The sequence below is a fragment of the Sinohyriopsis cumingii genome, chromosome 3 (assembly GCF_028554795.1).
Source record: "Sinohyriopsis cumingii isolate HCF-2022 chromosome 3, ASM2855479v2, whole genome shotgun sequence".
NCBI lineage: Eukaryota > Metazoa > Mollusca > Bivalvia > Unionida > Unionidae > Sinohyriopsis > Sinohyriopsis cumingii.
This window is the reverse complement of record NC_142963.1, coordinates 75,866,975-76,011,153: the sequence shown is the minus strand read 5'-3', so window position 1 is coordinate 76,011,153 and position 144,179 is coordinate 75,866,975. Positions and strand designations below refer to the sequence as shown.

Here is a 144,179-nt window from a genome sequence, read left to right as displayed (position 1 = left end):
CTGCTATGACTATAAAGTAGTTTATGGTGTTTGAACTTGAGTCATTTGACTTTTTGCTTTCAAGATGAAACGATCCCATTCATTCGAGAAGAAAGAAGAAGAAAGTAAGAGGCAGAAACGTGATCTATCGCCTCGTACCAGGGCTGAAATCTTGGCACAAATTCATGCCAGTGATTTTGAAGAGGACATGAGTGAACCAGAATTTGAAACCTCTAAACCAATTTCACCACCCTTTGTCAACCCTGAAAAGTACTATTCCATTCGAGAGACGGAAAAGCGCTCCTCTAGAAAATTTAGAACCACGGCTTACAAATACACGGTGAAGTTTAAAGATTTCAAGGCTGAAGTGCCGTTAGAGAAAGCAGAAGTGTTCATCACCGAGGTGTGGGATTCTTTGCTCACTTCACTCAAGCAGCAATGTCAACCCAAAGAAGACGATCGCTTGAGACTTTCCATACAACACGACGGTTTGAAATCCCCTGTTTGGATCGAGTTTAGCACCCCTGCAGAATTGACTGCTTCCAAAGTCATGGACAAGATTCAACACGTACAACAATCTAATGATCAGTTTGACATCACCGATGGTAAAGCCACACTGGACATGACCCACGTCTCTCCTCCTCAAGGGACAGGACGCAAAAAGATGTTATTGGTGGACGACCTTCGCAACACCAAAACGAGTCTCGTCCGAATTAACAACCCTCATGACCAGATGTGTTTAGCCCGTGCCATCGTGGTGGGACGAACCTATGCCAACAAGAACGACACGGTAGAATGGAAAAGAACCTGGGACACTATTCAACGTTCCGACCGAGCCAAACAACGAAATGAAGCAGAACTCCTGTTACAACAAGCCGGATTGCCCAAAGACACACCCTGTGGCATTCCAGAGATGCAAAAATTGCAAGATGCCCTAGCTCCACGATACACCTTGAAAGTGCACCCTCAAGAAGTGCGCGGACCTCTGTTGTTTCGAGGCCAAGACTTTAAGGACGGAAAATACATTCACCTTTATCATCACGATGACCATTTCGATACCATTACCAGTATCACTGGATTCCTGAGATATGTTTATTATTGTGAGAAATGTGACTATGGTTATAATAATCGAGAGCAACATAAACATTGTGGATGGAAATGCTCAGGATGTTTGGCCTCTCCACCCTGTCTGAGCGAAGAACCAGTGCCTTGTTCCACTTGTCTGCGCACGTTTGTCAGCCCTAAATGTTACCAACAACATTTGAAGACGCAAGGTTCACAGAAGAAATGTGCTTGTCAACTGCTGAGATTGTGCTCTACGTGTGAACAAGTCATACGTACCAATAATACCAAGGCACACGTATGTTCAGGAAAGAAAAAATGTCACATTTGTCACCACATCGTGGACTTGGAACACCAATGTTACGTGCAAAAATACCAACCCCCACCAGAGAAAGAGGACGGTCACAAGAAGAAAGGCAATTTCATCTTTTTCGATTTCGAATGCATGCAAGAGACTGGCATTCACATCCCTAATTTCTGCGTGGCTCATCGAGCGTGCGAGAAGTGCATTCAAGAACCTATCTTCAGTCATTGCCCTCACTGCAGCAAGATTCCTGGAGGGCGTGAAAAAATCTTTCGGGGACCAAATACGTTAGCCGATTTTGCCCAATGGGTCTTAGACCCCGTCGACAAGACGTGGAGCCAAGAGGACATCGAACGTTACGGAGATTGTCATCGTCATGCCACGGTGATGGCTCACAATTTTTCCGGATACGATGGACAGTTTCTTTTGAGGTACTATACGGAACAAGGCACCGAACGTCCTAAAGTGACTTTGAACGGGGCCAAAATCATTTTCATGCAAGTGGGACAAGTACAGTTTAAAGATTCGATGAGCTATTTGGCCATGCCTTTGAGTCGAATGCCTAAAACGTTTGGAATGACAGAAATGGCTAAAGGGTACTTTCCACACTTTTTCAATACGGAAGCCAATCAACATGCCGTTCTACCCCATTTACCTGAGGCTCACTATTACGACCCCGACAACATGCGTACCGAACAACGAGAAGCTTTCTACGCTTGGTACCAGGCTCACGCCTCGGACCCTTTCGACTTTCAGGAAGAAATGCTAAAGTATTGTCGTTCCGACGTGGACATTTTACGGCGTTGCTGTGGAAAATTTCGAGAACTGTTCATGGAACACGGAGGGGTCGATCCTTTGAAAGAAGCTTGCACCATTGCCAAAGCGTGTTCCTTAGTGTATCGACAACGATTCATGCCTGAAAACACCGTGGCTGTCATCAGTCCTCAAACGACCCACTTTGTCAAACGTCAATACTCGGTCAAAGCCCTACGTTGGTTACATTACTTGTGCGACAAGGAAGACAAGTGGATTCAGCATGCCCGCAACGGAGGGGGCGAAAAGACCATCGGAACGTATTCGGTCGATGGCTGGGACTTAGAAAACCCCAAGATCGTGTACGAGTTTAACGGTTGCTTATTTCACGGATGTCCCGTCTGTTACCCTGACCGTGGTACTAAAAATCAGTTTTTGCAACGAACCATGGAAGACTTGTACCAGGACACTTGTCAGCGACGCCTAAAGTTAGAACAGGAAGGATACCAAGTGGTGGAAATGTGGGAACACGAGTACGATCACCGTATGAAAACCGATCCCGAGTTTAAACGTCTCGTGGAAAGTTACAAGCTGATGGACCCGCTGAACCCGAGGGATAGTTTGTACGGAGGAAGGACCAATGCCACCTGTTTGCTGTACCAAGCCGACGAAGAGAAAGGAGAAGAAATCAAATACTTGGACGTGTGTTCGCTGTATCCCTACGTGTGCAAATATTGTCGCTTTCCTGTAGGGCACCCGCAATTGTTGACGGAACACATCGACCTGGTCAACATTCGACAATACGAAGGCTTGATCAAGTGCAAAGTTTTGCCTCCCACGAACCTATACCATCCCGTCTTACCTCACCATTGTCAAGGCAAACTGATGTTTACCTTGTGCCGTACTTGTGCCGAAACGTGCAACCAAGACCAGCCTTGTCAGCACAGCCAGGAAGAACGGGCCTTGACGGGAACCTGGGTCAGCGTGGAATTGTTCAAAGCTCTGGACATGGGATACCAACTGTTAGAAGTGTACGAAATTTGCCACTTTCCCAAGACACAACAGTATCGCAAGGGTGACCCCACGCAGAAAGGCATTTTCGCAGACTACGTGGATGCCTTTTTGAAACTGAAGCAAGAAGCTAGCGGCTATCCTTCCTGGTGTCACACTCCCGAAGACCAAATACAATTTAAAGAGAAATATTACGAACAAGAAGGTATCACTTTAGACCACATCGAGAAAAACGAAGGCAGGCGATCGTTTGCCAAAGTGATGTTAAATTGCTTGTGGGGTAAAATGGCACAACGACCGTGTTTACCCAAGACGGAATATTTGACAGAACCTTCCCGCTACTTCCAGATGATTCACGACAAAACCAAATACATGAAACACGTGGACGTCGTTCGAGAGAATTTGATCTTGGTCAATTACGAAGAAGATCTGGACTTTGTACAAGACGACCCTTTTGGAAATGTCATCATTGCGGCTTACGTGACAGCCCATGCTCGCTTAAAATTGTACGAAGCTTTAGAACTGTTAGAAGAACGCGTCCTGTACTTTGACACGGACAGTTGCATCTACATCCATCACCCGATTCAACATCACCCTAGCATCGAAGGAGACCGTTTAGGAGCCTGGACAGACGAGCATCCTGACGACAAGATTCTAAGTTTTGTCAGTGGCGGTCCCAAAAATTACGGCTACCAATACCGGGACAAACAAGGAGAAGTGCACACGACGTGCAAAGTGAAAGGACTGACTCTGAATTATCGTACCAGTCGAGTGGTCAACTTTGGGGTAATGAAAGAAGCCTTGCAATCGGGAGAGGATGGAAACTTTAAAGTGACCACTCACCAACCGAACAAGATTGTACGTTTACCCACTCATCACATCGTCAGTCGGCCCTTGGAAAAAGTCTATCAAATTGTATACCAGAAGCGAGTTCGACTTCCCAATCATTTCACCTTACCGTATGGACACGTTGGTATAAAACATTGGTTGTAAGAGGATAGCCACCCACCAGAAAGATGACTTCGCCACAGCAAGAATCGAGTGAGAAACCCGATGAGAACTCCAAGTTCAAACCCTACCATTTTCCAGTCTTCTTACCTGACTATTGTGATTGTGCCCGTCGATTGGACACGTTTCAGAAATGGCCTACGGATAGGGAAGGATTACCTTCTTCGCATGTTTTAGCTAGAACAGGATTTGTCTACTTGGGACCTGAGTCAGGATTGGGATACGAGGTACAGTGTTTCGCTTGCGGACTGAAGTTACGAATGGATCTATGTATCTATAAAGATTCAGCTATTCTGGAGCATACTCGATGGTCTCCGAATTGCCCTTACCTTTCTATGGCCTTTCCACCCATCACACTACGGTACAATGTTGACGGTACCTTAGAGACGGTACCTTCCAGAACAGGACATAAAAAACGTAAAAAAGGAAAGATGTACAAGTTGGAGACTGCATTGAGACTAGTATAAAAAAGGGGCTATGGTCAAGATCGATAGTTCATTGTGACTACCAAGACCGAGCGAACAAGATGAATACTTTGAAAAAGACATCGTTCCAGTTTGGGGATTGTAAAAAAGTTGTATCTTCCTCTAGTGTGACTAATACTGGATGGATAAGACCCATGCATTGCGACGGAAAATGTCCGGAAGGAAACTGCGATTGTCCATGTGGTTACCATTGTAATTGCGTAACGGAGTTTGCAGACGAGTGCGATTGTGAGCCTTGCGATGGGACCGATGCTGCACGTTGTGACCTGAGTGATGCCGTAAAGCATCATGGGAACTTTGTTTTCACTGCCCCTGTCATGGAAAGTGATGCTGTGCGTGTCAAACCTGAGGGATGCGAAAGCGATGCCGCTCGTCCTCTTAGACATTTTACCGGGTTTAAAGGGGAATGTTCACCTTCACGTCTACCCCCCTACGGATGTCATCCAGCCCTGAGCAAACTCCTGTTCATGTCACCCAACCCTTATCGAAACGAACCTGTGAAAGACGAATATTCGTTTCCTGTGCGTTTGTCGGAATACTGCGACTTTGAAAATCGTCTTCAATCGTTCAAAGGAAAATGGCCAAAGTATCTGGGAGGACCGACCCCCGAAGAATTAGCCAGAGCCGGATTTTTCTACTTGGGCGAAGGAGATAAAGTCAAGTGCTTCAGTTGCGGTGTGTCACTTCACCACTGGGAACCGCAAGATTCGGCCTACGTTGAACATGCTCGATGGTCACCGAATTGTCATTACTTACCCTTAGTGGGACCGAGACATTGAAGAAACTTTTTACCATAATCATCTGTTCATGGATACTTTACAAGAGAACATTCGTGCTTTGCCTGTGGAGTTGAGAGAACGCATTTATCGAGAACTGGTCAAAATACAAGTGAAACGTAAAGAACAATTGCATCCGATACGTCACCGGTGTTTGAACCACTGGTACCTTCAGGCTATACAAGGACTGATTCAATTGAAAGTGTTCCATTGGACAGACATTGATCAACGACCTCCTGGTTATAAAAAGGAATGGTTTGGTATTGACGATTCTATCTACTACATTGTAAACGTACTGCATCGAATTCCAGAGGAAGAGTTAACGAATTACCAACATCTTTCACGCAATGTCAACTTGGTGAAAGAGGAAACTTCTGAACGAATTGTAATGTGTAGATTAGTGACTCAACGATTTAAATTCGACACTGAAGTGAAACCATGTTTGTGCAAAGAGTACATTTCTTGTGTCAGACCAAAGAGGATTTAGTATGACCTATTCATGGATACTTTACAAGAGAACATTCGTGCTTTGCCTGTGGAGTTGAGAGAAAGGATTTACCGAGAGCTGGTCAAAATACAAGTGAAACGTAAAGAACAATTGCATCCGATACGTCACCAGATCTTTAACCACTGGTACCTGAATGGTATAAGAGAACTGATTCGTCAGAAATTCTTTCAATGGTCAGACATTGTTCAAAACTTTGAGGTCGCTAATGATCGACATGTTCATGATTATGGTTACTTCGAGATTCACCTAGTGCAAGGCATTGAGGAAGACAAGTTAAAGGATTACCAACATATTTTACGTGGAATCTACTTAGAGGAAGAGGAAACACCGAAACGAACTCTGACGTTTCGGTTACAGTATGCAAGATTTAGATTCCCTACTGGAGAACTAAGATCTCTGGCTAGAAAGTACGTGTATTGCATCCGAAAAAAAGAGAATATAAAAAGAGGCTGTCATGCCAAGGTTTATGTCACATGTCATCCAACAGATTCCGTGGAAGGAACTCAATGACCATATTCAAACCGTGGATCATTACCATCAATTATTACAAGAACTGTATCCATTCAATTTTGGACGACAAGTGGTGTGTGTCTTAGTGACTTGTTTTCTGGGATTTCGTTTACCAGCCGATTCTTTGTGGACTCTTTACGATCAGTACTTACCACCTCCATGGCCTTAAATGGTCACGAAAAACTCCTTTTGTTCAAAGCCTTGCGTTTTCATCTGGATACTTCTCGACCTCAACAGGAAAAAAAGATTCGTCAACTTTTAGCGACCCAAGACGTGTATGACGATGTGTGTGTAGCTTGTGACTTACACCCTCATTGGACAGATGTTCGTGATTGGAAAAAGGGGGGTTTTGAGGCTTGGACCCAAGAAGTGGCCCAGTATGCACAAGAGTTGTTCAAGGAAAAAAGTTACTTTTCAACCCGTGTTAGTGACGGTGCCAGAAGAACCCGTCACCGAGAACAACCACTCGCTTCAGGACAGGACTGTCATGGACATGCCTGAAAGGTCATTCCGGGAGGACACTTGTGTGACAATACCTCATGTAGAGACTGTAAGAACATTACACACTGTCCCTAGGACATCTTGGTTACCCAAAACATGTTGTACAGACACTTGTTTATATTTCACTTTGATCGCTTTGCTGTGTTTTATATTCCTGTACATCACTATTTGGGTTGTATGTATTTTTGTCTTTCGTGTTCATATTTGAAACATTCAATAAACGTGTTCTGAAAAAGTATATAAACTCTTGTCTTGTTTGTTTTTCGTGTCACAAGTGACATTTCTCACACCATGGCTACCTCTGCTGTCTCTGCTCCCTCTTCCTCTACTGTCAAAGTCATCGACGAACACTTAGATCGTGCCAGTTGGGAGGCTTTGTATCTTCGCCATCCCTTTAACATGCTCATTGCTGGACCTAGTGGTTCTGGCAAAACCGAATTCGTCAAACGTTTGATCGAACATAAACATCATTTGATCGATCGGCCCCCTCAACGGATCGTGTGGTGTTACAAAGAGTGGCAATCGGCGTACAACCTCTTGCGAGAAAGTCAAGGCGATTCCATCGTGTTTGTGGAAGGCATTCCTAAAGAAGACGATGGCATCGTCTCTGACTCCCGTCTAACCCATTTGGTCATTTTCGACGACATGTTAGGAGAAGACGAAGAAGAAATTAAATTGTGGTTCACGCGCAAAGGGCATCACCGTAATGCCAGTGTCGTTTACATCACCCAAAATTTGTTTCAACAAAGTAAAGCCCATCGCACCATCAGTCTCAATGCGCATTACGTGGTCTTGTTTAAAAGCCCTCGAGATAAATCGCAAGTGCAAGTCTTAGCCAAACAGTTAGGAACGCCTTGGCTGACTCAGGCGTACGACGATGCCACTCAAACGCCACACGCCTATTTACTCGTCGATTTGAAACCTACGACCCCCGAGGATTTGCGATTTCGTACCCACTTGTTTCACCACTGGTGCCAAGACGGAGGGCCTGTCCTGTACACGTCTCCGTCCTCGACTTCATTTCACTCCTCCCATGAAAAAAATCTATAAAAACCTCAGACCCTTTTTCGTCTGTCTCACACAGTGTGAACATGACGTCCCTTCAGTCGCATCTTCCCGTCAAATTGATTCGTGCCTTGTATGGCATCAGCCGAGAAAAAGATCCACAAACACGAGCTCGTGTCTTAGAAGCTAGTCTCAAAGAAGTCTTACGATGGTTCACGGTGACGGCACGTCAATTACTCCAAGGAATCATTCAGATTCCTCATCAAACCCAACGCTTTTTCGATAGAAACAAAGTCGCTTTGGTCCAACTGGCCGATCCCCGCATCGACACTCAAACCAAAAAACAAATCATTTTGAAACCTGGAGGGAGCGGTACTCTAGGAGGGGTCATCATTCGCTCACTCTTAAGATGGGATCCTAATGCCCCCAAAGTTATCCCTAAGACAAAAGTTCAACGAAGCCCCAAGAAGAAAAAGAAAAAGACCAAGTCCCCAAGAAGAACTTCTCCAGTGGCAGGACCCTCCTCTTACCAGACACCACCACCATCACCCCGGAAAAAGAAAAGAAGCCCCCAGAAAAAGAAACAGAGAAAAAGTCCCCAGAAAAAGAAAAGTCCACAGAAGAAGAAGAAAACTAGTCGCAAGAGAGGCACTTCGGCCAGGACGCAACCTTACACTCGCAAGCCACGACCTGCCACAGCGTCTCCGGCAGCCTCACGTTTGTCCACTTCTCCGTTGATGTCACCAGGAACTGAAGAGTACTTGGAGACGTTGATTACACCAAGAACTTCTCCGTTGATGACCCCCAAAAGAACTTCCCCAGTGGCAGGACCTTCCAATTTAGCGGCAGTGGCTGCTGCTCACAAAGTACCTTCTCCCAAAATCAAAGTCCAAGAAAGATCGGGCATGTTACAAAGTTTACTGGATTTGTCCAAACAAGAACTGGCTCGATTTAGTCCGTTACGTACCCCTGCACGACGTGTCATGCCTGTCCTCAAACTGATAAAACGTAAAGACAATCAGTGGCGACGCGTTCCAGTATAAAAAGACCTGTGACCAAGTCGGGGGTATCAGTGAACTTGTAAAAGATGTCACCTCCAAAAAGCCACAAAAGAAAGAGACAAAGGCAGACGCGTCATCCGACAAAGCGCTTAGCCAAGCATCGACGTTACCCTAAAAAAAGACACAGTCGTTCCAAGAAAAAGAGGCGCCAACAAAGGGGAGGATTCCTTGGCGATTTTCGGAAAAACATTGTTACCTTTATGACAAAGCGATAGTCCCAAAAAAAGATAAAAGGGTGTGCGTTAAGTCATCGACGTTAGTGTCTGTTCGGTGAATGTCCCGGAACCCACAAGCAAAAAAAATGTCACCCTCCAGAAAACCCCAAGGAAAAAAAAGGAAAGGACTGCCACCACGTTTAGCCAAACATGGGGACATGTTATCTGTCCTGTCCAAAGCTTCTCCACCCCTACGAAAAAAACTCATTCAAACGGCCTCCAAAGAGGTCATCGATACCGTGTGCGAATGTTGTTTGAACGTTTTGAAAGGCACGATCCCTTTGTCCAAACACCAGAAACAATGCTTAGGCAAACATCGTCACGTTCTTCGGAAAATGGTTCAAAAGAAAATTCCCATTCGTCAAAAAAAGAAGATGTTGGTCCAACGTGGAGGCATTTTACCTCTCTTGTTAGGCCCCATACTAAAAGGAGTCTTGGGAACCATGTTGGGAGGACTGATGGGAGCAAGATAAAAAGGCCTTCGGAAGTCCCAAGATCTCAGAATTCACCCCTGACAACCCCATGGAAGGACGAAAACTAGCTTTAGTGCCTTACAAACGATGGATGGAATACCATCGGTGGCAAGAACAACGCACCCCGCATTTACCTCCCAATCCCAATTTGAGCGAGATGTCCCAGTTACAACACGAATTGCAGTCCTTGATGGATCGTCAAGATTTGTCCGAAACAGAAAAATCGCAAAAGTACGGTCAACTCTTGCAAAGACTGCAACTCTTTCACCAGAAAGCTTTAGACGAAACAGCTTTACCCACTCTAAAAGATTTTAAGACCTTGATGAAAAGTCCAGCACCATCATTACCACCACCACCACCACCACTACTGTCATCCCCAACCGTCACCAGAGATGCTACCCCACAAAGACCTGAGGAAGAAGAGACGCGCGAAGTGTTTCAAACACCGTCAGCAGCTCCCATTTCGAGTAAGATTGCAGGATCCTTGTTGACCCCGTCCCCCACACCCCAACGAGAAGAAATGAAAGCTTGGGTTAAAAAGATGATGTCCACGCCTTCTTCGACAGAAGTGAAAAAGAAAGAAGGGAAACCAGAAGTGAAAAAAGAAAAGAAAACCAAAGCCATTCCATTGCCACCTCCACCACTACCTTCGACTTCTACTCCCGTAGCCCATCGGACACGTAAATCCGTTTCCAAACCACCCTTTCGACCCACCCAAAGTAGCATCACCGAAGAGTGGGTGACTTATTAACACACCAACACAAAATAAAAAATGGAAAAAGTCTTAGCCAGCATTTACTACGATCCCTCGCATCCTGCAGGTTACGCAGGAGTTCAAAAATTGTATCGTGCTGCCAAAACGCGACTGAAAAGTCTCCGTTTACCTCAAGTGCAACGATGGTTACAAGAACAAGCTACCTACACTTTGCACAAACCCATTCGACGCAAGTTTGCCAGAAGTCGCACCCGAGTGGAAGGCATCGATCATCAATGGCAAGCCGATTTAGCCGATGTCTCTCATTTGGCCAGCTACAATCGTGGTTACAAATATTTGTTTTGTGTCATCGACGTCTTTTCCAAATTTGCCTGGGTCGTGCCCTTGACTTCCAAATCCAGCAGCGAGTTAGTGCGAGCCCTGCAACGAGTGTTGAAACAAAGCGGTCGTCGCCCTCTTCGATGGCAAACGGACAAAGGCACCGAATTTCTGAACCAAGCTTTCCAAAAAGAATTAAAGAAACGTGACATTCATTTTTTTACCACCGAGAATCCCGAAACCAAAGCCAGCATCGTGGAACGTTTTCAACGTACTTTGAAAGAACGCATGTGGAAATATTTTACGCATCACCACACTCTGAAGTACATCGACATCTTACCGCACCTGGTGCAAGCGTACAACCAATCTTACCATCGAAGCATCGGACGTGCCCCGCAAGACGTGACTCCCGACAACGAAGTGCTGGTGTTCGAGCGCCTGTTCGGTACGTCCCCGACGAGGGCTGTCCCCAAGAAAAGTGGAGAGTTGACCGTAGGAGATTGGGTGCGCATTGGCAAAACCAAACGCACTTTCGACAAAGGTTACTTACCTAACTGGACGACCGAATTGTTTCGCGTCACTGGACGAGTGCATGGCCGTCATCCTGCCGTCTATAAATTGGAAGACATGAACGGAGAAGTACTCAAAGGAACGTTTTATTTGCCCGAGTTACAACGTGTCACCAAAAAAGAAGACGAAGTGTACGACATCGAAAGCATTCTCGAACGCAGAACCCGTAAAGTGGGCAAACGACGTGTCAAAGAAGTCAAAGTACGTTGGAAAGGATATCCACCCAGTTTCGATTCTTGGATCGACGCTTCGCAAGTCATCGACTATAAAAAGAAGAAGTGACCATCATGCCCTTTCACACATCAGACGCAGCTACGTCGACCACTCCTTCTTCCCCTAGTTCTTCTGTGCAAGATTTACAAAAACAACCCTTGTGGGTGTGGTGTGGAGAACGTGTGCCTAAAACGCAAATCGTCTTTTTCTGCCAAATCTTCGTGGTGTATTGTGTCATCGGGGCAGCCATCGCCAATTTGAGTTTGCAACAAGGAGACAAACAATTGTGGACCATTTTATTGAGCAGTTGCATCGGTTACCTGCTTCCCAATCCCTCCCTGAAATTCTCCTCGAACGGGAACGTTGTGTCCAGTGCCAGTGCCAGTCACCACTCCAACCACAATCAGAACCCCATTTTGGGCGGAGACACACCTCTGACATCCACTAATATTCCCTCGGACAGCCACAGAACTCTGGAATTATGAGTCACCAAAACCAATTTTACTTAACCTTACCCAGTGACAGTTCCATGGAGGTGTTTCCCAACAACACGTTGTGCTGTTACACGGCCAAATTACCTCAAGCCATCCCCTTAGATCACGAAGCCCATTGGGAAGTGGCTTTAGTAGAAATGATTCACCCAACCCAAGTCCACAATATCACTGCCCAGCAAAATTGGTTTAAGGTGGAAGTTTATGACAAACAATTGCAAGATGAGTTGGATAAGATTGGCACATATACCAATAAAACCTATGATGACAAAACTAAAACATGGACCTACAACTTGTCCATTCTCCCAGGCTATTATTTCAGTGGTGATCATTTGGTCAGCGCCATAGCCTCCAGGTTTAATGGCGTGTTCCATAAAGCTTTGGGGAATGTCCAAAAAAGTGTCACCCTGGAATACCACAAAATAGCTCGTCGCTTTCTGATGAAATTTTCTGAGGGGTCCAAAAAATTCATGTCTTTCTTATTTTGTCCTGAATTGTTTGACATATTGGGCGGTGACACGGAGATGAGGAAGATAGGAGAACGAAAAAAAAGCCCCGAATTAGCAGTCATTCATGACAACGACTCTTTTGCGAGGTATTTTCGTTTCCCGGTAGAACTGAACCAGGGACTGAATTTGATCTTCGTGTATTCCGATGTGGTGGAGTACAACGTGGTGGGACACACCTCCGTGCCGTTACTGCGTGTCATTCCTTTCAAAGTGGATTCTGCCACAAACGCTGACGAGGAAGGTGGAAACACTTATCACGTTCACCGCGAATTTGTCCATCCTCACTATTTGCCGGTCAGCAAGTCGTATTTGGACACGGTCAACATTACTATAAAAGGAGATTTGGGACAAAATATTCCATTCACCAAAGGAAAAGTCACGGTGAAACTCCATTTTCGAAAACGGTTCTCTCACGAATCGTAAGCAAGTCATGTATCCAGTGTACCAAGGGGTGGCTCGACAGCGAGGACACGGTTTAGGAGACATGTTAAAATCGGCCTTTCGTTCGGTGGCCCCGGTGTTAAAACCGATGGTGACACGAGGATTGCACGCCTTGAAAGATGCGGCACTGACACAAGGCAAAGAATTTCTCCAAAATGTCATCATCGACAAACAAAACCCTAAAGAAGCCTTCATGAGGGCAGGCAAAAATGTCTTGCTGCAAACGGGCAAAGACATTTTGGGCCGACGAGACACACCTATAAATGCCCTGCACGCTACCGAGTCAAGCATTCAGCAAGGACAAGGCAGAAAGAGACGACGAAGAAGAAAACACCCTTTCACCAGACTTCAAGCTAGAAAGGCCAAGAAAAGAAGAACCGTTCGAGACTTAGACGTTTTCGATTATTGAGACACAAAACAAAATGATGCACCGAGAGTCTTGCGCCTGTTCCAAGACGGAACTGGATCTGTTTGCCATGCCCCCCACCATGATGACCATGCAAGAATCCCAATGGGTGGAATTTCATCCCGTCTCCTCACTGACCGATTCCGCTCCCATCGAGTTTGAAATCAAAGGACAGCCCGAAGATTACATCGATCTGAATAGCAGTTACTTGTACTTGAAAATCCAAGTTCTAGATAAGGATGGTAATGAAGTAAAAGACGATGACGAAATAGGTCCCGTCAACAATTTCATGCATTCCTTGTTCAGTTCAGTGGATTTGTACTTGAATAACAAACTAGTCAGCAGCAGCATGGATACTTACCCTTACCGTGCCTACTTGGAAAATCTCTTGACGTACGGAATAGATGCCAAGGATAGTCATCTCAATGCCTGTGTGCTGTGGGTAGCTGACGAAGCGAACAAGTTAGAAAAAACAGATACATCCAATTCCAGCTTTGAGGCAAGAGCAGACAAAATCATAAACAAGAAAAGTTTAGAACTGATGGATCGTTTGCATTTGGACATGTGGTTGCAAGAGAAATATTTGCTGAACGGGGTCAATGTCCGCTTGAGACTGAATCGCAGCAGTGCCGCTTTCCATTTGATAGCTGCTGATCCTACTAAGCCTCCTAAAAGCATAATCCAGGAGGCCAAACTCTACGTACGACGCGTAGAAGTGTTACCTAAAGTGGCAAACGACATCAGTCAAACGTTGAGCAGAACGACTGCCAAGTATCCCATCCGACGTGTGGAAGTGAAAACGTTCACCATTTCAGCTGGACTGCAATCCATAACCGAAGATCATCTGTTCCAAGGACAGTTACCCAAACGTTTAATCCTTGGTATGGTCTGGAATTCAGCCTTCAACGGAACCTTCAATCAAAATCCTTTCAACTTTCAACACTTCAACGTGAAGAAAGTCGAAGTCAGTCGTGATGGCAAGACCTTGTGTACCCGACCTTTCGAACCTGACTTTGATCCCAAAAACAAGAATTACTTGAGATCGTACTTGTCCCTGTACGAAGCCACCGGTCAGTTAGGAACCAACACCAGTCACGGCATTGAGTATGACGATTATGCAGGAGGCTATGCTTTGTGGGCTTTCGATTTCACTCCAGACCAAGGCAGCGACGAGGGACATTTCCACCCTATAAAATCTGGCCAGATTCGTGTGGAACTTCAGTTTGCAGAACCGCTGAAACAGACAGTGAACGTCATCCTGTATGCAGAATTCGACAATACCATAGAAATCAACAGTTTGAGAGAAGTCATTCTAGATTATTAGAAAGCCATGGAAGACTGTTATCCCTCTTTACCTAGTGGAGAAACTTTGGAGATGGAATGTGAGGAGACCGTGGAAGGAGAAGAATCTCAAGACAAAGACGAAGAAGATATCATGATGAAGTCGAGATGGCCAGAACAAGAAGCCCATTTAGTCTCCTGTTTTGCCAAACACTTGGTCGACAAAATGACGGAATTGATCAAGAAAAATTGTTATGGATGTCAAAACGATCATCCCAGTCAAATTCAACACGATAAATGCCTGATGTTGAGTCAAGAAGAAAAATTGGACGAGTATCTGGACGAAGCTTGGAGTCTCATCTCAAACAAAGACGTGTTGCACCAGTGGTATAAAGACTTGCGTGAACATTCTTGTCCACCATTAACCACTCAAGAGATCCATCGTATCGAAGCTCTCCTGAATCAGAGTGAGGAAACAGAACGAATAACCGTTTATTCGTCAGACATTTTCAAGCAAAAAGTCAGGATCGAATTGACGACTTATTATTACCTGTGAAGAAGAAAAAAACATGGATACCTGGGAACTTCATTACCTTTTGAACCACAGTTCGTATACGGCTTCTTGGAATCCTGTCGTCTGTGCTAAAGATGAACTCCCTCATCGCAAACCTAAAAACCATCAAGCTTACGTGATCAACACGGACGAGAGTCATCTCCCAGGAACCCACTGGGTAGCCGTCTACTTTCCTCAAGAAGGATGTGTGGAATATTTCGATTCGTATGGATTACCCCCTTTGGAAGACGATATCATCGACTTTATGAAAAGAAATGCTCAAACCACCCGATTCAATAATGTGAAATTACAAGGCACAGATTCCTTGGTGTGCGGACAGTACTGTGTGTATTTTCTGCATCATCGCAGCCTGGGCTATTCCTTAGAACATTTAGTGACTCATTTCGATCCTCGTTCTTCTGCTAGAAACGATGTGAAAGTAGATCGATGGTTTTGTGACCATTATGCTTATCTTTTGTCTCAAGCTAGGAAACGTAGTGTCCATCAATGGCCTAATGATTTCCAAAAGTGGAAATCACGATTTCATTCACAAAGTTGTCAGCCTTGCTTAAAGTAGACTGTCAATTGAGAAAAAAGTTGTGTTTTGAAAAAAATTGTTTGATGTTATAGTGTTGGGTTATTGTTAAAAATGTTAGAGTTGTTGTTTAGTGTTAAGTGATTTTTGAATAAAAAATGTTGTGTTTTGAAAAAATGCCTTTGTGGTTTGTTTAGCTATAAGAATGTTGAATTGATGCTCTTTCATTTCTTACTATCCCTCTCATGAACGTTGCGGCTCGAAAACCGTGTGGGGATGTTTTCCTTCACGTCCGCGCTTTCACTTTAAGAACCAGGTTGTTCCCAGTCTAGCCATCCATTGTCGACTCATCCTCCTAAGAAGATGTGCTCCAAACTAGCTAAGCTCAACGAAGCCTACGTGAATCTGCATAGGGTCAGACACAGTCTGATACCGAAACCAGAAGAAATAGAGAATGTGAGAATGTTAAAAATCACTGAAGACCTGATAGAAGAGCTCTTCAGAGAAGAAATGAACAGGGAGAAAGAAGAATGGACAGAAAAGTACAGACTTCAGAGACAGCAGCAACAGCAGCAACAACAGCAACAGCAGCAGCAGCAACCTGAAGCTGACAGGGGCTTTGTCGATTGTCGTATCGACACCAAAGAATTCTTCTTCTCGTTCCGAAGAAGCAGACCTATCGCCAGAAAGTCTATCCTCAGAGGACATCGCATTCTTAGAAACTAAAAGAATGCCATAGCAAAAAAAAAACAGCCCTTTTCAGGGCTACCCAATACTCTAGAAAAGAAATAACGATCAATTTGCCAATGTGAGTAGTGTGAAAATAAACACTAACTCTTTCTTAAAAATTTTGAGGGTATGTGTTGGTGTGTTTGTGTTAGTAAGTGATAAAGTAGGTTGGTGTGGATAGTAGATTAAAATGATGTTTGTTTTTTGGGCTGTTTGAGGTGTATATTTGGGGTTAGATTGGATTGTTTTGAGTATGTGGATAGTCTATTGAAGTGATTTATAAAAAAATTTATAATAGTGATGGGTAGCATAAAAAAGTGAGCGAGTGTTTCTTTTAGGTCCGCGCGTTGTTGTTGTTTTTTAGGTCATGATCTAGGTAAGATAAATTTTATGTTTTTAGGGGGATGTTTTCCTTCACGTCCGCGCTTTCAGTATAAATTGAAACTCGTTGGGCAGTCCAGCTACCCTTGTTGATTGATCAACACAGCCAGAAGAATGACTAGCAGAATAGTGAAACTGTTAGAACTCCAGATGCACCTGGAATATGCCAGGCGGATAGTAAACGAACTATCAGCGGAGGCTATAGTAGAAGAAGCAAGAATAAAGAAGGAAGAAGAGGAGAGAAGACAGAGGGAAGAAGAGGAAAAGAAAAGAGAAGAGAGGATGTCATTTAATATTCCTGAAACAGAGGATTGGGGTGCTGAAGCGAACCATCCTCCCTCTGCGCTCCCCAGAAGAAAGGTGAAAGAAGACTGGGGAAGAAGATGCGTGTGCGGCGCAAGGCCAGGAAGGTGCAACCATTAGATAGGTGCATCTGGAGTTTAAAAAAAAAACAGCCCTTTTCAGGGCTACCCAATACTCTAGAAAAGAAATAACTATTAATTTGCCAATGTGTGTAGGTAGAGTAGTGTGAAAATAAACACTAACTCTTTATTAATAGTAGAAGTGTATGTGTTTGTGTGTTAGTAAGAGCTCAGGAAAGTTTGTGGGAATAGTAGATTATGGGTTTCTTAGCAAATGTGGAGAGTATAGTTAGGGTTATATTATATGAAATGAGAAAGTAGGGGGATGTTTTCCTTCACGTCCGCGCGTTGTTGGGTCATGATCTAGGTAAGATCCATTTTATGTTTTTAGGGGATGTTTTCCTTCACGTTCGCGCTTTTGGTATAAGAACCTACAGTATTAGTTGTTCAAACCATTCTGCAAAGAATAAAAAGAAGATGGCATCAAACCACCTTAACAAAATGGAAAAATTGCAAAACGTGATGGACAATTTAGGAATGTTTGAGCAAATGTTGGTTAACCTAAACGAGGATCACTACTCATATAGTCCCCATAGAGTGAAGATGGAGATAAACAATTTACGAAAAATGAAGGTAATCATTAGTGATCTGTTGAAAGAAATAAAGGAGGAAAAGGAGGATGAAGAGGAAAGGATAAGGATGAGAGAATGGAATGAAAAAATTGAAAAAGAAGAGGAAAATGAGAAGAGGAAGAAAGAAGAGGAGGAAGAGAAGAAAGAAGAGAAGGAGAAAAAAAAGAAGAGAAAGAGTGTTGGAGATAAAATAAGAAGTTGGTGGAGGAAAAGGAGAAATTAGAAGAAGAAGAAGAAAACCCAAAGGCCCTTTTCAGGGCCAGCCATATTTCTCGAAAAGAGATAGTCTTTTGAATTGCCTACCCCTTTTTTTAAAAAAATTTTTAAAAAAAAAAATCCCATGTTAAATTCCCCTTGTCCGTAGAGTGACCCACGATTTATTGCCATGTTAAATTCCCCTTGTCCGTAGAGTGACCCACGATTTTCTCCATGTTAATTCCCCTTGTCCGTAGAGTGACCCACGATTTTTCTCCATGTTAAATTTCCATTGTCCGTAGAGTGACCCAGGGGTCCCTGTAATGCTAATTCCCATTGTCCGTAGGGTGACCCCTTTCACTACTAACCCCTTTGGACCGCTTTTTTGACTGGAAAGATGACGTGTTTAAATGTCTTTAGCTAAAGAGGTATCACGATTCCAGAGTCATGTGACTAAATCAAAATAATTATGAGCATACTTCTGGGTACGTGAAATAAATAAACCGTGTACGTTTTGACATTTCCTTAGCTAAGTGTGCATATAGCAGCTTTCCGCTAATGCCACTCAGTCTTCAATAACTGCAACATTAGGTGGAAAGTTGGATAAAATTTCAATATTAGCGATGCCTTCGAGAACATAAGCCTCCACATCTGTGCGGTGATTCGATTTTGGTCATAGTTCATTTGTTTTCTTAGAAAGTCAATTCATTATATATGTCTTCTTACTGTCAAATATTCAGAAAGCATTACTTCTACGGACAAAGAATCTTGTATGTCTTTGTTAATAATATATGATGACGTCTGCGCATTTATCAAGTTACACTTTGACAGTATTTATTCATGACCAGATTTTAAAAGCAACCAATACAAGTGTAATCCAACTGTTCATTAGCTGAAACTGCTTAATTTATATCTGCGTCTCAACAGACTTCTCTACTTCTCAATGTACGTTTGACGCTATGTGCTGTGTACAGACTGGCTTACAATGTCTTATAAGGCGTTTGTATACTCTTTGTGCAGTCTACTATTAAGTGAAGGTAAGTAATAAAAGGAGATACTTGTATGTAAGAGGTACTAATAATAGAGTGCGACACTCTGGCACAGGGTGGGTGGGCGGCACTTCATGTTAAATAGGGTAAAAATTGTACGGGGAATAAAGAGAAATTAATATTAGGCATCTACGTTTAAAGGTATGCTTTGTATCAGAATGGCACGAGACAACGGTTTGCACTCAGTAGCATACTAACAGAGGGGCAGACGCCCGGGCGCCAGAGGTCATGGTGAACTAAAACCTGTTTTGGCTTCATCGTCACTCCGTGCGCAATTCCCCCCCCCCCCCCAGTTAGCCATTGTGTGCACTCGAAAGGATGCCATGTTATGTCTTACGTTTATCATGTGTGATGAATCCGTTTGTAACAATATAGCATGCTAGATACGTTTGGCGGGAAACGTGAGTGTGTCTGCCCTCGAAGCGAAACGTCGTTGGTGGAGTGAGATAGGGACAATTATGCATAGACCAACAACAAATCACTGTTAGGTCCCCATTTTGAAAGGTATGTTTTTGAACAGTGTGGCTTGTAGCGAAGGCTTGTATATGAAAGTGAAATGCCATATAGTAAACGCCACTCGGGGTCTGCTCTCAGCAGACTCAAATAGCGGTTAGAATTTTGTAGGTCCCCTACTTCTGGTCATAAGAGAAGAGAGGATGGAAACAGAAACTGTCAACACAAAAAAAAAACTTTATTAACGCGGCTGTCAATTGCTAATACATAAAATATGATTCAATTCTGTAAATAAATATATTTAAGCACAATTCAAAATATCAGAATGTAAATATAAAGAAAATTACAAAGGATAATGTGTTAGGTAGATAGAATTTAACTCTTTTATTTGAGAGGCCTATGTTGATGACGCAATATTTATTCCATATCTTCAAATAGAAGGCATTTTCTCTAGAGATTGCACTACGCGTTCATGATCTGCACCATACATAGTATAGAAGGAGCACCACCTAAGCACTGGCGATGACCCTAGCGGAAGATGCAGAGATACACATGCGAAGGTGCACTGAAGGCTAGTCATATCAACGAACCCCCTTACATTGTGGCCGAAGATAGAAGGTGCTAACGATGCACGATGCCACACGACTACTATGCAGTCAAGTTAGATAACGATACAAATGTTCTTACAGTATAAGTTTCACTCGTTGCAAATCTCCGACGGTGAAAGTTCTAAACTAAACGAGTGATGTATGGCTCATGACTATTTGTTGAGAAACAACAAGAGCTCGCCATTTCCCTCTCCAACAGATTCCAGGATCTTGCTGACCTTGATGATGGCACCACAGAACAAAAGCGGGTACATTCACGTCAGGATGTGCGGAGATGCTGCGATTTAGAAGACAGAAGCTCAAGAGCTGGATTCCAGAATATACAATCAAGAAAACTGAAAACGGCCGAGAAATCTATAACAGGCATGTACATGTAAAGACCAGAGCACTTACGCAATGTCATCAAGAGGAATACAATCCAAAGATTAAGGAAGTCCGTAAGACAGCGGAGAAAGATAAGCCTAAACTTGCTGACAAACTTGCCACAAACACAGAGAAGCTGCAAAAATAAGTAACATGAGGTCCCACTACAAACTTCACACAGAAACTCTCAGGAAGGTAAACCAAGACAAGTAAGCATGCGGGCAGAAAGGATGGGAATATCCCGAGCAAGCCAACAGAACAGCTCGACAGGTGGAAGGAAGACTTCAGTAACGTGCTTAATGGCACGCCCGTCGAAAAACCGACCATCATATAAGAAGTAGAGGATCTAGACATCAACAAAGTGTCCATTATCAAGGAAGTGGACATATCCTCAGTCAGGAAAATCAAGAGTGGTAAAGCCTTTTCCCCTGACACAGTTAAAGCAGATATCTTTATTGACCTTCTACATGAAATATGGGACACAGAAGAGGTTCCGCAAGAGTGGAGGAAGGGCCCCATTGTTAAGATTTCCAAGAAAGGAGACCTTAGTGACTACCAGAACTGGACAGGATTTCAGCTCTTATCCCTACCGAGCAAGATTCTCACGAGGTTGATTTTTTTAGAGGACCAGGTCTGTTGTATATTCCAGGCTGAGACATGTACAATCAATATTCCGGGCTGGGAGGTCATGTACAAACCAGATAGCAACAAATTATCTACTATCCAGTAATCAGTAACCTACTATTCACCAATCAATTATCTAATATCAACATCCAGTGATCTACTATCCACCAGCCAGTTATCTGCTACCCCCGTTTGCAGTTACCACCATTCACTAATCTACTGACCCGACACATTAGCATATCCAGTTGTCTACTATGAACCATGTTGTTGTCTACTATCAAACACTGATAGATTTACGATGCACTAACCAAATATCTATCACTACAGTTATCTACTAATCACGAATCAGTTACCTACTCTCCAAAACCTAGTGATCTAATATCCACATTCCAGCTATCTACTATCCACCAACCAGTTATCACATACTAACACCCAGTTATCTACTATCCAGCACTCAGTTTATTTACTATCAAGCTTACATTAATTGCTATCAAATGGTTTCTTACAATCCTCATAACCCCCTTTATAACAAGTACAACGTTTTTATAACACCCCTACCTATTTTGGCAGCCACAACGTTTTAAAGCAAGACTAGATTTCCAATGATAAGTTAGGACAGTATCAATTTACAATTCTGGCCAACAACGACTCTGGGCCAAAGAAAATGAACAACCATAATGTTCACGAAACCGTTTTATTTGGTTCTATCATCATTTCTAAACATGGGAATTACTGTCTGATGTATAATGACGGGTATGCATTAGATGTACTCATTAAATAAATATTGCTAGGAATATTAAGTTTACCAAAAAAATATTCGTTCTCAATGCTACTCGGGTCCGTCTCTTTGCAGCATGTTGGTAATATTATCCTTAGAAAATATAAATTTGTCTGGTTGCGAAATCAAATACAGCATTGCTACATAACTTTGCACGAGTCTGTTTGTAGCATGTTGATTCTATTTTTGGATAGAAATGTAATGGGTTATAGCTTTTTTGGACCGGGAAATATGATGGTGTTTGCCCTTTAAATGATGTTACAATTCTGCTAACCACGCGTTTGGCTTATGAGCCTGCCCTTTAAATGATGTTACAATTCTGCTAACCACGCATTTGGCTTATGAGCTTGCTTGTCGCAACCAGGATTCTTTAATATATGTTGCAATATTTTACTAGAATCACTTTTGGTGTGTTTCAGATATTAAATCTGTCACAATTCTTCTAGGTTACTGTTAGGTCAATTTTCATTCATCACTTTACTAAGTTACAATTTGACATCTTCTCTAGCTATGGTAGATTGACAAATGCATCGAGTCCTGGATAGTAGGTAGGTGGTTATCGGATAGAAGGTAAATGGGTGCTGGTTAGTGGACAACTGGGTAGTGGTATGAACGGATTATAGTTTGTAAGAGGGTTTATAGGGTGACAACGGAGACGATCAAGTCAGTTTTATTGATAAGAGCTTTAAATTGTATTCCATACTAATTCTTATAAGCAGAAGGGGGGACCGACCCCCATAAAAAGTGCGGCCGACCTTTTGTTAGGTGCGTGGCCTCTATTTAATGCTCCGTTTCAGAATCTGAGGCTAAAAGAGGCTAAAAGAATGCTGTTTTAGCCAAGTAGCGTTGACTCATTAAACTATCTAAAGGCCAGTCTGAGGGTTATTTGAGAGACTGACCCCCCAAAATACGCTACCGTTGTTTTTTTTTTTTTTTTTTTTGGGGGGGGGGGTCAACCGTCCTAAGGGCGGCCAGACAAAGGTGAAAATGACGCAAAAATATATTACTAATATACTGATTTGTATGTGGGCCCGGTAGCAGAGATATTTTTTGTTTGATATGTTTTTTATAAAATTCTGGTTAAATCGCTTCGATGTAGCTGAGATAGTTACACAATTTGCGAAAAGCCGTACTGAATACTTATGGATATCAAAATGTTTTCCAGCAGCTGTTATTGATTTAAATTTCTTTATCTCATCAACATCACGGTTTATTGATCTAACTGGTCGTGGTGTTTTTATGTTTGCCTGATTTCCCGCGTTTGCTATTTGCGCTTGGCCTAATAGCCTGTACATTTTCAGGACGGTTATCTTTTCTATCAGAGTTGATATGGTCGATAACAAAACCATCATTTATCACAACACTGACACATTCATAAATAAATATGTCTGAATAATAGTTTTTAAATTTTTTCACTGCCGGAAATTCTGATACCGATCATCATGCATCCCATATTACTAACAATACCGAGAGTTTTTTTTGCGACAATTCCTGATTACACCACCTCGGTTAGCTTCATATTTGTCATAGATAGGATGATATCTAAATTCATCAAGATCAATATTTTTTTCACTTTGCTCAATATATAAATTTCTCTTCTTCTAATATAACATTAATTTTCAGCAGAGGAATGTTTCTCGAGATAAATTTTTGCGTTTTTTATTTTAAGGTCATCAGAATCATTTTGTTTCTCCTAATATCGCTAAAGCGGACGACATTTTCGTCCGCCACAAGAAACACATAACTGCAGTTTTCCCTTGACGCCCACCCCACACGTCATACATTGCTGTGGTCCAGCACTGCCACGGCGAACATCGGTTATGTGATATCCACAGTACTATCCACTACAAATTTTTGTACAAGGTATAACTGATTCGATGATGAGCCATCGACAACTATGTTTGCCTGATGCATATTATATTGTTGGATATAGTCCGATTGGAGGAAAAACTTTTCCCAATAATATTGATGGCTAATTATACTGTTGCAAAGCAAAAGCAAGAACAGTATTTGAATCTAACCGGGATAAAACCAAGTTTTCCAAGGTTGAAAATTGCACAAGAAAAATTACGAAATGAGATAAAATCGTCATTAACCGCGAGTCAAATTGTGAGGTTATTGGCGATCGAAACAAACAATCGCAGAGACATTTTTTATGAACAAGAACGAAAAAGATTATCGGCGATTGAACTAAAACACACCACTAGATTTGGTTTTGACCAACTTGACGATGATAGAAAACAAATACCATTTGATCTACAGCTGCATGATTTTATAAAACAAGCAAAGAACTATTTTATCAATGATGATGCGTCTCATGTTTTTTCAACATTCAAGATAGATGGCCATGGATCATTTATTGATTCCACAATGAATGACTAACGAGCATTTACTGTTATTAGTAATCTTGTTGATGACAGCAAGTCTATATTGAGGATAACGTTAGCAAAGATGGCCCGACTTGGATTATTCGTAATAAACTCGATCCATAATAATATCGTCACGATAAATAAAAATTCTAAACCAGGTATTTTTACCTGAATAAGCAAACTATACTCCAGTAACGCATAACAAGTGTCCACAGTTGTTTATGCGCTTTATCGTTTGAATGGTCCAAACATAGATGCTCTTGGCCCAATGAAAACACGATCGCTCAATTGTGTGACTCAACGTATAGGAGAACATTTTAAAACCTCAAAACGAGGAAACGGACAGAATCACGAATAATAAAAATAAATAAATGAGATAACCCTCTTATTAATGGAGCTAAAATAAAGGAAGTTGACAAATTTGAAGAAAAAAAAGACAAACACTGAAGATTCCGATCTTGGTAAAAACAATAACCAATGAAAGTTTATGGCTCTGGTAATTATCATAGCAAACGTGCTCCAATAACATTAATCGATCATAACTACCATGCGTGGACAGAGTCTTGACAAAATTTCCACAAGAAAGAACAATAAGATTTTACAATGGAGATATTTCTTTAGAAATTCACAACATAAGTAAATGTGACTCTGTATGGGTCTGGTTATTTTACAGTAGCGGCGTCGAAGACGCTTCATAAGTAGCTTCGACGACGAATCATTTGATCAGTTTCTTTTGCCATATGGAGTTCTTCATCGGAAAGAATCGCTCCAAAGTGCTATGATACTGACGGAGGTACAATATGACGGCGACAACCATGATTTACTCGTCAACTGTTTTACTATTTCGTCTATTGCATCTCACATTGCACCACAAAAGAAGGGCGTCAAACTCCAAATGAATTTCTCGATGATGTACCACAATCTTGTGTCGAATTTGGTGATGGCGGTCTTTGGATATGTTTTTCCCCGAGTTCATTATCATATTATCGCCCGCTGTTGCAACGGAATACTCACAAACTTATATTTTTGTGTGTCGCATTTTACAAATTTACCTGTAAGTGCCTGCTTGTTATTTCTCAACGTTTGTGCTCTCAGAAAATTTGCCCCAGTGACTGTCTTGTATCGAACACAATATAAACTCATGATTATAAATAATATTATATTTGTACCATATGAACGTGATTGACTTTTCAGCAACACGTGAGCAAGCACGGTCAAGCATCATCCAGTGTTACCAAATTCCATTCAAGCTATTTTATAATTAGCCCATGTGGGTCAGGTAAAACACAGTTGTTGCTCAACCTGATAATGAGGTGGTTCAAATGAGACAAACGTTATTTAGTGGCGCCATTCGACGATGACCTTAGATACTATAATGTTCTTTAGGAATTTAATGAATCTGCAGCGGCTGAAGACGATGTTATTGAATTTATCACATATATCGATGAAGCGCCGTTCGCCGAGGATCTTAACGGGGATATCAATAATCTAGTGGTTTACGATGATGTCAGCCTTGACAAACAAGCAAATCCAGCCAGAATATTTTCACGGGATAGATATAAAAAACACAGATATTATTTACGTTACTCAGTGGTATACTCAGATTCCCAAGACAATTAGAGATAATACAATTGTTTGTGTATTTTTAACGGGTTTGACACAAACACGCTTCGAAATAATCACCAGATATGGTATCCGGGCGACAGAGACATAAACAAATTTAAAGATTTCTTTGCACATGCTCGGAAAACCCCGCATGGATTCATCACGATAAGTTTACATTATCCAGCAACACGTTATCGAATTGGTCTAGATAAAGTGTTTTATCAAAGAAATGTATTTGTTGTATAATGAACCAGGAAAAGATTAACGTGATTATCTCAACGATCGAACAATTACAGCAAGATAGTCTCGCAGTTCAACTTGATGTTGAAAAAGTCAAAGATGATTTTGAGATGATAGAGCAGGACGTGAAGAGCATAGATATACATTCGCGATTGAGTATAAATTTATCAAATTACTACAGCCTGAAATGGAATTGTCGTTGGCGGATTTACACGAACAACATGATGTAGCTAAATTTGTTCCATTTGAAAGCGCCATTGAGAAAACACGATCAGATTTGTCTCGACACTATGAAACTCAAGAGGCTTTAATTGCATGTGCAAGAGAGCTAAAAAAAATGCTTGTATTGGAATCTCTTAAGATTCCAGAATCCGCCAAGGAGGAATAGCCCAAACAACAACAATTAACGACAAAAAAAGTTAACAACAAAACATATGGGGTTTTGTTATTTTTATTTTCTTATTTTTTCATTATGGTGTGTCACGCACATACAAACTGTCAATTCTTCAACTCGCGTGTCTAATAAATTAAATCTTGATCGGTTAGACGAAAACGTATTCCTGATAGCGATGGATAATGACATAGTAAATAAACAGGATTAGTGGGCACCAACACAATCAAATGACCCGGCGGGACATCCGGAGAAAAGCTGTAAAGAACATGTCCCTGCTAGTCTGTCCGTGTAATGCTTACCCAAACCCATTATAGCTACCGTCGACTACGTCACAGACCAGATTTACAGAATTCTTGGACGTGATATTGACAATGCTTGGCGATACATGACGACCACCACCATCCGGATCGTTATTATGTCGGAGAATTATTGGCAAGGCCCCATCTATTTTCCACATGGTGTAAATCCTTGGAAAATGTTCGGCAATTAAATCATTGATTTTCTATTGTAATTTATCAATGTCAACCAATTGTATTTTAATGTGAGCAGCTGGGCTTCGGAGATCTTAAAAAAATCAAGAATATGAGTTTTATATGTTACTTTTATTTCCTTGTTTCCCCATTTGTTAATCACTGATTCTACAAGAGTTTTTGGTAATAATTCTAATTCATATTTTGCTGCCCATAATCTATGCATATGCATAATGATTATTTATCTTTGCTTATCAAAAAATTGAATATTAACTCTTCAGGGGGAAATGTTTTATATATTCATTATTTTCTCTTATCAGTTGACGTTTAGAAGTTAGAAATAAATCTTCTATATGTGTTATCTCTAAAATATTTGAATTCACGCACAGGTAATTCCACCGGTTTCCTAAAATCATCAAGTCTGGGATCTGGTAGATCCGTCAGGCTACGACCATCGTGCAGGATAAATAATTGATTTAAATATTTATACGTGAAAAATTCCCTTGTGAAACACAAATAATTGTTAACATAATCTTCGATGTCTTTTACCATTATTTACTCCGAAAAAGATCAGATTTTTGAGGTTCTGGTTTTTGTTTTAGCAACAAATGTTGCTACCAACGGCCATCCCAGCACTGTTCTTTTCGACGACTTATAGATGTCAGCAGCGAAATTGGATTCCACAGAATCTACCGCTTATATTTCAATGGCGGCGCTCAGTATTGGCTTGTGCCCATTGGTCGATCTTTGATTCTTTTCTTATCATTGATTTAAATCTACGCTGAAGTTCATCATTGATTTTTTAGATTTGATATGATCCTGCTGGTACGCTGACGACGTTCCATTATGGGTTTGGCCGCCCATTTTTATCAGACTTGGTGTTATGCTAGAATAACTGTATTGTTGGCGTCTAATTCACCAAATGAGTTTTATTTGATGTTTGGCCAAGTTTTATAAAGTCGTAATTGTGCCAGTGCGATTTCGAGCGACCGAACAATAGGCGCTTTTATCTGAGTTGGAAAACCAATATCGAATTCTGTCCGTGCTGATGTCACTGATATCATTGTGGTCGTCGGAGGAGTTGTGTTAGCGAACATCTGTTCCAGTCGTGTAGTTATTTCTGTGGTTATTATTATCTATACGGCAGATTCTGAATGTGGTGTTAGCGACGTTGGCAACGGTATGTTTGCGTTCTTGTGATATCGATAATAAATATCCCTAATTGCAGTAAATTCGTTGTCTGATATTGCGCCGTCGTTCGGCCTCGCTGACAGTATAGATGATATATATTTATACGTGCATATGTCACCGCGTAAGTTATTTCTGTGTGATCTTGTAATTTTTTTTACTGGTACATGTTGATATTTTTTGCGATAATATTGAGTGTACCAGAAAGACCAACAACAACAGAGACACCGATTCCAATCACGGGCGGTATCACGTGCGTCGCTGATAACGTACCGATTAACGTCGTTGTTCCAGCGACCGGCGAGGAAACCGCGTATAGAATATTGTCGATGACGATGATTCGTCTGCGATATATTTCTTTTGTTTTGTCACATGTTCGTCGATAATTTCATCCAGAGATGCCGTCCACGCACAAACTTGATTATACCTAAACGATTAAGTGAGATTCATTATTTAATTCATTATTTAATTCGTTATAGTTTGGTTTACTCACATTGATAATTGTATATCTGCTCATGTTGAGACCGCCATACATTATATCTCCAGTTCTTCTAATACGTAAAGTAATATCTCCCATGATTGTTAGAATTGATTTTTTCGAGTTTTTAATTTTACCTGTTTAGGAAACACCATTAAGTTATCTTCGGTCGCCCCCGGAACTCGCAGAATAATATCTGTCAACGGGATATTGCTCGTCTTTGACCGTCCTTGCTGATCCTGAAAAACAACAACCTCATTTGTGTCAACATCGGCAAGATGCAAAAACCAGCAAGTTCATCTCGTATTGCATATTTGGATAAATCAATATCTCTCTGGGCCTTGCCGCTAGCAGATCTTTCGTAAATATGTACCATTATAAACTATTAACCTGTTTAAAACGACGGGCAGTATACTCATGCACAACTTTATGAGGCGGTGCTGATGACCTTGATACAGCGTAAAGTATAGCAAGTACTTCTGGACCGCTTATAGGTGGATTATTATCTGTATTAGTAATGTTGAATACCAAATTGGAGTGCTTTACACTCTGCTGATATACTGTAAAATTCTGTCGGTGGTGTCAATCCATATGAATCAAAATAATGAACGCTACATGGATCAACTGCGTATGCAACCCAAGGAGTACCAGAGCGGGAACTTCCATCGAGAATAGTTATACTGGTTTCAACATGGTTTGGTTTTACCGGTAATTGATCACGCATGAAAACACCTCTGACGTTTTCTGTGCTTAATCGCCAAACAGCATCAAGTAAATTGGACAGGTGAAGCTTTAACGAAGTCTGAGACATTGACCATACCGCGTTCCTGATAATCTGAAACCCCGTCCTTCTTTTAGGTGTGTATGCCTTACCCTGTTGCTTTTTTCAGTGCCATACCGGCATCAATTTCAACAGCACCAAGTGCAGCTGCTTTTGCAACAGCTGGAGTCGCTACTGCAGTTAGAGATGGTAACACCGCTAGAAACGGAAATATACTGCCTATGTTGTGTTGTGTCCTTATCACATACGCTGGAAGATTAAGTCGAACGCCAGTTTTTAATTTCTTGGCGTCATTGTAGTGTTAGAGCGGACGTTCTGTCATATGTAATTTATTTGGGCTCTGCAACGCCGCTGATTTCATAGTTATTTTTGACCCATAATTCTTCTTCGATGCGGATAGCAGTTTTTTAATCGGACCAGGTGTCAGAGTAACATTGACTTGATGATATGACATTATACCATTATGAATGATCTAATTACAGATCGCTTGATCCAATTACTTGTTTGGAAAACACATGTTCGGAAAACATTTATACGTTAGGAAACCATTTACATGTTCGGAAAACATTTACGTGTTTTCAACGGGCGCAGGAATTACTCTCGTTCGTCTGCCAACACCTTGAAGCAACGTTATTTTGTCTGACAGTATAACCGCGTTTGCTGTGTAACAACCAGGACCAGCAAGTATATCATATATAGTCACTCGCACATGACTATCAAACACAGATTGTGTGAACAAATCCAGATGTTCCAGTGAGAAATAATAGATTGGATACACCGTTGAGAAATCACGTTGATATATCTGCAAACAAGAATCAACATTATGTACACGCCCCATAAATCTCATCAAACTATGATACGCCCGTGCTACGTTGTATTCGATGCTCAGTATTATGTCTTCGGATGGTTCCTGATGTCCATTTATCCTCAGCTAAATTATAGACACAGCTAATCTATCAAACAGCATTGTTTTTTTTCCTTCTTCTTGATTTCTAATCTTGTGTTACCTTGAAACGCAACGAATATATGTCGTGGTGCTGAAATTCCCTGTTGTGACCCTGTCAGCCATGCAAAATGAACTTGTTGTGTTTGTAACTGAGTCTGTTGTCATTGTCTGCCACAACAACGTTGACTTGCCGCCGTTATCCATAAACGATAACAACTGAGCTTCTTATTAAACAAGTATGGAGAGCAAATAATTGGGTATTGATATGTGAATATTATGAGGATGATAGTTTTGTTTTTAAATAGGAGGGATTGACATATTATAGATTGGGCTAGCGATTTTAACTTTAAAAGGGGATCCTAGGGCGGTAAGGGGAGATAAAATAAGATTTTATGAAGCAAACCAAAAAACGGTATTTCATTCATTTTTGATGTCAGATCAACTCCTATTTTCCTGGTCGACAAACTATAACTATTTACATTCCCCTCCCAATTAAAACTAACATCTTACAAACAGACAGTCTCCTCATGTGACCTGTCTGTTCCAGAGTAACTACGCTATTCAAAACCATATCTTTCAAACTGGAGACCTGATGTTAATATCCCATTTGTCTCCGTATCTACAGGAGCCTATTTCAAACAGGACTCTCCTATGATATTTCGTTTAAAGATCAGAGAGACTCACATTTCCACCAGACATGTCTGATATGCTACAATTTTACGAAGAGTCAGACTCACCACATATGAAAAACTTTTGACGTAATATGTTATTTCAGGTTGAGGGCAAACCGTCGCCTCGTACCACACTGTTACAAAGATACTTTCAAAAATGGCGGCCTGGTGTCCATTTCTTGTTTCGTTCTCTAATAGTGTGTCCCTATTTAATACGAAACTTCTCTGCGATATTTAGTTTGGACGGTAGACAAACTAACATATTCCACCAGACATATCTAACATGCTACATTGTGACCAACCGACAGACTTACAACACATGATAAACGTATGACGTAATATTTCTGTTCGAGTGCATTGTTTTTTATATATAACTCCATTTAACATGGAGCCATCATTCACCCTTATGTCCCTCACCTCTGTCTTCGTGGGTTCGAGTCTCGGATTCAGCCAATGTGGGTATGTGAGAAAGCTTGCCAGTAGCTTCTCGTGGGTCGGTGGTTCTTTCTGGGGTTTTCCCGGGTTCTTCCTCCACCATTAATACTGGCCGCCATGTATATCCTATGGTGTGCTGAAAAGTGGCGTTAAACCCTACAACAACAACAACAACAACAGCAACCCTTATGTCCCAGAGTGTTGCACTCTACTACTGTTAATGATTTGTCTTTCATGTCAAAAATTTAATTAGGGGTAAGTAATAATGGGGTTTATCATTGGCTTGGATCTTTCGAAAATTGGATTAACGTTAACATGCTATTGGTATATTATTTATTTCAGTTCATAGTCTTGCATTTTTTATTGAACCCATGCTTTTATTGGGAGAGTTCCAGATGCTTAAAAAGCTAGGGTAGGGGTGGGATATCATATATACTGTTTGCTACGTGCAAACGTGTGTCGTAGCACTAGGAGAATCTAGCTGGACCTGCTTCAGGACAGAGAACCTCAAAAAGTGGTCATGCTAATGTATGTGTAGTGCGAATTTTTTTATTTATTCGTTTTATGACGAAGTACATATTTACTCAACTAGCCAATGCAGTTTCTATAGTACAACTCCATGACCACTTCACAAGAACGCCTGGACCCAATGTCACTAACATTTTCGAACAATTTTTATCTAGGCTTGACAGGTCAAGCCAGACTTCAATTTTCGCCAATCAGATTAATACATTTCATATTTAAGTTATAAGCCTAAAACCCTATCTACTAATGGTGAAATTCAATCGGTTCCGGTCAAAAGCAATCATTTTAAAGTAAGAAACAGTCGAATTTTAAACTCTGAAGTTTCGAATTTTCTTGAATACCCTTGCGCGTTTTGAAACTACCAAACATTGTCTTGCAAGAGAGTATTTGGGTATTATAATGTAGGGCCGCTTAGCACATTGCTACTACTGAACTTGCTTTTCCGAGATATAAGGAGTCATGTCTTAAGATAGTTTCCATTTCTCAACAGGCATTTACTCGCACAGATGTGCCGTTGACGTTCCAGGAAAAGACAGTCTTGCAAATGTAACCGCCATCGAAGACACGGACCAAAGTCTGAGAATAATTACCTTCTCCGATAATACAGCTGTTGCAGTAACTCTAGAAAATGGAGATACGCTTGGCTATTCATATGATAAAGCGGGTTACTATGATATTTATATTGACAGCCACTCCGCAGAAAATATTTCCACTCAAGTCTGGACAGGTTACGTCGGAAATTTAATCATCGTGAGCCAACTAGCGTTTAAAGAAGAACTGGTCAATCAATCGCTGTGTTTTACGGTCGATCTATTGTATATCGCGGACTTTAATTTAAGCATTTTTGCCCTGATGTCAGAGTTTACGTACAGTTTCGTGTTTCAAGATTTTGCTGAGGTACAAGTGCCAATGGCTGTTCTTCCGGACATTCATCAGATGTACGATGTCTACTTCAATCTCAGCAACCCACTCGGCTTTACCGAAGAACTGATGAAAATTGGACCAATAGATACTTTGATCAATTACCCATGCGTATATTCATCTCGGTTATTCGATGCTGCCTTTAAGGATCCGTCAACCCCACTTAAAACCTTCGTCACGAAAACAACCGAAGTAAGCCCAATGTACTTTAATTTACATTAAAATATTACTGTGTCTTGTCGAAGTTTAAGGTGAAGTTGGACATTTGCGTAGAGAAAATATATTGTATTCATATTTGTTCTCGTTTTATGCAAATGGGGATATATAAAGATCAACAGAGATGTAATTAATAAGACTGTAACAAAAATGCGAAACCCCTACAAACAGGTTGATCAATAGGCCGAAAGACGAACAGACTGATAAATAGAGACTAATATATAGATAAGTAAAACAGCAATATGTTGAGATAAGATGTCTACATACATACATATAGACAGATATATGTCAAAGGTTAGATGGATTAAATGTGATGGCGAGTGTTGATATAAACAAAGGTTTATATATATATATATATATATATATATATATATATATATATATATATATATATATATATATATATATATATAGAGAGAGAGAGAGAGAGAGAGAGAGAGAGAGAGAGTGAGAGAGAGAGAGAGAGAATTATAAACATACACTAGACAAAACGGAAAGTGATATCCCTGGATTCTATAGGAGATTACTTGAAAATAGCAGGTATAATTTATATTTAATACAAATAATACTGTCATACAAGTTAGAGAATTTTTAATTCGTACTCTACGGAGATTCGAACCAGTAATTAATTCTCATCTATCTACTCATTCATTCAATAAGTCTCTATAATTAATCCCATATACCTTGATTTCTTTCATAGGAATCCTGCATAACTGTATAAATAGATGAGAATTAATTACTAGGTTGTCATGCGAGTGTGCCCGCTACACACGGTTGCACACCGACTCATTTGTATCACTTTTTGGTGATGTCTGCTTAGTCGTGATGTAATATGGACTGATGTGTGCAGGCAAGGCGATGGGTGCCGTTTGCCTGCGGACCTGGGTTCGAATCACCGCAGAGTACGAATTTAAAAATTCTCTAACATGTATGATAATATTATACATTCTTACTTTACATTTAAACTACAGGTAATATCGAAAGTTATACCCAAAGCTTTGTGTGAAAAGACGCAACCTGATCTGATATGGACGATGGACAAGTTTGGTCCGCCAGGGACGCTGATACATTATCCAGTGAACCTTCAAAATTCAACAGTTGCCACGTTCTTGCAACAGACGATTCATCCGGGTTTATATCGCTTGAGTCTCACTGCTGTTTTCTTTCAAACTGGTGACATCCCTCTCGAAAATGCAACACTAACGTTGACAGATTATCTATACCTTGAATTTTTACTTCCGGATCTTTTGGCCATTATCGAAGGGGGGACACATGTTGAAATTGACCAGACCGTAGCGCACCAATTCGATGCGTCTTCTTCCCATGACCCAGTGACCATTCCTTCAGTTACCATTCTCCCTTTCAAAGCATCATGGGAATGCTACCGAACAGAAGCAGACGACGTTTTGATTGACGCTTACATAAAAAACTTTTCCCATTCCTCCGCCTTTGGTAACATACATAATTGTACTGGTTTAGGTCTGCCACAAAATGACACAATTTTTACAGTGGCGGCATCAGGTTTTGAAGAAGTTAACGTGTGGTATTTGATTGTGTTCACTTTATCCCGAGAAAATAGGAGCTCGTCCGCTATTCAGGCTGTGAAACCGGTTCTTGGAAGCCCGCTGAAGATCAAGTTGAGGTAAGTGATTGATTGAAGAGGCTTTTTTTGGAGGCGGGTGGGGGAACTGAATATTCTCCGCCTCCCGACAGAAGAAAACTTTATCTGGATCTGATTAGTGGTCGAGGAGCCTAAGGCGCTTGCCTTTAATGTTTACTCATATCACCTCTGTCCGCTTGGGTTCGAATCTCGGCTCGACCAACTTGAGCATGTGAGAAAGCTTGCCAGTGGCTTGCCGTGTATTGGTGGTTCTTCCCGGTTCTTCTTCCACCAAATATACTGGCCGCCATGTATTACCTATCATGTGCTGAAAATAGGTGTTCAACCCACAAAACCAAGTCAAACTGATTAGTGTATGGAAACATGTGAATGACCAGGTTTACGCTGAATCTGCTATGTCACTACCTGAACTTCTTGACGGTCATATTGATAAAGTGCAGGTTTTAGACTGCAACTCTATAGGCCAATATAAAATGCATGTGCTGAGAAAAAGATAGGATTGGGCAAATGTAAATTTCAGTATATAAATTAATGCCTGGAACAATGACACATTTCATTATAGTCATTCACATTACATTTCCTTATTCCGTCATGCCCATTCTCTTAGGAAATATTCAAGAATCATAATAAAAATGCTGAATACGAGAAAGCTTTATGGTTTGCTTTTCTGTAAAATAAATCTTTAAAATCCCAATTTTCGGAAATATTTTACTTAATTCTGACGTCGCTTTATAATAAATAATCGCTCATACTTGTCAGATACGAGAATACTATCTTCTGACACCAATTTTAAAAATTTGTGTTTACTAGTGTTTCTCTTACTATACCATGGTTTTGGAAAGAATGCCTGGCGAATTGCCAAGTTCCATCTCTCTGCTACCATCTGTGAGGTAATATTTCCTTATTTCAAATTACAATGGTTCATGGACCAATCTTATTCCGGCAGATGTGTGAATGATTATATCTTCATACTTTGAGTGCTAAATTTGTCTGACCCCGATGAAGCTTCCTACACTGATGGTTAGACACCAAGTTTCCCCAAATTTTACATGTAATAACTGTACTTATCCATATTTCGTGAAGTTTTCTTAATCAAACGAAATCGCTCACGTTGCTTAGCCATATACATTTTAAAAAATAAATTAAAACGAAACAAACAATTAACCTCGTAGAAATTATGTCTGTTATTAACGCCGACACTGCTGGAAAAATATAATGTTAAATAGTGACTTTTACTTTTTTCGATGTCTTAGCTGCGTCTATAACTGCATGGCAAACGTGCAACGAAAGATAGCACATGATGACCTTCACCTGAATGTTCTCCTTTTGGATACTGGGAATATCATCACATCGCAGATAACATACAAATGGGACATACAGAAATGGTCAGAAGCAGCAGAAATGTTTATTGTGCAGCCGAGAACGGATAACTTTACAGGTTCTCTCTCTCTCTCTCTCTCTCTCTCTCTCTCACACACACAAATCGTAAAATCTAACATTAACTTAGCAGATTCAAATCGTTGCTCACACTGAAATAGAGGTCATCCAGTGTCGTCCGCCTGAAAAATTATTCCCATGGCTTCACTCCACGGTTTCGTATTTTGCAGAGGGGTGACTTTCTGAACAAATAGAGAATCCCTACATGTTAAAAATACAATCAAGTACCATTTCAAGTAAAATCCATTAATGGTTATGTTGATGTGAATCAGTTTTGTTTTAGAATTCAATATTTACAATATGCTGCAGATATCTAGCCCAGTATGATTACCACATGGCTTGAATGCGAAACTATGGCCTTTTATGTATGTATGTATGTATGTATGTATGTATGTATGTATGTATGTATGTATGTGCCTTGTAGTACTTTTTTTTCCACCTTATCACAAATATGGTTATGAGCATCAAGATAAAATATGAAACTAGAGATGATACAATTATGTACAATGTATGGTAAAGGACAGATAAAGGTAACACATCAGATATAAACCCCTTTAAAGATGAATAATTTTTTTTTGTATAAACCCTATTCCCATGAAAGGTTAAAGATTTTCCAGGCGGTACGTGCTCGTATACTTCCTTCAAACAGCCCACCCCAAAACACTTGACCAGAGTTCTCTTATTAATTTTAACTGACACGTTCTCAAAAAAGCTATACAATTTACGACTGGGGGAGGTGAAATTGAAATACCTATATACTGTACCATATTGTTCGTCATTACAATATGCTTATTTATTACTTCTCACTGTTTTGCCTACATAATTCCGACTAACTAGTGTCTGGTACTAATCACATAGTTCCGACTAACTAGTACTTGGTACTAATCACATAGTTCAGACTAACTAGTGCCTGGTATTAATTACGTAGATCAGACTAACTAGAGTCTCGCACTAATTGCTCTGCAAAATACAAAACCGTGGAGTGAAGCCATGGGAATAATTTCTTCCGTGACAAAGTACAAACCATTAGAGATAAGCTTGACACCACAATTTCAATTGACTCGTCGTCACCATACAGTTGGGATACAGAATTTGAGCGGCAACCATTAGCAGCATTTGAACCTGTCTCTATGGATTTTGTACGTACAATCCTGATGAAGAGTGCACCAAAGTCATGCGAACTTGATCCAATTCCAACATCACTGCAGCTTGAGTGCTTAGATCCAGTATTGCCTTCACTAACTGATGTTATTAATACCTCTCTCTCATCCGGGGAATTCCCATCATTTTTCAAAACTGCCATTGTAAAGCCTCTGCTGAAGAAACCAACACTAGACCATAACAATTTAAAGAACAAACCGCCCAGTTTCTAATCTCCCATTCATTTCAACAATCTTAGAAAAGGTTGTTCTATCCCAGCTTGTATCTCATCTAAATTCAAACAGTCTTTTTAGCAATGTACAATCTGCATATCGCCCTTACCACAGTACTGAAACTACTCTTCTAAAAGTAGTTAATGACATTCTCTCTGCGTTGGATAGCGGAAAGATTACAGTCCTCACCCTCCTTGATTTGTCTGCAGCATATTACACAATAGACCATGATATATTACTTCACCGTCTCCAGCATGTATTTGGCATTCATGATACAGCCTTACTGTGGTTCACGTCCTACTTGGTCAACAGGACACAAATTGTATCTGCAGATGGAATACACTCCAGCCCAGTTGATCTATGTTGTGTTGTTCCACAGGGGTCTGTTCTTGGACCTGTTCTCTTCATTCTATACACTCAGCCGCTCTCAAGTGGCATAGATCGTCATCCAGTGTCTCACCAACTGTACGCTGATGACACCCAAATATACAAATCTAGCCACCGAACTGAAGTTGATGCTACCATCCAAGGTGTAGAGAGGTGCATTTCTGATGTGAAATCATGGATGACATGTAACAAGCTGCAGATGAATGATGATAAAACTGAGGCCATTCTGATCACAACAAAAAGACTTTCTCATTCACATCCTTTACCTCAAACAATAAATATCAGCAACGTCAAAATTAAATTCACACAATCAGTACGAAACCTAGGTGTTACTCTGGACAGTACTCTCACATTGCATCAACATGTCATGAACATATGCAAGGCTGCATATCTTCAGCTGAGACGCATCAGCTCAATTCGCAAATATCTTTCAGTTGACGCCACTAAAACACTTGTGTGTTCATTAGTACTTTCAAGACTGGACTATTGTAGTTCAATTCTGTCTGGTTCGTCACAATATCTACTCCAGAAACTTCAAAAAGTTCAAAACACAGCTGCTTGGATCATATTTAGAGTACCACGATCAGAGCACACCTCCCCGCTGCTCTGTACCCTAGACTGGCTATCCATTCCATCCAGAATCACACACAAAATTTGTTCTCTGTGCTACGTTTCATTGTCGGACTCTAGTCCAACATACCTATCCGATCTCACCCATGTGTACACACCAGGAAGATACTTACGCTCCTCTTCTGCAAATCGTATACTCATTATTCGCACTATGAAAACAAAGTCATATGGACAGCGTTCTTTTACATACCAAGGCCCAGCAACGTAGAATAAATTGCCCACTGAACTTAGACACAAAGACACAGTGATCACATTCAAGAGGGCTCTCAAAATGCACTTATTTCTTAAGCTAGTACAAGCTTAAAGATCTAATAATGTTTCCTACCAGAAATATTCTCAGGATGTTTTTTATTTTTTAATGTTTTTTCTAATTTCATGGTTTGTTTTTGTAATAATATTATTATATGATTTTTTATCTTATAGGTGTTGTCTAATGTTGTAAAGCGCTTAGAGCTTCTAAAGATTAGGCGCTATACAAAGTCCTCATTATTATTATTATTTAATCGCATAGTTCAGACTAACTAGTGCCTGGTATTAATCTGCAAAGGTCTCGTAAACTACCTTAGGTTGGGGTGGGGTGCTCCCAGTATTATCTTTAATTATTACAGAAGACCCACCCTGGCTAGTTTTTGTTTGAAATTGAAGTAGTGATAGGGATGCAAAGCTCCGAGCCCCCAGTCAGCGATGCCGACAGTTAAATTACTGAATACACAAAAGGTGAAATTCAAATAAACAACAAATTTAATTCCATTCAATAACAGATAGTTCTTCCTCAAATGAGATTCAATATTCAAAACCCTATAACTAGTCTTTCACTCGACCAAGTGACGGCCTATTTCATCATCTGACTTAGTGTGATAGATTTTCCTCCTGTCCTGTGTTTCTACTCATATGTAGTATTTCTTGACTGGTACCCAGGACCCCTTCAGTCCAGCAACCACGTCCTTCACCCTTCCATTTCCTCCATTTTCGTTCTCTCCTTTTCTTGTCCCCCAGAGACTCGGGACCAACTGTACCAGGGTATTTCCCTTCTCTGTCTCCTATAATTCCTCCGGTCCCTAAAAGCTTCCTGTCCCAACATGCAAGGACATTAGTATATTCTTCTAGCTATCTAGTCTCACACTAAACAACAATCTATCATCAGATAAACCATTACCTTCTTTGGTCACGCATTCGCGCACATCGAAATACCCATACTTTCTGGTATGGTATACACGGTATCAACTGCTTATTATGCATATATCAATAGATTTCACCACATCGGTATATATAGATTCTCAGTCTTATTATACAGAACAATATCACATAATCAGACGCATTTCTGTACATTACACTTCTACAAAGTGTACACAGATATCCACATATCCATGCGCTGATATATCCTTACACATTATACTCTTACAAAGTATACACAAATAGTCAAATACCCCTATTAGCTAATATTGCGCACTGAAACCATTATACAAAGTTATAATTCAATTCAACATTTGCAAATCTAGAATATCACATGAATAAATGTACGAAATTACTACGAATTAACCAAATAGCGAATTACAATATTAATTCTTTATATAAACATTGTTCATATCTCAAAATATGCATGTAGATCAAACACTACAAAGGATGATTCTACGTACTAACGATTTTTGTAATGAAAATACATGCTGCACATAATTAAAGTACAATTACCTTGCCGTAATAGATTGCGACAATCGAGCAAATAAGTCACTGACCTGTCCGAAGCTCTTTTGTAATTCCCAGAATAACAATGTTTCCCGCCAATTTCGAATGACGTCGGAGTAGCTTATAACCTCCTTATATAATTCCCGCAAGATGGTTTAGAATCTAATGACGTTTAGTTTCAAGACACCAGATTTAAACTTGCGATTCCAATGGTGGCCACGCCTTGCTCAATTCCGAGTGGATGTCGATTCACCCATGGTCTACATAATTAGCAGACATTGCCCCCTTTCCGGCAGTCTGTCAAGGGTGGATTTACGAACCCCACTTGGTATTCCTTTGAGCCCAACACCGGTAATTCATGCCACTTACCTGTGAATCGTACGCAGCCAAATAAGGCGCCAGTAACAAGTTCCGATGGCCATACAACTGGCTTCCGACCCGCCCTTTTAATGTCGGCTTAAACTATCGTAACATAAGCCGGCCGGCCAGCTGTGTACACATCGCTTTGACACTCATTATTCGCAAGGCTGACACTCGCAACATTTATGAAGCGAATAATTAGCATCAGGGTCTAGCATATACATGTTGCAATCTGGCTATTATTCCTTACTTATAACGTGACATAATCACATAGTTCCGACTAATTAGTGCCTGGTAATGATCACATGGTTCAGACTAACTAGTGGATGTACTAATCACATAGTTCAGATTAACTAGTGCCTAATACTAATCACAGCGGAGACCAGTGGTTCTCACTGTGGGCGGTGGGATTACCGAGGGGGCGACAAGGCTGAATAATGCTATTTACTGGGTAAGGTAGGGGTTCCTGAGGATAACCAAGGGGACACTGATCCGAAGAAAAGTCTAGGAACCACTGATTTAGACTGCCTGGTACTAATCACATATGTTTCCATTTTGTTTCGTTATTACTCAGGTCTAACATTGCAGGGTTTATGTGTTGCTTCTCACCGTAAATTCAGGTCCAACTTTGCAGGGTTTATGTGTTACTTCTCACCATAAATTCAGATCCAACATTGCAGGGTTTGTGTGTTACTTCTCAATGTAAATTCAGGTCTAACATTGCAGGGTTTATGTGTTACTTCTCACCGTAAATTCAGATCCAACATTACAGGGTTTGTGTGTTACTTCTCAATGTAAATATAGGTCCAACATTGCAGGGTTTGTGTGTTACTTCTCAATGTAAATTTAGGTCCAATATTGCAGGGTTTATGTGTTACTTCTCAATATAAATTTAGGTCCAACATTGCAAAGTTTACGTGTTACTTCTCAATGTAAATATAGGTCCAACACTGCAGGGTTTATGTGTTACTTCTCAATGTAACTCCAGGTCCAACACTGCAGGGTTTATGTGTTACTTCTCAATGTAAATTCAGGTCCAACATTGCAGGGTTTATGTGTTACTTCTCAATGTAAATTCAGGTCCAACATTGCAAGGTTTATGTGTTACTTCTCAATGTAAATTCAGGTCCAACATTGCAGGGTTTATGTGTTACTTCTCACCATAAATTCAGATCCAACATTACAGGGTTTATGTGTTACTTCTCAACGTAAATTCAGGTCCAACATTGCAGGGTTTATGTGTTACTTCTCACCGTAAATTCAGATCCAACATTGCAGGGTTTATGTGTTACTTCTCAATGTAAATTCAGGTCCAACATTGCAGGGTTTATGTGTTACTTCTCAATGTAAATTCAGGTCCAACATTGCAGGGTTTATGTGTTACTTCTCAATGTAAATTCAGGTCCAACATTGCAGGGTTTATGTGTTACTTCTCAATGTAAATTCAGGTCCAACATTGCAGGGTTTATGTGTTACTTCTCAATGTAAACTCAGGTCCAACATTGCAGGGTTTATGTGTTACTTCTCAATGTAAATTCAGATCCAACATTGCAGGGTTTATGTGTTACTTCTCACCGTAAATTCAGATCCAAAATTACAGGGTTTATGTGTTACTTCTCAATGTAAATTCAGGTCCAACATTGCAGGGTTCATGTGTTACTTCCCACCGTAAATTCAGACCCAACATTGCAGGGTTTATGTGTTACTTCTCAATGTAAATTCAGGTCCAACATTGCAGGGTTTATGTGTTACTTCTCAATGTAAATTTAGGTCTAACATTGCAGGGTTTATGTGTTACTTCTCAATGTAAATTTAGGTCCAACATTGCATGGTTTATGTGTTATTTCTCAATGTAAATTTAGGTATAACATTGCAGGGTTTATGTGTTACTTCTCAATGTAAATTTAGGTCCAACATTGCAGGGTTTATGTGTTACTTCTCAATGTAAATTTAGGTCCAACATTGCAGGGTTTATGTGTTACTTCTCAATGTAAATTCAGGTCCAACATTGCAGGGTTTATGTGTTACTTCTCAATGTAAATTCAGATCCAACATTACAGGGCTTATGTGTTACTTCTCAACGTAAATTCAGATCCAACATTACAGGGTTTATGTGTTACTTCTCACCGTAAATTCCGATCCAACATTGCAGGGTTTATGTGTTACTTCTCAATGTAAATTCAGGTCCAACATTACAGGGTTTATGTGTTACTTCTCACCGTAAATTCAGATCCAACATTGCAGGGTTTGTGTGTTACTTCTCAATGTAAATTCAGGTCCAACATTACAGGGTTTATGTGTTACTTCTCACCGTAAATTCAGATCCAACATTGCAGGGTTTGTGTGTTACTTCTCAGTGTAAATATAGGTCCAACATTGCAGGGTTTATGTGTTACTTCTCAATGTAAATATAGGTCCAACATTGCAGGGTTTATGTGTTACTTCTCAATGTAAATTTAGGTTCAGTATTGCAGGGTTTATGTGTTATTTCTCAATGTAAATTCAGGTCCAACATTGCAGGGTTTATGTGTTACTTCTCAATGTAAATATAGGTTCAATATTGCAGGGTTTATGTGTTACTTTTCAATGTAAATTCAGGTCCAACATTGCAGGGATTATGTGTTACTTCTCACCGTAAATTCAGATCCAACATTGCAGGGTTTGTGTGTTACTTCTCACCGTAAATTCAGATCCAACATTGCAGGGTTTATGTGTTACTTCTCAATGTAAATTTAGGTCTAACATTGCAGGGTTTATGTGTTACTTCTCAATGTAAATTCAGATCCAACATTACAGGGTTTATGTGTTACTTCTCAATGTAAATTCAGATCCAACATTGCAGGGTTTATGTGTTACTTCTCAATGTAAATTCCGGTCCAACATTGCAGGGTTTATGTTTTACTTCTCAATGTAAATTCCGGTCCAACATTGCAGGGTTTATGTGTTACTTCTCAATGTAAATTCAGATCCAACATTGCAGGGTTTATGTGTTACTTCTCAATGTAAATTCAGATCCAACATTGCAGGGTTTATGTGTTACTTCTCAATGTAAATTCCGGTCCAACATTGCAGGGTTTATATTTTACTTCTCAATGTAAATTCCGGTCCAACATTGCAGGGTTTATGTGTTACTTCTCAATGTAAATTCAGATCCAACATTGCAGGGTTTATGTGTTACTTCTCAATGTAAATTCAGGTCCAACATTGCAGGGTTTATGTGTTACATCTCACCGTAAATTCAGATCCAACTTGCAGGGTTTATGTGTTACTTCTCAATGTAAATTCAGGTCCAACTTGCAGGGTTTGTGTGTTACTTCTCAATGTAAATTCAGATCCAACATTGCAGGGTTTGTGTGTTACTTCTCACCGTAAATTCAGATCCAACATTGCAGGGTTTATGTGTTACTTCTCAATGTAAATTTAGGTCTAACATTGAAGGGTTTATGTGTTACTTCTCAATGTAAATTCAGATCCAACATTACAGGGTTTATGTGTTACTTCTCAATGTAAATTCAGATCCAACATTGCAGGGTTTATGTGTTACTTCTCAATGTAAATTCCGGTCCAACATTGCAGGGTTTATGTTTTACTTCTCAATGTAAATTCCGGTCCAACATTGCAGGGTTTATGTGTTACTTCTCAATGTAAATTCAGATCCAACATTGCAGGGTTTATGTGTTACTTCTCAATGTAAATTCAGATCCAACATTGCAGGGTTTATGTGTTACTTCTCAATGTAAATTCCGGTCCAACATTGCAGGGTTTATATTTTACTTCTCAATGTAAATTCCGGTCCAACATTGCAGGGTTTATGTGTTACTTCTCAATGTAAATTCAGATCCAACATTGCAGGGTTTATGTGTTACTTCTCAATGTAAATTCAGATCCAACATTGCAGGGTTTATGTGTTACTTCTCAATGTAAATTCCGGTCCAACATTGCAGGGTTTATATTTTACTTCTCAATGTAAATTCCGGTCCAACATTGCAGGGTTTATGTGTTACTTCTCAATGTAAATTCAGGTCCAACATTGCAGGGTTTATGTGTTACATCTCACCGTAAATTCAGATCCAACTTGCAGGGTTTATGTGTTACTTCTCAATGTAAATTCAGGTCCAACTTGCAGGGTTTGTGTGTTACTTCTCAATGTAAATTCAGATCCAACATTGCAGGGTTTGTGTGTTACTTCTCACCGTAAATTCAGATCCAACATTGCAGGGTTTGTGTGTTACTTCTCACCGTAAATTCAGATCCAACATTGCAGGGTTTATGTGTTACTTCTCAATGTAAATTTAGGTCTAACATTGAAGGGTTTATGTGTTACTTCTCAATGTAAATTTAGGTCCAATATTGCATGGTTTATGTGTTACTTTTCAATGTAAATATAGGTCCAACATTGCAGGGTTTATGTGTTACTTCTCAATGTAAATATAGGTCCAACATTGAAGGGTTTATGTGTTACTTCTCAATGTAAATTTAGGTCCAATATTGCATGGTTTATGTGTTACTTTTCAATGTAAATATAGGTCCAACATTGCAGGGTTTATGTGTTACTTCTCACCGTAAATTCAGATCCAACATTGCAGGGTTTGTGTGTTACTTCTCACCGTAAATTCAGATCCAACATTGCAGGGTTTATGTGTTACTTCTCAATGTAAATTCAGATCCAACATTGCAGGGTTTATGTGTTACTTCTCAATGTAAATTCAGATCCAACATTGCAGGGTTTGTGTGTTACTTCTCAATGTAAATTCAGATCCAACATTGCAGGGTTTATGTGTTACTTCTCAATGTAAATTCAGATCCAATATTGCAGGGTTTATGTGTTACTTCTCACCGTAAATTCAGATCCAACATTGCAGGGTTTGTGTGTTACTTCTCACCGTAAATTCAGATCCAACATTGCAGGGTTTATGTGTTACTTCTCAATGTAAATTTAGGTCTAACATTGAAGGGTTTATGTGTTACTTCTCAATGTAAATTTAGGTCCAATATTGCATGGTTTATGTGTTACTTTTCAATGTAAATATAGGTCCAACATTGCAGGGTTTATGTGTTACTTCTCAATGTAAATATAGGTCCAACATTGCAGGGTTTATGTGTTACTTCTCAATGTAAATTCAGATCCAACATTGCAGGGTTTATGTGTTACTTCTCAATGTAAATTCAGATCCAACATTGCAGGGTTTGTGTGTTACTTCTCAATGTAAATTCAGATCCAACATTGCAGGGTTTATGTGTTACTTCTCAATGTAAATTCAGATCCAATATTGCAGGGTTTATGTGTTACTTCTCACCGTAAATTCAGATCCAACATTGCAGGGTTTGTGTGTTACTTCTCACCGTAAATTCAGATCCAACATTGCAGGGTTTATGTGTTACTTCTCAATGTAAATTTAGGTCTAACATTGAAGGGTTTATGTGTTACTTCTCAATGTAAATTTAGGTCCAATATTGCATGGTTTATGTGTTACTTTTCAATGTAAATATAGGTCCAACATTGCAGGGTTTATGTGTTACTTCTCAATGTAAATATAGGTCCAACATTGAAGGGTTTATGTGTTACTTCTCAATGTAAATTTAGGTCCAATATTGCATGGTTTATGTGTTACTTTTCAATGTAAATATAGGTCCAACATTGCAGGGTTTATGTGTTACTTCTCACCGTAAATTCAGATCCAACATTGCAGGGTTTGTGTGTTACTTCTCACCGTAAATTCAGATCCAACATTGCAGGGTTTGTGTGTTACTTCTCACCGTAAATTCAGATCCAACATTGCAGGGTTTATGTGTTACTTCTCAATGTAAATTCCGGTCCAACATTGCAGGGTTTATGTTTTACTTCTCAATGTAAATTCCGGTCCAACATTGCAGGGTTTATGTGTTACTTCTCAATGTAAATATAGGTCCAACATTGCTGGGTTTATGTGTTACTTCGCAATGTAAATATAGGTTCAATATTGCAGGGTTTATGTGTTACTTCTCAATGTAAATTCAGGTCCAACATTGCAGGGTTTATGTGTTACTTCTCACCGTAAATTCAGGTCCAACATTGCAGGGTTTGTGTGTTACTTCTCAATGTAAATATAGGTCCAACATTGCAGGGTTTATGTGTTACTTCGCAATGTAAATATAGGTTCAATAATGCAGGGTTTATGTGTTACTTTTCAATGTAAATATAGGTCCAACATTGCAGGGTTTATGTGTTACTTCTCAATGTAAAGATAGGTCCAATATTGCAGGGTTTATGTGTTACTTCTCAATGTAAATTCAGATCCAACATTGCAGGGTTTATGTGTTACTTCTCAATGTAAATTCAGGTCCAACATTGCAGGGTTTGTGTGTTACTTCTCAATGTAAATTTAGGTCTAACATTGCAGATTTTATGCGTTACTTCTCAATGTAAATTCAGGTCCAACATTGCAACGGTTACGTGTTACTTCTCAATGTAAATTCAGGTCTAACATTGCAGGGTTTATGTGTTACTTCTCACCGTTACTCCAGTTCCAACACTGCAGGGTTTATGTGTTACTTCTGAACGTAAAATCTTTGTGGGCAAACATACTTCTGTGTCTGGTAGGAGCCATACGTTATCATTTGTTCATTATTTCTCAGATCTAACATCACAGGGGGTCAATTTCAAGAAGGAAATATTTGAAGAGGGCGCAACATACAAAATAAGTGTCCGCGTGTCCGCAGCTAATCTCCGAGATGCTGTAATCAAAGAGATAGTGACGGTTAACTTGCTACCATATGGGGGAACGTGTGTAACAGACAGAGAAATAGGTAAGTGTATGTGTGGGTGTGGGTGTGGGTTCGGGTGTGAGAGCGAGAGAGATACAGAGACAGAGAGACAGCGCAAAGGAAAGAACGCTTTCAGTATCCTGACTTCGGTCACTGCGGTACCAAATGTACAATATACACACACATATATGCATGCATACGATAGCACACACCTATTCGTACACGATTTTGTCAATCGACTAAATGAAGTCAAACTAATTTCATACGAATTTAGCAATAAAAAAAGAAAGCCCAATTTGAGCGGTATTGTTGTTCTTAGTGCCGTGGGAAACATTAAGTTGTCTGGGCCTATAGTTCCCCAATTTTTTTTTATTTTTACAATGATCAGTTATACCATAAATCTATTTGTTATTGACATATCATAAATTTTGCTATATTTCTCCATAAATATCACGTAAAAACTACAAGCAGACGATTCAAACTATATTTGAAAATGTAACCGGGTCATTTACGTATGCTTTGAAACATTTGTGTTGCATTTAATTTGAATTAGTCAAGTGGTTTTCTCATAGTCGAGCTAAAAAGGTGTGCAGCGACAGTGGTATATTTAAAAAATAAAAATAATGAATCTAAAAAAAATAATTGAAATCGGGTGAAACTATTGAATCAAATAATCTAAATAGTGATAGAATCGTATCTGCTTAATTTCATTTTCTGTGTTCTTGTTTCGTTTTGTTGTTTTCTTGGGGTGGGGTGGAGGGGCTTATCAAGCTAACAACTTTCCCGGGATGTACATACGGACGGATGGTCAGGATCAAATCATGATGAAAAATAATTTTATGCCCCATGTCATAAGCGGCACAAAAAAGTTTTCTGCAGATAGTTAGCGTTGTGTAATGATTACCCTTGCCACTGTAATTCAGTACTATAATTCCAATTTCGACAAGACGATTTGCGATATATTCGAAGCTTTTGTATTAGAAATATAGGTTATCATGTATAATTTAATCTTTGTATTTTATTTCTTTAGGGGTTGCCACCGTAGACTTCTTTCAAATAGCCTGCTCGAACTGGTTAGATGAGGAAAATCGAATTGAGAGGAATAACATATCGGACAAAAATCCAATCCTGTCTTATGCCATCATCCAGAGGACTGAAAACCCTCTCCGAGAAATCCTTCTTTCCATGTCAGGTACATGAATGTTGGTCACAATACCGCAAACAAACAATATTTAACTCGATCATAATGTGATGACACCGGGAAATTTTCACATTTGTTCATCTGGTGGTCATACAATATTGCCTGGTTCAATTTACAAACATGAAAATCAATCGTCTTTATTGCGAAAGAGCCTGATTTTTAAAAAGATACAGAAAATAACTAAACAATATATATGCCTAGCTTTTTAAATTTAATTTAATGGATCAATATATTTAATATTCACAAATATCATCGATTGTAAATTCCTTCGGTGGCAAATATTTTATCATTTAGACCGAAAGTCAAAGTAGTCCAGAGTCAAAAAAGACTTTTTCCATCCTATGTTTCGATATTTAGATTGCGTTAAACATTGCTTACTCGCGGTAAAATCACATTAGATTTAATATTTGCTCATATTTTGACATTGAAATAGGGACGAAAATATGAAAATTTCCTATCGAGATGTAGACATTACAAACTCTATCAGTTGGTCGGACATTACAAATCGCAGTGTACAAACTTTTATACATGCATAATACACGGTTGGCTGTGAACATTCTGGGCACGAAGGAAGAGTTCGTGCCGGAGAGTTCAGAGCCTTTGACGAGTGCTCCATCAAACATTTGATTGAACACAAGGTAAGGGTTTGAGACTGTTTGGCGAGTGCTCGGGCAAACGTTTGTTTGAGCACAAGATAGGGTATGAGACTGAGGACTAGGTGCCTTTGGTGAGTACGTTGTTTATTATTTTCCGGAGCACGAAGAAAGAATCTGGCAACGAGGATTCATAATGTTTGGGAGCCGTCTTCGTTAAATGCTTGCCGGAGCACGAGTGAAGAGCTTGAACCGCAGGGTTCAGAGTTTTTCGCAAGAGTTCCATCCAACGTTTTCCGGGGCATGAAGAAAGAGTTTGGGTCCCCGGGTTCAGAGTCTTTGGTGCTTGCTGTGTCAAACGCTAGCACAGTACAGCATGGGTGTGGTCATTTTTCGTACACGATCAATTACTGAACACTAAATTATGTATCAAAGTCCTAGAAAATGAGGTTTTTAAATATGAAAGACCCCCCAACAACCCCAACAATCAGATTTTAAAGTAAGGCTGACGTCACGAAATTGTAAACGAGAACCCTGTTAAAACAGTTCGATTATGCAAGAATCACGATAAGGGGGGATCCCTTACAGCTAAATGACGAGTACTAGGAAGAGTCTTCTCATCATGACCTACAGCCTAGTATAAATATAATACTGTATTATTGTATTGGATGATATGCATTCCCTAACAATCTTTAACAAATATACCATTCTTTTTTCTGTATTTTTAATTTGGAAATTATTCTGATGAAAGTCACGATGTATTAAATCCTCTTGGAAATTTTCATACTTTTAGTGCAATTTATAATTTTGGGATGACAGCCCCTGTCATTCAACCAATCAGACACTGCTACCTGACTCATTCGAGTAAGTGATTGACAGTTTTTATCCTTTTAGACCTTTTGTTTTTGACAGCGAAGAAAATCCTTCTAGCCTGCTATTTTTGTTTTAAAAGTAATAACTAGTAACACGTTGAAATATATTCCCAACATTATTCAAGATTCATTTTGAGAAATTCTGTGATGACGAAATTAGACATTTGTAAGGCCAAATAATGGATAAGACCTGAGCAAAGCAAATATTCTCTCCTACCGGAACCGGGCGTAAAGCATGTTGTAGCTCCTATGTCGAAATTATCAGTGTTTTATGTACTGTTATGCTATTTTATTTGCAATTGTTTAGCTTCCTGTACTATCTAAACTATATATAACATGTATGTCATTTATGAAAGACAAATCGGATTTATTCACTACACACACACACACACACACACACACACGCGCGCGCGCGCGTGCGCGCGCGTAATTTATTATGATCCAGAACACAGTATATTTAATTATGTATTTTTGCATTTCAATTCATTAGTTTAATATCCTCCAAAGCCTACTAAAAACGGGATAATTAGGCAAATGCATTCAGTCGAAAGTTAAATAAACAAAAGAACTATGTACAATCGAGCTCTTCTGAATCAGCAAATTTTTATTGAGTAATTTCATATTTTCTAGCGTCCATGGAGTCACGTATCACCACCATCGTCGGCGATCCCTATGATAATTATTCTGCTACACTTCTTGTGCGGGTTTACGATCTCTTTGACAATTATATTGAAACTGTAATACCAATACAGGTATGTTCCTTTTCTTTCTTTCTTTCTAAGATATAAAACTATGTATGACTTAAAGATGGATTCCCTCACAAAAGTCAGTTATGATTTTATTCGATGGACGTTTTTTTTTTTTTTTGTCGATCAGAATTACGTTAAACGATTCTTTTACCACCAAAATAGTCCAGTTCAGCTTGTGTATGGTGTTTGTGGGGTGACCGGAGGCTGTTTTGCAGACTTGAAATTGTGTCAGTTACACTCAATGACTGGAAGTTCTCAACAAGAGAGTCGCTGATTTTCATAGATGTTAAACATAAGGGTTGTTTTGGTTTTGGATTGGAGCTAATAGTTTCTGAGGTATAACAAAGAGGCTTTAATGTCCGATTGACCTATGACATGCCACATCGTTCAAAGTGAATGAACTGTAATGATCATGCTGTGAGATGGAGAGATCGCAGGGTGAGCTGGAGGAATAGTAGTGTGAAATGGAGAGTTCCCTGGGTTAGTGGAGAGATTGTAGGGTTAGCTGGAGTAATCGATCAATACGATCATTCCAGCTGATCCGTTTTGAACGATTTTGGCGTACCATAGTTGCCGGTTGTTGACGCATGCGTAACGAACGACATGCTGTAAATGACTATAGTTCGTTTATATATATACATTACTATAGTTCGTTTATATATATAATCTCGTCCGCCGATGGGCTGGAAGACTTCTGCATTCCCATTTTCTTTCTTGACACTGATGTACAATTCCTGGAAAAATGTCATCTATTCTTCTTCTTATAAGAGATACAGATTCATGTCGTCCCTTTGTCGGAAAGTACAATTGTTAATGGTATTGTTATTTTGGAGAAAGAAAGAGAAAGAAAGCAGTTTTAATAAATATTTCCCTAAAATGATGTCGGTCATGTTTTTGATACCCTCCAGTCTGAAAGTTGTGTTGCGGATATTTGATTTTACCATTGAATCGAATAATCAAATTAAAATCGTGGCATAATGGCTACAAGCGTAGAATTCAAAATTAGGAAACGAAAGAAAAGCATTTTGCAATTATGCAACCTTGTCTCAAAGCAAACCACACAAATACAAAAGTCTTCTCGGTAACAGTTCCTCGGAAAAAGTAGACTCACAAGATGGCAGGCATAAATTGTTGGGAAGTTGATAACGTGAGTAGTATCAGATTATATAGACTGTTTCTTAGTTTCAGAAGATTTTGACCACACGGAAAGTTTCATAAGCAGAAATAATTCCATGTTATATAAACCCCATCTGGATGTAATGTCTTATTGTTGGTGGGGGAGGGTGATTCATTGTCACGTTTAAACAAATTCACATTATTGCCTATATCATGCTTAGGAAATTGAATACCAGTTTTTGCGGTTACTAAATTTGGCAGTTTTCAGATGTCAAGCAAGTTCTGTGTCTTTGCATCTATTAAAATTCGCGTGGGCGATTTATTCTCAAACTTTTCAAAGTAAAAACGCACGTGCAGGAATGTTTCTTTAGAGGTTTAACCTCTGCAGGAACTTCATCCGACTTTTGTAACTGTTTGGGAAGGAATGCCAAAATAAGCCATTTTCATCATAATTGTCTGACAAAGATAGTGGAACTAATTAATTATTTAGAGTAAAGTGTGAAATAAATCAGTGACACGTCTTTGCACCTCACGATTCAATTAACACATGGAAATCAATATAACCAGTTTCAGTGTCACAATATGATACCACTTTTTTTTACCATTTTATATTGGTCCAGCCTACTTCAAAACAGGTTTTTTTGTCGATGTAGGGGCATTGCATTAAAAAAGCAACAGGTACATCTTGAAGTTCATCGTTTAAATTAATACACGGTACCTGGTTGTTTGCCTTTACTTGATCCACTTTTGATTTAAATGGATGTGTTCCATTTTCTAAGACAAATATGAATTACAGTTTGCCAATGTGTGAAAGTCATGTAGATTATACCTTTCCCATATTCCTTGTATGATCGTGTGTCCCAGGGCTCTTGGTGCCTCAGCGGTTAGAGTGCCGGACTCGCGACCGAAAGGGTTCGGGTTCAAATCATCCGACCAGCGTTGGTCAGCTATTGCGGTGTGTCTTTGGGCAAGGCACTTTACATCGAATGCCTCGGCACTAAATAGCCTGCTGGGGCGGCTGTGCCGGAAAATACCAAACCAAACCAAAATGTTTTCCAGTGCTGAACAACAATAAGGAATATCTGTATATTTCATATGCACACAAACCTAATTTCTTTTCAACAGTCTTTTCCATACTTCAATCTGAATTCATGGAATGACACCGTATTGGCAGCTACGCTCAGCGAATTTCTTGATCACGTGGACCATGCAATTAATGTGGCCAATATGACAGGTGGTCCGATACTAGCTATAAACATAGGCATTTCAGCTGCGTCACAAATTCCTTCCTTTGACGTAAGTAATCACTGAAACTTCATTACACTCTCTTTCAAGTGTAGGACTTTTTCTATTTATTTATTTTTTTATAATTTTTTTTTTAAATTTTTGATCGGCAGGGTAAGATAAGGAAAAAACAAATAGCTCGGTATCTCTGTAATCCTGGATTCCACTCCGTAATGTTTTGGAAACAGCTTAATCATTCCTTTTTCATGGATCACGCTGATTACATTCACATGCTATTTTTATCCTAACTTTTTTTCCTCCGCTTACAACAAATGACCCGTCTCATAACAAAATTATTGAATCTGCGTACACGTATCGGGTAACCTTGTGCAGAACAAGTCAAACAACAAGAACTGAAACTATCTAAAATCTAACATTAAACCCTATATATTTGACAGAATTTTTGTCGTTTATTTCATCCTACGTTGCAAAACATATGACTAATTCAGAATTGATTTTTTTATAAAATACATACATACATACATACATACACATGCATACATACATACATACATACATACATGCATGCATGCATGCATGCATACATGCATGCATGCATACATGCATGCATACATACATACATATACATGCATGCATGCATATATACCCACACACATGCATACATATATACATACATACATATACATGCATGCATACATGCATACATACATACATATTCATGCATGCATGCATACATACATGCATATACATGCATGCATGCATGCATATTTACACACACACATACATACATACATATATACATACATACATATACATGCATGCATACATACACACACATACATACATACATAGATGCATGCATATACATACATGCATACATGCACACACATACATACATACATACATACATACATACATACATACATACATACATAGAACAGACTGACATAAAGACCACCTGAGAGACTGACAGTCGCAGAATGAGACCAATTGCTAGAAATAAAGCCTGTTTTAAAGGGATACGAGAAAGACGCATTGACAGCAATAGTCATATGAATGACGGACCTACACATCGTCAGAGAAAGAATCAGTCTGACTTAATATCAGATCCCAGCTGTCCTACGTGAAGATCTGACGACGACCGCTTAGGGATAATATTCTGTTGACCTTTGAATTAGCCAATGAAAATGCAGCTTTCAAAATTTTGAAAGTGAGACACATTCATGCTTGTCATCTACAGTGTTATGTCTCCAAACGCGAAGATATAAGACTTCATCTGATTGGTTAATAAAATTTGCGATTATGGCAATAACATAGGCTACAAGAACATGACCTCTAAGCGGTCGCTGTAAGATCTTCATGTTTAACAGCGGGGATCTGATTTTAATCAGATTGAGAGATAATCTAACAAATACAGACCCAAGAAAATTGTATTCAGATGGTAACCCATGTCTTATTTAGCTTCCTTTTGAAGAAGACGGTGGATACATCTCTTTCTACAATGCTTGGAAGGGTCTGATAGACTACCAGAACCCTTCAACCTCGATGTCCTTCAGTGAACTTTTGAACAAGGTCATCAAACCGCCTTCATCATCTGCGAGTAGAATCATCGTGCAGGAGGTACGGTTGTGGATGGTCTAGCATGGGGCTATAAAACATTATCATAATCAATCTCCGACTCAGCATTACATCTGATTGGCTACTGTTCAAACAGTGACCAATCAGATGTCAGAAATTAATATTTAGTGTCTGTGTGTGTAACCTTTGGACTGGGCATCGCTTGCATCAAATGTCAAAAAAAATGTTGCAAAAATATCTAAACTTACAGTACGTACACTACCGAACGTCGCTATTCACAATATATGATGGATACATTTAATTGAACGCGCATTTAAAAACTGGTTTGTTATTTAAAGTTGAAAAGATATAATAGTTAAATACGAGTTTACAATATTCTGTAAATGGAGAAAAAACGTTAGTTGAGTACATACTGAAGTTGAAGTTTATGAAAGCACGGCCATATCTTGGTACCTATGGTCATGTACATATATTAAACCTTAATAGTCTACTTAATTTCAGCGTTAACTTGTTACACCTTTGGCAAGGCTTAAAGTAAAACCAAACCGATATATAGGTACGTCTTCAAGATGAAATTTTATCCTACCAGATTTCAGTCTTGCCGAGAAGGAGCGCCCTTTCTAGTTCAAATACTAGTGTACCAAAACCGTGTAGAGACCGGATGTTGACTTTTTGTACTAATCTAAGCATTATTTCGACTATAAAGTGAACTCTCTGTGTGTGTGTGTGTGTGTGTTTGTTTGTTTACTCTAGCTGCAGTAAAAGAATTCAGGCGAAGACATTCGTACACCTTTGATCCAATGAATGAATGCCTTTCTCCTCACGAAAATCTGTATTTTTTATTATTTTGTTATGTATATTTGCTTTATTTTTTGTACATAATGAGCGAAATTGCACAGAGAACAGTTAATGAAGTGTTTGGACATAATAACTGTTGGGGTGTTCTGCTTAGCATGAACGTCATTTTGTCTAGTGAATTATATTTACAAGTATATTCATAAAAAGACAAATTCACTCAAATACTCGGCATCACTTGGATGACACGCTTAGTCTAGATGTAATGCATTCTTCTTTACTTGACTTCTCGAGAAAAAAAGAAGAAAAAAAAACTCTGACCAAGAATGTAAGCCCTCAGAGATTTCATTTTTTTATAGCTTAAACTTGTTTAATTATATCAGGTATGTGATATATGCACATCACTGTAATATAATAAAACATTTAATGATCGTCTCCATATTTAGTTTGCTGAATCTTTCAAACCTCTGTATGATTCCATTGAAAACTCTACGTGCGCTCACCATTATTCATTTGATTGAAATACTCATATCATGGCATCATGCTGGCATATCCCTAACAAACAATACAGTGCAATAGTATAATCGTGTACAAGTCTAGTCCAACTGTAAACTGCACATACCCAGATCTGATGTTGCATACTGCACCGGTAGATCTAGGTCTATGGAGTTTCGAGTAATGAGTAGAATGAGCAACATAGACCCTGATGATGGTCGATCTTATTTGCAGTTGGACTCGATTTATAAGAGTTAACACCGTAATATTTGTGAGGATTTACTTTTCAAGTTAATTCATTTCAGCTTAGTTATCATCAAAACACGAATCAAATGTAATATAAAAATAATTCGACTTGTTATGAATTAACAGAGTTTCTGCAACCTTATTGGATATAAACGGTCACGTGGTACTGATCTGGATTTTCTTTTGCACATCGGTACATTCTGGGGACTACTTTTTGGTTCCCAGTGTCCATGTAATTTTTGTAAAGATTTACCTATACCAATGCCTTCCATCGTAAATAATAACAACATCATGATTAGCAGTTGAAATATAGTGTATAAAAACAATAAACGTGGCTGTCGAAATATAGTGCGTAAAATATCGTGTTTTCACGTAGCTGTCATGTTCTCGTGAGGGCCACTCCCAAAAATACTATGATGTCTGCACTATCCAACTCTGAGTGTTATTCTTTCATTTTTCTTTCAACAAAATATTTTGATCATCGCAACATCGTCAAGGATCAGTGGTACAAGAGCCTGTCGGTAGCCTTCCTTATCATGATACAAGAACCATTCTGTAACCTAAGGGAATAATATCTATGTGATACGTTTGATTTCAGGCGATGGAAAAAATTGTCAAGCATATCCGGGTCAATTTAAATAGTACAGAATACCAGAACTATAAAAGGAGGGTGAGTCAGGTTGCAGAGAGTTTCAGGGTCGATGTTTTGAATAAAGGAATCAACAAAGAAACAATGGTAACTTTCGTATTCTCGTTATATACATAGCAAATATAAAAACAGAATAAATTAATTCTGTTGTAAATTCCTTGTTTCCAATGGTCATACTTTTCATCCTATGAAAGTGTTAAATTTAATTCTGTACTAGTTACTCTCTCTTGGGGATTCAAACAAGTCCATTCTGTTTGAACATTTTTAAACACACAGAACATTTTAACTATTAGGTGGGAAAGACAATTTTTCTGAATAAATATTTTTAAATCAAGCACACAAAAGAACATATCAAACTATTGCTAACATACTATCGATTTGGATTGACCGTAGTATTTGTCTCCATTGCGACGATGCAAAACACTACCTTCCTGCAGTAGTGACAGTGCGCTCATAAGTTATTGTCAGTTTCTGCAAAGGAATACAAAAAAAATAATTCAACACAATTTAGAGTATTTAGCCCACTCTCTTCAGTCACAGTATTATTGGGAAGATTGTTGCAAGCTTCATTGCTGTCTACTACCAACATTTATTAATCCAACGTGTAGACTCCTCTGTAATTGTTAGCATCAACACACGCTAATTGTTGTGATCAGTCGTGGGCTTCAAACATATCTGACAACAGATGTGCAGGTTGGGTCGCTTCGAGTTGTAGATTTCTGGTTAAAACAAAGCTGCCGCCCTCAGTCCGAATCGATACTATCTACACTTGACATCCATGACGGATTCATATTTGTGTTACATTTTCTGAGAATAATGGTTCTTCAAAGACAAAATTAACTGAGTTGAAGTTCATTTCCACTTGTACACTACACCCACTACAGCCAACACCACTACTACAGCCATAACCTCTAGTACTACTTCTAGACTTTTAGAATCAAAATCAACACATAAAAAATATCAATGTAGGTAGACACTGTCACACATAACGAATGAATGACATTTATCGGTTGTAGTATAATATTATTGCCGAAGATGTTATTCTAAAACAGGCATATCATTTCAGAAGTATAGATGTCCAAGACACATTTTGAATTCTGAAGCTCAGTTTCTATTTTTCTTCCTGTGAACAGATCTGATCATATTTTTATGATGGAGCCCACCCGCACTTAAAACTATAAATACCATTAAATTTTCGTCTGTTACAGACAAACAACATAAATGTTTCGGTAAATATTGGTTTCGGATACGCACAGCCTTTGCATGACAGACTGTGATTCTTGCCAAAGTTGCTTGTTTGCCTTAATAAATTTTACTTGTCATACAAGACGCATTCTAAATTAAGATAAACGGCAATTTAATCTGTATAACGAGGACAAAATCAATAAGCCAGAAAGTAATGCATGGGCTGATACAATCAGCAACGGATGGTTCGCGAACTATTTTCCAATAACGTGTCAAGAAGTTACTTTTATTACATACCCATTTAATTTTGCATGTTTGATCGGGCATTTGATATTATGTTCAATTCATATTTCCGTATCACAAACCCAGATTGAGCTACTTAGGTGTCTTCTTGGACGTCCGCACAACGATAGTTTCAGAGACAGTGGATCAAACTTTGTAAATTCCATTTCGTTTGCAGTTTCATTCATACTGTGAAGATAAAATTATTTCATAAAGGCAAAAGAGGAGATATGTAATAAAATACGTAATCACATTCGTATTTTCTTCCAAGTAGGACAAAGTAATTTGTTCGAAATAGATTAAGAATAAGTCCCTGCCTGACTGTCACTATGTATCGCCTGTCTCATATAAATTGTGTATATTTCCAATTTACACCATTTACTTATGATAATGTCTTTCTATCTATCTATCTATCTATCCAACCATCCATTCATGCATCTATCAAATACATATATTCAAGGCTGCAGTTGTTGATAGTACATCTATGATGATAAATGTTCTAAGAACTCTGGACACTGGGATAGAAAACGGCGAGAGATATTTGAGTACTGTCAAAGGTATGTTACCTACAATTTGTAATTACCCTTCATCAAGAAATCTTTCTCAGTGATATACAGATCATGCTTTTCCTTTATGATACATTATATTACGATCGAAAGATAGCAGATGATAAGGCGGAGAATGAAACTCTTTCTTTCCCTCTTGCAAGTTTTAGTTTTAAAGTTTTGATGGAAGCTGGCCGAGTTTTCTCGAAACATAAACTTCTCAATTGTTATTCAATCACGTAAAGCGGGTATAATATCTTTTGGCGGGTATAATATCTTTTGGCAAGTACTTATGTATTTAAACAAGCGCATCCTGCAGATCTTTCAGAGATACATTTAAGTTTCTCGAACCTTCTATGCATACATCTGCCGTTGACTCAATTTCACACAAAACATGACTCGCATTGCTATTATTGATACAATTTTTTATCAAAGAAAGACAACATAAACTTTCTAAGGTATCTTTTTCAAGCCCTCTTCTTTAGATTGCTACATGTTTCTTCGTCTCTCAAAGAGCCACAGTTGCTCAGTGGTTAGGGTTCCGGATTCAAAACCAGTAGTGTTGCGGGTGAAATCCAGTCTAAACCAGGCCATGTGGGCTATTGTATATCCCTGGGCAAGACATTTTGATCAGATTGTCTCGGCATTAAATAGTTAGTTATATATATGATGTATCATTCAAATCAAAATCAATCAATCATTCAACCATCATTAGTGTTCGACTTTGCAAATATTATATGGAAATTAATGTGATGTAATTTAATCTTACAAATATTCTTAAGAATTCTTCCTCCTCCGATATACCGGCTTTACAAGATGATCTGCCACAAACGCTAAAGTAGGTGAATATTATGTTGAGATAGCTTACGGTTGTTTCAGTTATAAGATGCAACCCTATGACAATGGAACACGTTTTCTTTGGACCAAGATTTAAAGAAAATAAAGACACTTACACTGAATATATTGGAATTACGACCCGTTTATGATAGTTCATTAGATGAAGATAATAACCAGTCTGCATTACGCTTAGTGCAAAGAACGCATATACGAATTTTCAAAAAAATGCTATTCCTGTGTACAGTACGCTAAGACTTACACGAAAGTTTATCATCAAAAAAGTTTGTTCCCTAAAAGTTCCATTTGCATATCTTTAAGGAATAATGTGTATTTCACTTTCGTTTCTCTTACTTTCAGATATGATCTCTTTGGTTGAGAGACTGGTCCCCATGGTTTTACCTGCAGAAATGGAAAACTGGGATTTAGTCACTGACTTGGCAGACGCAAGAGACAAATACGATTCTCTGCTTTCCTTAGCTGACGACAGTACGATATCAAAGGTAGAGAATGCGAAAATTTCACCTAATGAAAGAAGCTATCTCTATCTGAAATCACAACAGAAGCTGAACATGAAGATTGCTGAAAACACTGAACTTGTGAGTACAATCGGATAGTGATGTAATTCAATTTTAACGATGTTTATTGAAGCATATACAAATGGAGAATAAATTGTGCCTGACGGGTTCAAAGATGGAAGAAAATTAGTTTTACGGACATTCAGGAGTCAGTAAACAAAGTACAGATCGTCTGCTGCTTACTCACGTTTGTCATCTAGTAATAGTCTTTCACTTTCATGCAGAATAAATATGTCGCTTTCAAGATTATTTTCATCTGCAGGTTTCAAACTTTTGACAATTCTTATTGGACGACAAACTATAATTAAATTTGTTGACAAATAAAAATGAATTATTATGAAAAACATTCTTTGGGATAGGGAGGTTGGCTTTATATTTTTGTCTTTTCCTGGGAACCATTAAAGAATTAATGTGAATTATGTATTATGTCTGTCTGTCCGTGCCTACGTACATGTGCACTAAATAAACTGTAATCATTGATTGTGATTAGAAGTGGTACATAAATGTGCAAAAGAATCTCTGAAATTTAGACATTCCTAATGGAGGGAGAAGGGGTCCGCTTGGAGGAGAGGGAAGGTGGTGGGTTATAACTAACGGACAGGACGAGGGTTGACTGCAGGTTCTATTTTCATTTTCTCCCGTCAGATCACAAACTTGCGGGTTACGCTACTGGATGCCTTGGATTTAGCTGCATCTACCACAAATGTGTGTCTGAACTGCAACCAAACGTTCGGAAGTAATATTATCGATAGTAAATTGATGACACGCCCGAGTCAGGACTTTAAAGATATCGTTATTGATATTTTAAGCTCAAGAGTCCACGTTTCCTTGCAAGATAACGGACAAAATAACACTATCCCTGTCACTGTTCTGGTAAGTAAGAAAACAGAAAGTGTGCAATAGTTTTCTTGTAAATAAAGGCTTTTAATATATGCATGGAATGCGGAACCCTATAGTAAAAGTCCGAGGAAGAAGTCCGATGGTTTGAAGTCTTTTTAGAGTGATTCACAAACGTTTGGATAAGGAAGACCACGTATGCCCATTTGTTACAACTCTATGTTTCAAACTTAGTAAGAGAAAGAAGCAAAACTAACAAGTTTTGTAAAACTATACCAATAATTGTATTCTCGAAGTTAAAAAAAAAATGAAAATTAAGAGGAATTTACAATTTTGCGAAATAAATGAAATATAATCCTAAAAAATATGATCAAAAATCCTTAAGAATAGAGTGTTTCGAAAGAATTCCAGTCTTGAATATGCTGACGTATGAGTAGTCTTTCATGTGCTGAAAAGCCAACAGTCTTGGTGTATCACGATGTCATTGTCCAAAAGGTCTTTGAATGAATGCACGACAATCCCAATATAGTGTTTAGTCACAACAGTAATATGATCACATGTTAATTCCAATAAAAATTTTAAATAAATGAATCCTTTCAAATTAAATCTAGACACAACATTAAATACTTTTGCAGGCTGAAAATGAAATAAGAATAGAAAAATGAATATGACTATGAATAGTCGTTAACTTCTATCCTTGTATACATCTCTTCGTATATACATCTCCACGACTATTACGACTCTATGTCAAAATTCATTACCATGTGACAATGTATCGCAATACATACCCACGTGGCATACTTCACAATATCAAATTATACCACTGGAAAATTATTTCAGATTGTAAACAGGTTAATTATCAAGTAAACAACCTAGTTATAGCATTATTATTAAAAAATATAATTAACAATCATGGACAAAAATTAGCAATGTAATATGTTGTTTACACATGAGCATTACAACTACAGTCATGGACAAAAATGAAATGCACATCATAGATATACATAACACTGCGATACAGCAAATTTACCGTAACACTATATTCGAAATGCCCGCAAACGGGAGTTTTAAACGCAAAAATGTACTCAAGTAACACGTGCAGTTCTGATGTTTGAAATGGCTGACGTCACAAAATTGCATGCATTTTAAATCAACTAGTTAAAACAGACCTCATTATGCAAGAATTAGACATCTGAAGAGCTTGAAAGCAATACCGTGTACTGAATATGGATGCCTATAAACTTTTTAAATGAAACCCAACTATTCATTTTGTTCTAGAAATTGTGTTTTGATATTTACAAGGAGCCAATATCTACATCCTTTTGGATATAAAGGTATTGGTTACCTGAAACATGTCTTTTTGCACTAATTACATTCAGAAAGGAACCCTTGCCAAAAATGGCAAAAGATCATGTTAAAGAAAGGTCCACAAACGACGTCACGTAAGTGACATTTGCCAGTTAAGGTGAGATCGTGTCGAACTGCTCCCCAGATGGCGCTTTCACTGATATAACATAGCAATTTTTATTTGTTAATCTTTACCCGTCAAAACTCGATGGTAACATTACTTCAGCTTCACAATTAAAGCAAGAGCGAAAGGCTCATAGGTCAAATGGTCTGTATGGGCAGTGACATTATTTAGCAGCGTCGTATTGGCAGCATGATGCAGCGGAAGGGTAAGGCTGGGTGTCATTTCGGGATAAAATCCAAAGATAATTTGCTCTTTCGGGAAAAGTCCGTAACGCACAAACAAACAAACAAACAAAACAAAACAACCAACCAAACAAACAGAAATACGAACTTATTTTGGCTCGCTTGAGGAAACGGTTTATACTTCGGATCTCTGTCTATATTTGGATGCATATAAATTCAGGCATGCTAGGCACTGTGTTTCACGCAATAATTGTTTGCAAAGTTAACGATCTGTCTTCGCCAATTTATAGAATTGGTGTAAACAAAACATAATGTATCTAAATGCTTCTGAAAGGAAGTGTGTGGCAATCGGAACTAGACAGCGCATACACACCACGCGGAGTTACCTTAACTTTAAAATGATTACTTCTTGTCTGGCGTAAGAAAAAGAACAAAAATGCTTCTCGGTGTGCGCAATCATTAAAGGATTGTTTAGAATTATTATATTAATCACAAACACACAATGATCTCCTAACAGTCCTGTTGAAAGTTTGACGTTCCAATCTCTTTAACTATATTTTTGGAACGTTTTTTCCTAACTATATTTTTATGGATGTATATAACAGCTATGAATGTCTATGGCTGTGTGGAGAAACACCTTAAATGATGATCTATCGTAGATTGATTAACTCTGGAAAATGGCAGCCATAATAAATTTGGAGCTTCCTAATTTGGAGCTTCCTATTTTGACTTTAACAGATGCTTTGGTTTCACGTCTACAATGACTACAAACACATAAACTCATTCTATACGAATCAGCATCTTTGATTATTTTTTCAAGATTTAGTTTTTAAGAAACTAAAACATTTTTGTGATTTAAACTATTTCATTAACAACCCCCACCCGCCAAAACAAAATATTTGGTTCATTCACGGGTAGAACTATATCCACATGTACATACCTTTTGTCGGTTTCAGAATGAGTTTAAAAACGCTTCTGTGTGCATATACTATTCTCGTCTAGGTGGCTGGTTTTCAACTTAGACATAGCCTGTTTGTAACGGAAACCGATCGAACATCTGCAGTGCTAACATCTGAACAGATCTACGTCAACATCAAGACTAACAACGCCATAGCTGGATATATATTGGTTGTAGAACAGACTGTCAATGAAGTGATACCGGAACTGGTGCATCCACAGATAAATCCGGAAGACGTTTCACAGCTTTCATATCACAAGGTCCTGTATAGAAGCAAGACCGACATTCTTTGCATTTACACTACTTCTGCATACGACGTAAACATTTCACACGAGGTCTTTATGAGGATTTCTGCACCACCAACGATTTTGGAATACGATGTTAAACGTGAAATTCCGAAGAACAAAACTCACATTTGTCTGCAATCGGAGGAGTTCAAAGGCCATGAAGGAATTGTTCATCTTGGCTTGAGAGGTTTGACCCTAGGTAGGTATACTCGTGCAGGTTCATGCAATGAACCTTTTGACCATGGGAGATCCTCTGTGTAGTTGAACTGCAAAGAACTACTAACAATAAATTGGCAAACAACCACTTCCTGCTGAAAATATCTCGCGCATTCACATTTTGTTTTCTTCTATGAAGCAACCATGCAATTACTTACTATTCCATATTAAACGACTAGCTTTCTAAAATAAGTTGCATGTAATCGGTAATGGACTGGGCCACAATCTGTTCTTAGAAATGCGACCCACTAGCACGGTGGCCAATGTCGGTCATTCTCTTCTAATTATGTGAAAATCCTCGGCCCATCTATTCTCGAGCAGATTGTAAGATGAGTCAGTCCTAAAGAAATGAACATATGCCCAAGTCCAAAGATTTCAAGGGCAATCGTAGTTAACAAAAATATAGCATTATATTTTATTTACCTCTCTACGCTTCATGCTTATCATTTGAGTTTAAAGTGATTCTGAGTAATGTTTTGTAACAATCTTTAACATTAAAAAAAATGCCTTTGTGTCTTAAGGAGGAATGGAATGTTTGCATTGAATGTTTAAATGACATGTTTATCTATTATTATTATTATTATTAGCAAACATAACGAACTCGACGGATTACTACTTTGCCTCTGTGACAGCAGCATGTATAATCTGGGAAGAAAGTAGCATCCATTGGAGATACGATCAATGTAACGTAAGTATAAATATAGACGTGTAGCATTAATAAAAGTGTGTGCTACATCCATACGATACATGTATATGCGGTCAAGAGAATTATATATATATATATATATATATATATATATATATATATATATATATATATATATATATATATATATATATATATATATATATATATATATATATAATTGATTTATTAAGAAAGGGTATACATAATTGTATTGTTTCTTCCGAGTTAGCTGAAAGCAAAGACGCAAATATCATTTTTGGGCGGCGGCAGGAGTAGCTATTAGTTTGTTTTATTCTTAGGTACTGCATTATTGATTCTGTGAAAGTCATGCAGGCAACAATAGAACACACGCCACTTAGCAGCCAGGTCATATCCTTCCGCGAAACAATTGCTATGTTTTGCGTTAGTGTGATTCACATAAGATAACTTTCCTAAGGCAACTAACATTAAAGTCCGATATATTGTACCAATATATTGCTGCGAGTTCTGTTAATACGAAATGTACACCAAGTCACTTCAGAGTGTTCAAGTACCATGTTGTTACTAAGCGAGTGGATACACTAAGTCACTTCAGAGTGTTCAAGTACCATGTTGTTACTAAGCGAGTGGACACACGAGCTATTTGTATTACACATTGTTACTCATATAACACTACTGTGTAAACGATAGTGCGACATTTATTGTCTTCTCAACTGAGTATCGTACCCCGATTCGACTAGATTAATATCTATAAAAAAAAAGAAAAAGAAAACGTTCCCATAAACGTTTTAATATTGTAATTTCTAAGAATTGTATATATGCTTGCGAGAGAACCCTTTTTGACTTTTTAGAAATTTATTTATTTACTTATATTGTTCATTTATATTCATTTTTGGTATTTCACTTCTCTCCAGATGGAATGGTACCCAAGGTTACAAAAAATGTCATGCACGTGCGGTAACCGCCATGATGGTCCATTGATCATTGGAAATACTTTTTATGTTCCTGTGAACATCATCGACTTTCCTACAGTTTTCCTTAAATTTTCTCCGTACGACCAAGCGGCCGTGATTTCTATGCTTGTGAACACAGCTGTGGCATTCAGTCTTGTGTTGGTCTGGGCGGTCAGGAAGGATAAGAAAGATTTTCTGAGAGTAAGTACTTCTTGAAGACAGATTTTCCGCATTTTAAAGGATTTTAATGTTTTGTTTTTTGGCACCAAGCTAACCACGTATACGGACTTTTTCCTGCCTTTTTGAAGATGCATGAACGGAGGGTCTTAATTTCATAATCATGATGTCATAATTGATGAGCGAAACGCTTTTTAGTTTGGTTTTCGAATTCCTACAAGCTATTGTTTAATGTTCTATTTTAATGTCTCACGCACGTGGTATTATTATTCAGTGTTAGTTAGAATAAGGGACATTTTCAAGAAAATGACAACTACAGATTGATCTTCTGTACAATATTTCCAGTTATTTGATCATCCATTTTCTCATAATGTAAATGATTTTCCTTAACTGCCAATGAAAGTAAGGATTATTTTTCTTTGCACAATCCATATGATAAAATCCAAGAAATAATTAATTTTTTGAGTTCTAAAATGAAAATGTAAGAGAAACTTACATTATTGTAAATTCAATCCCAAATAATCCTAACAGTTCTATCACAAGTACAAAAGTATAGAATGTTCCGAATCAGTTCCAATCTTGAATGTGATGATATACCAATAGCCTTGAATAGTTTGATGTACCAACACTCTTAGTATATCACGGAGATATGATCCAAAATTTCTTTGAATCAATTCACAATATTCCCCAAGTAGTGTGAATCCATTCAGTGAGCGCTATGCAGCACCAAAGAATAAATTAAGTAAAGAATTCCGCTCAAATTATAACCTAACACATCCAAAAGTGATTCCACCAGACAGACTTTAAAATAGGAATAAATAAGTTTGTTGATCCCAAACTTTATACAAAACCCTTGGACACAGTAAGATGACCAGTATGTGGTAATGTTCCCATATATTTCGTAAACAAGTTCTCCTTTTAGAACCTTCTAAGGTAAGAAATCCATGCAAACATATTTATATATATTATCTTAAAGTTCAATCCACAATCATGTACGAAGATGTTTACAGATGACGCATGCAAACTGCCATCATGGACAAAAATTAAACAAACTATATATATATATATATATATATATATATATATATATATATATATATATATATATATATATATATATATATATATATATATATACATATATATATATATAACATGAAAAAAGTGACCAAGTGACAAAAGATAGTCAAACGAGGCACACAGTTCCAATACTTGAGTACGGCTGATGTGAATACAATCGTATGTGTCCAACCAGGTAGATCCGGCGTGATCTTCAAAAATGTAATTATGTATCTGAGAAAAGTCAGCGAACGTGCAATTTTGTATTTATTTCTTTTAGTGGGGAATCACAGTGCTTGTCGATAACTTCAGGAACGACACCTACTTTTATGTTTTGAAAGTATACACAGGCCTGAGGTATAAGGCAGGGTCCAACTCTAGGGTCAAGTTTGTTCTGGCTGGTGAAAGGGGTGATACTGGTGTAAGAGATCTTTATGATGGAGTAAGAAAGGTAATATAGCCAAATCATTTCGTAATATTTTTATACATACTTTTCTTATTATTATACTGTATGAAAAGATCCATAGACAAGACTATATTTTCTTTTAGGAACAGTCTAATAAGTTTTCCAGCTGTTTTAATTTTGTCATGACTCACTATGAAAGTAAATATGACCAATAATTGGTCAGAGACGGACAATTATTTTAGCTAGTCGCACCAATTTCTTTATATAATTTATTCATTTTTTTGCAGGTAGTCATTCATTCGTTCAGTCAGTCACTGAATCATTAATTTACAGATCTGAAATCACACTAATGTACTTAACATACATAATCAGCGATCAACATCATGGTACTTAGTCATTTACACGGGTAGCCTATGCAACTCTATCAAATAGGTTCGTGCTACAATATTTACATGCGTGCATGTCTTTATGGTCTTAAGAAACTCCTTATACATATATAATTCCGTTATTTTTGGTACATACAGGTGAGTTTCCTTTACTGCGGCATCTTTAGCCTACGAACGCCATGCTTCATTGATTCTGCCTGTATATGTTGTCCTTGGCCTTCAGGTAATATTGTTTCCCTACAGGTAGTATTGTACTGAAATAGTCTGATATCACTATTTTCCAGATAACTATCATTTGTTATAGCTCTGTGCCCAGTGCATTGAAACAACACAGGTGCAGGCCCACAGGCTCATACTTTTCCTTACAGATGTCATTGTCATTATATTTTACCTGTATATTTCATTGCTTTATCATTTTCCAGGTCAACATTTTTAGTTTTGCACGGACAATATGTTCTTCGTGCAGGCGAGGGGCTACAGTTTTATACGTTTCGCTCAATTTGTCGTACAGATTAGAATTTTGGGCACTGGCGACTTTTATCTGCCTTCAGAGTTGCCTCCTCGAGGTTCGACACTTTCTCTTGCGAAACAGCGTGGGAAAGAGCTAAACAAATAGCTACGTTCCCTCTTGCTTAGCAGATATAATGGACCAGTTACGTAGATCAAACATACTGTAACCCGTCCCAACCTGACGATATCTTCCCCACACGGATATCCTAATTCCTTGGCGACCACCCTAGGCCATGTACTAGGGATTATTAAGGGCCAAAAGAACAATATTACGGGCTCAATCACTAACATCCCGGCTTCCATACGTCGAACCCGACTTATGCAGACATGTACAGGCAGCAGCCTAAGCAACATACCGCCAACTCGAGATACTCATTCAGCGCGATATCAAGATTTGTTCCTCACGTTTCAGCAGATGTCGCTTCGCAATCTCTCTACACTGCCACGAGAAGAGACTCTTTACTCAGCGACTGTCTCAAAGTCACGGTTTCTTGTTTAGGGCGTTCTATGAGTGTAGTGAGCGACAGACCTCGTCACTCTTCGTGAGCTAAGTCTCGAGCATTATAGAAGACCATAGCCTCACCTCATGCAGCCAGAAGGTGTTTGCTTGTTCTCATGTGATTTCATCTAGTCTACGCCTCCACTGAAGACGTTTTCCGCCTTTGATCACCTGGGCCAGAGCGTTAGCATCCGTTGATCTTTCTTACGACGAAACGGGATAGTTTGACAGTAATATCGCCGCTTTGGGGATGGCAATCCACACTCCATAAGTATGGATCGGATGGTCTTTGATGACACTCAGCATTTAGTTCGCAATATCGTTGAATTGACTTAGATAATGGACTTTCGTCTCTATGGCTATCTTCCAGTAGGCGGAACATAGCTTATCTTTTATTATTCCGAAATACCCCAGGACATGCATGGGAATCTGTCTAAAAAATGGCATGAGTACTGAGCAGAGCCGCTCAACACACTTTGGCCCATGCTGCAACAACAGCTACAAATTTGCAACTTAGTGCTCTCGGCCTGCACTTTGATGTAGGACCATCATATGGCCAAGCGTCAATACAGGGATAGTACGGGAAGTCAACAAACGGATGTAAGGGCCTCTTTTAGGACACGAACCTCCTATCAAAAACTGACTCAACGATAGCCACAGTTCTATCATACCAAAGCTGATATAGCACGGAGAGGGTCATATCGCTCGTTGCAGACTTTTTCTTGGTCCAAAAGGCAAACGGCACTCTCTGCGTTCGGTCATCGACCATAAGCGCTCTCGATCGATTCATTCACGTCCCTTGGTTCCCAATGGAAACACCACAACCCATTTTGAATGCCATCCATGAGGGAGACTTCACTATCAATCTGGATTTAAACGGCGCATACCTTCATGTATCTAGTTACAAGGCTTCCATCACGCTCCTGCTATTCGCCTACAACATCGTATACCAATTCAGGGCACTCCCAATGGAACTCGACATCAGTCACTGGGTTTTCACGTGTCTAATGAATCGAGTAATGGTCCATGTTCAGACTATTTCTACGGCGGCTGCAACTAGTTACCTGGACGACATCCTGCAGACATATCAGTGAGTTATATATGACGAATGATAACACTATTACCAACATGGGTTTCTCGTCAGCTAGGAAAAATCCGTCACATTACCATCTCAACAATTTAACAATTTGTTCACCTAGCTATGGAGTTCAATACATATGCAACATAGTTCGTCTCTCTCAGGATCGGGCATTAGAATCCAAACCATGGTACCAGCTTACTTTCGAGGAAACTTCTATCAGCGACATCATAACCTTACAAAGCGAACTCCTCGGGGAATTCGGATTTTTCCTCATTTACTCAAACAACCACGACGGTAGTTGTTTCATTCCTACTCGGAGCTATGTAACCTGCACGTCTGGGTCATATGAAACATGACCTCAGAAAGATTTTCACAACCAGTCGTGGAGACAATCGCCCTTTGCAAGAACGCCCCCACTCTGAAAGCATACGAAGCAAATGGCATGTTTTCAACCAGTGGTGTACAAACAAACGCATCATACCTCTCTAGGAATCTATACCAAAGTTAGCTAACTTCCTCTGCCTCTTTGTAGAGAAAACGCTCGCGCAGAGTACGATAAAAGGTTACCGCTTCACAATCGCTGATACCTTCCGTCATCACGGAAGAGAGAATATCGAACACAACAAGGACATATCCGACCTACTCTCCAACTTTGAGTATACGCGACCATAAACGTTAGCCTTATGCCCAGTGTGGAACCTATCTTGGATATTAACTGGATGAACAAAACATATCTGAACCGCTTTCAAGGGCATCTCTAACGCACCTTTCATACAAGACCTGCTTCCTCGTGGCATTAGCGACTGCAGACATAATTAGCGAAATAAATGTCAATCAGGAGACCCAAATTACATGCAGTTCGGATAAGACAGGTCAGTCTTACTCATGACGGCATTCTCTTTCATCGCCAAGAACTGGCTTCCTTTTACGGGTAACCAGACTTTCATCGCGAAAACTCTGTCGAGTCTGGAAACATCAGCTGAAGACCACTTATAACATCTAGTTCGGACTTTCAAGTTGTGCCTTAATAGAACAGAAACTTTGCGTAAGGAGAGATCACGCCACTTTCTACTTCTCAAGATAGGACAAGAGGATATTTCAAAACGGACTATCTCGTACTAGATTAAGCTGGTTATTCGCACGGCATATACAGAAATACCACAGCTCAAATGAATTTATTAAACATTTAGGCTCACAAGGTTAGAGCAGCTGCAACCAGCCTGACATTCGACCGGAACTGTTCGCTAACCGACATTATTGAGGTTGTCGGGTGGAGGTCGGAGTCCACATTCTCTAGCTTTTATCTCCAGGATTTGTCATCCCAAAGGCCTCAAATCGATCAGGTAGGACCTGTACCCGCAGCTCAACAGCTCGCACTTCCATGTCGATCGATATCTTCTTTAGACGCGACTTCACGACTTCGCTGGATTTGCGTGGGGTTGGAGTGTGGTGGAATTTGTCCTTATTTGAAGGTGCTCCCTGACAGATGGAGTCCCCTCCAGTCGGGTTACCTAGAAGCTGTCTGACATACGTTAGTGGGCAAATCTATATATTCCTTTTTCCATTCTAATCTAAATATTCATTATTCCATGCTAATCCGTATATTCTGTATTCCATACCAATCTATATATTCCTTATTCCTTGCTAATCTTTATATTCCTTGCTAATCTCTATATTTCTTATTCCATGTTAATCCGTATATTCCTTATGCCATGCAAATCTATAAATACCTGCTTCCATACTGCTCCATATGTTCTTTATACCATACTAATCTATATATACCTTATCCCATACTAATCTAAAATTCCTTGTTTCTTGCTAATCTATTTATTCCTTCTATCATACTAATTTATATATTCTTTATTCCATACTAATCTATATATACACCTTATCCCATACTAATCTAAAATTCCTTGTTTCTTGCTAATCTATTTATTCCTATTCCATACTAATTCATATATTTTTTATTCCATACTAATCTATATATTCCTTATTCCATACTAATCTATATATTCCTTATTCCTTGGTAATCTATGTATTCCTTATTCCATACTAATTTATATATTCCTTATTCCATGCTAAACTATATATTCGTTATTCCATGCGAATCTATACATCCTTTATTCCATGCAAATCCTTATATTCTTTATTCCATGAAAATCTATATATTCCTTATTACATGTTAATCTGTATATTCTTTATTCCATACTAATCTATATATTACTTATTCCATGCTAATCCATATATGCTTTATTCCACGCAAATCTATATTCCTTATGATACGCTAGTCTGTATTCTTCCTCATTAGAATCTCAGTTTCTGGCAACAAACAGCATTTGATTTTTTGTCCTTAACTGTATTATCTTGTCCGCACCCTATATAGTCAGAAAGCCGATGAGTGGTTTACACAAGGGAAATGATTGATGTTGAATATGTAATTATTACCCTTTTCTGTCGTATAAAGACTATTATAGAAGTATAGGTGATTTTGTTCAAATTTAATTGGCTTTGCACATTCGTTTCCATTATTTAACCCAGTTCATTTCAGCTCTGTTATTGTCACATATATCATAACAATAACAGCAGCAACAACAACAACAACAACGACAATAATAATAATAATAATAATAATAATAATAATAATAATAATAATAATAATACTTATAACAACTACAATAACAAATAACAATAACAACAAAATAATGATAATAATAATAACAATAACAAATAATAATAATAATAATAATAATAATAATAATAATGATAATGATAATAATAATGATAATATGAATAATACATGTACACGCTAAAGGAAAGCAAAGACAAACTATATAAACATCACTTGTACGTTCACATTAATAAAAGTAACATGCAACTACACTTAAGAAAATTGCGGGTGGCGGAAAAAGGAGGATAAATCGTCATGATAAATTGCATTAAAGAATAGATCAAATCTTGCAAAATATTCAGGAATATTCTTGTCCTCATAGGAGGGATCAGCTCCATTATACCTAGCTATTAGAGCGTGTTCATCCCGTGATACGTTGGGATTATTATATTTAATATTATTATTGATATTTCTTGTTTTATGGACTTTTTCTCAATAAATATGTACCTCAATAGAACTAAATGGCCGTTCTGCAATTAATAGTTCACCATTGTCTTTGGTTCTCAGACATGAAGTGTACACCCAAAGTCTCGATTTCGAGCGATAACCAGCGATTGTAAAACTCTTTTACTTACATGCAATTCTTCTTAGGGATTTTTGACTGGCAGCGTGATGAACTTTTTGGTGTCTGTTCCTCGGAGCTTAGGGGATCTACAGTACATCTGTATCTGGCAAGACCCCGAGTCTGATGGGAAACATTCGGCCTGGTATCTCAGTAAAATCCTGGTCCACGATCTGCTCAGAAACAAATGGTAAGGTATATCACAATGAAAACACACTCACTTTGCATCTCTTATATTCCTAGTTTGATTCTCTGTTACAACACATTCCAGAATAAGTGGTCACCCATCTAATGTTTGTGCTTTTTTCCTTCGGATTTACAGATTTCCCCACATCAAAAGTCAATGAAAGCTGACTGCACGGTTGATTTTAAATAAATAATATTTAGAAACCAGTATCAAGAAGAACCAGTATTAAAATGAAACAAAGGAACAGCAGCATAACACATATGTGGATGACTTAAATTTCAAGCTTGACTAAATCTATGTAGGTTTTATCTCGCCCTTAAGTCATAGGAGACCAATATGTACTTTTCTGACGATGTCATCGTTGTTGTCATTGCTAGCGTCAGCATTAAGGTTTTTCATTTATCACAGGTTTTGTGACACTGTTGTATTTACATACATCAAACTGGATTGTCTGTTTATCTTTAATCGTACCACTTAACAAAAGCGCAGTAAGGTAACAATTACCTGCTTTGCACGCTTACGTCTTTGCCTTCTGTTTTTAAATTTAATTCATTTTATGTCATTGTTGTCTGTACATTCATGAAACTCAGTAGGGTATATTCATTTTCCATGAAAATATTCACCACGCCAGCCGTATATCATGGTGACCTACTTTGCTTGTCCTAGTCATTTTTTTATTACGTCACAGCGAAGCAGGCAAGACAAAGCATTCTGCTGCATTTGTATGTTGTTCTCAAAGACTACGGACAATGGCAATATAAAAAAAAAACAGTTCGTATATGAACAAATAGACCATCAGCTTCATTGTAAGTGCTGGACTTAAAGTCAAAAGGATAATATAAAAAAGGAGTCCTCTAGTACAAACAGCTGTATCTAGGATTAAGTAAAGGGGCAGACATGTACAGCCATATCAAACGAGATTCAGCTACTTGGAATCGATGGTACTGTAACCTTTGTGTACGTAAATTGTACAAACGCAACCAAGATTGAAAATAGCTTGCAGTTTCGAGGTCCCAACCACAATCCAAGATATTTCACACTCGCGGAATCCATAAGCCTTAAACAAATGAGCAATTACACATAGTTGTATATTTCGAACAAGAAAGATACAACATTCTCACGTACTTATTGCTTCCTGAATTCGTAGAACTTTGGTGTTTTCATATAAGGCCATTGACCTAGGTAAAAAAACTATACAATAAAGAAAATATATAATTAGGGTAGACACCATTGGTCTTTTCAAACTCTACAGTATGGTGGTAAGTCATTGTAAAGCAGAGCCTCAATCCTTTGCCTGGAAACGAAATATATACACTGTGCTGCTTTTTAAAGTACCTCTTCAGTTTTATTACAAAGTTAAATGCAGATAATTTCATAAAATGCGTATTCGTCATAGTACCTTTAAAGAAACTTAAATCTGAACTCCGATTATTTTGGGCAGTTTAACATGAAATGGAATTCATCTTCAATTTTCCCGCTGGTATGTATATGTAATTTAGTTATTTATTTGTAAGTTTAATTTTTTTGTATTCTATTACATGTCATTGCAATGTAACTTTATTTATTGATTTGACATTTTCAGAAATTCAGTTCAGTTCTGTTTGACCTGTTATTTTTTTTATAAACAACTAATGATAGAAACACTGTATCTAGTTTCTGACCTTGATTCAGAATCAGTGACAGTTTTTGGTAAACAACGTTTTTAAAAATTCTTTCTCAGAGTAAGAATTATTAAGCTAAGTCAAGGCCATACCTGGATTACGTGACAAATAGCATGTATCAAACTTCTAATTTTTCTAGAAGATTGACCCAATCCATGAATCTGTTTTGCGTTTTTAACTTGTGTATAACTGTTGTCCTTATATAGAATGTTTAGCAAATGCCTTAACACATGAAAAGTCAAGTTGTTTTATGTTGTGACCAGTTTGGGCTAATTATTTTATTTTCTTCAAATTAATTGAATTTCAAGTGATTCTATTTACCTGGAAATACATAAGTGCTCCTACAAAATCTTTGATAAAACATTTATTGGAAGTTATACTGAATTCAAAACTGGAATAGTATTTTCTGTGATTCAGCAAGTAACTGTTGACAAAACAGCACTTCGTAGGGTACAACAGACGTCATCGTCTTCCATTTGGGATTTCATCGGGATTCGAACTCAGTTTCATTCGTGACTTTTTATTACTAGGACTTCTAAAAAAAATTAATTCTTGGATTAATTTTGGATTTGATTCGTAAAACCGTAAGTTCTTTTTTGATTTTTCACTTAATATTCTAGGAAAACAAATTATTTGTTAAATTTTACAAAGCTTGTTGTCTTCACTCTTTTCCGTTACTTTCTGTAAGAGCCTAGACTCGTAGCACCGCTGTCACATAAATAACATAATCTACGTACTGTGTCAACATTTTTATAGTCTAACTCGAAACATGGAGACAATGTATGCTTGACACATTACGATAGATGAGTGAATGTCATTTCCATTATTTATTTTGAGAATGTGTTTAAAACGAACCATCGACTGCTGTCCATTACTGTTGACTGGTAATTCCAGATGACATATAATCGACTTGATCGTGAATCCATACCACATACTTCGACATTTTGTGTGTAATACCGATGTGTTAGTTAATCTTGCTATAACTTTCCAACGTTCGCCCAAGTCCAGGAAATATGCAAGAGATACTCACTCTCTAAACAGCTAAAGTAATTAAATATTCGAATGAGTAGGAGGTTCTAATCGTTGTCCGTCCCATAATTGCTCACGTTTTATTACATATTAGGTTTTTGACAAAAATGATATGTATGACCGCATCAGCACTTTTTCACCGATAGCTACACATTTCTCTGTGAGGACTGGATAAGCGTAGACAAGGACCCTCCCTCGTCAGTTCTACCCGTGTCTGCACCGGAAGAACTTTCCACGTTTGGAAAACGATTGGCTTTCTACGCGTGGGAAAATATTTCGGACAATCACATCTGCACATCAGTGGCCTACCGCCCGACTCCCAGTCCCTTTTCCCGTGCAGAGCGGACAGGCTGCATATTGTTCTTCATACTGATGTCCATGCTGACCAATGCAATGTATTACGACTTTGGGCGAGGATATGAAGATCCGAATGTCGTCAAAGTTGGGCCCTTTGTATTTCAACCGAAACAGGTTAGCAGGAGTATGGAAAGAGAAAAAGAACTGTTTTTTCTTTGTATGTCTGATTTCTCGTGTTTGATGTCCAGTTCCGACAATGCGGCAAGCTATATTGTCTAACTAAGATTAATGATTTTCTTCAGGTTTTGCAGTTTAGTTCACCCTAGAAACCATTTTACATCAACATAAGAACCGATGAGTTTCTTGTTCAATTTGTTCTCGTGTTTTCTTTTGATAGTACGTTCAAAGTGTTATAATTCTTGTTATAAATCAGCACATGCGTTTAAAAAGATTTTATTGTGGCAATTAATCACGCTATAGTTCAATTAGTTCCTTTTCTCTTGCGCAAAATTCTTTTCTCTGTGATGACTTAATAATAATTAACGTTTAATTATAAAATTTAGAACGAGTGAGTGCCAATATAATTTTATTCGTAGTAGCCCATTCAAAAAAAAGAGTTTTGCTTAAATCACTCTGATTTTCTTCCTGTGAAAACTTGTACTTGAAATGAAAATAATAAATTAAAAAGGCGCACTAAAGTAAAATTAATATCTTACCGGTTGTTCTTCATTTTTTAAGAAAGGGCGTCTTGCTGTTTAAGTGATTAAAATCATTGATGTGTACATTAGATATACCAGAGCCACGGACAGGATTTGTGGGCACTAAATTTTTTTTTACAGTAGGCCCCTTTATTAATTACTAACAAAACATTTCTTCTCTTCGACGGTGGGTCCACTGACCTTTGTGGGCACCCGGAATTTTGTCCTAGTTGTCCTACGCTTCCGCGTCTCTAATATATACCACTGATGCTATAAGTCTTTTTAGTGTGTAAAAATTTTGCCTGATATTAATATACGCCATGACCTACATGCATATTTTGCATACTTCACACGTTAATGTTTGTGTATTTTTCTTGATATAGCTGGGTCTTTTAATCATTTCAGTGTACAATTTCCGTTTTTGTATTTAGATATACGTGTCTCTCGTGAGCTCTTTCATCAACTTATTGGCAGTTCTCGTACCCGTTTACCTCTTCAAGGGAACTAGACGTAGTTACTCTTCTGACAAATACAAGGTAGACGCTAGTCAGGAAGAAAGCTGCTCGTCGAGAGTTTCTTTCTTCAATAAATTCTCCATCTGTTTGACGAAGAAGTTTCCAGTATTCGATAAATTGTTCCATTCGGATGACAAAGAAGCCAGAACGTTGAAATATCGTCTGTTTAAAAATGGCTACCCTGAGGTCTCGGGACATTTGCTGCCATGTTGGTGCATTTACATCATCTGGGCTTTGCTAGTTTCCAGTTGTGTCAGCTGTACATTTTTCTTGCTCCTGTACAGCATGGAGTGGGGAAAACAAAAGTCTGAGACATGGCTGGCAACATTTGTGCTCTCATTCTTGGAGTTCTTATTTTTTCTGGATCCTATAAAGGTAAAAACTTATTTTCTTCCTGGCTATTTATGCAAAATATTTGCGTGATATCACACATAAAATAATCTTAATTATTTTAATTATCTAACTTCCTTCATATATAAGCATGAATGTATTTAAATTTATTTTGAGAGGGGTGTTGATACATTTTTTCAAGGCGAGAATTTATGACACATTTAGCAAACGAGCCTCTTTCTTGACTTCGGCAAAACAAATGACATGACCACTTGCCAATTCGTCATCACAATATTAATGAAGAGAAATGTGTGAATTAGTAATCTTTTAGAAGTCGACAAGAATGACCAGTTACTCTAACCTCAAAGTCGAATGTTAACGCGGGCCTAGTCAACTCCCAAGTTGCATGTTCTTGGCAAATTATCATAGGCACATCCAGCATGCATACCATCATACCTTTATTTCTCTAGAGTGGACTAGGCCGTAAAGACAGCTACTAGACGTTATTTCTTTTCTTTACTTCTTTTGTTTAAGCGAACGTTGAAATTATAATTATTGGAGGGGGGCGGGGGCTACGTTACCTACTGGACGGCGCTGATATAGTCGGATCTTTAGGGAGTGATTTGGAGTCAGAACTTGGTACTTTAGTTGTACTGTGCAGGGCGTTGTGGTTACTTGTATCCTCTGGTAGGAAACGAGGGTGTTAACCTCTGATGGACTGTAGTCCCATTCGGTGAACTACACGTACTCTCGTTCACTTTCCGCAATAAAAGGTTTGGGTAAAGAGTTGGCTCTAAAGTTACAAATAACTCTCACTCTGAAATTCTAATATTCCAGGCTTCGTATGGTCAGACGTAGAGTTGCTGACCAATGAGATGTCAACATTTTGAGTTTTTTGTCAAGGTCTGATTGTAACAGTTTCTTGTCAACTCTGGGCCTGGGCCAGTACCCTTGTTTTCGAATATAAATATTTATTAGCAAGAGACACATGTCAAATATATTTGTGGAGATGTAAGCATGTACATTGTGTGAAAAAGTTTCTTCAACCTGTGTCATATTTATATTTGTAGCTGATGCTGCTTTCCTGTGCGTATGCATTAATCTGTCGGTCGGAGAAGAAAACGGAGACCATTATGCAGAGGTCAGAAAGGAGGGCATTCATACAGAATTATCATCGGTGTTGCACGAGATACCCAGGTCAGGGCACACTTAGTAAGGTGTACTTCCTATAAACTGATATCAACCTGTGGAAAATGTATGAAAGAACCATTATAAAAATATGAAATATAACAAATGAGAAATATACCGTAATGATATATCAAAATGAAAATGTTTGAATTGTAAAATATCGAATTGATGTGACCTATTTTAGAATAGATGGCCTAGTCACTATTTGCATCTCTCATGCATTTAATGCTAAAGACAGTTAATGTTTACATGCGTAAAATAAATTCTTGAAGAAGATCGTGTACATTTGTTTGGACTGAATTCTTCGAAGAATCAGAAATAGGTTGAAAACTCGAAGCTTTTATTTGAGTGTAAGACATGTGTGATAGGCAATACGCGCCATCAGCACCCACAGTTGTGCACGTTTCCGAGCCAGTTAGACGCTGAAAGCGTTAATACAGTTTATTTCGGTATTCCATATATGTAGTCATTTAGGCACTCGAAACTCTTTTCCTAGGTCATGGGTAGTAATCATATAGAACTCTTTACATTGGTGTACAGTACTCATCATAATCTTTAAGTATTCTTCAACATGTTTCTCTTTATATAATCTCTGAATACTGCCGTAATTTCTGGCATACTATACCTGAACGTTATAACTGAAGGTCTTAAAACATAGTAAATTGTACATATAATCTATAGCTCAATTTTGTATACCATTAATGGTTCTATTTTAATATATTAATAGTGCAGATTGTGTAGGATCCATAAACAGTTTTTGACGAACATTAATAATGATATTAATAATAATACCCTGTTGACAACTTTGGGGTGATTTCTTATTACTATTGGTTTTTCAGAAGACAAGATGTTTTCCATTGGATGGATAGGTCATATGAATCATCATCATCATCATCATCATCATCATCATCATCATCATCATCATCATCATCAGTCTCATGACCTAGTGTGGTCGTCGAGGCACTGTGCTGCTGAACATCTGACCAGTTCCCTCCACTTGTCTCAATCATGTGCCAATGCCTGTGTCTCCGCAAAACTTTTCCTGGTCCATTCTGTGATGTCAGTCCATTCTGTGATGTCAGTCCACTTTTTTCTCTGTCTACCTCTCCTTCTGCCACCCTGGACGCTGCCCTGCAGGACTGTTGTGGATAGACTGTTGGCTCTAGTGACATGGCCATACCATTTCAGCTTTCTATTTCTGACGGTGGTGAGGAGGTCCTCATATTGGCCTACTTTGCGCCTGATGGTGTTACGCACTTCTTCATTTGTGATGTGGTCCATGTAAGAGATGCCAAGGATGGTTCTGTAGCATCTCATTTCAAGTGCCTGGATTCTTCGTTGTAATTCTGCTCTCAGGGCCCATGCCTCACATGAGTACAAAAAGACTGAGATGACTAGAGCTCGCAATAGTCTGATTTTAGTTTTCAGGCAGATATTGTTGTCTCTCCAGATGGGTCTTAGCTTTGACATAGCTTCCAATGTTTGTGCTGCTCTTGACAAAATTTCCGCTCTTGATCCCTCTTCGGTGATTATGGAACCAAGATATTTGAACTGGCTCACTGTTTCCAGTTCATGTCCTCTGACTTTAATCTTGGCTGAGATTTGTTTGTCACTATTTGTCATCAGCTTTGTCTTCTCAGCGCTTATCTCCATGTCAAATCTGGAAGATGTTTCATCCAGGTTCTTCACTAAGGTGGCAAGCTCGTCTTCGCTGCCTGCCAGTCCATCAATGTCGTCTGCAAAGCGGAGGTTGGTGATGTTACGCCCTCCAGTGCCGACTGTCCCACAGTGGTTTTCCAGGGCTTCGCTCATGATGCGCTCTAAGTAGATGCTGAAAAGCGTGGGTGACAGGAGACAGCCCACAATGTCTCAAGCCACACTCTGTCAAAGGCCGTTTTGAAATCTATGAACACATGATAGATGTCTTGTTCGTGTTGCGAGTACTTTTCACACAGAACCCTGAGGTTGAATATTTGTTCTGTTGTGCTTCTTCCACCCCGGAACCCGGCCTGTTCTTCAGCGATTATTTCTTCTGCTTGTGGTTTCACTTTGTTCAAGATGACCTTCAGCATTACCTTACTAGCATGGCTGATCAAACTGATAGTTCTGTAATTTAGGCACAGCTGGAGATTGCCTTTTTTTGGGGAGTGTTATAATCAGTGACTGGGTCCATTGTGTTGTCAATTCACCTGTCTGCCAGATCTTGTTGCATAATTTTGTTAGTAGCGCTTTCACTGATCCCCCCCCCCCATTCTTGATAAGTTCAGCTGGGATGTTGTCTACTCCAGCTGCCTTCCCATTCTTCAGTGCTCTTATTGCTGACTCCACCTCTTCTTTGAGAATGGGGAAGTCATCATCATTTGAGGAGTTTGGAACTTCAAGCACCTCTGGGTCTCCTGTGGACTGATGGTTGTAGAGTTCTTTGCAATACTCAGTCCATCTTTCTGCAATGCCACTTGCTTTCTGTGAGGCATTCTCCATTTTTGTCTTGAATGGTACTGACTCTTGGTTGTTTCTGTCTGGTGAGGTCTTTCACAATTTGGAATGCCTTTTTGCTGTTACGCTATTCTTTATCAGACTGCTCTCTATTTCTGTGCATGAATAGGTATGTTTAAATATTACATTGAGTAGTAAGATGTGTCACGTGGGATATAATTTGATAAATGGTTGTAATAAATTATTGAAGGTGTATATAAGGAGAGAACTAAGCAACCTGATTAATTCCTATTTTGGATTCATTTCAATTTCGGACTCATATTTATTTCGTATGTTAATATCAGTCTCCAGATATGTTTAATGTCAGATAATTCGAGAGGAGACATTTGTTAGGAGTATTCGTTGGAATTTCAAAGGACTTATTGGACTAAGACATGCTGGGAATATTGTGAATTATTCAAAGTAGTTCTAAACAATGCCATTGTGATACGCACATTCGAGGATCAGAAATTCATTCTAAACATTCAATTATTTTGGACTTGGATAGAACTTTGTAGGATTATTTAGAATTAGTCTCATAAATAATGGTTCTTCTTACACTTTCATTTATAACTTTGATGATTTAATTTTTTGTTAAATTTTACAAAACTTGTTGATTTTGCTTTTATATATATATATATATATATATATATATATATATATATATATATATATATATATATATATATATATATATATATATATATATATTTGAGGATTAATGACCTTTTAAACCTTAATGGGAGTTACCTTCTTGAAGTACGCCGCTTGTGCATCTTGCTTGTATGTCTAATCGTTTGTCTGATTTTCAGGGCCTATAATCATGATATTCTTATCTTGAATGTGTAGTAATACTTAAATGTAAGTGTTCCTTTAAAAGCAGCCATTGTTTGAAAATAAACAAGCAAATTTAAAGAGCAGTACTAAAAACAGTAAGTTGAAAACTTAAAAACTGTTGATTGTTAATGAGATTATCAAATCTCAAATCACACTGAGTGCTCATTTGGGTTGACGAGTTTCGTGACAACGAAGACAGGACATAGACTAGGGTCACATTTTGACATTCCAAATACATCCTTCTGATCACTTGTAGGACTTTGTCGTCTATACAAATCCAAAACCATACTTGATTTTTACAATTGAAAGATGCCTCAAGTTAAAAGTATACATCTAAAAATGTAAAACGTAATTATTTTTCTTTTTGAGAACAAGAAAATGTATGATTCTATAGAACATTTAATTATCCGGAATAACATGATCAAAGAGACTGCGTTGGAGGATGGATTTTAGTGATCACGATTATCAAAGAGACCGCGTTGGACTGTAGACACCATCAATTTATGAAAAAACATTCAGATTTAACGTTGTGTGTAATGCTTCATTTGAATTAAGGAATTTATTTGCTTCGATTAAGCATTTCCCCCCAAATTTTGGCTCCTGCAACCGATTTTCAGTTCATAACCTCATGTTTTTTTTTGTACGAATAATTTAAGACATGTATAATGCATACTTCATTATTGTGTTAATCTTATAGCTATTGCTGTCATTTAATTAGAAGCGACAAGTTGTTGATTGATTTTTAAATTGGAGACGGGTTAATCTTCGCAAAAATATGCCCCACCCCTCCCAAGAAAACATTAAAAGCCAAGATTGCTTACAGACTTCGTACAGGTGCTTTACTCTCGATTTCTAATAGTTTTACAGGTAGTCTTTTATTTCAGCACGATCGGGGAAGTCAGGACCGACTGTGACATCTGAGGTTCTTGAAAATGCAAGAAGGACCAAAAGGAGAGATGAAATGATCCGAAATAAGATGGTACATATTGCATTTAATCTGCTGTTCTTGTGGATGACTTACAGCTTGTGCTACATCAACTCTGACAGTCGCTCTATCAATCTCTACAGCGATATATCCCAGAGGTTTTTAACTCCGTACCATACAATACAGTTTGAACAGGTTTGTATGTCTCATCGTTATGTATGTGCAACTAGTCTCTAAAGTTGTTTTTTGTGTGAAACGAGGACTAATGTACGGTCCATAGTGTTTGTCGTGTCAACTCCTCTTGGACAGTTCAAATCCTCCTTGACATTTCTTCCTGATATGATGCAAATATATATAGGATGTGATGCATATATATATATATATATATATATATATATATATATATATATATATATATATATATATATATATATATATATATATATATAGTCAAATCTGTTACAATGACTACCTTTATATCAAAAGCAAAATGAACTGGTTTAGTTTCTACATAATATAATGTGTGTTAAGACCGAAAGTAACGAGGTCAGTATACTGTGTTTTTAATTCATTAACCGTGGCGCCATATTTCTGCACCAGGTGGTAGTACCCTACTTCCAAGCTCTGTAGCGTCAAGGTCGTTTTAGAAACAACAAAGTGTGTGGTATTACAGAAATGTAGACAGATGTAGCTCTACAATGATACCAAATATTCTTGACTTTCTACTCGCTGTACAAAAGCAAAGAGGGAAAAATATATTTTTGAGACTCGATTTTTTTTTATACCAAAACTTTGCCCGTTGTCGGAATCGTATTTTATATCCTGATCTTAGACTTTTTGGCCTGAGATCTAAGGCAGACCGGTCTGGACTGCACAGAGATAGGTGAACGTTTGCAAAAGTAGTTTCAGTTGGGGATTTGGAGTAAAAATTGTCCAGGACACGAAAATGATGGGTCCAATAAGGGGACGCTTGTCAGTTATTATGCATATTTGAGAGAGTTACGTATGTAAGGTGAAGTTGTTTGCCTTTAAATTGTGCACAGTAGAGAGAATGTTGGCATACCTGTATGCTACTTTGATGTTATGTGGCTGACATTTCTTTGGATACTGTACTTGTGGAAATTGTACATGATCTAAGCACACTGCTAACTAAAATGACTGCTTCCTTGTGCTAAAAAAATCAGCCTGATTTAGTCTAAAGTACACTATCTTTAGTAGCTATTAAAATAGGATAAATACATTTTGCCAGACTAGACATTATCAGCGTCTGAAAGTGCAATGAATGAAGTATCAAATGTATAAAATGCAAAAAAAAGTTATGGGCTCTTCTTTTGTACAATTTACCTCTGAATTTCAGTTCAGGACGTGAAAATGATCAATTGGAGCTTGCAGTTGTTTTTAAAGGTTCACATCTGGAGTAAGGCCCAGTTGTATACTCTATAACCCATATTACACCCATCAATCATACACCAAAATAAAGGGAATTAATGGTTATTCGATCAGTACCTGTTCATGGTATTTTTTAAATGACCATTATAACTAGCGAGGGAACCCGGGGAAATTCTTTTTCTTCATAGTTCTAACCCTATGCAAAATACAAAACTGCAGAGCCACCTAAGCAAGAAAGAAATCCAACTTTTGCCCCTTCTGCACATGCGCGAGCAAAATAGCCAATGAAAGAGGACGTTTCTAACACAACTAGTCATCAGGTTAAACGAAAATCTCTTGGAACCAGCTGTATTTGGATGTATTCAGAAGTAGCCCCCAAAATGCGTTTTCTACTCCCATTTCAGGTGAAAATGACAAAAATCTCTAGCGGTTGTTTCTCATAAGAAACGCTCCTAAATGTACCTTTAAGTGATCTTTATGTACAATTTCGACACAGTGTGTGTGTGTGTGTGTGTGTGTGTGTAAGCTATTAAGTATTGCCACGTTTCATCTAATTTGCCCATGACAATTTAGTCGGCGTACAGTGATCCTAAAAAATTCGAGTAAACCAAAAGAAACCGTAAAGATTCAAGAAAGACGAAACCAACATTTACAGTAGTTGTGCAACGTCCCTGGTGTCCTCTTGCTAAAAGACAACATAAAGCCAATAAACCGGCCGTATAGAAAACTTTATTAAAGTTTTTCTTTAGTTTGAAGGCTGCCATCGCCGCAAACTAGATACGGTTGAAACTAATGTAAATTTGTTAACATTTAAGCTTTTATGCATATATACCATTTCCATGCCAAAACAATTCGCCGGAGATAAATAAAGTCTGATTATTTTTTGCAGATTCGCACAGCCTCAGACTTCTTGGATTGGCTGGAGCAGACGGCAATTCCAACTCTTTTCCCTGAGCAGGCTATAAATGGGATGAATCTCCACTGGAGAGACAGAGAATTCATGGAAGGTTATACCAGCTACCGACTGGGTCCTCCAAGGCTGAGACAAGTCAGATGCAGAGAAGGTAGGTTCACCGAGTGCATTTGTCAGTATTTTACCTAATTTGATCGTTACGACATTCCAGAAACCAATTTAATTATGTTTTTGTTAATAAAAAATGCGTAGGATATCCCCTCTTCACATCACACGTGATAATGACGTCATATAATTTGGAGGCATGACGTCTTTGAATTGAAATTAATTTTAATGTCATATCAACACATTATGTGTCTGACTGAATGAAACAAACAGTTTTTAGTAACTGATTAGTAGAGTCTTAAAGTTGTGTTGCTTTTGTATTAAACTGACTGTCCGAATATTGGTCCCCTATTCTTGTCCTACTTTTTCGACCGTTGAGGCAGGTTGATATCCACTGATGCATACGGCCGTTGATACCATAGTGGTTTAGTTTCGCAATTAGGCCATTTGTCCACACTAGATCGAAGGCTTTCTCTAAATCCAGGAAACTCGCTATTAGATTTCGGTCGCATTTCCTTTTAGAGTAAATGCTAAGTTAAAACTCGATTCCAGCTGGAATAACTAATCTAGAGTGGACCTTTTGTTGCGAAAGCCGCTTTGAGTTTTTTAAATTAGGTTGTTGCATTCCAAGTGGTGTTTAAGTCTGTTGTTGATCATAGTTTCCGTCACTTTACATATATTGTCTGTGAGGCAGATTGACCTGCAGGAGTTTATTTCTGTCGGGTCTTTTCCTGCTTTTGGGATAGGAATAACCATTGCTTGTTTCCAATTGTTAGGGATTTTTCCAGTTTTCCAGGAAGTGTTGATTAGGTCCAGCATTATGGTCTCCATATTTTCCGGTAGGTTCTTGTAGAAGTCGTATTCTAGGTTGTCTTCCCCTGGTGAGGTTGTCTTTTTATTTCTCAGGGCAGTTCTCCATTCATGTATGGTAAACTCCAGGTTTAGTGGACTGTAGTCTATTCTTAAGTCGGTAAATAATTCGGGGTATTTCTTCTCCACAAGTTTCAGGTGGGTTTGGAACGTAGCAGAATGGCTTTTACTACTGCTCATCTCTGCAAAATATTCTGCTAACAGGTTAGCTTTATCCTTATTGAAAATTGCTCCGGTTATATTTGGCATAGGTTTAGCTGATTTTCCTTTCATTGCCTTTATTCGGGTCCATACCTGTTTTGCATGGCTTCTATAGTCCAGAGACGAGCAGTATTCTTGCCAGGTGTTCAACTTTACAGTGCGGATAGTGCGTTTGGCTGCTTGTTCCTTGCCTTTGTATATAATAAAATCCGAGGAAAGGCCGGTATGTTTAAAGTTGTTCAAGGCCTTTTTTTTTTCCTTAAGGACTTGTTTACATTCCTAGTTCCATCGTGGTACGGGGTTTTTATATGTGGATATTGGTTCCTCCCGTTTTGGGAATGCTTAAGGCAGGCGCTGATGAGAGCGCATCTATCACATTCTGGTTATATTTATTTATATCCACATCTTGAAGTTCTTCTAATTTTATATCTTCAAGAGTAGCCCTAAATGTGAGCCATTCTGCCTTATCTAATTTCCATTTGGGAATCCTAGCTGAGTTAGTGATAGTGATAGTTAGGTTTAGGGTGATTATTATTGGGAACTAGTCAGTCCCTAGAGGACTGGTTCGTCCACTTCCCAGTCTGCTATTTCAGCTAATTTCGTGTAGAGGTAGTGAGTCTATAACTACTAAAGAGCCGTTTTCTGGGTTAATTCTTGTTGCAGCTCCGTTATTCAAAATGACCAGATTTGTACGAAGCATCCATTCTTCTGTTAGTTTTCCTCCTTTATCCCTATGACCACCATCCATCTATGGCTATGGACATTATGGTCTCCACATATGATGTAGTCTCGTTGTCCCAATATGTATTTGTCCGTTTGAAGCAAGACATTTTTGCCTGCTCTCAAGAAAGCTTCTTTGGGGTTTTCATTGTCGATGATGATATTTTGGAGAAATCCTTTGGCGTGCGTCAATGCGGAATCTTTCAAAACGTGCAATCATCGTGTCACCCTCGTTTTCAATACCGGGGACACCGAACGAAAGGCTGATTTCAGCATAACTCCTAAACCATGTCCTCGCTGCTGAGCAACTCCTCGGTACACTGGATATATGACTTACAACTCGTTAGAGAATCGTTTTCACCGTGACTTTCCTTTTGGAGAGTGTAACATTTTGTCCCAGATCTCTTATTATAGCAATGTTGACAGTGTCAAAATACGACTTACTAACGGGCAAATAGTGAGGATGTACAAATTTTCGATAAATGTGATAGGTGTTTCCACCTTCCTGGTCACCGGTCGTGGTAGAATCCATTTTGAAAGGAATGACACGTAGTAACGGTACGGAGGTGTGTCCCACTACGTTGTACTCCACCACATCGGAATACACAAAGATCAAATTGAGTCCTTGGTTTAGTTATACAGGAGATCCAAAAGCCATCTAAAGTCCATATTACTGTTGATCTTCGGGCCCAGATTCTTTGTTATCATCTCTGGATGTCTACCCAAAATTTCAAACAAGCTACCATTAAACCTGATTGTCAATATATTGGTATCCTGAAATTTTATCACTAGGCGACGAGCCACCTTATGGTACCAATCTTAACACTGTTGATGACTCTGTTCAGGGCTTTGCCAAACACTGCCTCGAACCTGTCAGCAATTGTGTTCACCAAATGTTCACCGCTAAAATAATAACCTGCTGAAATTTTCAACGTGTAGATGCTGAATGATGGATTGCTTGCTGACTTTGTGCCACCTGAAAACCCGATTTTGTTCATTTCTTCTTGCATTTGGACGTTCAGGATTTCGACCTGGAAAAGTGTTTTGAGTTTCAATGATGTTTTTGATTTATGTAGAGTAAATCATTTCCAACAAAGCCACTTCCCAATGGGATTTGTGATCTAATTGGACGGCCTGAGGTAATTTGGCTGTGTAACAACACAAAGTATTGTTGGGAAACACCTTCATGGAACTGTCACTGGGTAACGTTAAGAAAAATTGGTTGTTGTAGTTCATAATTTTAGAGTTCTGCTACTGTACGAGGGGTCACTCGAAGTCAGAGGAGTGTCTAAAAGAAGATTGCTGTTGTGGATATTGTTGGAGTGGTGACTGACGTTGGGCACAAAACTCCCGTTGTTCCCGTTTGAAGAGTATTTTACGGAAGGATTGGGAAGAATTTAACCGATGAAAATGCTCAGTAAATTGGTCCACACTTGTTTGCCTCCTTGTTGAAAACTCAAATTGGCAATGGCCGCACCGATGACACAATACACCACAAAGATTTGGCAGAAAAAGACCATTTGCATTTTAGGCACACGTTCTCCACACCACACCCTCAATGGTTGCTTTTGTAGATTTTGCAGAAAATAACTGGGTAAAGGAGTTGTCACTGCGGTGGTAGCGGTTGATGCTGTGTTGAAGGGCATGATGGTGACTTCTTTTTATAGTCGATGACTTGCGAAGCGTCGATCCAAGAATCAAAGCTGGGAGGATATCCTTTCCAACGCACTTGTACTTCCTTGACACGGCTTTTTCCCACTTTTGGGATTCTTCGTTCGAGAATGCTTTCGGTGTCGTACACTTCGTCTTCTTTTTTGTTCAAGTGTTGTAACTCGGGCAAGTAAAACATTCCTTTTAACACTTCCCCGTTCATGTCTTCTAAATTTAGCGACGGCAGGATGACGGCCACACAATCGTCCAGTGATACGAAACTATTCGGTGGTCAAGTTGGATAAGTAAGTTTGAAAACGACTTTTAAAGTTGCAGTATTCAGGCAAACGCACATGAACGAATATTTGTGTTTCACGCGTTCATTTTGATGACGGTACGGTGAAATCCGCAGGAGTTTGCACATTTTTGGATGACACCCTTAGGGTGGTAGACACATGGTTTCACGTAGAAGATGACAGTTGTAGAGGTGTTCTGTAACGAGTGGTATCGCTTTGGCAACGTCAGGTTTGACACGCACAGCATCACTTTCCATGGTAGGTGTAGCCGTAGTAATAGTCATAGCAAAGTTCCCATGATGTGGTACTGAATCGCTGAAACAGCGTACCGCATCACTCAAATCGCAAGGCACATCATCGCACTCCACTTGATAATCACCGAACTTGAATGATGTATGTTTAAAAGTATTCATCTTAGTCTTTGAAGGTACAATGAACTATCGGTCTTGGATTTTTTCCGTTTTTATATGCTGACTAATATCGATGTGTCCGTACGGAAATGTGAAGTAGTTGGGAAGCCGCACTAGCTTTTGGTACACGATTTGATACACTTTCCAAAGGTCGACGGGCGATTTGGGGTGTGGGTAAGCGTACAATCCTGTGCGGTTCGTAATTGTTCACTTTAAAGATTTCATCTTGTCCAGACTGCAAAGCTTCTTTCAGCACGCCAAAGTGCACCACTCGACTGGTGCAATAATTGAGGATCAATCCTTTCACTTTACACTCCTTGTTTGTCTCGGTATTCTTAGCCATACTTTTTAGGACCACCACTACCAAAACTTAGAATCTTGTCGTCTGTGTGCTCGTCCTTCCAGGTTCCTAAACGGTCTCCTTCCATGTCAGGGTGGCGTTAACTCAGGCGATCGATGTAGATGCAACTGTCTGTGACAGAGTAGAGCACGCTATCTCCTAACAGTTCTAAAGCTTCGTACAATTTTAAGCGAGCATGGGCTGTCACGTAAGCGGCAATGATAACATTTCCAAATTCGTCGGCTTCTACAAAGTTCAGTTCTTCTTTTTAATTGGCTAAGATCAAGTCCTCACGAAGTACATCCACGTGTTTCATGTTTTCAGTTTTGTCGTGAATCATCTGGAAGTAGAGGGAAGGTTCTGTAAAATACTCCGTTTTAGGGAAATACGGTCGTTGTGCCATTTTGCTACACAATCAGTTTAACATCACTTTGGCAAACGCTCGCCTTCCTTCGTTTTTTTCACGTGGTCTAAAGTGATGCCTTCCTTCTCCCAATATTTCTCTTTTAATTTCTTTTGGTCTTCGGGAGTGTGGCACCAGGAAATATAGCAACTGGCTTCTTCTTTCAGTTTCAGAAAGGCATCGGCTTAGTTTGCGAAAATGCCTTTCTGAGTCTCGTTGCCCTTGTGCTATTTTTATGTCTTGTGAAGGTTTTAAATTTCGTGCACTTCTAACAGTCGGTATCCCAGGTCCAGAGCTTTAAACAATTCTATGCTGATACATGTTCCCGTCAAGGCGCGTTCTTCCTGGATGTGCTGACAAGGCTGGTCTTGGTTGCACGCTTCGTCACAAGTACGTCACAAGGGCAGCATCAGTTTTCCTTGGCAATGGTGAGATAAAACGGGATGGTAAAGGTCCGTGGGATAAAACGGGATAATACAACACCGACTTTGCATTTAGTCAATCCTTCGTATTGTCGAATGCTGTCCTGGTCGATGTGTTCCGTCTTAAATTGCGGTGTCCTGCGGAAAAGTGACACTATTTGCATACGTAAGGATACAGCGAAAACACGTAAAAAAAACACGTAAAAAAAAATGATTTCTTCTCATTTCTCTTCGTCGGCGTGGTACAGTAAACATGTTGCATTTGTCTGTCCTCCGTACAAATTGTCCCTCGGGTTCAGTGGGTCGATCAGCTTGTAACTTTCCACCATGCGTTTAAACTCGGGATCTGTTTTCAAACGGTGAGCATACTCGTCTTCCCACATTTCAACCACTTGGTATCTTTGCTGTTTTAAATTAAAGCGTCGCTGACAAGTGGCCTGGTAAAAGTCTTAAATGGTCCGTTGTAAAAACTGATTTTTAGTGTCACGTTGAGGGTAGCAGAGGGGACATTAGTGAAATTAGTTAAACTCGTACACGATCTTGGGATTTTCTAAGTCCCAACTATCCACCGAATATGTTCCGATGGTCTTTTCGCCTCCTCCGTTGCGAGTATGTTAGATTCATTTGTCTTCCTTGTCGCGCAAGTAATGTAGCCAGCGTAGGGCTTAGACCGAGTATTGATGTTTGACAAAGTTCGTCGCGTGAGGGCTTATGACAGCCAGGGTGTTTTCGGACATGAATCGTTGGCGGTATACTTAGGAACACGCCTTGGCAGTGGTGCAGGCTTTTTTCAAAGGATCGATCCCTCCGTGTTCCATGAATAATTCTCCAAATTTTCCACACCTAAGCCGAAAAATGTCCATGTCGGAACGACAATATTTTAATATTTCTTTGTGAAAGTCGAAGGGGTCCTAAGCGTAAGTATGGTACCAAGCGTAGAAAGCTTCTCGTTGTTCGGTACGTATATTGTCTGGGTCATATTATTGAGCCTCAGGCAAATGGGGTAGAACTGCATGTCGATTGGCTTCGGTATTGAAAAAGTGCGGAAAAATAGCCTTTGGCTTTTTCTGTCATTCCAAACATTTTAGGCATTCGACTCAGAGGCTTGGCCAAGTAACTCATCGAATCTTTAAACTGCACTTGTCCCAATTGCATGGAAATGATTTTGGCTCCGTTCAAAGTCACTTTAGGACGTTCGGTACTTTGTTCTGTATAGTATCTGAGAGGAAATTGTCCATCGTATCCAGAGAAATTATAAGTAATCACCGTGGTATGCCGATGACAATCTACTTAACGTTCGATGTCCTCTTGACTCCACATCTCATTGAAGGGGTCTAAGATCCATCGGGCGAAATCGGCTAGCATGTTAGGTCCTCGAAATATTTGTTCACGTCTCCAGAAATCTTGCTACAGTGAGGGCAATGACTAAAGATAGGCTCTTCTATGCACTTCTCGCACGCTCGATGAGCCACGCGGAAATTAGAAATATTAGAACCGGTCTCTTGCATGCATTCAAAATAGAAAAAGATGAAATTGCCTTTCTTCTGGTATTCATCATCTTCCTCTTGATGTTTGGAATGGTATCTTTGAATGTAGCATTCGTGTTCCATTTCCACGATTTGGCGACAAATGTTACATCGTTTCTTTCCTCGACAATCATGTAACTTGATAATGTTGGTACGTGAATGCCTTGTCTACAAGTAGGGCACAATCTCCGGAGTTGATAAGCACTTTTCCGCTGAGAACATTGCGCCTTCAAATGTTTTTGGAAACAGGTTGGACTGACAAAAGTTTGCTGACAAGCAGAGCAATCCACTCGTTCATGTCATTCGTCAGGACAGGATTGAGAGGCCAAACATCCCTCATATTTCGATCCGCAATGTTTGTGTTCTTCTCGATTGTTATAACCATATTCACATTTCTCACAATAATAACCGTGTCCCAGGAATGCGCTGATACTGATAATGGCATCGAAATGTTCATCGTAATGATAGACGTGAATGTATTTTCCGTGTTTGAAATCTTTTCCTCGAAACAACAGAGGTCCATGCACTTCTTGAGGATATTTCAAGGTGTAGCATGGAGCCAAGACATCTTGCAATTTTTGCATTTCAGGAATGCCACAGGGTGTGTCTTTGGATATCCCCGCTTGCTGTAACAAGAGTTTTTCTTCACTTCGTTGTTTGGCTTGGTTCGATTTTTGAATAATTTGCAAAGCTCTTTTCCATTCTGCCGTGTCTTTCTTGTCGGGAAACGGTCGTCCTACCACGATGGCACGGGCGAAACACATCTTGTCTTGAGGGTTGTTTATTCGGATGAGACTCTTTTTGGTATTGCGAAGGTCATCAAGCAAAATCACCTTTTTGCGTCCCGTCCCATGGGGTGGCCGGACAAAATGTTACCTGACAAAATGGTACGGACAAAATGGTATGGACAAAATGTTATGTGGACATGATGGTATTGTACAAATTGATATGGATAAAATGGAGAAGACAGAATGGTACGCACAAAATGGTATGGGACAAAATGGTAATAGGATTAAATGGTATAGACAAAATGGTATGGATAAAATGTTGCATACAAAATGATATGGGACATATGGTACATATATTAGAATTTCTAATGAAAACAATAATTACATAAAATCACAATAAAATTTAAATTTTATTATTATGTTAAAATATTCACGCATCCATAAACTAACTGAAAAAGAAACCAATACAAATGAATTTTATTAAATTCGTGTAACTTCTGAAATGTTACTTGTATTTTATTTTTAAAAAACTCAAGTGAAACTGCAAATAACTTATGCCGAATCTACAAAATGCAACGATGCCAAATAGTAATTCAATGCAATTTTAATGACTGAAAAAGTTCGCAACAATTTTGAATCAACAAAATCAGTCTTCCATTACCTAAAAGCAATTTATGACAATGTACCGGTGCATTCAACCCATACATAAAATAATGGACAATGATTATTCATATAATCTGAGATAGAATTTATGTTGGTCTCATTTTTAAATCAGACAACTAAAATTAACTTTATGATGACCTTCATCAAACTGGCTTTCTGGTATTGAAATTAAGCATTTACCATGCAGCCTAGGAATAACTTGATCTAGTGTTTGTGTCACGCTTCCATGCTCCTCCTTGCTTTCAAAAATCAATTTGTGGTTTTATTTTACATTTCGTATTAATAAAATTGTAGTCGTACCATTTTGTCTATACCCTTTAATCCTAGTACCATTTTGCCCCATACCATTTTGCCCGTACCATTTTGTCTGCACCATTTTATCCATACCAATTTGTCCAATACCTTTATGTCCACTTAACATTTTGTCCATACCATTTTGTCCGTACCGTTTTGTCCGCTACCATTTTGTCCTAGTACCGTCCCATGGTGAACAGAAACGTGGGCCATGAACAGTGTCGCTTTTCCATCGGTGATGTGAAACTTGTCGTTGGATTGTTGCACGTGTTGAATATTGTCGATGACTTTGGAAGGTGTCAATTCTGCTAGGCTGCTAAACTCGATCCAAACAAGGGACTTCAGTCTGTCGTGATGAATGGAAAGTCTCAAACGATTGTCTTCTTTGGCTTCACATTGTCGTTTCAGTGTGGTTGACAAAGAATCCCACGGCTAGGTGATGAACCGTTCTGCGTTTTTCCAGCGATACGTCGGACTTTAAATCCTTAAACGTCATCGTGTACGTGTAAGCCGTAGTTCTAATTTTATGGAGGAGCGCTTTCCCGTCTCTCGAATGTGGTAGTACTTTTCGGGTGATACTGGAGGACTTTGGATGTGTGTAGACTCTCTGGGTCTGGATTCTGTTTCACTCATGTCATATTCAAAATCGCTGGCATGAATTTGAGACTCAGCTACTGTGCGAGACAATAAATCACGTTTTTGCCTCTTACTTTCTTCTCCTTTCTCCGCGAAATGATGCGATCGTTCCATCTTGACTCCAAAAAGTCAAATGACTACATTTTAAACGCCATGGGTCCCTATATCCATGCCAGACTAGTGTCTTCCCTATACAAAGGGTCAGTGTTAATTTCACTCTTAGAACAGGAAGACGAGGTACCCTTCAAAAAGAGGATGAACCCAGACACGTCCAGAAAGAGAAAAAAGAGAAGAAAAAAAGATGAGAAAGTGAAGAAGAAGAGAATGTAAAACCTGTGAAAGTGAAGAAATTAAAAAAAAAACAGCGAGAGTGAACAAACACACAAAGTCTATGAACTTTTCAAAGTGTTGTGTTGTGAATTGGATTGTAAAATTTGTACAAAAATAGACCAGACAGAAAATGTAAGTGTTTCTTGGTTTTGGTCTTTTAGAATAAGGACCTACACTCACGCATTCACACACGTACATCATGGGCAAAAAAGAGATTTTGAGTTTTAATTGATTTTAACAAAATGAATGCTATCTCTTTTCGAGAGAAGTGGGTGGCCCTGAAAAGGACCGTTGGATGTTTGTTTTTTAACCTTTCTAAAATAACTAACTCAGGAATGGGACGTAATCAGCTTTAACTGCCTTAAGACTTTGCCACATCCAAGGCTTACCTCTGGACTTGCTCCTGTCAATAAATTGGTAGAAATCACTAGGGATGGCATCTCAGATGTAGCAACAGGGTTTGTCTATTTGGCTTGGGAAGGTCTTTTTCTCTGTGGGCGTAATAAAAAAGTCTGATACTTTTCTTTTAGACTCCTTAACTCTGCTAAAGTGTCTAAGAGTACCGTTACCGTTTGAGTTTCCCTGTCCTCCTTTTCTCTTAGACCTTGTTTCTTCTCTACTGCTTCCTCCTGTCGTTTCCTTCTTGCCTCTTTTTCTTCTCGTTATTGCTATTAAAGGAGAAAAACTTGTTCTGCTTCTTTCTGCCGATGTAAAAATTTCCCTTATTCTTCTTTCTGTCTCTGTTTAAAATCCTCGACGTGTGGTAAAGAAGAAGGCGGCTAAGGTGATGGTACAGGAACAAATTCTTGCGAAGAAGAAAGAAAATCAACTAAATTCCAATTAAAATCGGTCTCTTCTGGAAGTAAGACTGTATTGGCTTTGGTTGTCGCTTCTATACCATCGCTTCTCGTCTCCGCTGCCGGTGCACCCAAATTCATCGTCTTCTTTGTTTCCGTCATTTTTGAAAACTCTGTCGCATTGATTCAATGCGCACAGACACTAGCGCATCTATATAGGGAATGTGACGTCACAGGCAGCTCTCTTCTGGTTGGAAGACAGACTCCATACTGTGACTGAATTTTGTAACCCGTGTTAGGATTGGTGAAAAATCCTCTCTTCCACTATAAATAACCGCAGTAAATTTTGTTTCCTTCACCTGTTCTCGTCACAAGATGAGGGCTAACGTTGAAAATTCCACCCTCGTATTGTCGATGCTGTTCCGTAAGGACTTACCCATATATGTCAGATCATCATGGACAATTATCCAGATAACCGATACCAGCGTTTGGAAAAATAACCGCAGTAAATTGTGTTCCCTTCACCTGTTCTCGTCACAAGATGAGGGCTATCGTTGAATCATCCACCCTCGTATCGTCGATGCTGTTCCGCACGGACTTACCCATATATGTCAGATCATCATGGACAATTATCCGGAACCGATACCAGCGTTTGAAAAAGAAGAATTTATTTGGAGAGACAAAGCTGTCTGAAACGAGTTCTCATCTATGGACCAGAAGTCAGAAGAAGTTTGAGAAAGAGAAGAAGACCTATGCGATGCCATCTATGCTAACGAAATGGTATTAACAAAAAAGAAACGGCCCTTTCAGGACCACTCATATGCCTAGAAATTATATGTATTCTCTTTGCCATATATGTGTTTGATGTTCATCAATCTATGTATGTATGTATGTATGTATGTATGTATGTTGTAATTGTTATATATGTCTATGTCCCGCCAGTCCCATTCCCGCCAAGCTTTCTAGTTTTTTCCCTGCCAACTGTTTGGTCCAATTGTGGTCAGCTCCTTGCTACACTGTTACCAATCTCCAGTACCATAACGTCACCTTACCTGTTCCATTCCTATGCAGCCTATACAACAACCCCACTTTCACTTTTCTGTATAATGTCCCAATATTCCCCATGTTCAATTCCCATTATCCGTAAACAGTACCAGGGATTTGTCCATGTTAAATTCCTATTGTCCGTAAACGTTCCCACAGCCTTTTTGACTGGGATTTGCATTGTCCGTAAAGTATCCCCTTTAACTACTGCTTCATCTTTGTGTACTGCTTTAAACAAACTGCTCCCTCCACACGAAACATACGCGCAGACATGCCATTTTCTCCAGTGAGCCACATCCTTATGGGTATCAAAAAAGTAACACTATGAACAATAAAAATGTGTTTTAAAAACAAGCAAAAGAACTTTTAATATAATAAATTGCAAAATTTGGTCGTACAGAAAGTCGAAGGGCTAAGGTCTATTTTTTATTACGAGGCACGTTACTGCTTAGAAAGGGTCTGTGAAACTTCAGTCCCTCTATCGTGAAAAGAAAATTTGGTAGATATGGTCTAAAATAAAGAAGATCTTCTATATTCGAAGCTATCGACGTATCCAATAATTTTTTAAAATATTAAAACGAACACATAAGCACACACACACACACACACACACACACAATAATAATAATAATAATAATAATAATAATAATAATAATATTATTATTATTATTATTATTATTATTATTATTATTATTCAGACAATCCTGAAACACTGAGGTCCGTAGTTCGTTTCATCTTGTTTCCTTGCTCTTTTGTTTATCTGTTTCTTTCCTTTTTTTAAATTTTAGTGCTTTTACGCGAACCACAAAACGAAAATTGGAGTTCGTCCCAGTTTACAAATCGCGAAGCGACTTAGAAAATAGTCCTGTACCTAATATAGGTGTATGTTCCCAAAGAAGATGCTAAGTACCCATTTCTGGCTGGGTAGACTGGAAGTAATAAGTTACAAGGTTCACATCAATGATCATGGTTAGACATCAACTCACAAGCTCCAGATCCTTCGCAAATTGTTGCAAACACTAGGCCAAGCCATCTATTCTTTTTTTTCAAATATAATGTCTCCGTCTCTATTTACATATAACAGCTACCCTGACCTCTCAGGTAATATACATAATATCCGTCTCTCTTTACAGCCGAGAGCTGCCTTGATCTCCCAGGTAAACGGCATAGTTGCTATTCCTCTTACGATTTGAAGAAAGAAGAAGACGCTGAATACTGCATCGGTTGGAAGAGTCCTCCCTGCCAAAGGACGGAAACGGTCTACAATTTTTCAGCAGAAGCTTGGCAGTACATGCAGTCTTCGGCGATTGATGGAATAGCTATTAACGGATTGTACAATTTCTATGGTGGAGGTGGATATGTAGCTTCTCTTGATGTCAACCGAGAAGTTTCATTGAGCATCATCAACGAAATTCGCCAAGCGGATTGGATAGACCGTCAAACGAGGGCGGTATTTTTCGAGTTCACTCTGTACTGCACGAACTTAAACGTTTTCAGCTACAACATGTTTCTTGTCGAGTTTCCAGAAACAGGGGGTGCAATAACATTTTATGATATTGTACCCCTTAGACTTGATGTTCATGTTGGCGTACAGGGCATCTACACTTTGGTTTGCGAACTGGTCTATATTGTCGTCCTGACAGCTCTTGGTATATATGTCACCCAAAGGTGTTACAAGTTGAAGAAGAAGGCTTTGAACGACCCTGACACAGTGCTTGATCTTGTTTGGGTGATTGTCAGCATAATTGCGTTGGTCATGTACTTCAACCGAATGTTTATGATAAACAAAGCCATTGCCAAGTTCAACAGAGACAAGAGAAGATTTGTGAATTTTTACAGCATTGCCGTTTGGAACAAAATGTTTCAAGTTTGCATTGGTATTTTGGTTTTCATTGCTACTATTCGTTTCCTGTACATAATGGGCTACAACAAGAGAGTCCATGGAATCATCATGGTTTTTGAGAGATGCGGACATGAGCTTTTTTGGTTTGGCGTCTTTTTCTTCTACCTTCTGTTGACATATGCATTTTTTGGCTACCTCCTTTTCGGCTCTCGACTGGAATCATATATGAACATCTACAGAACGCTTGGTACCTTGTTCATCAGTATGATTGGCAAAAGTCGGTTCACAGAGATCGATGCAACAGACCCTGTTATGGCTAAGATCTACTTCATTTTGATGATCGTGTTTTTGGTGTACCTTATACTCACCATTTTTCTGGCCATACTTGACACCAGCATTGAATGGGTACAGCAGCAAACCAAATATGACCGGTCAGATGAAGTGGTTGAGTTCATCATCAACAGACTCCAAACGATGCTTGGCAAGTTCAGGAGAAAGGTCCGGGATGGAGGAGGTAAGATATCTATATAGAAACGCTTGATTTCGACTTCGCTAGTAAATATATTATATGTTCGGTCTAAAGTACCCATACACAGACTGAGACTCAGTAATCCTAATCTTCTAGTTGCCGTAGAATTTGTCATTCAGTCTTTAAGGAATGTCCTCTGAAAGTACAGACTTGGTATAACCTAAATCGGAATAAATAGCTAATTGAAAATTGGTGTTGTACAGGTTGTTTGTGCAACAATAATAGTCTTTCGGCAGAGGAACAGAGGGTAGCGTCACACTGTAGGTTTTATGTATGTAATTACCAGGCATTTGTTTTACTTTTGTTCTTATGTTACGAGTCTATGCTCTTAAAATAAGTAACAGAAAAGAGTGAAGACAAAAAGCTTTGTAAAGTTCAATAAATAATTTATTTTCCTAGACTACAAAGTATAAAAAAGAGAAGAAAAAGAATTTCCGGTATTGCGAATTATATCCAAATTGTAATCCAAGATTAAATCGTATCAATGAAAAGTTCTAAGTGAATCACAGTTTAAATCCCGATGAAAATCCAAGATGGAAGGCGATGATGTTTGCAATAGTCACCGTTGTACTGATGTGTCAACAATCTCTTGTTGAATCACATAAAATGTTATTCCAGTTTTTGAATTTCGTATAAATTCTGGTAAATGTCCTTGTTCAAGAATTAATTTAGAGCACTTTTGTATTTCCAGGGAAAACAATCACTTGAAATTCAATAATTTGAAGAAAATAAAAACTCAGCCCCAAACGGGAAACAACATTAAGCAACTTGACGTCTCAAGTGTTAAGGCACGACTGATAGAATTATTATCATAATTTCAGTAATAAGACTAACTAAAATGCAAACAGATTCAGGATGGGGTTCAAGAGTTACGAATTAACACGTGCCTCACCTCACGTAGTCCAGGTATGACCTTGACTCAATTAAATGATTCTTACTCTGAGAAAAAAATTTAAAAAATAAAAGAGTTGTTTACCAAAACTGTCACTGACTTTAAGGTCAGCAACTAGATGCAATGTTTATATCATTAAGTATTTACATCAATGAAATAAATATATAAAAAATCAATCAAGTCAAACATAACTGAACTTATATCTGGAAATAAATCAAGCCCAGTGAACAATATTACATTACTATAACATGTAATGGAATAAAATATATTTTAAAACTAACAGACAAACAATTAATTTAAATATACATAACACCTTAATACAGTATTAGTAATGGCAATGTTTCCTTCAATACCATTTACATCAAATGCAAGACTAACAGAATCCTTCTTAGCCATCGATGTAGGATAAGAACATTCCACCCTAGGTTAGAATTTCGCATTAGATGCGAGACTGTGCCGAATTAACATAACATTCCGAATGGATCACTTTTTATTATATTTCTCACATTTCTGGCTATAGGAAGCTTGGGTTATAAGCGAAATTGTTCTCCATTTGTACAATTCGAGTATGAAAAGACAAAATGTCAATTAAAAGTTCTGTTCACATTTAAAAAGAGAGTAATTATTTGGTATATGTTGAAAAAGTCGATGTGAACATGAAATGTGGTTAATACGAACACATATTAGTTAATTACTGAACTTAATACGAAAAAAATTATGACAGAGAATCGTAAAAGTCATATCCTTGATGACGGCATAAACAAGTCTGAATAGCCAATCAAACGCTTTTTTGATGTTATATAGCGTAAGGTAACAGTCACGTGATGAAATAAAGAATTTTCTATCTATACTGGTTGAAATTAAACACGCAAGAAGTAAACGTAGGTGACCGGCACTAGTATTTCAACATACCTTGCACAGCTTTATTTTGTTTGAAGACTTTGCTCATCCGTTTAATGAAAAAATTAAATATTTAGACTAAGTAAGGGCTCATAAGTTTGTGCCCTGTAAATATTTTGTACAATGTATACTACAGCACTGTTCCAAACTACCCTCCTTGGTTCGTACTGACACGGCTTAATTGTGTTTTTTTTGTGGTTAGTTTTGGTTTATTTGTTTTTTATGGGAGAGGGAGGGGGCATTTAAAATCGCTTGGCATACGCTATGACAACTCACGTCTGTACTAAAATAAAGAATTTATTTTCGTGACTAATGTTTCAATTAAAAACAAGATTTCTTTTGATTTATTTCAGAGTCTAAATTTGATCTGCCAACGCAAAACTCGACTGCGGGACAAATGGGTACATATTCCATCCATTCTCAGATATCCGCCGAGTCATATGGCCAAATGGCATAGTCTTGGGCCCGGAAAAAATCGTAAAGTCCTCGTCTTGAATATAGTATGGGGCAGGTTTTTGAAATGGAAATAGTAGAGGAATACAGGAGAACTAAATTATAAAATTGTATTATATGCCAAGTACATTTAGAGTAGATTAATATTGAAGCTGTATTTAAAATAAAATGCACTTTAACCTCAATAGTATGTATTCCTTTTATGTTTAATGTTACCAACTGTCATGAAAATAGAATGTGTAGTGAGTGATCTTTGTTGTTACGTGATGTGTTCGGACAGACGGACAATGTAATTGCTACAGGGGTTATGTTTATTATGTGATAATACTTGAAGCACATACTTTTACATTTGCATTCCAACTCTTTATTAAGTTTTATTTTGCATATATTATGCTTGGTTACTGAGCTTTCTTTTTGCACCTGTAGATAATATGAGCATCGCAACTGGTTTTTTTTTTGGTGTGTATACCACGCATCTATTATTATCTCATTTTGTGTTAATCGTCTTACAAATATCATAAACGTTCTTCTGAATAGTGTTCTTTTTATTCATCCATCTATTCACCAGGTAGCCACGGTAGATCTCTCGGTAGAGCGTAGGGCTCGTCATACAACGGTAGTGGGTTCGATATCCACCCAGGCTAGCCAAAATCAGCTGTTGCAGTTCTGTGTCCTTACAAAAGGCAACTAGTTCTCACTTCCTGTGGATTCATTCTTAGTATCACAGTTCAAGTCTATGTTTACCCATTGATACCTTTACATATGGTATCACGGTACCAATTGTTTTTCCATATACCTCAATGCTAATGTTTTGTGAAATAAATATACTTTCTGTCCTACTTGGGCATGCATGTCACACACTGTCATATAGAACAATGCTAGATTGTCAATTTGACAATGACATAACCAGGTACTCCATTGCATTTAAGAGAGATAACTCTACTGGAACTAAACAGGGGTAAGAGTTATCTAGTCACAGCAAGCACATTTTCAGCCACGTGTACCATATTTTAAAAAAATCATAAAAAATACAAAATATGATCTAGATAGAAATTAACACAAACTCACATGTTGCCAAGAGGCTCAACATTTTTGTAAGCCAAACAGAAAGTACAACTCTTACATAATGCACCAATCAAAGCTAGTGTTGTTCTTTAATTCTGAATACAATGTTCCATACACCTTAAGCTCCGCCCACCTGGACTTGCGCAATTGGTACCGTTATACCATATGGACTAATGATATATACTAGTAACGACTAACATTTCAAGACGAAGGTACTAATTTCATTTATTGAACTTTTAGTGAAGAAAAACCTTAACTGAAAGAGACATAAAACGACGGAGCAGAAGTCTTTGAGTGTGGAAGAATCTTGCTCCGCAATTTTCATATAGTATAAAAAGTTACCAACTGTAATAAACCAACGATTTATTACCCTTCTTTTTATTTAGATTAAACTGGAAAAGCCGCAGACAATCCAAAGAGATTCCACGTCATGTTACAAAAATGACGATGCTGTAAATGATGATCATATATGATGCTTCTTTTTCCAAAAAAAAAATAAAGATCTATTGCTGGGCATGGTAGGAACTAAACATAACTGATTACACTGGTCAACAGTGAAATCATTACTGACTTGAAAAGGCCCTAATCTGTAGTATTTTGGTGTGCCGAACACGAATATAACCGTGAAAAATTTGTATTGGCTCTCGTTTTGAAGATATTCATATACCTCATTTTCTATGTTTCACTGTGTAAATTTCTCCAGTAGGACTGCAGCAACATCCGGAATAATGATGTAACATTGCATAATACCATCATGCTCACATCATCCACAGTTGATTGCATCATTTTCTGATGCAATGCAATACTAATGCCATGCGGCTGCTGAAGTAAGTTGACGTCAGCAGTGTACTATACATGTGTAGGCCTATTATACTAATGCCAGGCGGCTGCTGAAGCTGACGTAAGCAGTGTACTATATAAAGCCCAATCAGATAGGTTCAGCATTTAAAATATTTTAGACGTTGTGCGAGACAGTTCAAGCTACTGTTACATAAAACTTATTATTTTATCCATTTACGTACAATAAAGAACAGTAATGCCTCGAAAGTGTGTTAATACCGCGGACAATTTTTGCTATATTTGTGGGGAAGTGACATTTGCCAACCAGAAGAAAAGTATCAATTCTCAAGTGAAGAAGGCATATCATCTTTACTTCGGATGCAAGGTTGGTGACCAAGACAAGCCTTGGGCTCCGCATATATGCTGTGCTACATGTACAACACAGCTTTCACAGTGGTTGAATTGCAAAAGGTCATCAATGCCGTTTGCAGTCCCAATGGTGTGGAGAGAGCCAAGCAACCACCTAAATGGCTGTTACTTCTGCTTGGTTCCTCCTCTTTCCGGCGGAATAACGAAGCGAAAGAAGTCGAGAATAGTCTACCCAAACATTCCGTCTGCATTGAGACCAGTTCCACATGGTGAGGGACTTCCTATTCCAGAACCTCCAGCAGAATATTCTCTTGATTCATCTGACGAAGACAAAGGTGAGTCGACCTGTTCTTCTCCTGGTCCATCAGCATGCAGTGATCCAGATTTTCACTGTGGTGCATCATCAACCCCACACAGAATAACACAGGAAGAACTAAATGACCTGATTCGTGATTTGGACTTATCAAAGAACAAGGCAGAATTGCTAGGATCAAGACTCCAACAATGGAATCTTCTAGAAGAAGATGTCACAATTACTGCATATCGAAAGCGCCACCAGCAATTGGAGCCTTTCTTCAGAAAGGAAAGTAATCTGATATTCTGTTCCGATATTGAGGGCCTCATGAATGCTTTAAAAATCACTCATGACCCACAAGAATGGAGACTATTTGTGGACTCTTCGAAACTGAGTCTCAAGGCTGTGCTTTTGCACAATGGAAACATTCTTCCATCTATTCCAGTAGCGTATGCTGTCCACATGAAAGAGACATACGATAACTTAAGGCAGCTACTGAATTCCATTGAGTATAACAAGTACAGCTGGCACCTCTGTGGTGATTTGAAGGTAGTTGCCCTTTTAATGGGACTGCAGCAAGGATATACAAAATACATGTGTTTCTTATGCGAGTGGGATAGCCGAGCAAGGGAAATGCACTACATGAGGAAGGAATGGACTCACAGGCAGAATGTAGCCATTGGAGAGAAGAATATCCAACACCCAGCTCTGGTTGAGGCTCAGAAAATCTTGCTACCACCCCTTCACATCAAACTAGGTTTGATGAAGAACTTCGTGAAAGCCATTGACCGGACTTTGCCAGCATTCCGATACCTGCATGAAAAATTCCCTCGACTCAGCGAAGCAAAGATTAAAGAGGGAGTTTTTGTGGGTCCTCAGATTCGAGAGCTTTTCAAAGATGACCGGTTCAACAACTTGCTGGAAGGTGACGCGAAACAAGCATGGAATGCTTTTCGCCTAGTTTCTACAAACTTCCTCGGAAATGTTAGGGCAGAAAACTATAAGGAACTAGTAGAAGACATGTTGATGAAGTATAAGAAACTTGGCTGCAATATGTCTCTAAAGATTCACTTCCTTCATTCCCATTTGGATTTCTTTCCTAGCAACTGTGGTATTGTTAGTGATGAACACGGCGAACGTTTTCATCAAGATATCGCAACAATGGAACAAAGATACCAGGGAAAATGGTCCACTACAATGCTGGCTGACTACTGCTGGACACTCCTCAGAGATGCTCCCGAACAGCTGTACAAGAGACAGGCGAAGAAATCTAAGATGTAGTCAATGACTTGATTTTTTATAGGTAGGCTATTACAGTTGACCTTTTACTATTGGAATGCATTTCGTTATGTAAACATTAATTTCTTGCAGATTACAAAAAAACTAGAGCCAATTTTGCAATTTGACTGTCATATTCGTGTTCAGCACATAAAAATTGATAAGAATTGACTAATTTTATTTCAGTAACATGACTTTTGTAAAAATTTGTTGTCCAGTGTTATTAGGTAAATGTTATAAAAGTTGGGAATATAATTATTTGTTTAAGATTGTTCCATATTTTTATAAACTATTTCAATTAGACGAATGAGGAACATACCATAATCTACGTTGTCCAATCCACATGAACTACCTCACATCGTGTTGTCCAATCGGCGTAATAAGTGTCCTCCTTAGATAGATTACGAATAGTACGAGTAGAACACAGCCTTAACTTCTGTTATATTTTGCCTGCCTCATCAAAGAGCCAGAAAATTCAAACCCTACTTAATTATTCAGTCCGCAAGGCTGTCCTGGCTTTCCTGAGTTGGAATTACTTCATCGAATACTATCGTTTGTGTCAGACGACCCGTTAGGGACAACATTTTACGAATCAGGCCCAGTTTCGTAACCCCGTACCATATATATGTTTCGAACCCAACCACCCCTTTAAATTTTCATATAACATTGTCTCCTCTTATATAGTTTCGTAACTATTATAATTTGTGTCAAATATTAAGGTAGAAAAAAGAATTAAATAAATCTTTTGCTTCCATCTTTTTTACCCAAGTACCTTTTAATTCCCCAAAATGAAATTGATATATTTCCTGAATTTATGAGATCATTTTTTTTCTATAGTTAGTTAGATTGGTTCATTAAAATTGAATTAAGAACATTTGAGTTGCTAATTATTCATATACTTTTTTAAATACTGTACGCCATCTAATATCCTTGACGATTTTATCACGCAGTATCCTTATATGTTAGCCGTAATATATGACAGCTAGTAACCCTGATAACTTTTTTACGAAATAACAGTAAACAGAACTTTCAATGTAATAGAAATAATATCCCTGACAACTGTATCTCGAAATAACGGTATACAGAACCTTTAATATACCACAGGTAATATAACAGACAAAATGTATCGCGAAATAACCCGTATATGGTACTTAAAACGTACCACAGGTAATATTCCTGACATGTTTATTGCAAAATAACCTATCTAGGACCCTTAACATATTCTTCATAGTAATTAATACTGTCAGGTAACTTTGATTTATGTTCTGTTTTGAATTTTTAAAACAAATCGCGGACTTTGTCGGATAATCCCAGTTGCGAAATTAAATAAATATGAATACACACTTATCTTCCGACCAATGACAAGCGGGATAACATTAATAATAAATATCTCTAGGATTTATAAATTTAACTCGCATATCCGATATTGTTAAAATTACAAATAAATTTACCCGAATCCCCCACACACATACTAGCCTTAATAAGACCTTTCTTTTAACATATGACATGTGCTAAATAGTTGTTGTTGTTGTAGGGTTTAACGCCATTTTTCAGCACACGATAGGCTATACATGGCGGCCAGTATTAATGATGAAGGAAGAACCCGTGAAAACCCCAGAAAGAACCACCCACCCACGAGAAGCTACTGGCAAGCTTTTTCACATACCCACATTGGCCGAATCCGAGACTCCTGCTAAATAGTAAGCACAGCTTTATTTATTAAGGGCAGTTACAAACAGAAGGTAATCCTCAGTAAGTACGAAGGTAAGTAAATAAGTATCATTATTGTTTCGACTCTAGGTCTTAAACGTTGTAACAAAGTGGCGAAACCAACAAGTTTAATAAAATCAACAAATAATCTAAGACTATGAAACAGAAATGAATAATTGTTTACCAGGCCTCTTCATATACAAATTCTGCTAACTCTTGAACTCATTATCTTGTTTACTACTTAAAAGCATGACAAAAGTCAGGAAGGCATATACTCTATTCACAAGCCTCAACCACAATAATGACAAAAGTTAGGTACACAATATAAATTAAATATACATAACACTATATAACGTAAAATAATACAAAACATTAGAGATATCAAATATGTAGGTATATTATAGAATGATTTAAAATACAAACAGATGGGAACTATGTTTTATTGAAGAAAAAAAATTACTTCTATAAGCCTAATTCCTTTACAGTGAATTTTTAAGTACATATGTTCAGATCCCTCTGAGAGTTGCACTATTTGGCTATAATGCAAACTATCGCTTTCATACCTGAACATGCCCGTAATTAACAAAATTCCTTTGAATACCTGCATGTTGTTCTTGAATTTTATCGCACAGTAAATGCTTAAACGTAGAAAATGTTTTTATTACTTAACATGTCACTATATATTTCATAATACTTAAATATTACACTGCTGGCAGATTTGATTTATGTATTTCGTCAATCAATGATTATTCATAGTAAAAATATTTACATATAGCAATAAATAACTTATCTAATGTCATCTTTGCTAGCCAATTTTCCTATATGTTACTCATATAAACCTTGGCGGATCGACCAGATAGTTAAGTGCTTTGTCCTAGCGACAGCTATTGGATGTCAGGAGTTGCCTCCCTTAGAATGTAATGCCATCTAAGCATTAGCGTGTAACAGTGGTGTAGTGTACATGGAAATTAATGGTGAAGGCAACTGACTTCAAAAGAATGCTTTGTAGGTTTAATATCGAAAGTCTCTCCACGTAGCAGAGAGAAGCCATTACAGGTGTATTTCGGTACGAACTGCCACACTGCAGATATAATAGGGATAAGACTAAAATTGTTAACGTTAAAAATCTTATATAAAAAACCCACAAACCCCACAGAAACACGCATATACTTCCAATCGCAGTACCAGTTCCATCGTCTAAAGACTTTCAGCAGTATTAAAGTGAATTTTAACTTGCAAGATTCAAGTCACAGAAGAAATGATAAAGGACCAGGGGACGAACAGTCTTCACATTTGCCCAGTCGTTCTTTCTGTTAAAGTTGTTGTTGAGTTTAATTATAGTAGCGTTCGCACAATTGTGCATGTGCCACTTTTGTCTGACTGCACCGCAGCCTGCTAGTTGTTCCTGGGGAAGGGGATGGTGCCACCTCCCCCAGGCTTGTATGGATTCAAGGAACCCTGATAGTTTGGCCTCAATCTGTGGGTCCATAAAGGTCCCTACAGTTGAATGGTTGGCTGTCATTAGTGGGAAGGAGAGCTCGGGAACGGTCCTGCTTGCTTTACATCGCTGGTTTCTTGTCGCATTTGCCTGTTGTTTGTTTTTTTCTTCTTCAAAATGTTCTAAAAGGAGAGGGAATGTTCTATGCTGTTTATAGAGGTTCTTAGTAAATATCATGTATGAAGAGAGATTTTCAAGGTTATTATGGGATTACTAGTCGAGGTGTTTAGGGTGTGTTTCCTACGTTATGTTATTTATAAGTTTTTAGATATTACCTCTTTAAGTTATTTATTAATTGATGTTTTTAGAGATTGAATGTTATTTATATTTTATTTAGCAAGAGACCGGAGTCCTAGCCGATTACACGGTTCGTTAAGGACATCTAGGAGAGGAATCCTAGCTGATTACTCGGTTCGTTAAGGACATCTAGGACATCCGATTTTGCGGTTTCCTTAGTTTTTGATAGGTGCTTCGTAAGTGAATTATTTATTAATACTTTTATAAAATTGAATGATATGTTATGGTTTTTTATGTGGTGGCTTCTAAATTTATTTGGCTAGTTACTGGGTCTTTTGGTTTTGTGGGAGATAGCAATTATATTTTGTTCCTAAGTCCTGCTGAGTCTATGAATTGATTTATATTTTTATATGCTGATTGTTTATTTTTATTAGAGTCCATAAGTAACTCTGGGTATGTGTGTGGTGATCCAATCTCTTTTTGGTTTTTGATAAATATTTTCCGAGCGGGTTGATATTTTGGGCATATATTGAATACGTGGTGTAGATCTTCGGTGGTGTGGCAGTTAAAGCAGTTAATGGTTGCTGGTTTGGGTCCTATAAACCTTCCAAAACTGCTTGCTAGTTTAGTTTTTCCAGTTATTATCCTGTTCTAAATAGGTACCCTTAGGTAGTTGTATGTTCCTATCTACGTTTTTTTTGGGGGGGGGGAGGGGTTTCATGGTGGTTTTTACCTTTTGTGGTGGAGTTCCAAAAATCTTGCCATGTTTGGTCTATATATGTTTGTGCGAAGCTTATTGCTTCTGTAGAGCTATAGTTAAGCTTGATAGAGCTTTGATCTCCTAGTTTGGTTTTTGCAACTTTGTCTGCTGTTTCGTTGCCAGAGATTCCAATGTGCGACGGTATCCACATGAGCTCGACTAATTGATGTGCTGTGGTGATATCGTCGATTAATTGGCATGCTCTGTCGAGGAATTGTTCGATAGAGTGTGTATTGCGATTTTGGATCGATTTGATAACGCTTAGGGAATCGCTTATAATGTATGCTTTAGGTATTTGGTTGTCTTTGATCCATTGTAGTGATTCAAGTATAGCCCAGAATTCAGTGGTGTAAATGGAGCAATAGTCAGGTAATCTGGATCCCATTTGTATATTGAATTCAGGGATGACTATTGCTGCTGCTGTTCTTGGTGGGTTGCTTTGTTTTGATCCATCGGTATATATTTTAACATAGTCCGGGTATTTTTGGTTGATTTCGTTTACCAGTACAGGTTTTAGTAAGTTTTCTTGTCCTTCTTTATTGCCTAATTTGGTAGATTCAATGTTAATCCTTGGTGGTTTTTGTAACCATGGTGATTTGTTCTGGTCTGTATTGCTTGTTACCTGTTTTTTTAGTAGAGGTATCTTTTGTCTTAGTTCAAGGATTACTTTGCCACTTGGTGTGATAGGTATGATTTTGGGTTTGAAGACAACTTTACACTTATTTATAGCTATTTTGGTGGGATGGTTGTCTGGGTGGGTATCTAATCGAATGGAGTATCGGAGGAGCAGTTCTTGCCTACGTAATTTTAAGGGTAGTTCTCCTGTTAGTGTTTGTAGTTCTTCTAATGATGTTGAGGGGAGTGTTCCTGTGCATAATAGCAAGGCTTTTCTTTGGATAGTGTCAAGTTTTTGTAGTATAGGCTGCTTAGCAGAGTTATATGCTTGGCAACCGTAATCCAGTTTTGATCTAATTAGGCTTTTATATATCGTGAGGAGGGTTTCCTGGTTGGATCCCCAGTCAGTCCCTGTGATGTTCCTGAGTAAATTGAGATCTTTGTTACAATTCTGGGTGAGTTGTTCAATGTGCTGTTTCCATGTGAGGTGGTTGTCAAAGAACATTCCTAGGAATTTTACTACTGTTACGTATTTGATTAATTGATTTTGTATATAGAAGTTTGGATAGACTAGGTTGCTATTTCGTTTGGTGGTGAATATGATTGTCACAGTTTTTTCATGAGATATTTTGAAACCCCATGTGTCCGCCGATCTCCCTATGTTGTCTAAGCTCTGCTGGATTTCTTTAACTACTGTATTATTGGCATTATTTCCATTCCTCCATATGCCACTATCATCTGCAAATTGTGACAAGTTTATTTTTGTGGAGGCTACATTGAGGTCAAGGTCGTTTACCATTAGGTTAAATAGTAACGGACTTATTACACTGTCTTGCGGTGTTCCATTTTCAAGTGAAAATTCTTCCGAATGGGTGTTGCCTATTCTTGTGGTAATTTTCCGGCCTGTAAGGAAATCGCCAATCCAGTTGAACAAGCGTCCAGTTATTCCAAATTGGTTTAATTTGGCCATTAGTCCATTGGTCCATACTAGGTCGAACGCTTTTTCTAGGTCTAAAAAAACCGCTATGAGGTTGCGATCGGTTTTCCTATGTGCGTTAAAAGCGAGTTTGATGTCTGTTTCCAATCTGAGAAGTTGGTCAGTGGTTGACCGTTTGTTCCGAAAGCCACATTGATTTATGGAGAGTAGGTTATTGGTTTCTAGGTGGTGTTTTAACCTATTTGCGATTATTGTCTCCATTATTTTGCAAATATTGTTTGTAAGGGAGATGGGTCGGTAAGAATTTATGTTGTTGAGATCTTTACCTAGCTTGGGGATTGGTATTACTATGGACTGTTTCCATTTGGTGGGTTGTTGGCCTTTATCCCATATCCTATTAAAGAGTTTGATTATGGCTATTGTTATATTGATAGGTAGTATTTTGTAGATAATGTAACCTAACTGATCCTTACCAGGGGATGTTTCGTTTTTGGATCGTAGGGCTATCTTCCATTCATGTACTGTGATGTCGCTATTTAGGTGAGATTCTTTTGTTCCTTGGTCTTGAAACATTTGAGGTTGGGTTCCCTCCATTAGTTTTTTGTGTTCTTTAAAGTTTTTGGTGTGATTATTGTTGCTACTCATGTTCGAGAAATGCTTCGCTAGGAGGTCTGCCTTATCTTTATTTGTTATGGCATTTTTAATTTTTGGGGCTGAGGTAGTTGCTTTCCCTTTTATGGCTTTTATCTTGTCCCATATTTGTTTTGAGTTTGATTTTAGACTCAGTTTAGAGCAAAAGGTTTGCCATAGATTAATTTTAGCAGTTTTTATAGTTTGTTTTAGTGCTTTTTCTTTATCTTTATATTGCTGGAAGTAGATAGAATTTTTGGTGCGTTTATATTTATTTAAGGCCCTTTTTTGTCTTTATGTGCTATAGTGCACTGTTTAGTCCACCATGGTACAGGGTTTTTATTTTGGATATTAGTTGTCTTTGGTATGCATCGGTTAACTGCTTCTATAATTGTGTCTATTATGTTATCATAATACATGTCAATACTTGGGCTTTCTAAGTTATCTGGATTTACTTTGGCTTGTAATAATTGGAATTGGTCCCAGTCTTTCTGTTGGTACCTCCATTTAGGTGGGGTTTCGTTAGGAATGTGTTGAGTTTTTGTTTGAATATTGATTGTGATGGGAAAATGGTCACTTCCTAACGTATCTTCCTGATCCACCCACCAATTTGTGATTTGAGCCAATTTTGGGGTAGTGATGCTTAGGTCTATGGCTGAGAGAGTGCCATCCTCAGGGTTTAATCTAGTGTTCGACCCGTCATTTAAGATGACCAGATTGTTCTCAGTTATCCATTTTTCAACCATTTTTCCTCTTTGATCTTTCTTTTTACCTCCCCATAATTCACTGTGTGCGTTGAAGTCGCCACAGATCATTAGATTGTTGTTGTTGTTATTAGTGATTGCCTTTAGTGAGATTAGGTTGGTAGGGCAGAAGGTACCCCCTGGGTCGTATGCATTTATTATTTGAATGTTTGTGGTTCCTATATTTATCATTACTGACATTATTTCGATGCTATTATTGATGTTTAGGTTAGGGGGTACTTCTATTACTTCATAGTAGATTAGTGTATCTATTAAAAAAATTGCTAGTCCACCCCCTTTCTGCCCCATGGGTCTGTTTTTAAAGATTCCCTGGGTATAGCCTTGTAGTTTGGGCAGGCGTTTGTGTTCTTGTGTTATGAGGGTTTCCTGTAGGCAGATTACGTCTGGTTTTATGGCCGTATTATTCAGTTTGTTCTGCAGTTCTGATAGGTTTTTAAAGATTCCTCTGCAGTTCCATTGCCGGATGGTGATTTTATTATTTTTTGTACTATTCATTTTTGACGTTGTCTTTATCTGTTAGTCTTGTGGTCCAATCAGCTAGTATGGTGAAAATGGTTTTGAGGGTTCTGATTATGCTACTGAGATCTTGCATTATGGTTCGTGTTGTTAGGTTCATTACTTCCTGTATTAATTCTGTGTTGTGGTGTGTGTTAGATTTGGGGATGTTTGGGGTGACAGTTTTGTTTGTATCTGGAGTGTTATCAGGGTGGTCATGGTTTGTTACAATGTGGGTTGTAGTTTTTCGTTCTTTTGTTTCCTGATTCGAGGGTATGTTTTGTGGTACAATGTTTTCCCTTCTGATTCTGCGTGGAGAGTCTGATGCTCATTGATTGTTTCAGAGGTAGATTTTGGTGCGTTGGGGTTGTTTTTACAAATAATGTTTTTGGCAGAATGGTAGGTGAGGTGTTTTTCGTTCATTAAGTCCACTATTTGTTTCTCTTTTATTGCAAATCTGCATTCTTTACAGTTAGCACATTTTTGTTTAATTGTGTGGCATTCTCCTTTGTGTTGACCTCCGCAGTACTTACATCTTGGTTTGAATCTACATCTGAGGGCATAGTGTCCCCAGTGCAGGCATTTGGTACAAAATCTTGGCTTATTTATGTAGTTTTCCAGCTTATGGTACACTCCTGACTGTCCTAGTTTTATTATTGAGGGTATTGGCTCGGTAGCCTCTATAACTGCTTTGTTTGTTCCTTGTCCCTTGTGATTTTAAGACGATATACTTTGGTGGTCTGTGTTCCATTTGCTGTGAGTTTATGAAGTAGGAGTTCATTGCTTATGTCCTTGTTGTATCCGTTTAGTGCTATTACTTTTTTAAAGATAGTGGTTTTAGTGGGTTCAGCCAGATTAGTTGTGGTTTCACTGTGTTTGGAGTTCGAATTGACTCGTGGTTTCCTCTGAGTGCTATGGCGTGTCTCTACTTTGACCTTTATTGGGCCTATAGTTTCAATTTGGATGAATTTTTCCACCTGTTGAATTGTGCTGCATTGGACAATGAGGTAGTTTCGTCTTGGTCTTATCAATTTGAATTGTCCAGTGTGAATTTTGGCCAGTGCTGTCATAATACTATTGGTACTTAGACTAGTAATTCTGTTGTACCTGCTGCTTATGTATATGGTGTGTTCGATGGAATGATAACTGTACATTTTGTTTTGGGGGTTATGTTGTTGTTTTATTTCCTGTTTTGAGTTAACCTTACTTGTGGGCTTTTTTGGGGTTGTTTTGGGGTTTTAGCGGGCCCTTGCCATTACCTAGGTATGTGTTTTGGGTTGTTTGGGGTCTTTGGGTTGCCATATTAGTGATGCTGCTGGGTTGTTTTGTAGTGTCTAATTCATTGTGTTTGTTCTCATAGGTTGGTGGTTCCCTTGCTGTTATTATCCCAGATGGTCCAGGAGTTTGGTTTGAGTGTCTAGTTTCTTTCCTAATGTTTTGTTTTATTGTTGTTTGCTTGATTTCCTGTTGTTGGTTTGTTTGCATGCTTCTAGAATTGGTTATTTCATTTTTGGTGAATTTTGGGGTGCTGGTTATGGTTATGTGGTCTAATTGTGGGGAGTTTAAGGTATGTAGGTTACTGTCAAATTCATTTGTTAGGTTTGGAATAGTGGTGTCTATATCTTCATTTGTGTTTGGTTTGTTCGCTTCCTTGAAGAGGATTGGCGATAGTACTGGCATTGTATTTATATTGTTCCCTGGAGTGTAGTTTTGTATTTCTAGTAGTTTCTGTTGGTGGGATGGGGGTGTGTTAATTATGTCTGCTGGTTTGTGGTTTGTTTGGTCTGTGTTTGAGACCAGAATTTGGGGTCCCAGTGTGATGTTGGTTGAATTCGAGTTTGCTGTGGTTGGTACTTCTTGCGTTAATCTTGCTTGTTTTACATGCTTTATTGGTGCTGTTTGGAGTTGTGATGCATCCAATATTTTTACTGATTTATTGATAGGGTTGTTTGGTGGTTTGTGTGTTTGCGTGTTTGGATTGAATAGAGCCATTTGTTTGGACCTAGTTTGCATTCTTCTACTTAAGTTGCGTATAGCATTGAATGATGACTTATCTTTTGTTTTTGTCCTAACCCAGTCTGCTCCTCTGCTAGAAGTCTCTCCTTTGTTTTCTGTTATGTGTTAATATCGTTCCTTTGTTTGATAGTTCCTTTGTTCTGTTCAATTCCTTTGTTCACGGCTTGGCGGTTTGCTAATCGTTTCCTCTTCTTGGTATTATTTCTTTGCTCTTTTTTTCCTGTTCCTTTATTCTATTTTAATTGGTGATGGTGGTGGCCGCACTCAGTAGAACTTTTAAAATTATACACCAAGCCGGTTTTACACAGTAAACAAATCAAGCAAATTGAAGAACGCAGTAAAAGGTCACATAATGTGATTATAGTTTAACATTTCAAGTACAATTTTAATTATTTATTTCACTGATGACAATGGTATACAAACAAACTGATGAACATAAGATCTAGAGAGAGAGAGAGAGAGAGAGAGAGAGAGAGAGAGAGATGAAAATAATCGGTTTTCAAATATATTCCATTATAATTAGCAATGTACCTTATTTACATAAAACAATAAAATCTAATTCAAAAATCTTTAAAAATAAAACAAGAGCGATTGATGATATACGGCAGAGAGGTGAGATCAGGAACTGACAATCCGTCATAATGCCCTCTTCTCAATCATTCTGTATATTAGATCAATTCTTTTTAAGCAGGTCAAACACAATTGGACGGAATAAATCCACCCATTTTCCTTCTTGTTATCTTTGACCTCCTTCGTCCATACACCATTCCACTGGATTTAGGAGGTATCAGCTGCTCAACTGTGTGGCCTATAGATATATAGATAGATGGATAGATTGATAGATATATTGATAGATAGATAGATAGATAGATAGATTGATTGATTGATAGATAAATAGACAGACAGACATACAGACAGACAGACACCGTAAATAATAAATAATAACGTCAATAATTATCGTAAAAACAGCCAACACAGTATATGGGCGACCTAAATATATGCCAAATAATTGACATTCTTGTTGTGTTCGATAAATTGGACAAGATAATATAAACTGCAATTTGGATACCTTTATATAAATTATTCTTTATGGGAAGTACTTTATAGTGACTATAGGAGATCTTCATCAAGAAAATCGGATTTTTCAACATTTCTTGAAGGAAAATTAAAACAAACAGTAAATAGAAATAGGAAAATTTTAAGATCTTCACCTGGCTTGATATCCATTTCCAGACGTTCTTTCTTTCTGTGCTCATTAATAGCCACAGCCTTTACACATCGATTAAGTCTTCTCTCACATGGTTGATTTAATCAAAGACAGGTAACAGCTTGTAAATTACATAGGACGTACTTTTAATACAGCGTGTTAAACTCATACCATTTCGACTAGGGCTAATTTGTTTGTCCTTTTTAAATGGACAACATACCTTTGCCGGACTCGAGCATTTATTGTTTAAGCGACACAAAAGTGTTTATCGAGACCTGGAGATTTAGACGCTAGTGAATTATATTTTACATCAAAGATAGATTATATATACTACTTTTTTTTCAAGTATCACAAATGTTCAAACTCGCTCCCAGATAGACACTCCTCAACTGTGGGAATGTATAATGTTGGCATGTATTCGATTTATGTGCTTTAAAATGTTTGATTATTAAAATCAATATACCTTTTCTTTTTATATACATTGTGCAGGCAGTCAATTGAAACTCAATACATCCCTTTCAAGGGTCATCGTGATCTCAAAGTGTTCCAGGAGTAAGATCTCAAACTATCAGATCATAAACAATCCGATGTTCAAAGAGTGAGGTCTCAAAGTCCCATGTGGTAGTACACAATCCCGTGTTTGAGGAGTTAGATCTCAGTCCCATATAACAAACAATCCCGTGCTCAACAAGTAATAATATCTCAAAGTCCTATATAATAAACAATCATGTGTTCAAGGAATAAGATCTCAAAGTCCTATATAATAAAGAATCCTGTGTTCGATGTGTAAGATCAATATACCTTTGTAATACTTTATAGAGACCTTATTTAATTGATGGATCGCCGACTCAGCTATTTTGTCGGTCCAACATGAACGCATTGCAATTAACAATGTCCTTATAACTAGTGCCATCTCTGGCTAAATCTGAAGGGTTCTTTACTATCAGTTTTATGCAGAATGATATGATAATAAGTAGACGGAGCTATATCTATTCTGGTGTTATATTGATTACTATCATAACCCTTGTAAGGATCAGTGAAAGGATATGTATATGTCCTGGTGTTCTATTGATTACTATCCTAACCATTGTAAGGATCAGTGAAAGGATATGTATATGTCCTGGTGTTCTATTGATTACTATCCTAACCATTGTAAGGATCAGTGGAAGGATATGTATATGTCCTGGTGGTCTATTGATTACTATCCTCCCAACCTTGTAAGGATCAGTGGAAGGAGATGTATATGTCCTGGTGGTCTATTGGTTACTATCCTAACCCTTGTAAGGATCAGTGGAAGGAGATGTATATGTCCTGGTGGTCTATTAATTACTATCCTAACCCTTGTAAGGATCAGTGGAAGGAGATGTATATGTCCTGGTAGTCTATTGATTACTGTCCTCACCCTTGTAAGGATCAGTGGAAGGAGATGTATATGTCCTGGTGGTCTATATACGAAATTTAACAAGCCCGTCAAGTTTTGCACCCCCCTGAATCAAGTTTTGCCCCCCCCCCAGCCCCGACAAAAGGCGAAATGACGTCCCTGTGTATAGTATATCTTGTGCTGAAAAATGGCGTTAAACCCTATAACAACAACAACATGATCGTAGCCATGAGCTCTAGCGAGTGATACACAACATAAAATGATCTGGCGTCAATTTCGAAGCTGGTATGGAGTGAATGGTCAGGGCGGTTATTATCTGGAATAACCACCCTTGACCTTTACCATCACATGCTAGAGCAGGCCAAAGCTACTGAGCTCGCTCACGCTGAAAAGAGGCTATGTGTTCCGGATAAGTTGGTATCATGTATTCTGAGTCACATGACACATTTAAAACTTGGGTAAACTTGATATTGGAGATTATAAAAACTTTGAAATGCAGCGTGACCCTTAGGTTTAATATCAACCATTCAAACAAGAGTTCTCTTGTGAAGAGTACTGTTTTGGTCGAATTAGAGCAGAAACTCAAACTCTACCTGAAAGTCAATGTTTTTTATTTTTCCGACCCTGGTTTTGTGCGCCACCTGGCGACTAGGGAAGATCCCAAACGTAGCTATTAAACCAACCATAATATTGAACGTTCTGCAGTCAGAATAATTAAACCTTTTAAATATTAAATCAGTCAACCAGTCTGGACCAATCTTACTTTATTAAAACAAAATTACCCATGGATCATAGATTGTATAAGTGCTGACCCTGACATTGGTATAGAGGACACGAACTTGAATTTTTTAAAAAACAAATTGTGTTGATGACAAAACATAAATAATGACAGAAACCTACATTTTATTTATTTCAACAGTTGGACAGAAATAACAAATATATTTCCACTTACAGGTACAAAAATGTACATAGTAGAAAGATTTTGCAGAACCACGAAGACTAAAATGTTGAAGTATTTCACTCACAGATGAACAAGAACTAAAGTTTCACCAAATCTATTTCTAATTTGGAGATGGCTTGAAAAACACTCATCACGGATCAGTCGACATGACTCCGTTTGATGCACGCAAACAGTAAAGAGATCAGTAGCACGGAAAAAAGTATTCGATTATCCAGCAAGTGATACACTTGGAACTTCTACAGTCAGAAAAGATGAAAGAGTCTGAATTTTGATAAGCAAAACATTTTTTTTAAAAAATGAAGGATTTGAAAGGATAGAAAACAGAGGGCATATTTTATGAATAGTTATTTTAATACAATAAACAATATGATAAACTTGAAAGGATATTGAAGACATATAGAAAGACGTATGTACTCGTAAAATGGAAAGGATAAGAAAAATGTTTATCACTTAATAACCAGCTCAGATATTATGAAAGTGTAATGAGTATTTAGAATGTGACTGTAAAAGAAAACATAACAAATGTGTTAAAGTATTAAAACATGCACTTCCCAACGCATAGCAGAAAAAAAACTATAATGCAATATGCACTTCTGTTATTGGTTGGCATGCTTTTCTGATGCATTAGAGGTATGTACAGACAGGAGTATGTTAAGCCCTTTTTCGTGTCCATAATTTACCATACACTCTTTACCTATCTTCAGAATTATATAGATCATCTTCTATATTTTCCCTTCTATGACGGAGCTACACCGTTTGTGTACCTTAAGTACACATATGATGATAGTTGTACAATACAATCACAATAAATAAGACAGGAAACATTTAACCGATGCAGATAGTTTTTCAACTGTACATCTAAGGTGTCCTCAAACATCGATCAACTTGGTATAATAGTTTTCTTGTGTTCTAAAAATGTTTTTAACCAAATTTTATGGAGACAAGTTCTCAAAATTTCATACCATTAATCTTAGTCAAATATGATCCAATCATATTAAATATTTGATACATAATAGTTATTGCTACGACCTTAAGTCTGTACTGATTTTCTTTTCCAATAAATAAATTACTAAGTCTGTTCTAAGATTTTAATTGAACTTTGCTTGTAAGCCCCATTCCAGTTGAAATGTGTTTCGAAAGACCAGAAGATTCGAAAGTAATTGAAACTGTGTGCTTAGTAAAACCTCTCCAGAACTGAGGCAAGTCGACGATTCATATATGCTGTAGCAGCAGTAATGCCCAGGCACAACCTTCCAACCAAACTAATGTCACACTTCCCTTGAATCTCGTGCAAACAACTAAGCAAATTGTGATAATTGAATGGACCTAATTTTGTTATAGATGTTTCTTGCCACCGTTAATTTTTCGAAGATGTGTGGCTCATTTAAACATATTCTGGTTCAAAAATAGTTCAAAGAATGCAAACCCTTTTCGACATTTTTCTATCAATAATGGAGAAACATAAATACTTTATTTAGGTTTTTTCCGTATTTGTAATGTTTCTCCTTCGGTTTTCTTCATAAATTGTTATTTTGAAAACCTATGGAAAGAGTGAAAGAAAGGATCGGATGCGCAAGAATCGTCATGCCCTTACTACTACCATTCTGAAGGAAACTACTCCATTAAGGCAAGGCCAAGACTCTGAGTTATCTCCCTTTACAATGATTTGTTTTGTGGGGAAAAAATCAAAATATTGTTCTACGTAGAGGTATGTACGGCAACACCTTTATATACTACAGTCAGCTGCAAAAATCCACTGCGTTTTAATCTGGTTTGAACTGGTGCTGAGAGGTGCAGAATCTACCATTTTCACACTACTCTACTTAATAATTTTACTCACATGAGAAACAGATTGGCAGCCTCATCATATGAACACGAGAACAGATGAGCAAAACGGGCCCTTTCTTCCACTGTTGCCACTTGCACTCGCAGGGCTGATTCTATCTGAATTACACCTATAAATCAATTATGAAAGGGCTTATTAATTTACATCTATATAACTGTAATAGATTGAAACATATCCTTCCGTGGAATGAATTTGTCAAAATGAATGACTGTGTTGACGTGAGATTGAGAACGATTGAGTAATATATTGATTATTTGTTTGCATGTTTAGTTGAAAAAAAATATTTATTCAGTTCACACATTCTTGGATGCTGATAAACAGATGGATGGATAACTAGAGAAAGATGAAGTACCTCGTGTCTCAGCACATAAACGCCAAATAGTTCTTAGAAATAAGCAATGTAACAACACGCGCACAAAAGCAGGGCGATCCGCCTTACTCCTTTTCGCGAATTTACACGATACAAAGATAAATCCTTAGTAAAGAAGAAATGCTAAGTGCACAACCCCACCAGTGGCGTACTAAGGCTAAATGGCGCCCGGGGCAACGATGATGGCCCAAAGGGGTTTTGGCGCCCAAATACCTCTGGCGCAAGGGGTTTTGGCGCACCAAGACCTCAGGTGCCAGGGGTAACCGCCCCACCTGTCACCCTTCATCCTCCCCGTTAGTACGCTATTGAACCCCATCAGACTACGTTTGCGAGTGGATATCATCAAGGAAATAATTCTTATTAAAGAAGAAAACAGCAAACATGGGGGTAGGAAAATTACCGTCAACGTTATGTTGTCTCAGGATAAAAAGTTTATCAGACACGTTCTTACACCATTTTCCCACTTTCTCTGCAAATGTTCTTTCCAGCTGGGCACGACATTGCATCACAGAGAACCAGAATGGAAAGTCTCTAAAAAAAGATATGAATGGTTCATTTGCCATATTGTAATTTTAATAACTTAGGATAAAACATAATAAATACTATCATTTGTGAGCGATATGTCGAAAGTAAAGAACGAAAGTTGTATGTACTGCTATTATTATTAAGGTACCAAACAATCGACTAGAATAACTGTCTGAATTACTAACTAAACGCATGGACTGATCAACGAAGTGAAGTCTCACTGGACAGTTTAACTAGTGAATTTTCTTCCGACAATGTCCTATTGCAGAAAAATGAGAATAATTTTACACGGAAGATACCAATAAAAACAAACTAATCATTTTTTTAAACGAAAGCATGATTTCGACTGCGGCAATCAGGCTAATTCCTTATACAACTGGTGGCTTTTATACTGAACCAACACTTCCACCAACTCCTCTTTTTTACATTCATTTTTGACAGCAAAGAGCTATTTTGAATATTTTCCTGTCAATAGGCAGCTAAAAGAATCATTATGTGCCTTATGCATGAATAAAGTTCACTAGTACTATAACAAATTGGCATACTTTTCATCACCCCTCAACCATCTCGATTTTTAGATATTTACGTCTGTAGCAGACATACGTAAATACGTAAGCCAAGTCTGCTGTTCATTTGCAGCCCAAGTTACGCATTTAATCTCCAGTGCTAGCCTAACTGTGACAGGCAGACACCAAACAAGCCAATCAGTTTTCAAGCCTAACTCAAAGTAAATCTAAACCACATTAGAAATTTAGCTTCTGTGTGAATTTATAAATACTAGGCTTATGATAATTAGGTTCATGCCTTCTACCTTAAAAATAAGGGAGGTCTCAAAATACGAAACTATCCAGTGAGACCTGATTAAATGAGTGGATGCAAGGAATGGCCAGCAGCTTTACTGATGTGCATGGATTGACTGAATGACTACCTGGCAGTGAGTTTACCTGAATGACATAATGGATGCGTGGACTAACCGACTAACTGACTGAATAAATAAATTAATGACTAGATACATATACAGATGGATCAAATTCACTAGGTTATCGACGTATCTTCCTTGTTAAGTACCCAGTTCAACGACCAAATAACTTGTTTAAAAACTCGCCATTTAAGCAACTATTGAATCGACTGATATAACCGACAACTATTAACAGCATACAACCTGACAATCTGTCTCACTGTCTATGGACTCATATAATCGGCAACTATTGACAGCATACAACCTGACAATCTATCTGACTCACTAAATATCGACTGATATACTCGACAACTATTGACAGCATATAACCTGACAATCTCACTATATATCGACTCAGATAATCGACAATCTATTGACAGCATACAACCTAACAATCTGTCCCATTATCTATCGACTGATACACTCGCCAACTATTGACAGCAAACAACCTAAAAATCTGTCCCATTATCTATCGACTGATATACTCGCCAGCTATTGACAGCAAACAACCTAAAAATCTGTCCCATTATCTATCGACTGATATACTCGCCAGCTATTGACAGCAAACAACCTAAAAATCTGTCCCATTATCTATCGACTGATATACTCGCCAACTATTGACAGCAAACAACCTAACAATCTGTCCCATTATCTATCGACTGATATACTCGCCAACTATTGACAGCAAACAACCTAAAAATCTGTCCCATTATCTATCGACTGATATACTCGCCAACTATTGACAGCAAACAACCTAAAAATCTGTCCCATTATCTATCGACTGATATACTCGCCAACTATTGACAGCAAACAACCTAAAAATCTGTCCCATTATCTATCGACTGATATACTCGCCAGCTATTGACAGCAAACAACCTAAAAATCTGTCCCATTATCTATCGACTGATATACTCGCCAACTATTGACAGCAAACAACCTAAAAATCTGTCCCATTATCTATCGACTGATATACTCGCCAACTATTGACAGCAAACAACCTAAAAATCTGTCCCATTATCTATCGACTGATATACTCGCCAACTATTGACAGCAAACAACCTAAAAATCTGTCCCATTATCTATCGACTGATATACTCGCCAACTATTGACAGCAAACAACCTAAAAATCTGTCCCATTATCTATCGACTGATATACTCGCCAACTATTGACAGCAAACAACCTAAAAATCTGTCCCATTATCTATCGACTGATATACTCGCCAACTATTGACAGCAAACAACCTAACAATCTGTCCCATTATCTATCGACTGATATACTCGCCAACTATTGACAGCAAACAACCTAAAAATCTGTCCCATTATCTATCGACTGATATACTCGCCAACTATTGACAGCAAACAACCTAAAAATCTGTCCCATTATCTATCGACTGATATACTCGCCAACTATTGACAGCAAACAACCTAAAAATCTGTCCCATTATCTATCGACTGATATACTCGCCAACTATTGACAGCAAACAACCTAAAAATCTGTCCCATTATCTATCGACTGATATACTCGCCAACTATTGACAGCAAACAACCTAAAAATCTGTCCCATTATCTATCGACTGATATACTCGCCAACTATTGACAGCAAACAACCTAAAAATCTGTCCCATTATCTATCGACTGATATACTCGCCAACTATTGACAGCAAACAACCTAACAATCTGTCCCATTATCTATCGACTGATATACTCGCCAACTATTGACAGCAAACAACCTAACAATCTGTCCCATTATCTATCGACTGATATACTCGCCAACTATTGACAGCAAACAACCTAACAATCTGTCCCATTATCTATCGACTGATATACTCGCCAACTATTGACAGCAAACAACCTAAAAATCTGTCCCATTATCCATCGGCTTATTTACCACTCACTACATGATTGTTGCATCACATTTAGATATTCACCGCATACGAATTAAGTTAGTAATAATGTAGACTCAGTTCTAAACTCACTGGAAAAAAGTCAGTCTGTTTCACAACATTCTTAAGCATGGGGACTTATTTGGTAAAATACAGTTTTAAAATCATAATATGTAACCTAAACCGACCTACGTTATCTATTTGATTGTTTAATATATATTTGAAACAAAGAAAGGCATGTAATAAAGCAGAATGTGTCCAATGGTACTTACGATAACGCATTGTAGCTATTCCGGAGTCCATTAAATAGCTTTTGATCTAACATTTTGTCGAAATGTATCACTACTTGAAACAACACGTCTTGGACACGAGAACGGCGCTAGACTAACTCTGACAACGTCAGAGTGACGTCAAAACACGCTTAGGGTGTCGAAGCTCGTTAAAACCCTTTCTCTCTCACACACACACATACAACACACACACACACACACACACACACACGCGCACGCACGCACGCACATACATATATATATATATATATATATATATATATATATATATATATATATATATATATATATATATATATATATATATATATATATATATATATATATATATATATATATATATATATATATATATATACACACGAAACTTGAAATGGTCAGAGAAATTCTTGTCTAACGAAGTCATCATTTCCTGGTGAAAGTGCAAAATTGACAGGAATTCAACAAGTATTCAAACGCCACACTTCAAATGCGATAAGTGGTCAACACTTTCCTGGTAAATTGATGTCTGTTGCATGCATGTGTTTTGATATTTTGACAGTGTGAGCCACTGCCTGCTCGAATAATCTCAACTTGGGCTAAGTTCTTTGTTCTTTTAAAATGGGCAACTTAGGAAACATACCATTGTTTGGAACTTTTTCACAGCCTTATGGTTTTCCAGACCTGTAAATAGTGCACATTAATATCAAATTACACAAATACAGCCACTCACGTGATGTAATATTTGTGTCATATTAAAAGAGTCTCGAGCAGTTATTGTTTAAGCAACCCAAAAAATGTTGATCGATAGCTGGAGACTTAAACGTTAGTGAAGTCATATTTTATATACGAAATTTACGAAGATTCCATGTACTACTTTTAATTCTAGTATTATAAATGTTGAAACTCGCTCCCACAGAGAGGTCCACCATTTGTGTTAACGTCTATTGTTAATGAAACACGTTATTTCTTTACCATTTATTAAAATTTCGGTAAAGGATTCTTACCAGGCTCCATTCGTCCATCAAGCCATTTGAGATAATAACTCAGTCTCGAATTTCTTACATATGCTTGAAAGAATTTTACTGTTATTGGTGTGTGAATGTACATTATGCATTTTTATGTGCTCAGTACTGGTATTATTTTCTTTACCAATATCAAGGAATAAAGTGTATTTATATTATTTTAAGCTATAAGTACAGGCTCTTACAATTGGAACAGAATGGATGCAACCTACCACAGCTGTCAACTTGGGCCAAAGACTTATGCTCTTCTTTCATTTCTTCTTTATGTTCATCTCCTGCAATAAAATGTAGGTGGCGCTTTGTACAGGCTATGTTGTGATTTTTTCTAGACATTAAATATTATTTAGTATTATATTGTTTTGTTAATGAATTCTTTTCTCAAGAAAGATTGCAAAAGCTGATACAATGTCTGAATGTTTGATTTTAGTCAACGGCAACAATTACATCTATTTTACATAATTTCATTTTGTACAAGGGCTGATTTTCGTTGTATGGTGTTTAACTTCACAGCAAAAACAGGTATTATGTCTTAATGAAACATGTTCATCTTCATAATATATTTCAACACGTCATATTTGTTCATAATGTCTTAAACACAGAACTTACCATTGCAGCAGAATGGTTTTATAGTCTATCTGAAATAGCAGCTGGGATCAGCGGCTTGTTCCTCTCCATTTTCTTCCTTTCTTCAGAATGTTCATCTACTGAAAGATAGTGTGTCAGATAAAAGTAACAGGTAACATTTATTGTGAAAGCAAATTACAATAAATGCACATTGTGAAAACAAAAATAATTACAATTATAACATAAATGTTTCCGATTTGCAAAACGGCTAAGTTTTATATTGGGCTGTTAATATGCATCCATGAAATATGTTCTTCTTCAAAATGTTTATCAACCGTTATGTTTGTGTTTTGCATTGACATTTTTAGAAACGGGACTTACCATTGAAGCAGAATGGATGATATAGTCTATCGTATCCTTATCCTGGGGGTAATACGATTCTTCCCTTTGAGTTTCTTGTTTCCTTCACCATGTTCGTCTAATGGAATATATATTTGCAAGTAAATATAGTAATGTACATTATCAAAATAACAAAAGTTAAAACATCAGCAAATAATAAGGATAGTTTTTATTACTAGGGCTTTTATCGTAACAACAATATCAATATTACATCTGGTATCATATTTGGCATCATTGATCTGAATATTGTAAATATACACATGCATGACATGCATTCTTCATATCCGATTGCATTAGAGCCAAGCATGACTATTGCCGATTATGAGAAGAATATTTTGCTCAAAAAATGCAAGAGTTAATTAAATAAATATATATGATTGTTTCCGATTGGTTTGATACCTTTCAAAGTAATCTGCTCTAAACTGAAGCATTTTAGTTATGCAAACTTAGCAGCATCTTCGGGGTTATTTATTATTCTTATAGTTATTCACTTATGTCCATGTGACACAATATATTTGCCATTTTCGTAGCAAGGTCCATCCCGAGCTTAGTGCAGGGATCAAGTAATGGTCTCATGATGATCAAAAAATATGATGAAAACGGTGCATTTACTGGTTGTACTACGGCAAAAGCATGGACAATGTAAAGTTTCACCTATGAAGTGGAATGAAGATGAAGAGGCGACTAACAGGGGCAACCATTTCGCCCTGTGATATGTGGTGTTAGAGTGCTCCAGCTGAACTGGTCTTGGACTTCCTGCAAGAGCACGAGTTATGAAAACGTTTTGTTTGTTTTAAAGTAGACTTTGTATTTCATGGTAGGAACCCTTCTTTTTGTCCTTATCTTTGTTTTGTCTGTCTTTTTAGAGTTAAACTTACGCAGTTCTGAATAGTCTATATTGAGCTGATGTGCCGTAAAAACATACATACATACATACATACATACATACTCCATTTCCATGAGTACGAGCTTACCTGAAATGATAGTTTCTACCACGTGCCGATAGCCATGTAGTTCCTCGACATCCAAAGTTCCTTGGTATTCCTAGAAATAAATCAAGATATATTAATCAGGACAGATAGTAAAGGGTTTTCTTCAAAAAGTAAATAAAGGTTATAATTGCAACAGAGGGATCAAAATAGACATATCAGGAAATCAACAGACACGCACACACCTATCCCCAAAATCTAAACACATACATTGAAATCGACACATATAACTGGAAATCGACAGACATACATTGAAATCATCACATATGCATTGAAATCGACACACATACCTGGAAATCGACACACATACATTGAAATCGACATTGACTCTCAGAAAAGGCTGGGCAATTTTCAGATCCTTTACTGGATGCCCTGCCTTCTTTTGGCTGAAACTGGCTAGATATGTTGAAAATTCAAAGTGTTATCTTCCTGGTTTTGATCGAATAATTCTTCCTTTTCTCTGGTCCTGTTTTTATGCGTGTGCAGATATACAAAGTATTTTCCGTCCTACAGTTTCCACTGTTTCCTGGAAAAGTTTTAGATGGCATATTAGTAATGCATTAGAAAGCATTTGAGAGATAGACAGAGAATTGGAAACATTTTTCATTTCTTAATGCAGATAATTTATGGATGAATAAATAGTTGGACTAATAGACATGTAGATGGAAGAATGTATAAATTGATGGCACCTTGAGAAGTAGGAATGGATGTACGTACATGCGTATGTATGGTTTAGCTTGTATCACCGTGGGGTTGTCTGCAAGTTGTAACATTAATGCGAGACCAGCAGCCCACTGATGATTCGACTCTTTTGTCAGCATTCTCAGTGGCGACTTCCTCATATTCCTTGGGGATCAGGAAATATATTATTATGATTATTATTTGTATTATTGTTGTTATTATAGTGCAAGACGGTAAATTGAATTGCCCATTCGCACTATTTTCCTTGAGGATGTAAAGTAGCGCACTGAATTTCGACGACCTACAGTATCAGTTTTGCGACCCTGTATTCATAAGTCCGGTCTCGAGTCTGACATATTCAGTGGCAGTGTGGTCGACCATCTAAAGTCGATCCTTTCTTAAAGGTTCACCAGTTTCCTCCAAATCCAAGATAGCATCTAACTCCAACATCTAAATTGTCAAGATTATGTAGAAACAATTGATAGAAATTATTGTGCAATCAAGATATAAAATCTGTGTGCCAGACTAATCTTTATATGGTATTTGGACTAGTGCTCCCATAAATAAGAATATATAACAACGAGTTCTCATGATGAATTGTATTTCCTAATAGAGAGAAGTTCGACGTGAATGGGATGGTGTTTTATCCGTACATTTTTCACAGGCATCAGTTACTTATAAATGTTTGCTTACTGAGTCAATGTTAATCACTTGATTTGTCTCCTCGTTTAAAAGTTTAACGTATTCGTCAGAGTTCCTCTTCGCCGTCTTCCTCGCTTTCTTTACTTTCCTCTTGCTAAAACCAAGACGCGTTCTCTTCCAACACCAACTTTTCTAATCTGACCATTGATCTTTTGTAGACATAGAAACGGAAAAAAATATTACCATCATATCATCCACATCTAGACAAAATAACCTCCTATCTGCACATAAAGCTAATAATTCCTAAATAATGAGAAAAAATAAAAACAGAACTGCAACAAGATAGTAGCCGTAAGAAATCTGGGGTTATTACATCCACTTCAAATTATGCAGGTATTTAAAATAAAAAAGAATACGCGTGAAGTGACCCAGATTTGTTCAAGACCAACATGAGAACTTGTCTTTTTTGTATCCGGAAGGAATGGACACAACTTCGTAAGTTTTTAGAATAGCATTTATTCGTGTCTCAGCCATTGTCAACATCTGAGACTTTGTTAGTGCACTACTTCGTCAAGTGTCATTAAATTATTTAATATCGATAAAAAAATGAAATTGCTTTATTCGCCTAATTAACAGTTGTCATTTTATAAGACACTTAATTATACCTCATAAAGGTAACAGTGTGCATGACTGGCGCACCTAATATCAAGTGTCTTGGAGCAAAACACCATGTCTTCCTCACGGAATGGTGTTTCCCTGTCTTATACGATTCGGTATATTTTTCAATATTTCGTTAAAAACTTGTACTTATGAACCAATAAAGCGTCTGTCAATATGACATGTATATATAAATAGGTTTCTTTTGTTAATAAAACATCACATTTACCGAAACAAAAGTCTATAATTCTTTTATTACATGATTTAGAGAAAAGTGGGGAAAAAACGCAATTCAGTCTCGACTAAAAATTTAAATTATATGACCATGCAATATGAAAATACATATCAAGTGACGTTGTTCCATTAGATGAAAAAACATCTGTCATAGGAATCACGTAGTAAATAGAGGAACTCAGAAGACTAATAACTTAATATTGAATTTATGAAACGAGTTGAATAATTTCTTGCTTTTGCCAGCTTTGAAAATTACTCAACGGTTTTGAATAAATCGATACCCATTTGAGATTTTGTTTATCGTACAGGTTTTATAAGCTGAAGGAGTCTCGATAGAAAAAAGAAGAAACTATTCTCGGCATTTCTTTCAATTCTGGCTCAGACGTTGCACCTTTCAATTCTCGCGCATGAATATATAATAAAATATAATCCCTTACTTCAGTTAAAACAACATTGCACAATTCAATAAAAAGTGACATTTAGAAGTAGATTTCTTCTACAAATTATAATTCAAGAAGCTCTTTCAAAATCCATTGCATTTTTGACACGGATCATATCATTTTTAATCACTGGATCTCCGAAGTCAATTCATGTGTGACCTCACACAGTTTACTCAGGTCTTGGGCAGCTGGAGAAACTGAGGTGCCATGTACATGAATTTTTATGAACCTGTTTGCAACGTTTTCTCTGAAAAGTGCATCCATTCTACCATGAACAGTCGCCATGTATGCAGTAACAGCTGCATATTCGTGTGAAAGGATGATTACTGGATGCAGAAATTGTACTAAATCTAGAGGTGTGGCTACAATGAAGAATACATGCTGGTACTGATATGAAGTCATATGACTCCCATGTGTAATGATTTTTGTATTGTAACTCCTGGATATTTGCATTATTTGCTTTGGAAGAATATTCTGGTTAAAAATATTTCTGTCAATTTAGATGCTAGAATTTGTCAACATTTTTACATGACACAAATGAGTTTATTTGCTCGTAAAGATTTACATTTAAACGGTGCTTTTCCTGGTGTTTGGGGTGCAAGATTCATATCGCGAGGTACCATGCATAAAAAGGACTGTTTGCATTACAAGAGGCTGCCTGGTATTTGTCTACATAGCGTAGTATATTCGTGATTAACAATTTAATATTCGGTTAAACTAGATGAACAGCGGGTTTACTAATGTTTTAGATTGGCATTCGGAATAAATCTACGTAGGATATATTGGTCATAAATCGGTCATTTATAGCCACTAATGTGTGTTTCTGTAATAGCTACCCTTTCCTTCATGTCCATTTAGCTACTACTGCGTAAGACGGACACCAAATTGTCAATAGTAATAATAAATTAAAAGTGGCGGCATAAGAAAAATTTCCATTGTCACAGTCAACCAATAATGACAAAACTGAGCAGGATTTGATAGGCTTATTTGGACTAGTCAGATTCAGAGACATTTTAAAAATAATAAACCGTAAGTACTGTAAGTAAAGTATACCAACTATATGATAAACAGAGAACACAGAGGCCATCTTGTATGAACATGAGTTATTTATATACGATAAAAAAAATCACATATTCAACGTTGAAAATATTTTGAAGACCTAAAGAAACAATGGTAAAAGTATGTATTCGTAAAATAGAAAGGACAAGATAAAATGTTTACCAATTATTTAACCAGCTCATTACGACGTTTATATAAATGAATTAGGAACACAGTACATAGATACAAACATTTCACAGCACTAAACTTTGTTTCTGAAAGATAATGTGTTTTTAGAATGCAACAGCTGTAGAAGAAAACAAAACAATGTGTTAAAGCATTAAAACATGCACTGCATGTAAATGAAGCCATTTCCCAAAAATGAAACTAGAGCTTAAATTGGAACTGCGACATTCAAAATAGGTGATAAATGATATTGGAGAATGTGCTATATGTAAAAGAAAGCAAAATAACAGCAATTTAGAGAATGCGATACTTCAAAGCTCTATATATGGGGTACATATGTACTTGCATTTGTCTATAATTGTACATATGTAAAATGTGTTTATGTAGAAAATGGTTACATTAATTATACTTTCTTTCTCTGTCGCTGTCTCTCTTTCTCTCTCTCTCTCTCTCAATAAAGTAGCCAATATTTAATTCTCTCTTGGGTTTAGAGTTAGAATACTATATACTAGTATTAACCACTGTTCCCTGTAAAGTCACGTGCACTTATAAGGAACTATGAGGTAGTCAGTGAGATGGTTCCCCGAATATATAAATATATCTATGGGGAATAATATAAAAAATACAAATGTGTAAATGGGAAAAAATTACATACTCAACCTGATCTCCCACCTGGATCGGTGTCCGTATAAGTTCGAAGAGTTGAGTCTAACCAAGCTTTCAAAGAGTCAAATTCTGGACATTTAATACCGATAATCGTCTTCAAATATGATCCATTCACATAAAACAATTTGATACAAAATATTGATTTCTACCACCTTACGTCTCTAATAATTTAAGTTTCTGTTACATGTATTTCTAAGTCTGTTTGGAATGTTTGTTTTTTTAAACTTTGGTTATAATCCCTATTCCAATTCATATGTGTTTGAAAAGACTAGGAGATTTGAAAGGAATTGAAACTGTAGGCTTAATAAAACCTCTTCAGATTTAAGGCACATCATGGTGTCACATATATTGTAAGCAGCAACAATATCAAAGCGCACCACTCCAAATAATCTGATGTCACACGTCCCTTTAATCTGACCAAATAACTAAATCAGCTGCGATTATTGAATGAATGGTCTTATTTTCTTATTGACATTTCTTGCTGCTGTTAATTTTTCGACGGTATAGGGCTCATTTGAACGCATTTTTGTTCAAACAGCTTTAAAACCATGCAAAACCTTTTTGGGAATTTTCCATAAAACAAAGGAGATATATTGAAATACTTGATTTAGTTTCTTTTTCTTATTTTTAAAGAAGAAACTAAATAAAATATTTCAATATATCTCCTTGGTTTTATGGAATTTTTTTCTTTTTTATTCTTTATGCTGAAAATCTCTGGAAAGAGTGAAACATAGGATCGCTTGCGCCAAAAGCACCATGCGCCTACTACTACTAAGAAGGAAACTGACCCATTAAAGCAGGGTCAACACTCCGATTTATCTCCCTTGAATATTATGTGTTGTGGAAAACTCAAAATATTGTCTGGCTTAGTCTGGTTAGGCAGGGGCTGCGTGGTGCAGAATATACGATTGAGTGATACATATACTGTTTGTTTGTTTGCATGTTTAATTGCAAAAAAATATTTATTTAGTTCATACTTTATTGGATGCTGATGGATAGACGGATGGATAACTAGATTTTTTTATTACTTATAAGGTAAAGTACTTGATATTTTAGTACATAGACGCAAAGAAGTTCTTAGAAAGAGACAGTATAAAAACTACTGCGGAAAAGCAGAGCGATCCGACTTACTGCATTTCGCGTGGAAAATGGTCAAGGATTAACTCAGCTAAAAATTAAATGCTATGCGCGAATCCCACCCACATCCGTGAACGAATATCGTCAAAGAAATATTTTTTAATTAAAGATGAAAGTAGCAAACATGCAGACACGTCGGAAAATTACCGTCAACGTTGTTTTGTCTCAAAATATAAAATTTATGAGATACGTTCTTACACCATTTCAACGCCTTTTTCTCTACAGATTCTCTTTCGAGCTGAGTACGAACTTGAATCACAGAGAGCCAGAATGTAAAGTCCCTGAAGCAAAGATATGCACGACTCATTTGCTCTGTTGTAATCTTAATAACTTAAGATAACACATACAAATTACCATTGTTCATGCAGTCATTTGCCGGCAATAAAATAGGAAAGTTGTATTTATTGAAAATTATATCAAGGTACCAAACAGTCGACTAAAATAACTGAATAATTAACTAGATGCATGGACTGACTGATTACACTGGTCAACAGTGAAATCATTACTGACTTGAAAAGGCCCTAATCTGTAGTATTTTGGTGTGCCGAACACGAATATAACCGTGAAAAATTTGTATTGGCTCTCGTTTTGAAGATATTCATATACCTCATTTTCTATGTTTCACTGTGTAAATTTCTCCAGTAGGACTGCAGCAACATCCGGAATAATGATGTAACATTGCATAATACCATCATGCTCACATCATCCACAGTTGATTGCATCATTTTCTGATGCAATGCAATACTAATGCCATGCGGCTGCTGAAGTAAGTTGACATCAGCAATGTACTATACATGTGTAGGCCTATTATACTAATGCCAGGCGGCTGCTGAAGCTGACGTAAGCAGTGTACTATATAAAGCCCAATCAGATAGGTTCAGCATTTAAAATATTTTAGACGTTGTGCGAGACAGTTCAAGCTACTGTTACATAAAACTTATTATTTTATCCATTTACGTACAATAAAGAACAGTAATGCCTCGAAAGTGTGTTAATACCGCGGACAATTTTTGCTATATTTGTGGGGAAGTGACATTTGCCAACCAGAAGAAAAGTATCAATTCTCAAGTGAAGAAGGCATATCATCTTTACTTCGGATGCAAGGTTGGTGACCAAGACAAGCCTTGGGCTCCGCATATATGCTGTGCTACATGTACAACACAGCTTTCACAGTGGTTGAATTGCAAAAGGTCATCAATGCCGTTTGCAGTCCCAATGGTGTGGAGAGAGCCAAGCAACCACCTAAATGACTGTTACTTCTGCTTGGTTCCTCCTCTTTCCGGCGGAATAACGAAGCGAAAGAAGTCGAGAATAGTCTACCCAAACATTCCGTCTGCATTGAGACCAGTTCCACATGGTGAGGGACTTCCTATTCCAGAACCTCCAGCAGAATATTCTCTTGATTCATCTGACGAAGACAAAGGTGAGTCGACCTGTTCTTCTCCTGGTCCATCAGCATGCAGTGATCCAGATTTTCACTGTGGTGCATCATCAACCCCACACAGAATAACACAGGAAGAACTAAATGACCTGATTCGTGATTTGGACTTATCAAAGAACAAGGCAGAATTGCTAGGATCAAGACTCCAACAATGGAATCTTCTAGAAGAAGATGTCACAATTACTGCATATCGAAAGCGCCACCAGCAATTGGAGCCTTTCTTCAGAAAGGAAAGTAATCTGATATTCTGTTCCGATATTGAGGGCCTCATGAATGCTTTAAAAATCACTCATGACCCACAAGAATGGAGACTATTTGTGGACTCTTCGAAACTGAGTCTCAAGGCTGTGCTTTTGCACAATGGAAACATTCTTCCATCTATTCCAGTAGCGTATGCTGTCCACATGAAAGAGACATACGATAACTTAAGGCAGCTACTGAATTCCATTGAGTATAACAAGTACAGCTGGCACCTCTGTGGTGATTTGAAGGTAGTTGCCCTTTTAATGGGACTGCAGCAAGGATATACAAAATACATGTGTTTCTTATGCGAGTGGGATAGCCGAGCAAGGGAAATGCACTACATGAGGAAGGAATGGACTCACAGGCAGAATGTAGCCATTGGAGAGAAGAATATCCAACACCCAGCTCTGGTTGAGGCTCAGAAAATCTTGCTACCACCCCTTCACATCAAACTAGGTTTGATGAAGAACTTCGTGAAAGCCATTGACCGGACTTTGCCAGCATTCCGATACCTGCATGAAAAATTCCCTCGACTCAGCGAAGCAAAGATTAAAGAGGGAGTTTTTGTGGGTCCTCAGATTCGAGAGCTTTTCAAAGATGACCGGTTCAACAACTTGCTGGAAGGTGATGCGAAACAAGCATGGAATGCTTTTCGCCTAGTTTCTACAAACTTCCTCGGAAATGTTAGGGCAGAAAACTATAAGGAACTAGTAGAAGACATGTTGATGAAGTATAAGAAACTTGGCTGCAATATGTCTCTAAAGATTCACTTCCTTCATTCCCATTTGGATTTCTTTCCTAGCAACTGTGGTATTGTTAGTGATGAACACGGCGAACGTTTTCATCAAGATATCGCAACAATGGAACAAAGATACCAGGGAAAATGGTCCACTACAATGCTGGCTGACTACTGCTGGACACTCCTCAGAGATGCTCCCGAACAGCTGTACAAGAGACAGGCGAAGAAATCTAAGATGTAGTCAATGACTTGATTTTTTATAGGTAGGCTATTACAGTTGACCTTTTACTATTGGAATGCATTTCGTTATGTAAACATTAATTTCTTGCAGATTACAAAAAAACTAGAGCCAATTTTGCAATTTGACTGTCATATTCGTGTTCAGCACATAAAAATTGATAAGAATTGACTAATTTTATTTCAGTAACATGACTTTTGTAAAAATTTGTTGTCCAGTGTTACCTGCCAGTATATATGCCTGGATAACTCCGACTGACTACCAGCCAGTGAATCTGCCTGGCTTACATACTGTATGCGTGAACTGACTTGCTGAATGAATAATGTGTATATGACTGGATACTTAGACTGATAGACGGAAATCACTTACTGGTTGATCCGAACGAATATTTTAACCAATCAAATAAATGGTAATTTACAATGTATGTACCATTCGACCTGACGTCCCTGTTAAGCACCTATCTGACGGCTAGAAAACAATGTAAGCGACTAAACTCGCCATCTAAGCAGTTATTTTGTCGAATGAGATTCTTGACAACTAATCACAGCATACAACCTAAAAACCAATCTGACTCACTACTCATAGACATATTTACCGTTTACTACATTACCTGTGCAGCACGTTTATATATTGTCCGCAAACGAATTAAGGTAATAATCACGTAGACTCGGATATGAGCTCACTGGAAGTAAGCAAGTCTGTTTCAGACATCATTGAACTTGGAAACTATTTTGATAAATATTAGCTTAAATGTCATAAGTATACGACATTATGTAAGCGAAACAAATGTCGCAACCTACGTTGTCCTTTCTACCGCTTAACGATGTATTTGAAGCAAAGCAAGGCAAAGTAAAAAGGTTTCAATACACTGTAGCTATTCCCGAGTCCATTAAATAGCTTTAGATCGGCCATTTTGTCGAAATGTATCACTACCAGAAGCAACACTCTTAAACACGAGAATGGCGCTAGGCTAACACTGACAACGTCCAATGACAACAACCTAATGAAGTCGAGAATGGAGTTACGTCAAATGACGCTTTGGATCTCGCAGCTCGTTAAAACACACACACACACACACACACAACAAGTTCTCTCTTTGGAATAATCAGTAGAACAAACAACAAAGACCCTGATAGGCCTGCAGAATACAATCAGGAGATCTGTGCATATGTTATTTGCAGTTGGATTCGGCTTACATAGACGGTAACATCCACGTATCTTGCTTAGCGCAATAGTCATTTTAATCTTTAAGTATTTTAGGCCTAAATTTTTCATTATATCTGTAACATAATCATAGTCATTGTTTGACAATTTTAAATCGCTACTGTTTGAATAAAAAGTTTCTACTGAACAATTACTCTTTCATAAAGTCTTTCAGATTCATTCATTCATTTATACGGGCAAATATATTTGCTTAAACGGTTCGGTTCAATGTTTGTGTAAAGGTTCACAATCTTTGAATTGGAATCTTTCAGATATTTAAACAGTTGTTCTCAACTTTGTCCATCTAAATCTGTCCACAGTTTAAATATTTATTTTCATTAAAAGCTTTTGTCTATTATTTTAAAAATCTTTTTACTATGAAATCTTGACTAAATTGTAGTCTTTATTATTGTTGGATACAATTTTTATCAAACGTTAGTAGTGAATAGGGATAGTATAGCGTCAATGGGACTTATCATTAAAAACACCCTTGGGAACATATAGCGTCAAGGGAAATTTAACATGGAGAAAAATCGTGGGAACATATAGCGTCAAGGGAATTTAACATAGAGAAAAATCGTGGGACTGTTGAGCGTCAAGGGGAATTTAAACAGGGTGGGACTGTATAGCGTCAAGGGAAATGGAACATGGGATTTTTTTTAAAAATTTTTTTAAAAAGGGGTAGGCAATGGAAAGGCTATCTCTTTTCGAGAAATATGGCTGGCCCTGAAAAGGGCCTTTGGGTTTATGTTAATGTATTCATTAACATAAAGGGCACCGTATTGGTCTTCTTCTTGTCCTTAGGCTGCGTCTCACTGTTGGTCCGTAAACCAGCACTCTTTTCAGGCATCCTTGTCTTTCAACGTAGATCCTACGTATCCACAGGCTGGTGTTTGTCCTGTGGACAACGGTCCACTTGGATCGGACATACATGAGCAAGTCTGTCCGAAACATCATGGAAGACACAAGGGTGGATGACTCAACTGTGGTCCACATCTTGAAGCGACGAGAACAGGTGAATCAATGCACTGAACTGCGCTTATTTATAGGTACAGGTAGGATTGAAACGGATTGAGTTCATTCACCAATCCGAACACACGTTACAAAATTCAGTCAGCCCGCATCCAATCCGAAGAGAGCAGTCTGTGACGTCTGTTGGTCTATATAGATTCGCTAGCGCTTGTGTGCAGTCAATCTATGCGACAGTGATTCAACATGACGGAAACTCAGAAAACGATCCATTGGGCTGCACCAACAGGGGAGACTGCCCAAGGGAACTCGGACTTAGTTTCAGAAGAGGTGAATTGGGATTTTGTGGATTTTCTCTCCTCGCAAGAATTTGTTCCGGAACCTTCGTTACCTTCTTCATTACCGCAAGTGGAGAATTTTAGACAGAGACAGAAAGAAGAATTGGAGAAATTTATACAACGACAAAAGGAAGCGGAACAGGCTTTTCTCCTACAGCAACAGCAACAAGAAGAAGATGTAAGAAAAAAAAACAACAGCAAGAAGAAGTAGCAGCAAAGAAACAAGAGGGTGAAAATCAAACGGTCACGGTACTGTTGGACATTTTAGCGGAGTTAAGAAGTCTGAAACAAATGTATCAGACTTCTTTATCACGACCGAAGAGAATACGACCTTCCCGAGCTAAACACGTCAACCCTGTGACTAAGCCTACCGTACCACCCTTAGTGATTTCAACCCAATCATAATCATCATCATCAACATTACGCAGTCCAGAAGTAGGCCTTGGCCGTGGCAAAGGCATAAGGCAGTTAAAGTTGATTGCTTAAACTCACCCCTTCACCATGAAGAAAAAGGCCCTTTTCAGGGCCACCCACATTTCTCGAAAAGAAATACAATATCAATTTGCCAATAACTCAAAAAAAAAAAAAAAAAAAAAACCACCCATTTTACCCTTATAGTACGTGTCTGTGTATGAGTGCGTGAGTGTAGCTTCTTATTTTAAAATCACAACTCAAAGACACTTACCTTATATCATTCATTTATTCTTTTCTCCATTTTTACAATCCAATTCACAATTCACAACACAACACTTTAATAGAAAGTTCATTGACTTCTTCTTTCTCCTTGTTTAGTCTCTCTGTTTTTTAAATTTCTTCACCGTCTTTTCCTCATTTTCTTCCCTTCTTCTTTTCTTCTTCTCCTGTTTCTTTGCCTCTTGTAAATAGAATTGTCTTTTTTCTTCCTCTTCTTCCTCTGAAGAATCCCTCTCTTCTTCCGAAGAATCCCTCTCTTCTTCTGAAGAATCCTTCTTTTCTTCTGACTCCTCTTGATTCTTTTTTGGGCAATCTGGAGACCAATGTCCTTTTTCTTGACAATAATAACAGGTATCTTGACTTTTGTCTTTTTTAGTCCCTGTTTTTGTTCTTTTTTGACGGTCTGGACACTCTGAAGACCAATGCCCTTTCTTCTGACAGATATAGCAAGTATCTTGACTTTTATCTCGAAAGGAAGGAGAGTAGTCCGTCGGCTGGTCTGAAGAGAATTTTCTAATGACCCCTCGCAAAGCTCTGACGAAACGTTCCATCTGGTTAGTCTCTTCCATCGTTGTGCTCGGCTTGAGAGTGAAATGAATAGTGAAAGGACAAGACACACACCCTTTTATATACGCTGGTCTGCTATGACTATAAAGTAGCTCATGGTGTTTGAACTTGAGTCATTTGACTTTTTGCTTTCAAGATGAAACGATCCCATTCATTTGAGAAGAAAGAAGAAGAAAGTAAGAGGCAGAAACGTGATCTATCGCCTCGTACCAGGGGTGAAATCTTGGCACAAATTCATGCCAGTGATTTTGAAGAGGACATGAGTGAACCAGAATTTGAAACCTCTAAACCAAGTTCACCACCCTTAGTCAACCCTGAAAAGTACTATTCCATTCGAGAGACGGAAAAGCGCTCCTCTAGAAAATTTAGAACCACGGCTTACAAATACACAGTGAAGTTTAAAGATTTCAAGGCTGAAGTGCCGTTAGAGAAAGCAGAAGTGTTCATCACTGAGGTGTGGGATTCTTTGCTCACTGCACTCAAGCAACAATGTCAACCCAAAGAAGACGATCGCTTGAGACTTTCCATACAACACGACGGTTTGAAATCCCCTGTTTGGATCGAGTTTAGCACCCCTGCAGAATTGACCGCTTCCAAAGTCATGGACAAGATTCAACATGTGCAACAATTTAATGACCAGTTTGACATCACCGATGGAAAAGCCACATTGGACATGACCCACGTCTCTCCTCCTCAAGGGACCGGACGCAAAAAGATGTTATTGGTGAACGACCTTCGCAGCATTAAGCGTAGCCTTGTCCAAATTCACAATCCTCATGACCAGATGTGTTTAGCCCGTGCCATCGTGGTGGGACGAACCTATGCCAACAAGAACGACACGGTAGAATGGAAAAGAACCTGGAAAACTATTCAACAATCGGACCGAGCCAAACAACGAAATGAAGCAGAACTCCTGTTGCAACAAGCTGGCCTGTCCAAAGACACACCCTGTGGCATTCCTGAGATGCAAAAATTGCAAGATGCCCTAGCTCCACGATACACCTTGAAAGTGCACCCTCAAGAAGTGCGCGGGCCTCTGTTGTTTCGAGGGCAAGATTTTAAGGACGGAAAATACATTCATGTTTATCATCACGATGACCATTTCGATACGATTACCAGTATCACCGGATTCCTGGGATACGGTTATTACTGTGAGAAATGTGACCATGGTTATAATAATCGAGAGCAACACAAGCATTGTGGATTGAAATGCTCAGGATGTTTGGCCTCTTCACCCTGTCTGAGCGAATAACCAGTGCCTTGTTCAACTTGTCTGCGCACGTTTGTCAGCCCTACCTGTTACCAACAACATCTGAAAACGCAAGGTTCACAGAAGAAATGTGCTTGTCAACTCCTGAGATTGTGCCCTACGTGTGAACAAGTCGTATGTACCAATGCTGCCAAGGCACACGTATGTCGAGGAAAGAAAAAATGTCACATTTGTCACCACATCGTGGACTTGGAACACCAATGCTACGTGCAAAAATACCAACCCCCACCAGAGAAAGAGGATGGTCACAAGAAGAAAGGCAATTTCATCTTTTTCGATTTCGAATGCATGCAAGAAACCGGCATTCACATTCCTAATTTCTGCGTGGCTCATCGAGCGTGCGAGAAGTGCATTCAAGAACCTATTTTCAGTCATTGCCCTCACTGCAGCAAGATTCCCGGAGGGCGTGAAAAAATCTTTCGGGGACCGAACACGTTAGCCGATTTTGCCCAATGGGTCTTAGACCCCATCGACAAGACGTGGAGCCAAGAGGACATCGAACGTTACGGAGATTGTCATCGTCATGCCACGGTGATGGCTCACAATTTCTCCGGATACGATGGACAGTTTCTTTTGAGGTACTATACGGAACAAGGCACCGAGCGTCCTAAAGTGACTTTGAACGGAGCCAAAATCATTTTCATGCAAGTGGGACAAGTACAGTTTAAAGATTCGATGAGCTATTTGGCCATGCCTTTGAGTCGAATGCCTAAAACGTTTGGAATGACAGAAATGGCTAAAGGGTACTTTCCACACTTTTTCAATACGGAAGCCAATCAACACGCCGTTCTACCCCATTTGCCTGAGGCTCACTATTACGACCCCGACAACATGCGTACCGAACAACGAGAAGCTTTCTACGCTTGGTACCAGGCTCACGCCTCGGACCCTTTCGACTTTCAGGAAGAAATGCTAAAGTATTGTCGTTCCGACGTGGACATTTTACGACGTTGCTGTGGAAAATTTCGAGAACTGTTCATGGAACACGGAGGGGTCGATCCTTTGAAAGAAGCTTGCACCATTGCCAAAGCGTGTTCCTTAGTGTATCGACAACGATTCATGCCTGAAAACACCGTGGCTGTCATCAGCCCTCAAACGACCCACTATGTCAAACGTCAATACTCGGTCAAAGCCCTACGCTGGTTACATTACTTGTGCGACAAGGAAGACAAGTGGATTCAGCATGCCCGCAACGGAGGGGGCGAAAAGACCATCGGAACGTATTCGGTCGATGGCTGGGACTTAGAAAACCCCAAGATCGTGTACGAGTTTAACGGTTGCTTATTTCACGGATGTCCCGTCTGTTACCCTGACCGTGGCACTAAAAATCAGTTTTTACAACGAACCATGGAAGACTTGTACCAGGACACTTGTCAGCGACGCCTAAAGTTAGAACAGCAAGGATACCAAGTGGTGGAAATGTGGGAACACGAGTACGATCACCGTATGAAAACCGATCCCGAGTTTAAACGCCTCGTGGAAAGTTACCAGTTCATGGACCCGCTGAACCCGAGGGATAGTTTGTACGGAGGAAGGACCAATGCCACCTGTTTGCTGTACCAAGCCGACGAAGAGAAAGGAGAAGAAATCAAATACTTGGACGTGTGTTCGCTGTATCCCTACGTGTGCAAATATTGTCGCTTTCCTGTAGGGCACCCGCAATTGCTGACGGAACACATCGACCTGAAAAACATTCGACAATACGAAGGCTTGATCAAGTGTAAAGTTTTGCCTCCCACGAACCTATACCATCCCGTCTTACCTCACCATTGTCAAGGCAAACTGATGTTTCCCTTGTGCCGTACTTGTGCCGAAACGTGCAACCAAGACCAACCTTGTCAGCACACCCAAGAAGAACGGGCCTTGACGGGAACCTGGGTCAGCGTGGAATTGTTCAAAGCTCTGGACATGGGATACCAACTGTTAGAAGTGTACGAAATTTGCCACTTTCCCAAGACACAACAATACCGCAAGGGTGACCCCACGCAGAAAGGCATTTTCGCAGACTACGTGGATGCCTTTTTGAAACTGAAGCAAGAAGCCAGCGGCTATCCTTCCTGGTGTCACACTCCCGAAGACCAAATACAATTCAAAGAGAAATACTACGAACAAGAAGGCATCTCTTTAGACCACATCGAGAAAAACGAAGGCAGGCGATCGTTTGCCAAAGTGATGTTAAATTGCTTGTGGGGTAAAATGGCACAACGACCGTGTTTACCCAAGACGGAATATTTGATAGAACCTTCCCGCTACTTCCAGATGATTCACGACAAAACCAAATACATGAAACACGTGGACGTCGTTCGAGAGAATTTGATCTTGGTCAATTACGAAGAAGATCTGGACTTTGTACAAGACGACCCTTTTGGAAATGTCATCATTGCGGCTTACGTGACAGCCCATGCTCGCTTAAAATTGTACGAAGCTTTATAACTGTTAGAAGAACGCGTCCTGTACTTTGACACGGACAGTTGCATTTACATCCATCACCCGATTCAACATCACCCTAACATCGAAGGAGACCGTTTAGGAGCCTGGACAGACGAGCATCCCGACGACAAGATTCTAAGTTTCGTCAGTGGCGGTCCCAAAAATTACGGCTACGAATACCGGGACAAACAAGGAGAAGTGCACACGACGTGCAAAGTGAAAGGACTGACTCTGAATTATCGTACCAGTCGAGTGGTCAACTTTGGGGTATTGAAAGAAGCCTTGCAATCGGGAGAGGATGGAAACTTTAAAGTGACCACTTACCAACCGAACAAGATTGTACGTTTACCCACTCACCACATCGTCAGTCGACCTTTGGAAAAAGTTTATCAAATCGTGTACCAGAAGCGAGTTCGACTTCCCAATCATTTCACCTTACCGTATGGACACGTTGGTATAAAACATTGGTTGTAAGAGGATAGCCACTCACCAGAAAGATGACTTCGCCACAGCAAGAATCGAGTGAGAAACCCGATGAGAACTCCAAGTTCAAACCCTACCATTTTTCAGTCTTCTTACCTGACTATTGTGATTGTGCCCGTCGATTGGACACGTTTCAGAAATGGCCTACGGATAGGGAAGGATTACCTTCTTCGCATGTTTTAGCTAGAACAGGATTTGTCTACTTGGGACCTGAGTCAGGATTGGGATACGAGGTACAGTGTTTCGCTTGTGGACTGAAGTTACGAATGGATCTATGTATCTATAAAGATTCAGCTATTCTGGAACATACTCGATGGTCTCCGCACTGCCCTTACCTTTATATGGCCTT

At 38.3% G+C, this 144,179-nt stretch overlaps 1 protein-coding gene across 1 annotated transcript; it reads left to right on the top strand.

The window, feature by feature from the left end:
• Positions 1-60,087: 60,087 nt before the first annotated feature.
• On the top strand, positions 60,088-102,188 carry LOC149803136 (polycystin-1-like protein 2). Its single transcript, XM_089951345.1, has 14 exons — positions 60,088-60,315; positions 60,940-61,167; positions 63,787-64,228; positions 64,833-64,933; positions 65,827-66,066; positions 67,382-67,552; positions 73,243-73,403; positions 76,237-76,561; positions 77,517-77,975; positions 79,001-79,127; positions 83,315-83,550; positions 85,634-85,808; positions 98,226-99,449; positions 101,610-102,188. The coding sequence occupies exons 1-14, from the start codon at positions 60,109-60,111 to the stop codon at positions 101,711-101,713; spliced, it is 4,200 nt and encodes a 1,399-aa protein (XP_089807471.1). The 5' UTR covers positions 60,088-60,108; the 3' UTR covers positions 101,714-102,188.
• The last annotated feature ends 41,991 nt before the right edge of the window (positions 102,189-144,179 follow it).

Excerpts from the sequence above, each read along its gene's own strand:
- LOC149803136 (XM_089951345.1), top strand. The coding sequence starts at position 60,109 with ATGGTTTTACCTGCAGAAATGGAAAACTGGGATTTAGTCACTGACTTG. Across the intron at positions 77,976-79,000 it reads TTTTTCTGGATCCTATAAAG|CTGATGCTGCTTTCCTGTGC; the intron begins GTAAAAACTTAT and ends TTATATTTGTAG. Across the intron at positions 79,128-83,314 it reads GTGTTGCACGAGATACCCAG|CACGATCGGGGAAGTCAGGA; the intron begins GTCAGGGCACAC and ends CTTTTATTTCAG.